This window comes from Spermophilus citellus (genome assembly GCF_964194105.1).
Source record: "Spermophilus citellus genome assembly, chromosome: 3".
In the NCBI taxonomy this organism is placed as follows: domain Eukaryota; kingdom Metazoa; phylum Chordata; class Mammalia; order Rodentia; family Sciuridae; genus Spermophilus; species Spermophilus citellus.
Genome location: NC_138184.1, coordinates 232,757,293 through 232,901,471, shown reverse-complemented (window position 1 = coordinate 232,901,471; position 144,179 = coordinate 232,757,293). Strand labels below are relative to the sequence as shown.

The 144,179-nt window shown below is 39.4% G+C and overlaps 1 pseudogene across 1 annotated transcript; it reads right to left on the bottom strand.

Annotated features, from left to right (window-relative positions):
- Positions 1-29,744: 29,744 nt before the first annotated feature.
- LOC308643529 (protein SPT2 homolog) lies at positions 29,745-135,836 on the bottom strand (annotated as a pseudogene). The gene is made up of 4 exons: positions 135,602-135,836; positions 113,540-114,677; positions 41,371-41,508; positions 29,745-29,900 (listed from the first exon to the last, which is right to left on the bottom strand). The product of its transcript is annotated as a protein SPT2 homolog (transcript).
- Positions 135,837-144,179: the final 8,343 nt, after the last annotated feature.

Below are 144,179 nucleotides of genomic sequence, written 5' to 3'. Positions count from 1 at the left end.
TGATATTACGTTAATATTAAAGGCAACATGACAACTACTATATTAGTTTTAGTTGCTGTATTATGGATATTATAGTAGTATTATTACAGTGGTCCACTTTATACTTTGAATATAGCCCTTTCTGCTCTGCCACTATAAGGTCCTTGCTTAGCATCTGGATGGTCATCTTAAATGACAGCTGCATTTTAAGGAAAAAGTTTCACTTTCCCACCCAAGGCCCTTTCTGAGAAAGGCTCATCACTCCCTCATACCAACCCAAACCTTAACCTTTAGTATTAGAATCCTCCAGGCTCTGAATCCTGTATCTGCCCTATAAAAATCCCAGAATTCAAGCCTGTTTTGCCTCTCTTTCCTACAGAGAGATGGCCATTATTTGTCAGCTCTGACAAACTCTGGGGTGTATCTCTGCCTGGTCTCCGTCTTTCATTTCTCGATTACCCATCTCTTGTTCCTTGCTTTCCCTTCATCCGCTGTAACTATCTTTTAATATAGTAGAATATTTTTATTGATTTTTTAAAAATAAATGACTAATATAGTAGAATATTGAAATTGAAAGCAGTTGTCTTTTTAAAAATTTTTTTGGTTTGGGTTGTAGATGGATACAATACCTGTTATCTTATTTAATTTATGTGTTAGGAAAGTATTCTACCACTGAGCCAAAACTACCACCTCCCCCACCAACTTATTTTTTAAAAGGACATATTTCTTGGGGCTGAGGTTGTGGCTCAATGGTAGAGCACTTGATATATATATATATATATATATATATATATATATATATATATATATATCTTTATTTCTCTCTATGCTCCTCCCTAATCTCTCCCCTCCCTAATCTCAGGGGAAACAGGATTACCTTTCCCATTTAGGAAGATTTCTCTGTCCTTAAGTACACATCCACTTTAGGAATTAAGTCATACAGAATTTGGGGATGGTACAAGAAGATCTCAGAAATTACTATCTCTGAAATTAACAAGTATATTACAATTCCAGACAGAGAACACATGCAATGTAGCTTTTGAATAATCTCTTTAAAAGGCCTCTGTTCCTGATGGGCAGAATCATAGACTTTGGGACAGGAGTCCCCTGTGTTTCTCCTTTGCTATCAAAGCAATAAACCTTCTTTTTCCTTTTTCTCAAAACTGTGCACTCATTATAGGATTGACATTGAGGATAAGAACTGAGTTGTGGAAACAGTATTAAAGACCAGAGTGCAAGCTTATATTAGTTTTGGATACTATAGTATTGATATCATAATGCTATTAAAGGTTATATGGTAGCTATTAAATTAATTCTAGATGCTATTTATGGATATTACATTAGCATAAAAAGTCAAAGGGCCACTATTATATTATTTCTAGGCAGTATTGTTTTAGTAAGTTTTTTTTTCCACTGTGTCTAAAATTTGTGACAAGAACAATTTTAGAGAATAAAAATTTTGATTTGGCACTCACAGTTTCCAAAGTCTCCATTCACAGAAAGTGGATTCATGTCTCTGGGCCTGAAGTGAGACAGAACACCATCACCTCACCCAAGGGTGTGGAGGAGGAGAGTGGGTCAGAACATGCCAAACAGGAAGGAGAGACCAGGGAAAAAATATATTCCCAAAGGAATGCCTCCAGTGCTCCTCCAACCACACTTTACCTACCTACAATTATTAAGTTTTCCTTATGGGTGAATTAACATGTTGATCAGTTTAAGGCTGTCACTATCCAATCATTTCACCTGCAAACTTTCTTGCATTTTCTCTCACATGAGTTTTCATATCTAAACCATATTATTCTGACCCTGGCCCAGAAAAGCTCAGGTCCACCACTCACAAGGCAAAATATTTTGAGTCCATTTCCAAGAAACAAAATATTCTCATATTCTCATTCTCTCCCTCCCTCCTCCCTTCTCTCTCTCTCTCTCTCTCTCTCTCTCTCTCTCTCTCTCTCTCTCTCTCCCCCTCCCTCCCTCCCTCTCTCTCCTTTTATTACCAGGGGTCAAACCCAGGGCTTTGTGGATGCAAGGCAGATGCTTTGCCACTGAGCTACATCCCAGCCCAAGAGTCCATATATTCTTAACAACATACTCAAAAGGCCAAGTCCAAAGTCTCTTCTGAGATTCAAGGCAAATTCTCTGCAATGAGCTCCCATAAAAATCAAAAGCAAATTACATAAAAATCAACAAATAACAGCACAGGGTCTTTTAAAGAAGGGGTGGTGTCAAGGAGAGATAGATGAGGATGGTGGAAACATAAGGTTAAGAGAATAATTATATAAAATAAGCCCACTGTACTGACTCCCCACATGCTTTCTTTGCCAAAAAAGCAATCTGCATGCAACACTGCCTAGCCTGGGGGGACCGGATATGTCACATTCCTGATTCTTCCTGCCCTTAGGCACATATGTGGGGGGTCTGGGGTATATAAAAGAGCAAGACACACCCATCCCCACAGACATTCAACTCTGAGCTCCCTTCTCTTTGGAGAAGTCTATCTTCATTTCTTACTTAAATAAAACTTGGTTTCTATGCTTACCTAAGCATTTCATGGGTGTTTAATCTTCAACATCAGGGAAATAAGGACCTGTTCTTGATCTCCAAGACTGGTATCAGTGGGACCAAACAAACACTAACACTCAACTGGGCACACAAAACCTATAGTTCCACAACCAGCATCTGAGGCACATGGCATGGTGATGTTCTCTCCAAAAGGGCTTGTGCAGCTCTGCCCTATGGCTTTGCTGGTTGCAACCCACAAGACTCTCTCAGCTTATACATCTGTTTGATTCCCACAGCTTTCCTTGGCACACTCTCCATAGTACTGGAATCTCTTAATCTTGGGGGTCTCCACTACAGTTCCAGCTGCCTTCTCACTTCATACATCACACTCTCAGAGGCTACCCACAGCAACTAACCATTTTCCTGGCCTCCCAGGTTTTCCTTTGAAATCTCAGTGAAAGCCTCCATAACTCCCTAACTCCAATGTCCACCAATCAAAAAAAAAAAAAAAAAAAAAAGAGAAGATAATAGAAAAAGCACCATGTGGTTGATGCCAAGTTCTTTTACCATCTCAACCAGTAGGCAAGATTTCTATGACTATGGCTGTAGTATCCTCCGAGTGCCTGGCATGGTGAAACAACTTCCCAACCCTCTTGTTCAAGCAGGTGCACAAATGGTCTCAAAGAATTTTTACTTTTATAACCTTGAGCCAGAGATAGGTGAGATCTTTTCAATTCCTAAGATGCCCACAAGACATCTTTTATATTGTCTCTGGGTAAAGTAATTTAGCATCTCTGCAGTGGTGGTAATGTCCTGAACAATAACAACTTCCTTCATCCCAGTTTTACATTTTTCTGGGCAAACTGGAAATTGTTAAAATCTTTCTGCTCTGCTTTCTGATCTGATCCACAGTAAATTTGACTAAAGGTCACCAGCAATATCCATCTCACTACCTGAATGCTGTGTTGCCTTGAAATTTCCTTTGCCAGATTAATTAGTTCACCACCTTTTAATTCAACCTCATAGAATGTCTCAGGACACAGGCAAAATGTAGACAACTTCCTAGCAAGAGTGTAATATGAATGTCCTCTAGTCATATTTCAATACAGTCCTCTTCCTCTGAAACCTTACAACTCCATTCTTTGTTTTTTACAATCCTATTGGCATTTTAGACTTCTGAGAACCCACCAGAATCCCTCATTAAGCTCCACCTGCAACTTACTAAACCTTTCCCAGCTTTATCTCTAAATATTTCAAACTTTCTCCCCCAACAAACCATCTCTAAAGACTACTGAATCGTATAGATTATTCATAGCAAAAACCCACTCACTGATTTAGTCAGCTTTTTCACCACTGTGACCAAAAGATCTGACAAGAAAAAATTTAAAAAGGAAAAGCTTATTTGCTGCTCGTGATTTCAGAGGTCTCACTCCAAAGACACACAATTCAATTGCTCATTTAAAAAAAAATTTTAGTAATCAATGGACTTTTATTTATTTATATGCAGTGCTGAGAATTGAGCCCAGTGCCTCACACATGCTAGGCAAGCACTCTACCTCTGAGCTCTTGGTCCAAATTGAAGCAGAACATCATTGCCAAAACTGTAGAGAAGAAAAGCTGGCAAACAAGAAGGAGAGGGAGGGGGAGCACGAGTGCTCTTCTTCCCAGGGACAAAATATTAACCTCAAGGGAATGCCACCATTTACCCACCTTGTCCAGTTACCACCCAGTTAATCCCTATCAGTGGATAATTAGGTTAATGCTTTCATTAAGTTGGTGCACTGATGTAGGTTAATGCTCTCAGGATCCAGTCATTACACATTTAAATTTTATCTCATTGACTCACATGAGTTTTTTAAAGGATAACTCATATCTAAACCATAATAGCTATGGATACCATAAAAACATGAAAGGACACAGGGCAGCTATTATATTAGCCTTAGGTGCTACACTATGGATATCATATTAGTATTAAAGATCACAGGGAGATACTATTTTGCTTTAGATGTTATAGTATGTATATTATATTTGGATTAGAGACCACAGGGTAGCTATTATATTAGTTTTTGATGTCATGTTATGAATATTATTTTAGTATTAGAGGCCATGATGTGGACACTATATTAATATGGAAGCTGTTATATTAGTGTTCAAGGCTACTCTGTGGACACTATATTTGTATTAGAGGCCACATATGGTCACAATAGCATCAAAGGATACTATGGATAATACATTAGCATTATAGGCTGCACACAGACAACATGTTAGCATTATCACTCCACCGTAACAGTATTATGACACTGCCATATCCATGAAAGTGGCACATACCCTCTGGTGGTCATTAGGACCCAGCACAGAATGCTTTAATTCAGTGGTGTATGGGAACCCCATGACATTCCTGAGAAATGGATGAAATTCAGTACTGTATCTCGATTACTCAGGGCCATGATTTTGGAAATTCAAACTAAAATGAAACCCAGTATCCTTGTTTTTTAAGAAATGGTGATTGAGGGCTGGGGATGTGGCTCAAGCTGTAGTGCGCTCGCCTGGCATGCATGCGGCCCGGGTTCGATCCTCAGCACCACATACCAACAAAGATGTTGTGTCCGCCGAGAACTAAAAAATAAATATTAAAAATTCTCTCTCGGGGCTGGGGATGTGGCTCAAGTGGTAGCGCGCTCGCCTGGCATGCGTGCGGCCCAGGTTCGATCCTCAGCACCACATACCAACAAAGATGTTGTGTCCGCCGAGAACTAAAAAATAAATATTAAAAATTCTCTCTCTCTCTCTCTCTCTCTCTCTCTCTCTCTCTCTCTCTCCTCTCTCACTCTCTCTTTAAAAAAAAAATCTCTCTCTCTCTCCTAACTCTCTCCTCTCTCACTCTCTCTTTAAAAAAAAAAAGAATTGGTGATTGAACAAATTATTCAAACCTTATTAAGTGAAATGAATGTAGACACAAACAGAAACTCCTACAAAAATTAACTCATAATAGTCCACAACTAAAATGTGATAAAACTAAAAAAAAAAAATCTGGAAAGAAATAAGAAAATCTATGTAATCTTAGATTTAGTAATGGTAGTGTATATTTGTTTTGGGGGGTTTTGAATGTAGGGCCTCACACATGCTGTACAAACTTTCTAATACTGAGCTACTTCGCCAGTCCTTGCTGATGAGTTTTAACTCACAATACCAAATACCAATTGACTGAAAAAAAAATACCAATAACATGGACTTTATAAATTTCAATTTTTTACGAAGTGCACTATTGCATGCCAACAACCCCAATTACTGAAAAGGTTGAGGCAAGAAGATTGCAAACTTGAGCCCAGCCTAGGAAATTTTTTAAAGGATGGGATTAGCTCAGTGGTAGGGCACTTGCCTAGATTATGTGAGCCCTGTGGTACAATCCCCAGCACCACACACACACAACTCACATATGCACACATGCATACACAAACACACACACACACACACACACACACACACACACTTTTTTCCTACTCTGTAAAAGATGGCACATAGTTATACAAAATGATGCTCAGCATCCCATATCATCAGGGAATCATAAATTAAAACAATAGTGAGGTAGTATGGCACAGCTATTAGAACTGCTGATCTCTAAGAAACAGCAGTGCACCAACAGCTGCAGGATGTGAGATACCAGCAGTCTCAGTTCTTCCCAAAGCAAAAAAGTCCAATCTATAACCCAACAGTGTCCCTATAAATCACCTTCTTTTAGAGAAATTCTTTGAAAAAGTATGTCAAAACAAAACTAGCATATAATTATCAATAGCAGCTCTATGATGCTGATCAGATCACAAATAAGAATGTCCTCCCAGGGCTGGGGATGTGGCTCAAGTGGTAGCGTGCTCGCCTGGCATACATGCGGCCCGGGTTCAATCCTCAGCACCACATACAAAGATGTTGTGTCCGCTGAAAACTAAAAAATAAATATTAAAATTCAAAAAAAAAAAAGAATGTCCTCTGATACCTGAATGCATAACCAACACAGAATATAAAAGAATGAACTACCACCCTACACAGAGAAATAGATAAATTCTACCTGGTACACTAAGTGAAATAAGCCAGGCTGCAGAGGCTACATGCTGTATGGTTTACCTTTTATGACATTCTAGAAAAGACAAAATTACAGAGGAAGAGTTGTGCAGGATGAGGCCCAGGTGCCTCCCAGCACAGGAGTCTCCATCTACATGGAGTTGTGGTGCACCACCCTTCCTGTGGTTTTTCTCATGACCATCCTCCATCCTGAAGCTTCCCTAGAGCCCACCAAAAGTCCTTATTAAAGCACAAGCCCCTCCTAGGCCCCCAGGAGATTCTGCAGGATTTAGGAGCTCTGTGCAAATAACCAAGGTAAAAGAATCAATATTAGGACAAAAAAATGCTCCTAACACCTCTGTCACTCAGCAAATATAAAGATTTTAGGAGTGCTGCACCAGGAACTGGGTGCAGAGGCTGAATGTGTATTTCTTATTATGTCACAGCCCATAATCTGGAGCAATAATGAATTCATTGCTCATAATGGAACAATGAATTAATTATATGGCAGAAACTGGGAGCTAGATTTCCCACTGATGGGGTGAGAAGTTATGATAAACAAGGGATAAAGGCAGAGGGATCTATGTCATAATGGGTCAGAATCCATTGACTGCAGATCAGTATAAACTCACATTTTGCTTAATACATTCACAGATGGTTCCACATAAACATAGTTATAACTAGGGGGTATGAAAAGATTAGAATACACATAAACTTCTTTGCATTGTCAGTTGTGTGGATCAAGATGCAAGATGAAATATTTTTTATACACTGTTTAAAGACCTTTATTTTATTTGTTTATTTTTATGTGGTGCTGAGGATGGAACCCAGTGCCTCACACATGCCAGATGAGTACACTGCCACTGAGCCACAACCCCAGCCCCTGCCAGATGAAAGATTTTAATATCACTCTCCAATCAAAGGAGCCATGACTCTTTGAAGAAATGGCTGATACTAAGAGTAACACAGTAAATATATAAGTCAGGGTAATTTAAATATCAGAAAGAAAAAACTTTGGGACGAAACCAGAAAATATGTTAAAGGACAACAGGAGATAATGGAAAGATCTCCAATGGAAAGAATTCCCAATGGTTAAAGTAGGGATGAATTGAGCCACAAAGTAGTATTTAAAAAGGGGGGGGAGAACAAAAAACAGCTTAATCAAACTATCCAGATGACTGATATATATAAATGACTGAATACACAAACAAATGAGGCTGAGTAGAAACCTCTTGTGCAGAAGAATTCCATATAATTGAGAGAGACACAGTCATCAAGGAGGTAGAGCTAACTCTCTGATCCCTAAGCGTGGGCTCTGCATTACAACTTCCTCCAGAAGAACAGACAATGTGGACATGCAAAAAAAGAGTAACTTCATAGTAAGAAACCTGAAAGTCCCTTCCTCAAGCAGGTGAGCACAATCAATACTACCATTTCACCTTGAGGGCAGGAGATGATAGAGCTGCTTTTCATCTCAGTGACCAGCTTCCCCCAGTCCAATAGCCCCAGGCTAAATATGAGAAACATAAGGAAACCTGAAAGGCACTGCCTCAGCCAGGTGAGCACAGTCAATACTAATATGACAATAAGGACAAGAGATGACAGAGCAGCTCTTCACCTCTGTTACCTGCCTCCCCCAGACCCACAGCCCCAGTTTAAATATGAAAAAAGGAAAATTCCAAAAAAAATTATAAAAATACCTGACAAGTCATCCTCAATGCTCTCAAGGTCATAGAAACTGTCACTCCAAGAGAAGTCTATGGAGACATGATGACTGGATGTCATGTTGGCTCCTAGATGGGATCCTAGAACAGGAAGACACAGAACTGAGAATCCAAAGGATATGTGACTTCAGTTAATGTTAACATACCATTATTTTTTCTTCATGACAAATGGTCTAAGATGTTAACACTTTAGAGACAGCTCACATAAGTCATAACAAGGGAAGAAACCAGATTGAGGCTACCTGGGAAATCTCTACACTTTCTTTTCAATCTCTGTATAAAGATAAAACTAATCCTGGCATGGTGGCACATGCCTGTAATCTCAGCATCCTGGGAGGCTGAGGCAGGAGGATTTCGAGTTCAAAGCCAGCCTCAGCAACTTAGTGAGGCCTTAAGTAACTCTGTGAGAACCTGCCTCCAAATAAACACTTACTTGTTTAATTATTCATACAGTTAATTACTAGTAACTGACACTCTTAGCTAGTTCTGTATTTTATTATGAACATTCATAACACAAAAATCAAATAGTTCAAATTAATATAAAATTCAAAGTATGCACTTCTTTTACATATTTCATGTTGAAGTAATAACATAAGTAAACTCCTTATATTTTTATGCTGTCACTAGGTTCTAGGTTTGCCTTCTTAAAACTTGATCAATAGAGGAGAAAAAAAAATGACATTTTAGAGATTCTATTTCAACTCCTGGTTTAACTTTCCTGAAAGACTGACTTTATATTAAAAAAGTCCTAATACAAATTGACTGACTGTCTGAATCATTCATCCCAAAGAATCATTGTCTCTATTTTATTTCTATGCATACCTTTTTAGCAGCAATATAATCAAATATTTGTGACTGGGACAAATAGTCAAAGAAATAGTCATCTCCTCCAAGAACTCTGCAGGAAGTGGTGAGCCAAGAGAAGCAGAGGTGTCAGCTTGGTCCAGAAATTATATTAGATGCTGCTGTGCTGTGAGAAAATACTCTACCTTTTAGAAATCACAAGGAGCTATGGATGCCCACACTCTTGTATGAGTCTAAATCTAGTTGAACTTCTAAGTAATTTTATTGTCACTAGCTCATCATGAAGCTAATGACAACTAAAGGATCTATGGGGCTGGGGATGTAGAAAGATTTCCTAGCATGCAGGAAGCCCTAGGACCAACCCCCAGAACCACAAAAAAAAAAGAATTTGTGTCTTATTTTTGTAAACAAATAGAAAATGAATAATCACTCCTCTTAAGGAAACATGTTGGACCTAAAACACTTGAGACTCTCAGAATCAAAATACTCTCCTTACAGTATATTGCATAGCTATATCACCATAAACAGTGGTGTCACATCATAAACCATGTTCACATTAAGCATACCATCAATAAACAACAAAAAGGCTTTATTGAATGTTGATAAGAAAAATGAACATAATCTAGCTGAGGAAATTATTAACACATTGGAAACATGATACTGACATCAAAATCCTCCAGGACAAGCCAGGCACTTTGACTCATGCCTGTCATCTCAGCTAATTGGGAGGATAAAGCAGAAGGATCACAAATTTGAGGCTGACATTAGCAATTCAGCTAGACCCTGTCTCAAAATGAAATTGTAACAAAGACTGGGGACCTATGTAGTTCAGGGCTTGCATAGCACAAGCAAGGCCCTGGGTTTAATCCCCAGTTCCCCCCCCCCAAAAAAAATCTCCAGGTGAAACATCTGACAACTATGGCAGGTACAGAACAAGGCAGAAGCCATTATGTCAACCTCCTCAAAATGATTAAAGTAAACCTGCACTTTGTTCAGCTCACAATACTAACATGTCTGATTTCTGCTTCTAATAATTAAATGCAACCATTTAAATATGATCAAAAGTGCATGTACTTTTCTAATGAATCCAACAAATATGAGAGAGATACTCAACTGCATTCTGAAAGCCACCTTATAAGGACATAGGGGCACCAACATTGGGATAAAATGTAATCATGGCATTTCCTACATGAAATAACCCTAAATACTAATAAATACATAATTTCAAAAGAAAGACAAATTTCTGAAATCAAAAGCAAATTGATACATTTTTAAATGATATTTTGAACAGAGGCAAAACACTTAAAACAGTTCTCCCACAAGAATTCCTGACAACATAAAGTATCATGCTCATTAAAAGGCCCATCCCTTTGTATGCAAGGAATAAGAGAACTTTCTGATGAATATAGAACTTTAATAGGACATATGGAAATGCTTTCTAAATTTGAAAAGAATATCTTTTTTAAAAAAAGCTTATTTTTAGTAAATGTATCTGAATTACAAAAAAAGCAGCTACTGACTTGTCTCTTACATTTTGTAATGATTTGCATCTCAGGAGATTTCATCTATAGTGGTTTTAAATATCATGAAATATCAATAGTTAACATTAAAAATATCATCATCCCTCTTCTCTTTTAAAACTGATTTGAGATTTTCTTAGAATAATTTCATATGAATTTGGAAGAGGCACTTTGGTATATGTGTATATGTGTAAATACATGATCTTTTTTAAAAATTTTTTCTTTATTATTAGTTGTAGTTCAACACAATACCTTTGTTTTATTTACTTATTTTTATGTGGTGCCGAGGATCAAACCCATGGCCTTGCACGTGCTAGTCAAGTGCTCTACTGCTGAGTCACAACCCCAGCCCCAATACATGATCTTTTGAAACTATACCCCTCATGCTTGAGTCCTGTCAAAGACATCTTCTGTATGTGTGGTGCTGGGATGGACTCCATGGCTTCTCACATGCCAGGCAAGTGCTCTGCCACTGAGCTGCACACCCAGTGTCAAACATGTCTTAATAAATGGAAATTAATTAAAATCATTTGATTATGAGCCTTTCCAAACAAGAAAATTCTCTCAAACAAAACAATTCTCTCAATCAAAAACAAAGTCAGCTAAAAGAAATTTTTAAAATATTCCTTATTGGTATAATCAAATAGAAAATGAATAAAAAATAGAAATTCACAGAATTAAAAATCCTATAAAGGGCTAGAGTTGTGGTGCAAAGGCAGAGCATTTGCCTGGCATGTGCTAGGCCCTGGGTTCAATCCTCAACACCACATATAAATAAACAAAATAAATAAATAAAATAAAAAGATCCACTGACAACTAAAACATATTTTAAAAATTCTGTAGAAAATTCAAAGAATATTAATTAAAAATTGAATAGGAAAAACCTATTACACAGAACTGAAGGCCATGGGGAATTACATAGCAAAATAACTCTAAAATAAGAAAAAAAAATGAGTCAATTAGCATACAAAAGCTTGGACTGATACTTAGAGTTCTCCCACTGGATGGGATCCTGGGATCATCAGGGCTCAAGGCTGGCTGTCATGTGCCCTTTAACAAATTCTGATTTTATTTCAAATGCTCATGATCTATAGAGAATAAAAGGGAGAGAAAGGTAACTTTTCTAAATTTATTTTAAGGTATGTCAAATTTTGATAATAGTAAAGATAATTCATCCAATGCAGAACGTCAGTGTTTATACAACAGATGTTATTTGTGCACCATGACAAATATACTGCCAATTAGCACAGCAGCCAGGGATTTGCTCATCCTAGACTAGCAGGGGCAGAGTCTGGAGAAGGGGGACAGAAGGTCGGGGGAGGGGGGCATGGAAGATAAGTGGGGTCTGGAGAAGAGGCAGGGTCTTAAAGAGGAGGAGGGTTGGGCTGGGGTTATGGCTCAGTGGTAGAGCACTTGTCTAGTATGTGTAAGGCACTGGGTTCAAACCTAGGCACCACTTAAAAATAAATAAACAAAATAAAGGCATTGTGTCCATGTGCAACAACAACAACAAATTTAAAAAGAGGAGGGGTGAGGCCTGCAGAAGGGGCAGGACAGGAAGAAGGGAAAGATCTGGAGGAGAGACAGGGTCTGAAGGAGGGGGAGAATGAATCACAAGGGGGCAGGGCTTGGCAGATGGGTGGGACCTGAGGAAGGGACAGGCCCTGGAACATGAGTAGGATGTAGAGGAGAGGCAGGGTAGGAAGGAGGGGGAAGGGTGGTTCAGGAGGACAAGCAGGGCCATAGAATATAGGTGGGGTCTAGAGGAGAGGCAGAGTCTGGAGGGTCCTGGAGGGGGCTGGGGATGTGGATCAAGTGGTAGTGCACTCGCCTGGCATGCATGCAGCCCAGGTTCGATCCTCAGCACCACATACGAACAAAGATGTTGTGTCTGCCGAAAACTGAAAAATAAATATTGAAATTCTCTTTCTCTTTTTTTTTTTTTTTTTTAAAAGAGGGTCCTGGAGGGGTGGCTTCTTGCTAATTAAACTCTCCACCAAAAGAAAAACTTGTGGCTGTGGTAGCTCAGTGGTACAGCGCTTGCCTAGCATGTATGAGGCACTGGTTTTGATCCTCACCACCACATAAAAATAAATAAATATATTGTGCCTTTCTACAACTAAAAAAAAATGAAAAAAAAAAACTAAGCAGAGATTAAAGAAAAAGAAAAATGTGGTTCATGAGTTCAGTTCCACAAAAAACATGAGATGTATTTTTAATAAATTCTGGCTTTGTTAGAAGTAATATATTTAAACTTAAGCAGCTCAAAAGGCTGAGGCAGAAGGATCTCGATTTCAAAACCAGCCTCAGCAAAAGGCATGAAGCACCTCAGTAAAACCCTGTCTCTATAATACAAAATAGGGTTGGAGATATGGCTCAGTGGTCACATGCAACAACAACAACAACAACAACAAAAATATAAGTACTGAGTTCAATCCCCAGTACCCAAAAATAAAAATTAAAAAAGTTTTTTAAAATAACATAGTGGGCTGTTAACATATGTACTTTTCAATTTTTTTCTACTATTTTAACACTGCAAGAAAAAGCAAACCATTTAAACACTAAGGAAAACAAGGAAGTGGACTGGGGTCCCCTTCCCTTAGGCTGTACATTCCTCCCTCCCTACACATTCCTCCTTCCTCCCTGCCAGGTTCCCTAGAAACCACCCTGGGTCACTATATTAAGATGATGAGGGTCATAGCCTAAGGAAGGGTCACTGCTGCACAGGGAGACAGGATGAAATTGTGAAGGACAGCCAAGGATGCCCTCAGCTCTCAGGTCCAGGACAGGGTTTGCTCCTCATGCTTCCCACCATCCCCTCACCAGCTGCCAGAGCTGCCAGAAGCTTCTGAGCCATCTCTCTGAGGCTGCTCTGAGGAAAATGGAATCACAGGTGTCCCTAGAGACATGACCATTAGGATCCCCATACTACGCATCTCCTCAGGCTGCTCTGAGCAGAAAACCCCAGGCTTCTCTAAAAATATGACCCATGAGGGTCCCCAAGCCAGGCATCTCCCCAAGGCTACTCAGAGGAGAAGGGAACCCTAGGCATCCAAAGAGACATAAACCACAAGGGTCCACACACAAGGCATCTCCCTCAGGCCACTCTGAGGAGAAGAAAACCCAGGACCTACATAGAGTTGTTACCCACAAGGCCCCCCACATCTGGCTTCTCCCTCAGGCCAATGTGAGGAGAAGGGAGCCCTGGGCATCCCTAAGACATGACTCACAAAAGTCCCTAAGCCAAGAGTCCGCGCTGAGGCTGCTGTGAGGAAAACGGAGTTCCGTGAGTCCCTGGAGGCATGACCCACGAGAGTCTCCAACCTGGGTGTCTCTCTCAATCTGCTCTGAGAAGGGAGCTCTGCCCCTCCCTGTGGAGTGACCAAACACTCCTACAACTGGGGCTCTCCTGGGTTGGTCCTGAGGGGGAAGCCAGCTCCTCACTCTCAAGGAGGCAGCCTTAAAGATGGTGGTGAGGCCCCGCCCCTAGTTGGCCACGCCCCCTTTGGCCATGCACAGCAACCCTGGCGTCTGCCCCAGGCCGCTCTGAGGAGAAGGGAACCCCCAGCCTCATTAGAGGCATGACCCACGAGGCTCACTAGGCCTGGCATCTCCCTCAGGCTGCTGTAAGGATGAGGGAGCCCCCCAGTGTCCCTAGAATGTGACCCAAAGTGGTCCCCACACCAGGCATCTACCTCAGGCTGCTCTGAGGAGAACAGAACCCCGGGTGTCCCTGGAGACATGACCCAAGAGGGTGCCCGCACCAGGCGTCTCCCTCAGGCCACGCTGAGTTGAAGGGAGCCCCAGGCACCCCTAGAGATGTGGCCCACGAGGGTCCCCACACCAAGTGTCTCTCTCAGGCTGCTGAGGAGAAGGGAACCCCGGGCATCCCTAGAGACACGACTCACGAAAGTCCCTAAGCCAAGAATCCACACGCTGAGGCTGCTCTGAGAAGGGAGCTCCGTGAGCCCCTGGAGGCATGACCCACGAGAGTCCACAACCTGGGTGTCTCTCTCAATCTGCTCTGAGAAGGGAGCTCTGCCACTCCCTGTGGAGTGACCCAACACTGCAAGGACTGGGGCTCTCCCGGGTTGGTCCTGAGAGGGAAGTCAGCTCCTCATTCTCAAGGAGGCAGCATTAAAGATGGCGGCAAGGCCCTGCCCCTTATTGACCACGCCCCTTTGGCCATGCACTGTGCAGGAGCTCCTCCCAGCTCAGAGGCGGGGCCTCTCCTGGCTCCCTGGTGAATGTCAGTGCCTTCTTCCACCCTCTGCAGTTAATGAATAAAATATGTTCCCACTGCTCTAACTAGGTCTGGCTGTGGCACCTGAGGAGTGGAATCTCAGAAGAGGAGAAATGGAGTCCAGGAGACCCCCTCCCTGCACTCCACCAGGCCAAGTGCTGCAGCAGCCTGAGACAGGCAGGCAGAGGCACAGAGGGAGACAGCTGCAGCTACAGGGAGTCTAGACCCTCAGCCCAAGGGCAGAGGCCAGAAACAGACCACCTCAGAGGCTTCTGGGACGTGTAGTCTTTTGAGACAGAGTGACTTAGCCAGGGACTGCTCCAATTCAGAATCAGGGGTTTTAAGGAAATCTGTTAATTCCCAGCCCAGGGTGACCACTGTAGGAGAGTAGAAGAACCTGAGCTCAGACCAAATTCCCAGTAGCCTATGAGAGCATTCTAGATCATTCAGTCTGTCCTGCCTGTCCAGCTCTCACATGGATGCCTCTGGGAGCTGCAGGCTACACAGATTCAGGGTTCTCAGGGATTCTAGACAGTGTAGTCTGGTGCTCTGCTCACACAGTCTTTGCCCTTCAGGACCATGGAAGCTGTGTTCCATGTGCTGGCGCAGGCACCCTGGAGGACCCTGGCAGTGGACTCTGGTGTTCTACCCATGCAGCCCTCACCCCAGAAGCCTAGGGGTTGCAAGTAGCACATTCACCCTCATACCACCAGGATTCTGGGTAGTGCAGTCTTGTATTCCACATTGCAGCCCAGCTGCAGAGGTCTCTGTAAGCTGCAGGCTACTCAGTGATTCTGAACAGTGTAGCCTGGCATTCTGCCCACTCAGCCATCACTTCAGAGGTCTATGGGGGCTTCAGGTAGCACATTCAACCTCAAACCCCCACCCAGGATTCTGGGTAGTGTAATCTAGTCTTCTACAATGCAGCCCCCACTGCAGAGGTCTCTAGAAATTGCAGGCTACAGAGTCACTCAGGCATCCCTATGGATTCTAGACAGTGTATTCTGGTGTTCTGCCCATGCAGCATCACTACAGTGGATTCTGGGAGCTGCAAGCCCCCAAGAATCATGGGTATTTTAGCCTGGTGCTATGTTCAACTGCACAGTGACTACTTAGAGCTCGGAGCCTCCAAGAATTCTGAGTCTTTTAGTCGGTTCTACTCAGCTCTGACCGCAGAGGTCACTGAGAGCTGTGGGACATGATTTTTCTGGGTAGTGCAATCCATCCTACCTAAGTGGACTTCACCCCCATCACAGCTCTGGGATCTGTGTAGCACAAGCCTACCTAGACACCCCTGAGGAGTCTGTGTAGTACAATACAAAGTTTGCCCCGGCGGTACTCAAAAGGAAGGTGTCTGGGAATTGCAGGCCCCCAGGGATTCTGGGTAGCATAGTCTTGCCCTCTACCTCCATAGCCCTCACTGTGGAAGCCTCTGAGAGTTCCAGGCCACATGGACAAGCTCCCTACCCTGAAGCCCTCACTATTGCAGATCCTGGAAACTTCAATTCCCCCTGAGGACTCTGGATAAGGTAGTCCAGTGTTTTGCCTACATGCCCCTACTGCAAGGGCCATGAGAACTGAAGGCCACATGCTTGCCTTAGTACTGAAGACCTCACTGTGGAAGCCTCCTGGAATTGCAGGCAGCACACTCACCAGTGTGTCCCCAGGAATTGTAGTTAGTGTAGTCTGACATGCATAATGCACAGCTCTCACTTGGGAGGCCTCAGGGAGTTGCAGGCTGCATACTCACCTGGGCAACACACCGCACCAAGGATTATGGATACTGTAGTTAAGCTCTCAGTCCAACAGTCCTCACAACAGAGGATCCTGAGAGCTACTGGCACCGAGATTTGTGGGTAATTTAGTCCTGTGTTTTTCCTACTCACTGCAGAAAATTCTGAAACTAAAGTTCCCCCTTAGGATTGTGGGTGATGCAGTTCAGTGGTTTGCCCCTCACCACAGAGGATTCTGGAAACTGCAGTCCCTGAGGGTTCTAATAATGCAGTCTAGTGTTTGGCCTGCACAGTCCTGCTGAGGATCACAGGAGCTGAAGACCCCATGCTTTCCCTGGAACCCTGGAGATTCTAGGAAGTGAGCTCTACCAACAAAACTATCACCACCAAATCCTCTGGGACTTACAGGGTTACAGGGTATGTAGGCATCCCCAGATATTCTGAGCATTGAAGTCTGGTATTCTGCCCTTACAATTCTCACCCCCACAGGCTCCTGGGTAGAGCAAGCACCCAAAAGTAATTGGCAGCATAGTTTGATTTTTTGTCAGTACAGCCCTCTCTGCAGAGGTCTCTGAAAGCTGCAGGTCCCCAAGAATTATGGGTAGCACAGTCTGTCATTTGACCCATGCTGCCCTCCCTGCAGAAGGCTCTGGTAACTGCAATAAGGATTCTAGAGTTACCCAGGATTCTGGGGAGTGCAATCCATCATAATCTTTGCATCTCTCACCCTAGAGGCTCCTGAGAGCTTCTTGCTGCATTTTCATGAGCCCTTACCCTCAGGCCCCAGTGAGATTCCAGGCACTGGGCCCTCCCTGCACCATCTTGAGGGGGCATTTGTGTCCTCAGACACTCAAGCCATACAAAATACATTGACATACCATGATAATGAGCAGCCAAAGCCTCAGTAAGAAATACTGTTGTAAAATAAGTTCTGCTAAAATATTACCTGAGAAAGTAAAAAACATGGCAGAACTTACTTCTCAGCCCATCAGGCAGTGCACAGGAAGCTTCTTCCTCATGTTTTCCTCACATGGACCTCAGTCATCCTGAATCCACAGTGGAGTCTCCATGGGTAGGTGCCAAGGAGAAGGAAGCTCTGGTCCTCACCACAGACATATCCACCAGGCATCCCTAGTCCATGGTATCTTTCCAGTGTCTCCCCAGGATTAAAAAAAAAGAAAAGAAAAGAAAAAAACCTCTGGTCTACACCTTAGATAGAGCCTCTAGGAGTCCCTAGATGTGGCATCTCTCAGGTGGGTCCCCAGGAGAAGGAAGTTTGATTAGGGCACAGAACACAGCCCCCAAAAGCAGTTGATCAGAGAAAGTTGTTCTGAGTGCCCCCTGCTGGCCACTGTGGGCAGTGCAGGATGCTGGGTGTTCACTGTTCAGAGCTGCACCCCCTTGTGCTAGGCACAATGAAGCTCTTAAATTCATAGTTCTGACTATTCCAGATCATGATTTTGGAAATTGAAAAGAAATACAGCCTACCTCCTATGTCTTGATCAGAATGGATGGAGATAGCAAGCAGCAAAGTACATGGCCCATAGACAAAATTTCATTGATTTCCTATATTTCAGCCATCATGTAGAGGAAACAGTGAAATATATAAACTGGAATAAGAAAAATTTTAAAGCATTAATATTTAAAATAGAGACCCCCAATTTAAAGTACTTACGTGTAAGTATTAAAGTACAATCATACTTCAGAAAATCTTGAAATGTTTATAAAGAAATCAAATGAAATATAATTAAAAACAGAGATAGTCTTTGTTCAGGTCTCAATATAATTAAGATGAAACTACCTCAAACCTGATCTGAAGATTCAGTGCATTCCAGAAATTCCCAACACACTCTTTTTAAACCTAGACTAGACAGCACTGACTTCAAAAGGACACACACTTCAAGAAGCCACACATATGGATGCCAGAACCTATCAAAATACTCTCTAGATTTTCATTTAAAATGGGAAACTGTAAAACTCTAGAAGATGTGCATGACCACATGTTTCATGACGAGGTTCTAAATACAACCCACCCCTAAAATCCATGAAAGCTATGGATATGGCTCAGTGGTTAAGCACCCTGGGTTCAATCCCTGCTATCAAACAAACAAACAATAACAACAAGAAATCCATGAAAGAAAAACCTGATAATGTGGACTGTATTAAATTCCTCTGTAAAAAAAATCATATTAAGGAAATGAAAAGACAAGTCAAACACTGGGGGAATCTTTGGAAAGTATATGTCTAAAACAAACTTGTGTAAAAAATATAGTAAGACACTCAACAATAAGACAACATAATGGGTAAAGATATGAACAGACAACTCACAAGAAAGATACAAGATGGTAAAGAAGCATAGAAATGATTCTTAGTATCACCTGTCATGAGGAAAGCACAAACTAAGACCCCAAGTGCACTGCACACCTACCGAGCTGCTAAGCTCTTTAGTAAGTGTAGTATCAACCATGAGGATGATGAACAGCCACAGGCACTCTTGTGCATTGCTGGAAGAGCACACAACAGTTCAACACTATCAAAAAAACTGGGCATTTTCCCCAAAGTTAGACAAGGTTTCACCACATGGTCCTAAAAATATAGACAACTGCCTCAAAAATGTATATCGAGATAACAGCACACCATTACATATAGTAGTTCTATTCACAATGCCCCAATACCTTAAGCAATCAGGATGTGCTTCAATGGGTAATAAAATAGGATAACTGCTATGAATGCATGCCATTGAGGCCCTGGTGTCTCTGAGCTCCCCTAGATCTCTACTCTGGACTGCCTTTACCTTTGCACACCTCACAGAGGGAAAAGTGAATTCTGAATAGAAACACCTGTATATGCAGCTGATAAACTCAGGCTCAGTATGCAGTTGCCGCCTATGGAAAGAGATTAAAAAGTTCTGGATGTGGGTGGTAAACTCAGAAAAATGCAAGCACAACAACCCAGGCCTACATCTTTGTTCATAGGAGCTTCCTGGGGAACAACAGACAAACATGGAGGCAACTCCAGGATCCCCACAGAACCACATCTAGGGGAGAACCTGGAGGTGGCTGTCATTAGGGCCCCTATGTCTCACCTCTGGTTAGCTTAGAGGACATTATGCTACAGCTTCATACCTCCATCCCAACTTTTAATTTCATCTCTTTCCCAGGTTGCAAATGCATCATGAGCTTGGATTCTGTTGATTGATTAGCTTGTTTAATGTTGCGAAGAGAGCTATTCCACTACCTAGTCCTGATGCACAACCTCTGAAATTCACTGTTCTGGTTATTCAACATACATTTGCATATTTTAACTAAAATAGAGCCCATCATCCCATGTTTTGATCTAAAAGGATGGTTTAGCAGTTGTTGGGGTTTGCACACTCTGCCATCTGAGCAACTTTCTCTGTGTCCAGAGGCTGCAGAGGTGTTATCTGTTGTTCCAATTAACTTTTCCCTTCATTTTCATTGAGCCATAGTGGCCCTGAGGTTAGCAACTGTAGCTCCAACCCACCGGAATCCTGCAGGTCTCCTCTGGGTGAGCAGAGTGTCCCTGCCTCCCGGGGACTGGTGGCAGCTCTGTGAGAGAGGAGCAGAACAGGTGAGCGCCTCCTCGGGCTGGGGAGCCTGGAGGAGAAAGGGCAGAGCCGTGGTGCGCTGATGCCAGGCCCACAGTTTCCACTGCAGGATAAACCAAGCACCTTTCAGAAACCTACAACCTGGCTTCTGTCCGCAGGTACCTCCTATGGGTGACACAAACAGAGGACCTTTTTGGCAGCAGAGCGTGGAGACCCGGTACCCCTGAAGCCACACCTGGGAAGGGCTAGTGCCCTCCAGGCTCCATAAAGTCAATCCAGGGCGCTGGAGTGGGAGAAAGGGCTGCATTCCAGGTCGTGATTTCTGAGTTCTAATTCCGCTGCACCCTGGCCCAAGCCTGCATGGTTTGGCTATGTGACTTAACAACTCTGAGCTGTAGTTTCCCACCTGCGCCAGGCGGTGGCAGTGCTGTCCTGGTTCCCAGCGAGGAGCTGGTGCTTTCAGGGTTGGAAAGCACTCTGGGGCTCTAGCACCGCCACCCTCTGTGCATGGATCCTGCTCCCCTCTCCATAGCTCTGTATTCAGCTTGTACTCACGCTTCAAGTCACTGCATCCATAATGTAATTCCACATAGGTACTTGCCCATACTTCAATGTACCCCACATTGTTTGGAGAACCATGCAGTAAATGCCCTCACTTGCGGGGCTGCGGTGTGGCTCAGTGACTGAACGCTTGCTTCATATATGTGAGGCCCTGGGTTCAATCCTCAGCACCACGTAAAAAGAAAATAAAAATTAAAAATTAAAACTAAATGCCCTCATTTGCTATTCCCCCTTTCAAGACTTAAACCTTTCTTTCAAGCTTTGGATCTGAGATTTCTCAGTGTCTGATGCAAGTGGGTTTGGTTTTTCCTTCATCTAAGACTGGGCCCTGCAATATGGTGGGGCCAGAAGCTGATAGGCATGATGTGGTGTTTACACATGATATTGAGGCTGGGACAAAGTTATGTCTAGGAATAGTGACTGAGCCTATGTAAGGAGTTTTGAGAACTGCTGAGTAAACACCCAGGCCCTGCCTGTCTGATCTTGAGTCTGAATTATACCAATTAACAGGTGGAATGGGAGCTACTTCTACATAGCATACATGAAAGCAATTCAGAGGAGAAAGGCAGAAAGGAAGACTGCAGAAGGGATCTTACACTTGGCTGGGTTCTGGGCACTGCTCTGACCTGTGGCACTTCCACATGGGGCAAAAAGCCCTGCCTCCTTACCGCCAGGAGGTTCCCTGTCCTACAGACACCAGGTTGTCCTCATCTTGGACACAAAAGTTTTCCACCAAGGCCTTCTGGATTTCAGCAGAAGTTCAGTGTCTAAGCCCAATGGATGCTACTGCAAAGAGCAGGCAGCTGCAAAAGGGGGATGTAAAAGGCTGGCCAAGGGGAAGAAAATGCAGGTTTGCCCTTGCACAGAAATGGGCTTTCAGTGAAATAGGCTTTCAGTGGACACACTTTGTGCAATAAGTGGCTAACTCTGAGATAAACAAGATTGATAAGAATTTAGCCAAACTAACCAAAATGAAAAGAGAGAAGACTTACATAAATTAGAGATGAAATAGGGGAAATCACAGACATTACAGAAATTCAGCAGAACATTAGGGACTATATTGAAAACTTATATTCCAATAAATTGGAAAACCTAGAAGAAATAGACACATACAACCTGCTAAAACTGAATCAAGAGGACATAGAAAACCTAAACAGACCAATAACTAGGAATGATATATAGAAACCATAAAAAATGTCTTCCAAAAAATAAAGCCCTGGGACCAGATGGATTCTCAGCTGAATTCTATTAGACCTTTAAAGAAGAACTAAAGCCAATACTCCTCAAATTAATCCATGAAATAGAAAAGAATGGAGCACTTCCAAATTCATTCTATGAAGCTAGTATCACTCTCATATCAAAACCAGATAAGGACACATCAAGTAAAGAACACTGCAGACCACTATCATTGATGAACTTAGATTTTTTTAAAAATATACCTAATAAAATATTAGTAAATCATGTTCAACAACATACTAAGAAGATTGTACATCATAATCAACTTGGTTTTATACCAGAGATGCAAGGATGGTTTAATATACACAGATCAATAAATGTAATTCATTAGATAAGTAGAATTAAGGGCAAATATCATTTAGTCATCTTGATAGGTACAGAGAAAGCCTTTGATAAAATTCAGCACAAAATTTGACAAAATAAAAGCAATGAAGAAACTAGGGATAGAAGGAACCTACCTAAATACCCTAAAGGGTATATATGAAAAAACCTAAAGCCAACCCCACAGTAAACAGGAGAAAACTGAAAGCATTTCCTTTAAAATCAATAACAAGACAAAGATGTCCACTCTCACCACTCCTGTTTAATATAATTCCAGGCAGAACAATTAGGCAAGAGAAGGAGATAAAGGGATAAAAAGTAGGAAAGAAAGGAGTCAAATTATCACTGTTGGCAGATGATTTGGTCCTGTACTTAGAATATCAAAAAAACACCACCAAAAGATTATCAGGGCTAATAAGCAAGTTTGCCAAAGTAGCAAGTTACAGAATCAACATAAAAAATCAGTAGCTTTCCTATACATCAATAATTAATCTGTAGAGAAAGTAATCAAGAAAACTATTCCATTCTCAATAGTCTCAAAGAAAATAAAATACCTGGGAATAAATCTAAACAAGGAAGTGAAAGATCTCTACAATGAAATCTATAGAAGATAGAATAAAGAAATTGAAGATGTAAATACTTCCCATGTTCATGGACACAAATGTGAGCTTTCAGGCTGGGGATGTGGCTCAAGCAGTAGCGTGCTTGCCTGGCATGCGTGCGGCCCGGGTTCGATCCTCAGCACCACATACAAACAAAGATATTGTGTTCGCCCATAACTAAAAAATAAATATTTTTAAAAAATGTGAGCTTTAAAGGCCCCTTTTTTTTCTAATGTGGCTCACAGGAGTCAGAAAGGAGTGTACTTAATACTGCCAATTCACCCCAAAGCCTATCTTTCAAACATATCTTCAATAATAAACTTGAACAGGCAGGTGACAAAAATCAGGTAAAAGAAGTCATAAAGAGCATGTCCCTTCATGCCCTCTCCAGGTCCCACCTCCCAGCACCTTCAGCAACATGGAAGGTCTTTAACCCCTGTCCTTTTGCTTTTCATTTAATGATTTATTAAATAATTGCTCATGGTGATCACCTGAAACTTCAGACCCTCAATCCTCCCTAAACTTGTGGGAGGGCACAAGTTCCAATGAGCTAATCACAGAGTTGGTTCCACTGCACCCAGCCATCCAGAGCCACCCAGAATTCATAGATCATGGTTCACCTCCCTGGCTGCAAATAGACACACTGCTTCATAAATTCAAGGATCAGGAGGTTAGTGCCAGGAAACTGGATCAAAGACCTTTTTTTTTTTTTTTTGGTACCAGAGATTGAACCCAGGAACACTTAACTATTGAGCTCCATCCCCATACCTTTATTTATTTATTTATTCAACTATTTTATTTTTATTTTATTTTTATCTCCTATTTTTATCTCCTATTATTGTTATTTTATTTTTATCTCCACGTGGACATGTGCAACTCTGCAATTGTTCACATTTTAGATATCAAGTTTCTTGGATCTACCAGTAGACATGATCAGCCTTAAGAATCCTTCCATCAGAAAACTCCAGTTTTCTGGATATAGAATTCAACAGTATTGCACATCTATCCATCAATAGAACCCCAGTCACCTGTCTGTACAATTGGTGCCCAGAAGCCCTGAGTTTCCTGCTATCATTATCCCAGTTGCCTGGCTTTGAACATGAACAGAAGCAGCCCTGGCATTGTGGGTCTCCAAATAGATTTCAGCAGCCATGGTAATTCTGAGACCATGAGCATTATAGACCACTAGCAATGGAAATTCTGGACAGTATGATTTCCTGACCATATAGAATGCCATTCTCCTGTTCCTGATGTACAGCCCATCAGTACTGTGTGTCCACCCATCATGGAAACCAAGTTGCCTTGCTTTTCTACAGCAGTCCATCAGTTCTTCACATCCTGCCATCATAAGAACCCATTTCCCTAGCTGTCCACAAAGAGCAGAGCAAGTTTGTAAGTCCTGACATCACAGAACCCCAATTTTCTGTGACTTCCATGTAAATTCAAGAAGCCCTACAATTTCTGCCATCATAGAAACCCAATTGTCTCCCCTTGAACATACACACCAGCAGCCCCAGGAATCCTGTCATTAGAGAAACCCATTTTCTCTGCTCTCCACATTAAAACCAGTAGCCTGGCAATTCCTGCCATCATACAACCAAGTTAACTTGCTCTCCAAGCAGATCCCAGCAGTACTGTGAGGCATACCATAAATTCCCCTTGCTTACACATGGAGTTCAGCAGCTCTGTCAATCCTGCCATCATACAGCCAAGTAACCCAGTGAATTCTGCCATCTTACAACACCAGTTACTTGCCTCTCCATGTGGACACCAACAGCCCGTAGATTTCTGATATCATGGAAACACAACTTTCTGTGTCTCCATGATGATTGCAGCAGCCCTGTGTGTACTGCTGTCATAGACAACAGTTCCATGTCTTTCTATCTAGAAGATAGAAACAGTTCCATGTCTTTCTATCTAGTAGTCCTAGTTGTCCAGTCATCAATAGAATCCCAGTTCCCTTACTACCAGAGTCCAGCAGTACTATGAGTCCTACCATCACAGAACCATACTTCCCTAAGGTTTATCATAAATCTTGGAGCACTTCAAGTCTTATCAACAGAACATCAGCTTCCTTGTTTGTCATATAAAAAAGCAGCAGCTCTGGGAGTCCAGACATCATTGACTCACTATTCCATTGCTTACCACTCAAAGCCATCAATTCTGAACATCCTGCCATCACAGACTGCAGATCCCTTTGCTACACAATGAGTTCAGCAGTCAAGTATGCACTTCTCATAGAAAATCAGTTCTGAGGCACTACACAAAGATCCCTACAGACCTGGAAGTTCTGTCATCAAAGACTCCAGTTCTGTGCCATTCAACATAGACCCCAGTATAATGAAGACTCTGGCCATCACAGAAACTCAGTAATCTTGCTCTCTACATACATAATATCAGCATTGTGTGTTCTTCCTTCATAGTATCTTAGTTCCCTGGTTCTCCAAATAGAGCACAGAGCCTGGCAATTTTTGTTCCCCTAAAATCCCAGTTTCCTGGCTCTACACATATACCTAGCAATGCTGAGACTCCTTCCACTATAAAATGCCAGTTTCTTGACTCTCCTCATGAAACTCAACAGTTTGGGCTGTCCTACCATTGTTATGCTCGAATTCGGGACCCCCAAAAGACCACCAGAGCCCAAGATCAAAGTAAACAGCAAAGAGGTGTTTATTGCGAGCTAGCTCAATCCTTCGCGCGCACACACAGCAACTGGTGATGCTGAGAGGCCCCGAGCCAAGGGTTTGCAGCAGTTTTATACATTCTTTGGAAAAGGCAGGGACCCCCACATACATCATAGCATCTCTTAGCAAATCATCACACACCACGGGAAAATCAAACAACAACTCTAAAACATGATTAGCACATTCACTGGTGGGAACAAGTTGGGTAGGGGTGATTGGTTACTACAAGAGGAGGGATTCATTTGAACTGATTGGTTTAAGCCAAGAGGGTTGTTGGTGCTGAACTACATGGTTTCCCAACATGTTATCAACCACCATAAACTACTGGGAGAGTCATCTGGCATCCCAGGTATTTCCCTGTCTCATGTTGATTGGTGGCTGCTAGGGGGTTGCTATGGATCCCCACCTAGCCTGACTGAGTCAGGGACATCTGGCACAGCAGATCTCTCCTGTTATTTGTAGATAAACAACTTAGCAGGGTGGGAATGTGCCTAGGAGTGCTCTGTGGGTCTTTCCAAGGGCAAAGGTCATGTCCCTTCCTTGGACAGGCTTTGCTCTGAGGTAGAGGCTGGTTTTTCACCATCATAGCACATCAGGTCCCTAGGTCTCTACATAGAGCACAGTAGTGCTGGTTGACAGGCCATCAGAGAACTCCTGCTCCCTGGAACCCCGTGTAGAGACAACAAGCCATGAGTGACCACCATAATAGAATCTCACTTCCCTTGTTCATCACATATAGCACAACAACCCTACAGTCTTTCCATAACAGACCCAGATTTTCCTGACTCACCATGGAGAGTCAAGTAGCCTTATGATACACACCATCATAGGACTCCAGTTCCCTGAATTACCTCATAGAACTCAGAAGATATAAACAGAATGCCATCAATGTAACACAAGTTTCTTGTCTCAGTATCAAGAGCCCAACAGTTCCAATGAGTCATGTCATCAAGAAAATCCCAGTTTCCAGTATTTCCACAATAAGTCAGAATTCCCTATATTCCTTCCATCATAGAATCTGTTTCCTGGCTTTGAACAAAGAGACCAGTAGTCTTATAATCCTGCTATCATAAAAATCCAGTTCCCTTGTGCTCAAATAGAGTCTACCAGCCCTGTGAGTCTTGTCATCAAATAACACAACTGTTTGAGCTAAGCAGAGTCTAGTGAACCATGAGTCCTGACATCATACAATTCTAGTTACTGGCTCTCTGTGTACAGCCCTTTGGTACTTAGACATCAATAGAATTATAGCTCAATGTCTCACCACATAGATTCCAGCAGTCCTGAATAGTTTCCCATCATAGAACCCCACATTCTTCACTCTCCACATAGAACCCAGCAATTCTGTGAATCCTGAAATCTACTTCCCTGACTCTCCACATAAAATTCATAATTCTTTCATCATTAGAATCCCAGTCCTGGGCTATCCAAACAGTGCTCAGCAACACTGGAAATCATGTCATCATAAATGCCACTTCTGGGCTGGGGATGTGGCTCAAGTGGTAGCGCGCTCGCCTGGCATGCGTGTGGCCCGGGTTCGATCCTCAGCACCACATACCAACAAAGATGTTGTGTCCACCAAAAACTAAAAAATAAATAAATAAATATTTTAAAATCTCTCTCTCTCTCTCTCTCTCTCTCTCTCTCTCTCGCTCTCCCCCCTCTCTCACTCTCTTAAAAAATAAATAAATAAATAAATAAATAAATAAATAAATAAATAAATGCCACTTCTCTGGTACTCCATGTATAATTCTGCAGCTTATGAGGCTTGTCATCCATATAAATCCTTTATACTATTCCAACACATAGAGACCAGTAGAACTACAAATCATGCCACCAATAGAACCACATATCCCTGGCTCTCCATCAAGTCCATTAGCCTTTCAAGCCCTGCCATCATAGAACCCCATTACCAGCAGTACCACAATGTGTGCCATCATAGACGCCCTGTTTCCCACCTCTCCATATGTTGTCTAAATGTTCTGTGATTCCTACCATAATAGTACTCCATTTTCCTTGGTATCCACCTAGCACTCAGCAGACCTCAGAATCATGCCCTAATAGGTACCTGGTTTCCTGGCTCCTCACAAAGTGCCCTACAGCTTTACAACTGCTGCCTTTCTAGAACTCCAAAAAGAGCTCAGTAGAAAAACAACATCCTGTTTTTTCCACAGAGTCCAATCTTGTTTTTCCTTCCAATTTATATATCATGTTCTCTGGCTCTCCACAAAATGCTCAGCATTTCTACAAGTTCTGCAACCTTATAAAGCCAGTTCGCTTATTCTTCATAAACAGTCCAGCAGCTTTCAGTGTACTGCTATCATAGAACTAGGGTTCCTTAGATTTCTGAACAGACTCCAGCAGCCTTGGTGTTCTGACTTAATAGATCCCCAGTTCTCTGGCAATCTGTGAAGAGGCTGCAGTCCTGAACATCAAGCCATAATGAACTTCCAGGTTCACCATGTAGAGCCAAGCAGCCCTATGAATCCTACAAGCATACAACATTAGTTTCATGAAACTCCACATAGAACTGAACATCCTTGCACATTCTGCCATCACTACAATCAACATTGTCAACCTCTCCATCAGTAACACAGAGTCCCATGAGACCTGCCATCATAGAACTCCATTTCTAGCTTGGAATGCAGAGATCACCAGCCCTTAGTGAAAAACATAGCTCCCTGTCACTGCACATAAAGATCAGGATCCCTAAAGTGCTCTGCAATCATAGAATCCCATTTTCCCAATTCTCCATGTAGATTACACTAGCCCTTGTAATCTTTCAATTACAGAAGACAAGTTAGTTCCCTGGCTTCCCATATTCTGCCATCTTAAAATACCATTAACATCCCACCTTTCATACAGTCAGCATCCCCATGAATCCTGAAATCTAAAGAACCTGTCTTCCATGGCTCTCTAAGTAGAGTTCATCTGCCCTGGGAATTCTGCCATCCAAAGAAATACTGTTCCCTGGTCCTCTTCCTAGAACGAACAAGTGCTGCCTATCCAGTTATCTTAGAATCACTTTCTCTTCTCCAGGAGCAGAGAAAATCTGTGAGTCCTGAATTCATGGAACACCAGTTCCTTGGGTCTTCCATGTGAATCCCAGCAACTTGAGAATCCTGAAATCATAGACATCCAGTTTCTTCTCTCTCCACACAAAGATCCTCAGGATTGAAAACTTGCCATCCTAGAACCATCCTAGAACCATCCTAGAACCCCATTCTCTGGCTCTCAGTGCAGAGCCCAGCAACCCAGTGTATCTGGTAAGCATACAGTCCAGCTCCCTGATGATCACACAGAGGTCAACAATACTGTGAGTACTGCCATCACAAAAGTCCACTTTCCTGGCACTCCAGGGAGAGCCCAGCAGCACTGGGAGTTCCTCCATCATTGACACCTATGTCCCTCTCTCCATATAAAAGTCAGCATCCCTATGAGTCCTACTAATATAGAACCTCATTCTCTGTTGTTTTACAAGTGTCTACTAGCACAGTAGTGTCACAATAGGCTCTAGCTCCCTGATGTTTGCACAGAGCTCAGCAGCACTGCATATCTCATACTATAGAAACCCAGATAGAAATCCTGGCACTGCAGATAGAGTCAAGTAACCCTGGAAGTTCTTCCATTATAGAACGACACTGAATTTCAGAGGGGCCCAGAAGCACTGTCACCACATGGAACCCAGCAAACTTGGGTGTTGTGATCATATATCCTCAATACAATATACTGCTAAAACAATTTTCTGAAAATCATAAGCCATGGAAATAGGTTTCTTATTTTCAATTTTAAAGTTACTTTTATAGTTACTCAAAATTTTAACAAGAAACAAAGGGGGAAAAAAAAAAACAAGAAAAAGAAGATTGGGTGCCTAGCTTCCCTGAGTGTCAGGCACACTGTCCCAGTGCCTGGAGATGCAGGTCCCTAGGCTAATCTCAGAAATGTGCACAAGGACGTGACTTCTGTCCTTCCTCAATAAAGTACCAGGAGTTTAAGTCCCATCAAGGACAACTCTGGCTTTGTAGTTTAGGACGAGCTCTGAGGTGCTCTCAGCCACCAAGAGTCCCTCCAGCTAATTACAGCCCTGACCTCTAAGATGCAGGCTCTGGAGCAGCGCAGACCCCTCTGCGTTAAGGATGCGACCATTGCCCGCATGGTCAGAGGGAGCTGTTGCTCTCCACCTGACCTTCACCTTAGGACCTTGGCACCTAGTCAGAGTTCCGAAGGCGGCTGTGAACTGCGCATTCCAGGGTGCACCTCTCCCCTGCACTGCTATAGCCGCAGTGCCCCTCGGCCCCACGGTCCCCCAGCGCGCCCGCCCTCTTGCTCTCCGAGGCCACAGCAAGTCGGGAGCCTGCGCTCAACTGGGCGGAGGCAATCACAGCGGACAGCAGACCCACAGTAGCGTCCAGGTGAGCTAACGGTGTGCACGGGAGGACCAGCGGAAGAGAGAAGGAAGCAGTGCTGGCGGCGCCTGCACAGGGTTGCCTGCCATTGCGCTTGGGCTCCTTCTAGCCCCCTGAGCCTCAAGGGCGGGGTCTCTTCCAGGTCGCGATCTGCGCAGTCGCACAGCTGGAGCTGGGGTTCCCAGGTGAGCGACCCCAGGCCTCTGTTGCTCACCCAAGTGGACTCCCAGGAAAGCTAAAGCCAAGGCTGCCCGGTGTCCTAGGAGTGGGAGGTTCCATAGAAAGGAATCGACTTGACTGAGTCAGTAGACCATGGAGTCGGCTCCTTTGGGTGGTGCTGCTTGCTGCAGACGGTGCCCTCCTGTGAGCCCAAGCAGAGACACACTAGAAACCACTCACTGAGCTTAAGCAAAGTCCAACCCATTGATTGTTGAGTATGAGTTAAGGCTCCAGTGTAACAGTATCACATCTCAGTGTCACAGGAACTTAATAACCTGTGTTTGCCAAGTACAAGTCCTCCCTAGTAACTTATTACCATGTGGTATTTTATAGAAGTTGACTGTGCTACTATTCTCGTTGTTAAAACAGAGAAATGAATTTTAAAATTATTTAGAAGTGAGATAATTATGGAGGTCTGTGTTTTGTGTTAGTAATGATATGATACTTGGTTTCACATATCATCCCCTAAAGGCCTCCAGAGCAGCCTCCTGTTTTGTTTGGTAATTTTAGCAGGCCCCTTCTTGCAGAGTGATGCGAGTGTGGTGAATTTTCTAACACTCATACTTGAACCTCTCCATGCCAAAGAGCACTTACCTGGTCCATAAGCCCTGTGCAGTCACAGCCACACCTTCCACCTGAACATCTTTAGCAACCTCTTCAGCTTCAAGAGCTCAACCCTGAACTATTACTTTCTTAATTCCTCATTATGACAAATTTTTTACTCTCGCCCTCCATGTGAAAATTATGTGTTTTTTTTCTTTTTTGCAACAAAATGTTACCAGCATTCTACTAAAGTAACTTGAAAATTTAAATCCTATCTTTCTCCATTTAAAAACATGTGATGAAGGGCTGGGGTTGTGGCTCAATGGTAGAGTGCTTGCCTAGCATGCATGAGGCACTGGATTCGATCCTCAGGACCACCTAAAAATAAAGTAAAGATGTTGTGTCCACCTAAAACTGAAAAAATAATAATAATAAAATGTAAAAAATAAATAAATAAATAAAAACATGTGGTGAGCCAGTGCTGTAGGGCATACATATAATCCCAGCTACTTGGGAAGCTGAGGTAGGAGGAGTCCTGGAAAGTTCAAGGCCAACCTGGGCAACCTAGCCATCCCTTGTGTCTCAAAAAAAACAATAAAATAAAGGGCAAGGAGAGATAGAGATCTTGACTAGTGGCAGAGCACTTGCCAAACATGCAAGAGCCCCTAGTTTCAATCCCCAGTACTGCAAAAATAATAATATAAAAACAACATAGTGGAATGGGGTTGTAGCTCAGTGGTAGATCACTTGCTTTGCATGCATGAGGAACTGAGTTTGAATCTCAGCAGCACATAAAAATAAGCAAATAAATAAAGATATTGTGTCCATCTACAACTAAAAAATGAAAATAAAAAACAACATAGTGACACCTTTTCCAATTCATAAAGCCTCTATTGATGTCAGTATAACTTACAGACATTTGGTGACTCAGTGGCCACCATAGGTGGTGAAGCCAGACTTCAAGATAGGTAGTCAGTGTAGTTAGGTAAATCGGGTCTAATATCGAGTAAAATCCAAAATGGAGGACATGTTGGGAATGAAGTCCAGGAAAAGCAGAACAACTCATGGAATGTTAATGTCCCCAAGGCCCAGAGCCCATCCCAAAGAAGTGTTAATGAAACAGCTACCAGCAAACTTGAAGATGCTGACTCAAAAGTCCTTTCTTACTCCTTTGGCCCACTTGTGCCCCACCCTTGACAGAACAAAGGACAGGAATGTGACAGGAATGCAGGAAAGCTAAAGAAGACCTTAGCTATAAATAGGGGGGACAACCGCCCCTCCACTATTCCATCTCTTGGGTCCCCTTCTTCCTCTGGGAGAAGTCTTTTTTGCTGTCCTTTAATAAAGCCTCTACTTTCCACTCTGATCTTGCCTAGGCGTGCTTCTCTGGTGTTATACTTCAACATTTTTCTGTCTTCACATACAGTTGAGCACCTCTTTGTATTATGACATGAGAGATTCTAAGGCACAGGAAGTTCCCAGAATTCTTTCAATGGAGAGGGCAAATCATGGGACTACATTACCCAAAATCCTCAGGAAGGAGGCTCCCAGAATACCCACCAGTGGGCAGGCAATTTGGACTACATTACCCATAATCCTTGCTTGAGACCCTGCTGCTATCAGGGAAAAACCTGGGCCATTACCAATTGTAGAGAATCAGATGTAACTGCGTTACTATTACTGTCCTTGATGGAGTCTGCCTGCAAACGGGATATTCTGTCAAGGTATAGATAAGTAACAGCGGACATGCTTGAAAACGAGGTGTATGCTGTCTTTGGGAGGGCCTACTTGCAAACGAGAGGCTCCTTCAAGGTTTAGATAAGGTAACAGCGGACATGCTTGAAAACGAGGTGTCTGCTGTCCTTGGGAGGACCTGCCTGCAAATGGGATGTTCTGCCAAGTGGGCTAGGAGGGCGCTGAGAAAAATTTTATTATCTGTTATTAACAAAGAGCAGAGCTCAACATACTCCGGGCCGAGAATAGATTAGCCATGAGAAGCGGGTCACTTCTGATTAGAAAGTAAAACTTCTGTATGCTATGTTTAATTAGCTGAAAGACCTGATTTATTGATGTTGGAAGGCTGCCTTCTTTGTTCACAATACTATAAAAAGATTGCTTGTACACAATAAAGGACTTTTTTTCTGCTGCTGCTTCGCTTGCTCTGCTTCTTCTTCTTTCTTTTCCCATGCTGACCTGCAAGTGAATTACTGCAACAACCAATAATACTAAAATGGAGGAAGTGGGATACTGGGATCTTCCTCCATTCTAGGATTATGGGTAATGGTATCCCCCTCCTCCTCCGAAGTGGTTATGTCTAGAACTATAATACCCATAATTATATGGGCTCCCCAAAATGAGCAGTAAATCTGAAATTACATTACCAATAATTCTTAGGGGAAGAGTCTCCCAGGACAGCCATCAGTGAGCAAGCAAATAATGGAACTTTAATTTCCAGAATTCTATGAAGATGCATTTCCCAGGACCTCTTGCAGTGAGCAGGCAACTCTTGGGATTAGATATCCCACAAAATTTAGGGGTAAAACGGCTTCCAGAATACCCAGCAGTGAGCAAGCAAATGTTGGGACTACACTACCCATAATCCTTAGCAGAGGAATTTCTCCAGATTTCTGCATGAAGAAAAATTATGAGACTACATTACCCACAATTCAAATAGGGAGAAAGCTCCCACAATTCCCCACAGATAGTATAAATTATGTGATGACATTACCCACAATTCTGAGGGGAGGAAGTTCCCAGAATTCCCCAAAGTGAGTGGTATGCTCACAACTACTTCACCCATCATCCTCAGGGAAGGAGGCACCCAAAATACCAAGTGGTGAGTAGAGAAATCTGAGACTATGTTACCCATAATACTAAAGGGGAGGAAGTTTCCAGGATCCTTTGCACAAAGAGGACAAATTATGGGACTACATTACCCACAATTCTATTGGGTGGAATTCCCAGAGCTGCTCAAAGTAAGTGCTACGCTCTTTACTACTTCACCCAGGGTCCTTATGGAAAAAGACTCACAGAATACCCAGTGGTAAACAGCAAATGTTGATACTACATCATTCATGATTCTAAGGAGGGGAAGTTCCCAGAATTCTTTGCTCAGAGAGGCTAAATCATGGGACTACAATACCCACAAGTCCACAGTAAAGGAAGCTTCCGCAAGTCCCCAACTGTATAATATGTGGGACTACATGACCCACAATTCTATGACAGGAAGTTCCCAGAATTCTTTTCATGGAGAGGTCAAATCATGGGACTACATTACCCAAAATCCTCAGGGAGGAGGCTCCCAGAATTCCCAGCAGTGGGCAGGCAATTTGGACTACATTACCCATAATCCTAGGAGGGAGGAAGTTCCCAAGATCCTCTGCACAGCGCCAATAAATCATGAAACTACACTACCCACAATCTCCCACAAGTCTCCACAGTTTGAATAAAACATGGGATTATATTACCCACAATTCCAGGTGAATTGGTAGGAAGAATTACCCAGAATTCCTCAACCTGAGCCATATTCCTCTTAATACTTCAGTCACAATATTTTTTTTTTAAAGAGAGTGAGGGAGAGAGAGAGAGAGAGAATTTTAAGATTTACTTTTTAGTTATCGGCGGACACAACATCTTTGTTTTGTATGTGGTGCTGAGGATCGAACCCGGGCCGCACGCATGCCAGGCAAGTGCCCTACTGCTTGAGCCACATCCCCAGCCCCACCCACAATATTTGGGGAGAGCCTCCCACAATACCAAGCTAAGAGCAGGAAATATTGGGACTACATTATCCATAATCCTAAGGGGAAGAAGTTCCCAGGATCTCTAGTGTCAGTGGTTAAATGTGGGCCTATACTACTCACGGTCTCAGAATCCTCAGGGTATAAGGGCAAGCATGTGCATTCAGCTTTCATGGGTCTCCTGGAAGAGGTGTGTGGGTAAGACCAAGGACTACATCACCCATAATTCTTAGGGTGAGGAAGCGCCCAGGATCCCCCAAGGAGAGTCAGAAAAACCCAAACCTTAACTCCATTCTTGTTGTAAGGTAGTTCAGCATTTTGCTAGCTCTTCATGGGGGATCCTGGGGCTTCATCTTCCTTAGAATTGTAGGTCATTTAGTCCAGACTTTTTCCCACTCACGGGAAGAGGTGGAAATAATTCTCCTAAAAGTTTCTGACCCTGAGGGCTGTGGGTAATGTAGTCCAGCATTTTGTCAATTTATTGGGGGCAGTGCTCCCATGAGGTGACCCCCCTATAGATTGTGGGTAATGTAGTCCAGTATTGGTTCTCTCTGCAGAACCCAGGGAACTTCTGCTCCATTAGTATGGTAATGAAGTCCCTGTATTTTCTGGCTCAGAGGGGTTGATTCTGTGCATTTCTACCTCCCCCTCCATGGATTATAAATAATGTAGTTCAGCATTTTTGCCTGCCTGAGGGGTGGAGAAAGGGGGCTCTTGAGAACTTCCACACCAGAGGGCTGAAGGCACTGTAGTGCAGCATTTTGCTGGCTCCTGTGGGAGAATCTGGAAGCATCTGCCACCTCAGGATTGTGAATAATTTAGTCGCTTGTTTTACCAGCTCACAGGAGGCATGGGAATTCTGTGATTTCTGTCCCCCAGGATTATGGGTAATGTAGTCCCACGTTACAGCTCATGGTTAAGAAATTCCTATGAACTTCCCATTCCCACCCCCACCCCAAGCATTGTGGGTAATGTAATCTAGTGTTTTGCTGGTTCTCTGGTGGGATCCTGAGAGCTTCTTCCCCCTTAGGACTGTGGGTAATGTAGTCCCACACTTTGCTAGCTCACAGTAGGGGGCACTCCTGTAAGCTTCTACTGCCCCCTGAGAATTATGGGTAATGTAGTCCAGTGTTTTTCCCACATTGTCAGATGTCTATGTAAGCACAGTTATCACCACAGTGGCTTCTAGGAATTATCAGTCAAATCACTCAACTGTGTACAGACTTACCCAGAATAAATATAAACAATGAAGCAACATTAGCCTTTGCCCTCAGGCACTAGTGAGTCTCCCTGTGCTGGGAATCCCAGGCCTCCCCTGTACTACCCTGAGTTTGTGCCTCAATTTCTCCTTTTAGTGTGCTGGGTTTTCTCCCCATAAAATATACTATGACAGTGAGCAGTCAAAGCCTCACAAGGAATACTTTCATAAAATTAAGTCCCACGAAAATATTACCTACAAAAGTAAAAACACAGCAGAGCTTCTTTCTCAGCACCTTTTCCTCAGATAGACTTCAGTTATCCCAAAACCACAGTGCCTTCCACATGTAGATGCCAAGGGGAAGAAATCTCATGGTACACATGGTCCCTAGATGTTCCCAGCCAAGGCATCTCCCTGTGAGGGAATCAAGGAAGCTCTGTCACAACAGTCATTGCTCCAAGGTGCCTTTAGCCTGCACCCATGGTCCCTTCCTGGGTGGGTTCCCAGTTTTGAGTTAGAGTTACCTCGCTGTGGACATGGGCACCAGGTGTCCTCAGCTACAGCATTTCTCTGTGTGGGTCCCAGGGAGAAGGAAGCTTTTGTCACCACACTCATAGCCCCAAGGTGTCCACAGCAATGGTCTCCCCTGGTGGACCACAAGGGTGAGGGTTACAGCAGGTCTTGAAGGTTTGGGTTACCTCACTGTGGACATAGACCCCAGGTATCCCCAGCCATGGATTTCCCCAGGTGAGTCCTGAGAAGAAAGTTTGCTGTGGGCATAGGACATCCATCCCTGGCAGTCATGATTCAAGGGGATCAGAAAAAGTCACTCTGAGAACCCTCTTCTGGCCATTGTGGGCAGTTGAGGATAATCAGTGCCTACTGTTCAGCACTGGCCCTGCGCCCCCTTGTGGCAGTCCTGGTGAAGCTCTGAAATTCATGGTTTTGATTTTATGAGGCTATGATTTTGGAAATCAAACAGTAATAGAATCCACCATCCCATGTTCATAAAGGATAAAGATAGCAAAAAGGAAAATACAGTCAAGCAAAAATCAATTGATTTCTTATATATCAGGAAAACTATATAGGAAAAATTGGAATTTAAAAACTAGAATAAGAAAAAAACTGAACAATTCCATTTACAATAGCATCCCCAAAATTGAAAAGTTATATATGTTTTAAATTACAACTACACTTTTAAAAAATCTTGAAACAATTGAAAGAAATCAAACAAAATATAAATAGAGATATTCGTTGTTCAGGTCTCTACATAGTAAAGATGAAATTCTCTCACAGTTGACTTGCAGATTCAGCACAATCACACTCAAATTTCCATAAAATTGTTTCTGAACCTAGAATAGATGTCACAGACTACAGAAGGACAAATAACTCACATATCTGTATCACAACACCTGTCAGAAAGCTGAAGTAGTGAGGAAAAAGTGATGCTGTGAAGGAATACACAGGTAGATACATGGAGATGAGTGGAGAGCCCAAAATTCACACATGCCTAGAGGCAGCTGATTTTATCAAGGAAAAAAAGACCTTCATGAAGAAAACAGCATACACTGCAAAGATGGTGATGGAGTGTTTGGAAACCCTATGGGAGAAATGGACAGGGAAAACCTTTATAAGGTTCACAAAACTCACTCTAAATGGTCCATGGCTTATATAAAAAATGTGAAACTATAATAATTATAGTAGAAACTACTATGACCATGTTTCATATTGAGATTTTATTTAAAAAAATACAGCTGCAAAAACAAATCCATGAAAGAAAGAATTTATAATGTGGACTTAATTTAAATTTAAATTGTCGCTGCGCATGGTGGGGCAGGCCTGTAGTCTCAGCTATTAGGTAGCCTGAGGAGACTTAGCAAGACCCTGTCTCAAAGTAAAACAGTTAAGAAGAGCTGGAAATATAGCTCAGTGGTAAAACACCCCTGTGTTTTATGCTCAGTACCAATTTTTTTAAAAAAATATTTTTATTAATTATTGATGGACCTTTATTTATTTAATTGCTTATATGTGGTGCTGAGAATCAAACCCAGTGCCTCACGCATGCTAGGCAAGTGCTCTACCACTGAGCCACAACTCCAGCTCCACCCCCCCCCAAATTTTTTTTAAATAAAAACATCTACTCTGAAAAATTCACATTAAGGGAACAAAAAAATAAGCCAGAGACTGGTGAAAATATTTGGAAAATACATGAAGTCGATCTAAGGTGGACTTGTATCCTAAATATGGTAAGAAACAATCAAATTATAATGGGTTAATATCTGAACTGATAACTCACCAAAGAAGATATGAAAAGGGCAAAGAAACATAGAAATGCTGCTCAGCTACACCTGACATGAGGGGAAATGACCTACAATGGTGTATGGAACTTCAACTGCATTCAATGGCTACAAACTTTTTCAATGAGTATTGATTGGAAGATGTAGAACCAGAACTCTCATTCATTGCTGGTGGAATGCATAATAGTTCATCACTTTTAAAAGTTTTAAGATTTTTTTTTTCAGAGAATACATAAGCACACCATATGATCCAATAAAAACTTAAGAATTTAAACAATTGCTTAGAAAATATGCCTTGAAAATATGTATATACAACATGCAGTTATACACAGAAGTTCTATTCAGAATGGACAAAGAGATTCAGTGTTCTCTTTATTCCACAACATAAGTTTGCACATTGAAGCTGAAATTGAACCCATTATCTCATGCATTTTAAAAACATAGTGCCATGTTTTTAGATTTATCCCATAAATCTAAAAACATGGCACTATGGCTTGAATTTTTGCATTCCACATGTGTTTAAAATTTAATGTGTTAGAAATTCAATCTCCAAAATCCCAGAATCCAGAAAGCCCACCAATCTCTCATGCCCCCTAGCCATCCACAATTTGGAACAGCCGAGGTGTCCCTTTTAATCTCAGCAGGAAGGGTGTCTCAGGAAGGCACAGAAGAGGATGCTCCACCTGCTCATGATATCTCACCTGTGTCCACTGGGCCCAGCCAGCCTTTTAAGGCAGCAAGGGTAGAATAAGCTGGGGGCTAAAACCCTCTTCTCAAACCCAATGAATTACAATTCAATCAAAATCCATCCTTGTCAACCCTCCCTGGGCCTTCCTCAGTCAGGTTTCCCCCTCGGTAGTCAAAGGAGATGCCCCATGGACACAAGCATTTCAGAATGCAGCCCACACCCCATTCAGAAGACTAATGGGGTGCAGGAATGTGATCTTGTGCACAGGTGGTGGGAAGGAGGAACATTCCCCTCTCTAGGGAAGACTTCACTGCACAGAGGACACAGGGAGCTCAATTCTGATCTGTGGTTGCTGCTCAATTTCTGAACATTTCTCAAATGCTCCCTCTAACACAAGGAGCTTCCAAACACACTATTGAAGGGTGGAAGTGTTTTTGTCTCCACAGAAACCTTAAGAAATTTCTGGGGACCTGTTTTTTACTCAACATGAAGCTCTATAACTGTTGTTGAAAAACTGAGAATCTTTACCTGCTCCTCATGGGGGCTGACCTGGCTCCCCAGATATATTTCTGCCCAGATGCCCCTGAAAGTTCAAGTAGCCTTCTGCCTCCCCAGAAGGCATACAGGAGGCCCAACTTTAGGCCAATGTGCCCAGAAAGCCAACAAAGCATTACATACAGAGGCACCTCTCCCAAATCTTCCCCATGGCACCTCCTGGCCCTGTGCAGGCCATACTCTGGACTCTGGAGGGGACAATGACCTGCAACAACCCCACTCCAGCTCTCAGTCTACTAACATCCAACTGTGAGTTCTCTCTGATCTTTGTTAACCTCATCTATTCATATCAACAACACTAGCTGAGCCTTCCTCAGCCTTGAGCTCTAAATCATGCAGGAAGAGGGAAACATGTGGTGCTCATAGGAAGGCCTCACCTTGCTGGAGAGCAGGAGTTGGCTCCGCTCTATGGCAGACAATAGGGCCTGGGATGGCAGATGGAGCTGGCAGCTGCTCTGGGGCCCTGTCAGGAGAACAGTGTTGAGACGGGCCCTGCCTCAGGGGTGCTATGTGACAAGATATTGCAGTCCTCCTTTTTACACATCAGGATGGGCCCTGTCTCCCTAACAAGATCACCCCACCAATGTGTTTCCACATTAGGAGTCATCCTAGGTGCTCAATGTGAATCCTGAATACTCTCTTCTGTCAGTGCTCAACCCTGTAAAGGGTGTCTGTTAAGAGGGAAATGTGACACACCCTGAACAGAGTTGCTCCACAAGTCACAGGGCAAGAGAAAATAGGGTGTCAGAGCAAGTTTATGGAGATGGATCCAGTACATGCATGTGAAGGAGGAGATGGTGAAGGATAGGCCTGAGTTATGAAGGAGATGGGAGGCCATTAGGACAAAGTTAAGGAGCAGGAGGAGGGAGAGCAGAGAATGGGCAAACATAGTCACCCAGGACAACAGTTATTCCTAAACATGTCAACACATGCCTCCATATTGGCAGTCAGTTGTGCTCCAGGGAAAGTGAAGGTGTTTGCAGAGCACACATGCACAGGAATGTTCACAGCAGCCTATTTTGTAATGCTCTGTTATGGATCAGGCTATATGGGCAATGATCAACAGACTCCATTTTATCCTGAGACTCCATATCCTGTAATAAATACTTCTCCTATGGGAAAGACCTGCCTCTGTACTCATTAATATTTACCTAGCATAGCATACTTTTCAATACAAAATGTCAATTATTATACAAAGTAAAACTGTTCTCTTTTGGTCCCATTTTTCTTGGGCAATGTACCCTGACAGAGATTGTCTAGTAACCATTAGTAGTAACAGTTAGTAATTATTCTCTAACTTGTACTCAACTGGGATCATTTTGACACACTTCCCTTTTGCTTGCTTGCTGCTATGGCAACATAGAGCATCCAAATGTCATCCACAGAAGAACAGGTAAGCAACTGTCAGCCACCCACAGGGACACAGGTGGCTCTGAGGCATCTGTGCTACCCTGGCAACAGCAAGTTCATCTGTGTTCTAATAATTGTAGCATTTCAGCAAGCAGAGGATGTGATGTGGGGGCTACTACCCTTTCCTCATATTCCCTAATTCTGCCCTCACTGAGCACCTGCCTTGGGTCCCCAGATCTTTAGCTCAATCCCAGGGACCTAGTCCTGGTGGCCACTAATGGAGATAGGACAAGTGTGGTGGAGGTGATCCTCTCTCCACCTGAGAACCTCAGACCATCCCATCACATTTCTCCATCCCACCCCCTCTCTCTGCAACCCAAAACCTGTATTCTCAGTCTGGAGGCCTTGGTCATAATCTCTCCACAGAGGACCCCAGACCATTCCACCACAATGTCCAACCTGTCTCTGTGGTCTCCTACTTGTTTTCCTATCTTTGAACTTGGTCTATCTCTCCAAAGGGGACCCCAGATGACACCTTCACACTTTCAACCCCATCTCTGCAGTTCCCCAGAGACTTTGGTCATCTCTGTTGCATCTTCAATAGTACATAGCTTTGATGTCATCAAGAGCAATTTCTTACCTAGGCTGTTAAAGACCCTCCCCAGCCTGTTCTTTTATTAGAAGGCAAAACTGCTAATTTTGAAAGATGTAGGCAGAAACTATTAGAGTTTTCAGAAATCCTTGAGGAAGGCTTTATCTGCAAGTCTACAAATCAGGCAGTATCCAACCTCATGTCCTGCAGAAATGCTTATCTAGGCCGAAGGCTCTTGGGGCCTACCTCTGGGGACCATAAATCAGGAGTCGATGGTGGAAGCACTGTCACCAGGAAGCTGCCCACCTCTGCCAGCTCATCACTTGGGCCTGGACCCTTCTCCAGGAACACTCTGGTGATGGCTGTTGCACTGGTGGGTAAATCCTGTAAGGAAAGAAAATCCACAACCCCCTGGAGAGAGGAGGGAGCACAGTCCACATGCAGTATAACACAACCTCAAGTAGGGAGGTAGACATGGCATCCAGCCCAGCTATCCCAGGCCACCTGAGCCAAGTTCATCACTGCTGTGCCCCAGCCTCCCTCTCTAAACCCTGGTCTCCAACTAAGGAAGGAGGGGAACTGAGCAGGAGAGATGGCCTGAGGGGATGACAGCACCTGGCAGCCAGTGGCCTGGAAATTGTGTTTGTCCTAGGAGATATGTGCTGGAAATGCTATATGCCTGGGGATTGTGGTTCTGTAGATTATGATTTGGGGTCATCTGGCATTAGTGGTTGTGGTTGAATGTGACAGGTTTTGTTGGTGCCAATGGCCCAGCAATGGGTGAGTTTTAGGACAATGACCAGATCTGAGGGCAACAGCAGACATCCTTGTTTTGATTCTGCAGAAAAGAGGCTTTATCTCATTTACCCAAATTTCCAGTGAGAAAGAGGGTCATTTATCAGTTGTCCCCTGTGTAGAGATTGGCTGAGGTGCATCACCCCCACTTACCACATGGTAAGACCCTCCAGGACCCTACTTATCATCAAGTCAGGGACCTCCCTTCTGTCACCCTGGCTCTTGACCACTTGAACGGAGCTTGCCTGTGGTTCACCCTGACCCTGATTATAAGCACTTCACTCTCTTTGTACCTCAATGTCACCCTCAATCTCTCTTAGAAGCACAGTGGGCACCTGCCCCCAGGTTCTCTCAGTCATTTTTCACCCTTTACTCTCCTTATACCCCAAATGCTAGAGAGCACCCAATGCTCCAAGGATTCCCCACAATAAGCAGGCACATCATAGATTACCTTACCCACAATCTGAAGTGGCAGATACTGCCAGGATCCCATGTAGAAATCAGCAAAGGGCAAATATTAACCCAACCCCTAGCCCTTGCCCTAATCCTAACTGCTCAGAATTCTCAGGGTACCAGGGCAAGCATGAGGCATTCATCTTTATGTGACTACTAGCAGAGGTATGTGGGTAAAACTCAGAATTATATCAACCATGATGCCAAGGGGCAGAAGTTGTCAGAGCCCTCCTCTTATAGTGAGTGGGCTAAACACAGGACTATATTACCCACAATTCTAATTGGAAAAAACCACCAGGATCCCTAGAAGATAATCGGCAAAATGCTAAACATTGTATTTAATCCCAGAGGTTTGGGAGGCTGAGGTTGAAGGATTACAAGTTCAAAGCTGGCCTTAGCAATTTAGTGAGGCCCTAAGCAACTTAACAAGACCCTGTCTCAAAAATTAAAAAGTTTGGAGATGTGGCTCAGTGCTTAAGCACCCCTGGGTTCAATTCCTAGTACCAAAACAAACCCTAAACTTACCATAGCCCTAATACTGGCCCTATCAATACCCAGAATCCTCAGGGCACCAGTGTATATGGCTTTCAGTTTCCATGGGATTCCTGACAGAGGTGAGAGGGCAAAACTCACAATAACATTACCCATAATTGTGGCATTTCTCATGACTAAAACACTTAGGGTCACTCCAGGTAAACTGAACTGGGTTACATGAAGTAATCACACAAGAGACAGAAAAACCTTTTTCTTTTGGTCCTGTGAAGGCTCCTCTGACCTTAGGGGTTCATGGAAAGAGAGAGAGAACATGTGCTAAACCCTTTAATTGGAGAGAAGCCATTCAAATGATGCAAGTGGTCAGGTTTCAGGGGGTTGAGTGTGGCTTCATGATGTCTGCTGTCAGCAGGTTGACTGACAGCTAGAAAGGCCATGCTCAAAAGCATGGCCTTTTTATAGGGAGTTTCCATGGAACATTCTATCCCAAACAGGGCAAATGGGTAGTGTTACAAAAGAATAGGTGAGTGTAGCTCAACCTCAGGGGTATGCCTACTCAGAAGACTGGTCTTGCTATCTGAATGGGGGAAAGACCTGATCATGAGTCATGGCACTACCATGCCAGACTACAGTGATCTTTCAGATCCTTGTGGTGCATCAGGACTGGAAGGCATGGTAGCTCAATGTGGCTCCCCATATATTCCCCCTTTCTTAATATTTAAATACAATTGGGGAATTATATCTTTTAGTCACTGGATTCTTGGTCCAAAGTCATCATGATCTACTATTGAAACACAAAAGGAATTAGTAGAAAACATATTATCTCAATGAAACACCATGTGGAATGTTTCAACATATTTAGGATTAAAGTCATTTAATTAACTTTGGAAGATTCAGGTTATTATTATTATTTTGCCAATGCTTATCAGAAGATTCTTAATCTTTTCCCAATTTTATTGGGAAGCATTCTGTTTGACCATAGTAACATAGACATTTTTATTTGGCATGGCATTTAGGCCTTTCCACAAACCATAGAGCAGAGAGTTCATTCACAACATTTATTACAGTGGCTCTTTAGAGCATTTTAACTTTGTTCCAATCCTTCCATCAGCACTTATCTAACTATGAAGAATCTTGGAAGTAATTTAAGTCAAATATTAAGAAAATCAATTTAAGTTTTAAGATATAACCGCAAGAAATATTGTAGAAGCAAGGAATAATATTTAAAGTATCACTTCAAGGATCATGATATCAAGAGCTTGCCTAGGTCTGGTTAATTGGCATGCACCTGTTTTAAAGCCTGAACATTAACTTCAGCATATAATAGATCTGAAATATTAGCTAGAAATAACTAGAGATAACAATAATATAAGTTGTATTTTTCATCCTTACTCTTAATTCTCACATTTAAGGAGTTTCTTAGGTCTGTCAGTAATATAAATATTCTGAAGGTTGGAGTCAAACATCAAAACATCTTTTTGGATGCCATCTCACTGGGAGTTTAAAGTTTCTAGGAGTTATGGCATCCTCATGTAATTGTTCTTGTCCATTCTAGGAGACCAGCCTAAAATATATACTTTATTTCTAGATATCCTGTGTTGTACTGACAAGACATGCACAATCCATCCACTTAGAAAAGGCATCAACTTCTATTGTAGAAATATTAGGGCAATACTACATTGGTGGATATTCTATGTAAATAACTGTCTTGAATAGGAAAAAATCTATTTTATTAATTTTTCTGACAATTGTCTAGATAAGTAAATATAGTCTTAATCTTAGGGACCAGCATGATTGGCTGGTTTAGGTTTCTTATATGCTGTCTTTTTCTCAAATGATACTTCCAGACATCCTGTTTACCATAGGATCAACATATAGGTATAATTGACCACTACAGTCAGTGAAGACAGAATTAGACAGGCAGTCAGTATAGATAGGTACATTGAGTCAGGTCAGGTGAAGGGGGCCAATTTTGAGTGAGTCAGGGAAGTTGGAGACTGTCCCCTGAGGGATCTTATCAAGAACCTGCCTCTGCTCCAACCTGTTCCCAAGGTAACCTGTCCCAGGAATTTGCCCTCCCTACAGGGAGCTATAAGGTTGTTAATATGTCCAGGACTTCTACACTGCTTTTCCCTCTTCAGCCTACCTATTTCCCACCTTTTGACCTACCCACTGAGCATTCCTGGGCCTAGTCACTAGAAAGGAAGGAGAAAGATAAGGGGGGAAAGGCAGGATAACAAAGAAAGCCTAGGTCATATAAAAAGGGCACAACACCTTGCTTCTTGGGATACCAGCTATGACCCCCCTTCTCCCTCATGGGAGAAGTCTATGTTACCCCCTTTTAAATAAATCCTGGTTCATATGCTTACCTCAGCATGCTTCTCTAATGTTCAAACTTCATGGGGAAGCAGGATTTGTCACTCAATAACTAGTGGTATCATTAGCACAGTTAATCTAGTTTCATTGGTGGACTTTCCAGTCCACACTGCAATGTACATTAAAAATGGACCTGAGAAATGGGTCCATAGAAGTCTCTTCATAATTTTTACTGACCTGACAAGCTCATGAATCTACATGGCTATAAACTCTGCAGCTGAAAATTTACCTTCCTGTGCCAGGTTTCTCAGTCATTATCATGATGACAGGTTTAAACTTTATCTTTTGAAATCTGATTAATTTACTGAATCATGTTCAGTAACAATAAGACTCTCAGTATCACAATTTAAGAAAATTTTGAAATATTTGTAAGACGTAGTGTGTGCCTGTGGAGTCCTGTTTTCCCCCTTTTCTTTATTTAATAAAATTGATTAAAGGTCTGGTGTAGATTCTAATATATTAATATATGAATCTGGATCTCTTGGAAATCTCCCTGAATTTATTTTGGTCTATATTAAGTTTGAGAGGTTTCCTTTGATTATAGTTTCTGGTAGGTAAAATTTTAAGGCCTTCTCTTAAGAGTAATTAAGGCTAGATATGAAAATGAGATATCTTTTATTGATTATTGTAATTACCCTATATAGATAGTTAATTTATTCTAACAATTTAGAAACAACCATCAACCTCTTTGTAAGACAAAGTCTTAAAATATCTCTATGTTTCAGAATATTATCCTTTAATTAGGTGTCTCTTAATTGTCTTTTAGAAAACATAATTAGGGTTACTTCCCAGTGTAGAGAGTGATATATAAATCTTATCATATTTTTTTACAGATAATAGGTCCAGTCAGAGAACTTATAAAGTACCAATGAATTTTCAACAAGGTTTGTAACCATTATTGCTCAAAACTAACAGACAACTTTAATTTGGAAAACCTCAGTCCTAATAAAATGTTCTCCCAAATCTCATAATTATCCAAGAAACAAAGTAACATGTAAGAATCAGCAGTGTATTTGAATCAATCAAATTTAGTAACCAAAGAGAATTGTCAAAATTGGGATCTAAGTCAGCAGTTTAATATATTTAGTGTTTAATTAAGGATATGAATTTATTGAAAAAATTAATCCTTGGCATAAATAGTAGAAATCATTAGGCAATAAAGACCTTCCTTAAAGAAAATAAACTTAAAATTTTAATATGTCTTTATCATGTCTAAATATGGACAAAATATTAGCTCATATCAGCATAGTAAAATCAGGAAAATAGCCTGAAATATTCTTAATTAATCAGTTAAAATTCTTATAGTCACTCCAGTACATATAAATCTTTTTCTCAATTATTTTAACTTTCTATATGATCTGTCTGTCTAGATAATGATATAAAGATCTATTTAGGAAATAGATCTATTTATTATTAAAACCTAGAATAGAAAGACATTGTTTTACCCAAAGATGATTTTTTTCTTCTTCTGAGGACCTCCAATGTGTGCTTCTTCTCTATTGAAGCATCTTCTTTTCTTTTAAAACTTTTCCTGGTTATACTTTGGAACAATTTCTGAAAACTTTAGAATCAAAACAAGTTATCGTAACTTGATAAGAAAAAAATATCTTCATGAAAATATAGTTAAAGTACTTGGATATTTCTGTAGACAGAATTATATCTGTTTATCATCTAATACAGTTTGTATACTAATATGAGATTACTTGATTGTTGTTTGACCTCTTGAAAGAAAATATATAGTAAAATACATTTATCTCAAATATCTTCAATTAAAAGGCAGAGCATCAGATAAATGCATATATAAGAAATGTATAAATTATGTGTTTTATATTAAAGAAAAACAATTAGATATACATATATTACCTAAACAATTAGACACTCAGACAACTAGACTACTCTGGAAGGGAACCTGGGGTGTGCTTAGAGACGAGGCCCACAAGGGTTTCCCAGCATGGCCTCTCCTAGGGCTGCTCTGAGGACAGGGAAGCTCTGCCCTCCCTGTGGAATGACCCATGTTGTCCAGCAGTCAGGGTTCCTATGCTCAGCTCTGAGGAGAGAGCTCCCTCCTCAGCCTGAGGCCCAGACAGCATCCAAGGTGGACCCAGGCCCCCCACTCAGGCTCCCACTATGGTAATCACCTGAAACTTTGCTGGGAGTGGAGATGCCCCATGGGAGGTGAGACACCCTGCTGGGAGGGGAGACACCCCCTCAGGGGTGACCCTCCCCCTAAGGGAGAGACACCTGCTGAGAGGGAAGCCAACCCCTGGGAGGGGAGATACCCTGCTGGGAGGGGAGATGCTTGCCCCCACTAACCAAGACAACCCCCTAGGAAAGAGAGACACCCTGCTAGGAGGGGAGACACCCCTAGGACTGGAGCCACCCCCTAAGAGTGGAGACACTCTGCTAGGAGAGCAGAGGCCCCCACTCTAGGGGGGACAACTCCCTGGTATGGGGAGACACCCTGCTGGAAGAAGAGAAGCTCCTGTTGGGAGGGGAGCATCTGGGCTTTCTGGGGACTCTGCTTCTTCCTCAACCCCAGGAGTGTTCCCACTGCTGTCACTAGGTCTGGCTGTGCTGTCTGTGGCAAGAGGAGGAGTGAAATCTCTAGAGAGCAGAAAAGGAAGTCCAGGAGACAACTCCCTGCACCCCAGCCTGTCCCCCACCAGGTCAGGCCTGCTGCAGCCAGGGGCCAGGCAGGCACAGTGAGCCCTTCTTTACTCCTGTGCCCAAGGGCAGAAGCCAGAAATTTGGCCACCTCAGAGGCCTCTGAAAGTAGACTTTGACACAGGGTGACAGAATCCCACTGTAGGATCAGGGGTGTGAAGAAAAGCAGTGAAATCTCAGGCCATCATGGCCACTCTAGGGGTTGGGAAACCTGAATTCAGACCAAGCCCCAGCAGCTTCTGGGAGCTGCAGGCTGCATCTCCCCCTGCCTTGAGTGTCCCAAGAGACGAACATAGACCACCAGGGTCCCCAGGCCTGATGTCTCCCCCAGGCTGCTCTGAGGAAAGGGAACCCTCGTGTCCCTAGAGACATGGCCAAGAGGGTCCACAGGCCAGGTATCTTCCTCAGGCTGGTCTGAGGAGAGAAACCTCAGGCATCCCTAGAGATGTAGCCAAGGGGTCTCCAGGCCTGGCATCTCCCACAGGCTGCTCTGGGGGGTACCCCCAGGATGTCCTTAGAGATATGGCCCATGAGGTTTTTCTGGACTGTCAACTTTTCTGGCTGCTCTGAGGAGAGGGGAGCTCTTCCCTCCTTGTGGAATGAACCACCTTGTCCAGCAGTCAGGGTTCCTCTGTTCAGCTCTGAGAAGAAAGCTCCCTACTCAGCCTGAAGGTGACACAGATTCCAAGATGGCAACCAGTTCCTGCCCTCAGCCCCTCAGCCCCTCTGCCCACAAAACTCACCTGAATCTTGGCTGGGAGTGGAGATGCCCCCTAAGAGGGCAGACACACTGCTGAGAGGAGAGATGCCCCCACCCAGCAAAGAGAGACACCTTGCTGGGAGGAAAGACAACCCTGGGAGTGGAGCCAACATCTGGGAGTGAAGACACCCTGCTATGAGTGGAGAAGCCCCCACCCTAGGGGAGATGCCTTCCTGGGATGGGAAGACATCCTGCAGAGAGGGGAAAGGCTCCCACTTGGAGGGGAGCTGCCTGGGCTTCCTGGGGACTCTGCTTCTTCCTCCACCTCAGGAGTTCCTGGATGAAAACTGCTCCCACTACAGTATGTAGGTCTGGCTCTGTTGTCTCTAGCACCAAGAGGAGTGGAATCTCTAGAGAGAACAAAAGGGAGTCCAGGAGCCACCTCCCTGCACCCCAGCCAGTCCTCCATCAGATCTGGCCTGTTGCAGCCAGGGGCCAGGCAGCCACATGGAGCCCTGCTTCCCTCCTGTGCCCAAGGGCAGAGGCCAGCACTGGGCCACCACAGAGGCCTCTGGGAAGAGGTCTTTGACACAGGGTGACATAACCCAACTTGGTGGGATCAGAGGTTTGAAGAAAAGGAGTGAAATCCTAGCCCATGGTGGCCACTCTCAAGGTTGGGAAAACCTGAACTCATCAAGCCCCAGGAGCTTCCTGACCAGAGTGACTCTAGAGATGTGGCCCACCCAGTGTGTGCTCAGGCACACAAACAGTTAAGTTTGTCTGTGCTTAGCAAAACAAGGGGGATTCACAAGAATTCAGTATGAACTCTTTGAACTGTGTCTTGTTGCTGTCTTAAGAAAATAAAAGAATGTTCTGCCAAGTTTAAAATCTATATCTATCTATCTATCTATCTATCTATCTATCTATCTATCTATCATCTATCTATCTGTGTGTGTGTGTGTGTGTGTGTGTGTGTGTGTGTGTGTGCTTGCCAGGAAATAACTAACTATAAGTCAGATAAAAAGAAGTGCAGGGCACTGTGACCATGAACAAAGTTATTCTGAAAATGTTTATCCATGCTTGAAAAGATTAAGCTGCCGAGAGGATGTGTTTCATTTTTGCTGTATAAAAGAAGAAGGGAAAAAATAAAGAGGTGCTCATTTCTACTGGATGTGTGTGTGTGTGTGTGTGTGTGTGTGTGTGTGTGTGTGTCTTTCTTTAGCATCTCTGCTGTAACATGAACTATAGATTGTCAGCGGGATCTGACAGGTGGCATCCTTGGGTGGGCAGCATAGAGTCCCCTTACTGGAAAAGGTAAGTGAAGGGGAGAGGTATCATGAGATTAAAAATCTCAAGAAGTCAAATGCAACAGGCAATTATGGCTTTGCTTAAGAAACAAGAAACTGCAATTAATAAAAGGACAGCTTCTGCTTTTATGCATGGTTTTGAAACTGCATCTCCTTGGTTTCTGCGCTCAGGAAATTTAATGGTTCCTGATTGTAAAAGAAGATTTAAGGGAAAAAGGTCCAGACACTTTTCCTGTAGCTACTTTTCCTTTGTGGAATTTGGTGAATGATGCACTTTTATCTCAAGATGTAAAAGTGCGTGAATTTTTACTGCAGACACAGGGAACTTTGATGGAGGTTCAGGACAGGGAATCAATAGTTTCAGTGAGTGAAAGTGATTCCTCAGATAATGAGGCCCCCATTTATGATGCTTCTAAATTAAAAACAGAGGATCCACCACCTACAAAAGAGGAGCTAATCCTGTAAGTAAAAGGAGGGACTGAGGGACTCCCAGCAGCAGCCGAAGCCCTTTTTTGCTTCAGGGATCTCCCGCCTTCCTTCCCTGCACTGTAAGAATATGCTACCTCTGTCTACTTATCTGAATGGGTTTTTGAAGCATTGCACAATCTTGCAGTTAAAAGTTGGGTTTAGGTAATTGTTTAGTTTAGGTTTTTCAGATAATTCATAACAGAGAACTTAAATATTTAGGATGGAAAACTAAAGAACTCTACTTCTAAGTTGGGAAGTAACTCCCAATCATTCAGTTTTTTCACCAATTTTTGAATTGGGTAGCCTGGGAAGATTTCACTATGTGTACCAGTGCATTAATTTGGACAAGGATAGTAAATCATAGTATGGTATCTGTTGACAAAACAAGATGTAAAGATATAAAATTTTGTGAATTGTATCTTAAACTTGTATCATAACTTTCAACATTCAAACCTAAAAATTATGACTTATGGTTAAAATGCCTAATACATGAGGTGTCTGCTCAGAATAACAGTATTCCCTGCTCCTTCAGGACCTCAGTCAGAACTTACATTAAAATGCAAATAAAAGAAGTCTGCAAGCTCAGTAGGAGACTGATCTGAGACCTAAAAAAAAAAAAAAAAGTAAATTGTTTGGTATTTACTAATTCTGTATTTTTTTTTTTTTTTTGAGCTCATGATTTTGATCCACTACAGACTTAGGTTAATGTTTTTTTCCAATCAGTTCTATTTTTAATCAACTGTGGAGTTTTTTTGTTTTGTTTTGTTTTTTGTTTTAACATTGCAATGAAGATTTCACCTGCAAAAAGCTACAAGGCCTTTACTATTGTGTTATGTGTGCACACTGTGTTATGTGTTGTATGTCTATATGTACATATGACTGTATATCATATATATGATATACAAATTAACATATATAAGGAGCACTCATAAAAATTTAAAAAAATAGATCCAAAAATTTTTTTTGCAATTATATGTTTTTAATAAGTCCCTCAGTCTTTTGAAGTAAGGGGGAGGACATAAATTATTGATATAATGTCTAAAATAAGAGATAGTTCAATATATTAGTTGAAACTAACTCTGTAGTTAGTTTCTTTTTTTATTTTTTTTATTGGTTGTTCACAACATTACAAAGCTCTTGACATATCATATTTCATACATTAGATTGAAGTGAGTTATGAACCCCCAATTTTACCCCAAATGCAGATTGCAGAATCATGTCAGTTACACATCCACAATTTTACATAATGCCCTATTAGTAACAGTTGTACTCTGCTACCTTTCCTATCCTCTACTATCCCTCCTCCCCTCCCCTCCCATCTTCTCTCTCTACCCCATCTACTGTAATTCGTTTCTCTCCTTGTTTATTTTCCCATTCCCCTCACAACCTCTTATATGTAATTTTGTATAGTAATGAGGGTCTCCCTTCATTTCCATGCAATTTCCCTTTTCTCTCCCCTTCCCTCCCATCTCATGTCTCTGTTTTTTTTTCTGTTGTTATTTTCTTTTGATTTTTGATTTTTTTTATTGGTTGTTCACAACATTACAAAGCTCTTGACATATCATATTTCATACATTAGATTGAAGTGGGTTATGAACCCCCAATTTTACCCCAAATGCAGATTGCAGAATCACGTCGGTTACACATCCACAATTTTACATAATGCCCTATTAGTAATTGTTGTATTCTGCTACCTTTCCTATCCCCTACTATCCCCCCTCCCCTCCCATCTTCTCTCTCTACCCCATCTACTGTAATTCATTTCTCTCCTTGTTTATTTTCCCATTCCCCTCACAACCTCTTATATGTAATTTTGTATAGCAATGAGGGTCTCCCTTCATTTCCATGCAATTTCCCTTTTCTCTCCCTTTCCCTCCCATCTCATGTCTCTGTTTAGTGTTACTCTTTTCTTCCTACTCTTCCTCCCTGCTCTGTTCATAGTTGCTCTCATTATATCAAAGAAGACATTTGGTATTTGTTTTTTAGGGATTGGCTAGCTTCACTAAGCATAATATGCTCTAGTGCCATCCATTTCCCTGCAAATTCTATGATTTTGTCATTTTTTATTGCTGCATAGTACTCCATTGTGTATAGATGCCACATTTTTTTTATCCATTCATGTATTGAAGGGCATATGGGTTGCTTCCACAGTCTAGCTATTGTGAATTGTGCTGCTATGAACATCGATATGGCAGTATCCCTGTAGCATGCTCTTTTAAGGTCTTCAGGGAATAGTCCGAGAAGGGCAATAGCAGGGTCAAATGGTGGTTCCATTCCCATCTTTCCCAGGAATCTCCAAACTGCTTTCCAAATTGGCCGCACCAATTTGCAGTCCCACCAGCAATGTACAAGTGTACCCTTTTCTCCACATCCTCGCCAGCACTTGTTGTTGTTTGACTTCATAGTGGCTGCCAATCTTACTGGAGTGAGATGGTATCGTAGGGTGGTTTTGATTTGCATTTCTCTGACTGCTAGAGATGGTGAGCATTTTTTCAAGTACTTGTTGATTGATTGTATATCCTCCTCGGAGAAGTGTCTGTTCAGGTCCTTGGCCCATTTGTTGATTGGGTTATTTGTTATCTTATTGTCTAATTTTTTGAGTTCTTTGTATACTCTGGATATTAGGGCTCTATCTGAAGTGTGAGGAGTAAAAATTTGTTCCCAGGATGTAGGCTCCCTATTTACCTCTCTTATTGCTTCTCTTGCTGAGAAAAAACTTTTTAGTTTAAGTAAGTCCCATTTGTTGATTCTTGTTATTAACTCTTGTGCTATGGGTGTCCTATTAAGGAATTTGGAGCCCGACACCACAATATGTAGATTGGAGCCAACTTTTTCTTCTATCAGACACAGAGTCTCTGATTTGATATCAAGCTCCTTGATCCATTTTGAGTTAACTTTTGTGCATGGTGAGAGAAAGGGATTCAGTTTCATTTTGTTGCATATGGATTTCCAGTTTTCCCAACACCATTTGTTGAAGATGCTATCCTTCCTCCATTGCATGCTTTTAGCCCCTTTATCAAATATAAGATAGTTGTAACTTTGTGGATTAATCTCTGTGTCTCTATTCTATACCATTGGTCCACCCGCCTGTTTTGGTACCAGTACCATGCTGTTTTTGTCACTATTGCTCTGTAATATAGTTTGAAATCTGGTATCGCTATACCGCCTGATTCACACTTCCTGTTTAGAATTGCTTTTGCTATTCGGGGTCTTTTATTTTTCCATATGAATTTCATGATTGCTTTATCTATTTCTACAAGAAATGCCGTTGGGATTTTGATTGGCATTGCATTAAACCTATAGAGAACTTTTGGTAATATCGCCATTTTGATGATGTTAGTTCTGCCTATCCATGAACAGGGTATATTTTTTCATCTTCTAAGATCTTCTTCTACTTCTCTCTTTAGGGTTCTGTAGTTTTCATTGTATAAATCTTTCACCTCTTTTGTTAGGTTGATTCCCAAGTATTTTATTTTATTTTATTTTTTTGAGGATATTGTGAATGGAGTGTTTTTCCTCATTTCCATTTCAGAAGTTTTGTCGCTGATATACAGAAATGCCTTTGATTTATGCGGTGGCATTTCTGAGGAGAGGGGAGCTCTGCCCTCCCTGTGGAATGACCCACCTTGTTCAGCAGTCAGGGTTCTTCTGCTCAGCTCTGAAAGAAAGCTCCTTCCTCAGCCTGAGGACCAGACAGCATCCAAGGTGGGGCCCAGGCTCCACTCTCAGCACCCCCACTATGCTACTCACCTGAAGCTTGGCTGGGAGTGGAGATACCCCCTGGGAGGGGAAACACCCTGTTGGGAGGGGAAACATCCCCTTTAACAGAGTCACCCCCCTCTAGGGGCAAAGCTCCCCCTAGGAGAGAGACACCTGCTGAGAGGGAAGCCACACCCTGGGAGGGGAGATACCCTGCTGGGAGGGGAGATGCTTGTCCCCACCAACCCAGACAACCCCCTAGAGAAGAGAGACACCCTGCTAGGAGGGGAGACACCACTGGGAGTGGAGCCACCTCCTAGAAGTGGAGACACCCCCTAGAAGTGGAAACACCCTACTGGGAGGGAAGAGGCCCCTACTCTATGGGAGACACCTCCATGGGATGGGGAGACACCTTATGAGTCATCAATTCTATTCTTGACTCCAAAATATTCTTAGAATATTCCAAGAGGTAGCTGGCACTGCTGGTTTTAACACCAAAATAGACTGTAATTGCCACCACATTCCACAGTCCAGCCCCCCTAAATCAGGGACCAGGTAACCAAGATACCATGAGCCTATGCTCAGTCCCACAAAAATGTCAGAGAAAAGCAGAGGAACTGACATAGTTGAGAATCAAGGATCTGAAGGAAGAGACACTGGAAGAAAAGGCAAACTGGACAGAGCAGAAGAAAAAGTGTCAAAGGAGTAGGATATCTAAGGAGGAATAAGAAACTGCTGAGGGTGTACAAGGTGCAGAGATGAGAAAAAAGGTGGATCTCAAGTGGGAAAAGACAGGAAATATTGTGACAACATAATACTTATGCCAGTGGCCTTATATTTAAAAATTCCTGAAAACCAGGACTTAATGGTGTAATCAAACAAGAATGTCACATGCCTGGCTCCCTGCTCTTAGAGCTCTACCAGAGATACCACACTCTCTTTTTTCTCTGAAGCCTTGTAATTTCTTCCTTTCCAGGCACTGCTCACTGTGGAGAGCCATTCTCACACGTGACTGGGCAACTCCCGGTTTGGGTCTGAGGCGCTCTGGCTAATCTGTGTCGGAGCTTTCCTGGCCCTCTCCTGATGAGAGAACCCATCCGTGTGGGGGTGTGACTGACCACTGATCCCAGGGCCCAATCACTGACCCTGACCTTGGAGTGCGGCCCCCCTCAACCTTCATTGGATGGAATTCTCCCCTGAATTTATTGTTCCCCAATAAAAGGCTACTCCCTGGCATGCTTGCTCTCTCTCTCCTGCTAGCCCTCAGTAATCCTTGCTGCCCTACCGGGTGGTTCGAGGTGGGAACTAGAGAGGGGAGCCATCTCGGACCTGGTCATAGAAAAAGGTAACTGAGTCTGTGTGTTTTATTTCGATCTCGCTAGTTAACTTTTATGCCAAGAACCTCATTAATGAAACCAGTGCACTGGTCGCATGGTGGAGCTCACCCAACTTAAATCTGCTGTTGCTCCATTTCCTAACCTGTTCCATCTGAGCTTCCCCATCTGGTCTCTAGAAACCTGTACCCACTCTTTTTTTCTTCAACCCATCCCACCAATCCTTAACCTGAGGTAACTTCTCATAACTGAACATTTAATGCCCCAATCCTGAAATTTTGAGCTACCGCTCTTTATTCTAACTCCTGGATCACCCTCAGATTTGCTCCAACAACAAAAAATCAAGCATGATTGATGTCAGGTTTGGTTACTTACACAGTGAGCTACCAGATTCTATCTGTTTTTTAATAAGTAAATAAGTAAGTGGTCCCACTTCTGTTTTTGTTTTGTTTTTAAAAATAATAATACTTTTTAAAAAATTGTTGAAACAAAACAGTTGTAATTACTACTAGGGAGACTGGAGGATATAGTAGAAGCAAGAGGACATGAAGGTATTTTCTGTAGCATCATTAATGTTCTATTTCTTGATAGAAGTAGTAATTATATAGTATGTTCCCTTTGTAATAATTCATTTATATGTATAGTTTTGATGTTGGTACAATATTTGCCTTGTTAAGTAAAATCAAATTCATTTCATGAAAGTTGGTAGGGAAGAGTATAAAGGAGAGTCTTTCTAGAGGCACTAGAAAATGCTTTGGGCTAATGGATAAATTAATTTATTATTGAGCTGATTTTATGAATGTGTTCATGTGTCAAAAGATAAAGTATGTATAGTAATAGGGCTGGAAATATACCTCAGTTGGTGGAGTGCATACCTCACATGCAAAAGGCCCTTGGTTCAATCCCCAACACCACACACATGCACACACACACACACACACAAACACATGTGTACTAATTATATCAGTAAACCTAAAAAAATCTAAGTTGAGATTAAAAAGAAATCACAATATTAAATGATAAATTTAAAATTAAACTAGGTATTCAGTCTCAATTTTGGAAAAGGCAATATTTATAAGAAGAAGAATAGAGAAAAAAAATACTAACCAAAGAATCAAAATTTAAACATATTACCAGTGAACATACCATAGTAAGTATCAGTAACCCCAGATGTTCCATTTAGAACACAAATGTAGTTGAAAGAGCTCTGGTAAATTTCACAAGTAAAGATTTCATATTATTTATATATTACATAATCATAACATATATACTGTATGTAATGATGCCTCACTTAATGATGGGAATACATTCTGGAAAATGCATCATAAGTAATTCTGTCATTTTGCAAATGATTCAGAGTGCCAACACAATTCTAGATGGTATAGGCCATTACATACCTAGGTTATAATTTAGTCCTAGTGTACATGATATCAATCAATTAAAAAAATTGTGCCACATATGACTATAGGATTTAGCATTATAGCAATCAGTTAGACCTCATAATGAGATGAATAATTAGCCCTGTGGAACTAAAGACAGAATCCTTAAAAAGTCTCTGGTCATTTAGACAATGATAAATGACAGAAAGTGCACTGCAGTAAAGGAAAAAAATGATAGCCTTTCCAAAGAAAGCTGCTAAAACAATGGTGTATCTGCATAATAAAACTGCCATTGTATCTTTTCCTGTATGACTTAATAAATCATTCACTGGTAAGAAATATATATATATGAATAATATGCCAAAGTTGTTATAAGCAAAGTATTTATACAATATATATAACTGTGTATGACTGTAATATCAGCTACATGGAAGGAAAAGGCTGAAGAATTGCAAGAAAGAGTAGAGCTCTTTCAATTACATTTGTGTTCTAAATGGAACATCTGATACTTACTATGGTTACTGATACTTACTATGGTATGTTCACTGGTAATATGTTTAAATTTTGATCCTTTGGTTAGTATTTTTTTCTCTACTCTTCTTGCAATTCTTCAGGCTTTTCCTTCAGCTCAAACAACTTAGTGAGATGCTTACTCAAAATAAACTTTAGAAATAATTGTTAAGGTGGCTGAGTAGTATGGCACACCTTTCTTTAATCATCCAAATCATAAAATTAAAATGATGATTATGATGATGACGAAAAGACAGAAATATGGTAATTTGTTTCAAAAGTTAAATAATACCTTTATAAAAAGACTGGGAAATATTAAAATACAATTTATATTTAAGATATGATACCATTAAAAGGTAAAAACTGAAGTGAAAAATTGGGAAAATTCATTGCCTCACAAGAGACAAAATATATGCCTCACATATGAAAAAGGAGGGAAGGAGGCTAAGGCAGGGGCATCCCATGTTTAAAGCTAGTCTTAGCAAATTATTCAGGCCATAAGCAAATTAGTGAGATCCTGCCTCAAAATTTAAAATTAAATAAATAAATAAAAAGTGCAGGAGATTTTGCACAATGTTTAAGCATCCCTGATTTTATAACAGTACCAAAAAAGTAAATAATAATAAAAAGAATGTCATAAACAGGGACCCCAAAGAAGAAAAGATAAGAGCTATGCACAGTGGCACGTCTATACTCCAGCAGATCGGGACACTGAGGAAGGAGAATTGTGAGTTCAAAGCCAGTATCAGCAATTTAGCAAGGCCCTAAGCAATTAAGTGAGACCCTGTCTCAAAAGAAACTATTTAAAAAGAGCAAAGGATGTGGTTCAGTGTGTAAGTGCCTCTGGCTTCAATCCTCTGTACCAATAAAGGGAAGGGAAAATACTTCAATAGACTTCTTTTCAGGAGATACATAAGTGTTCAATAATCAGCTCAATAGCTTTAGAAATTAGAAAATAGAAAAATCAAATCATGGGGCTGGGGATGTGGCTCAAGCGGTAGCACGCTCGCCTGGCATGCGTGCGGCCCGGGTTCAATCCTCAGCACCACATACCAACAAAAGATGCTGTGTCCGCCGAGAACTAAAAAATAAATATTAAAAATTCTCTCTCTCTCTCTCTCTCTCTCTCTCTCTCTCTCTCTCTCTCCTCTCTCACTCTCTCTTTAAAAAAAAAGAAAAATCAAATCACATATGTGAGACAAAATTAAATAGTATCAGTAATCACATGAAGCAAATAAATTTTCATGAACTAAAGAGGGAGTAAAAATTGTTATATCCTTGAAGAAACTATCTATTGAAAATATGAGATAATTCCACAGTAGAAGCATATGCTTATAAAAATTACTGCACATGTGAACCATGATAAACACATAAGGATACAGCAACATTGGTTCAAACAGGTGAAAATCCAGGGCATGGAGAAAAGGCAATGTACATTGAGAAAGCCATAAGGAGAAAAGGATGGGGAAAATGATTTGCAGAGCCAATTTTCATCAAACTGACTCCAGTTTGACAAATATTGCGAATCATCACATAGTTTAGATAGGTATGATACATGTAATATTTTACATGCAGGTATGTTTAAAGATATGTAGAATTAAAAAAAAATACAATATACAAAAGAATATAAAAGACCTGATCATGCACACCATTTGTGTACATTATAAAACTCATCATTACCAAAATGTGAAATTTCCCCTACATCTAAAATATTACCCCATTAAAATGTTAGCACATTTTACTTTTAATGGAAGAAGGGACAGAACAAAAAATTCTAATATTAATCTGGAATGTTATATCTTATACATGAAATTCACCACAATTTTATAAATTTTTTAAAAGTTATTTTGCAAAAATAAAAACCAAGAAATCATAATAAAATAAACCCATAGGTGAATATATATGTATGTAGAAATTTATGTATTTTCAATAGGAATTAAAGACTGACATAAATCTAAACACCTCAAGAACAACATCACATGTAAATAGATGACATGGCCAAACCTAAGGGAAGACTGACTTGGGGGCAGAATTCACTGCAAGGCACTGGGGTCAATTCCAGCCCAACAATAAAAGGTGAGAGTGGTGTTGGGAATGTAGAAGAATGTTGGGAATGTAGAAGAATAGGAGATCCTGATTCTTTCTCCTTCCACAGACACACATTATGTTTCATGTCCGTCTTAGGCAATTAAAAAAATGAGTTGAGAGATTTATATAAACTGCCCAACTAGGAAAATACCTGCCACTTGATGATTTTAAAAAGCTAGGGTAGACCTGGGCCTTAGTCCAGCCTTAGGCAATGTGCTATGTAATTGGAACAGAATCACAACAGCTAGTGTCTCTCTGAGAAGATGAAGATTGGGATCATATTATAACACCTTAACTTTAAGTGGTTTTCTGTGCTTTAGATCTTAATTTAGCTTCTGCTAAAGAAGGATCTACACATTCATATGTGCTATGAGCACAGAAAAAGTGAGTCATCTCTGTTCATGCAAGGGCATCCATGGGCTTTAATTCCTGGGATCAGGAGAGAGAAGTTAAATCTCTTGTTTTATACCCTTGTGAGTGTTCAGCACACAAAGAGCTCCAATCTCCGGTTTGCCCCTCTAAAAATTCCAGGACTGCCAATTTTTCCCAGAAGAAAAATATTTCTTCACTGAGTATCTTATCTCTAAACATCTTCCATTCAATGGAGGAAATTAATTGCCTCACATATAACAACACACTTTGCAAAAATAAAAAATAAAAAGTAGGAGGCTTACTCAGGAGGACCCCAAATAGAGAGCCATGCCAAACCCTCAAACTCTAGGAGTAAATATTACTGATCACACGCAAATCTCCCCTAGATCACAAACCAGTGGTTTCCATTGGTTTGCAAGCATCTATATGGACTACCAAAATCCCAAGCAACAGTTCAGTGAAAGGGATAAAAAGCACACATGTCTGTTAATTCCCAGAAAAGGTTCGCAACACACTCTCTCTGTGGCTTCATTGCAGACTGGACTCTACAATCTTCTATCATGGATTTAATGTACAAGTCAAACAGTGGACACTTGTATACTGAGCACACCCATTAGAATAGCTCTTTTCACTGGGCACACTGGCACATATCTGTAATCCTAGCAGGTTGCGAGCCTGAGGCAGGAGAATCACAAATTCAAATCCAGCCTCAGAAAAGGTGAGGCATTAAGCAAGTCAGTGAGACCCTGTGGGGGATGTGGCTGGTCAAGTACCAATCCCCAGTAGCCCCCAAAGGGAAAGAATAAGGCTGGGTATATAGCTCAGTTGGGGGGGGGGAGAGAGAGAGAGAGAGAGAGAGAGAGAGAGAGAGAGAGAGAGAGAGAAGCTTTTGTCAATAAGCTAATAATAACAAATAGTCAGGAAACTATGGATATGGAAAAATATGAAAATGTAAATTTAGGAAAGTTGTTTTTGAAAATAGTGTAGCCTCTTTGAACAATTTAAAACAGAGCTAACATATAACATGGTTCATTTAATTCTGGGAGTTAAAATGAGTAAATCAAAGAAATAACTCCATGCCCATTTTTATGTAGCAGTATTGTCAGTAGTCGAGAAAAGAAAAAAAAAAGTGAAGTATCTTTTAAAAAAGGATGTATCAGGAGATTTTTTTTTCAACTGCAGGGCATCCAACTACTCCCCTGATAATCTCTACACCATATTTCAGACTGCTTTCTCTTGACAGGACAGAATACAGAGACTCAAATGTGCTAGACACTCCGAAACTGTATAGACATGACAGCTATGGATACCTCAGAAACCCCTGAGCCAGAAGAAGGTATGAGAGTGACACGAGGACATATCCTGTCAAGTCTACATTGGGGTATTCCCACTCAAAGTCATTCCAGTAAGGTATCTGTGTCTGTGGAAGACAAAGACAGGACAGGAATGAGCATTTTATTACAAAGTTCCAAGTGATTTTTCTCTTTTTTACTCTCATATAACATACACACAGGAGGAAAAGAAAATATGACATAAACAGTGCCATCTAGTGTTGGAGAAAAAATAGTTACAAACTACTGTGTCTATTTGAAATATGAGAAACAGATTATTATGTTGTGGAGTAATAAAATTGACAGTGGGGATGTGAGCAAGAAAATTAAAATATAAGAATATATTCTGAGACCTAAAAAATAAAACAAAACAAAAAACTAAAGAAAAGGTCCACCATACTGAATTTGAAGTCCTGCTTCTCAGACATCTAGAAAGCTCAGGAGAAAAAACCAACTCATTCACCTGTATACCAGCAATACTTTTATGTAGAGAGAAACAAAATCACACCTGCACTTGGTGTCCTCTCCTGATGATCATACCAATCATCACTACACAATCTGAGGAGATGCCAGGCTGCCAGCACAAAGCTATCCACATGGCTATGACTGAAGATACCATGACTGGATAGGACATTGTGTCCAAGATTTCAGCTGCTGATATATTTCCTACTTGATTGGCTAGAGGAGAGTTAAGGATGAACTGCTCCATAGGAGAATTCATTTTTGCAGACACAGAATGCTAGGCTCGGCAGTTCCCATCTACAAACCCAGTTCCACCTACAGCAGTTGCTTTTTAAAACTTCTTCCAAATGGTTTCCCTTTCCAGACTACGAATGCAGTCTCAAAACTCTGCATAGTCACTATGGCCTGACTTTCATGGTGCCCTTCATTGTCCCTACAGACTTCCAATGATCTGTGTGGCAGCAGAACCTGGGTTTCCTGAGCATTGAGGAGGAAGCCTAGAAATGGATCCCAAAGAATGGCATGGTCCAGAGATAAAAACTCAATCAGATAGTGGAAGCCACACCTTTCGTACTTGTCATATGTTGGACTGAACAGGTCTCACCAAGGAGCACCTGATTGGAAAGGCCCTGCCCTCTGAACCTGAATCCACTGAGCCTATTGTCCAAGTATTGCCACCTACCTTTCTAATTTGTTTTTGCTCTGTCCTTGAATAAAACAGTATGTGTTTCTTTTTGGCAAGATTTTTTCATTCCTTTTGACTATCCAAATGCAAATCTTTTATATTAGGTGAACAAAAATTATTAAATTTTGCAAAAAAAAATCATAAAATGGATGAAAAAGAACAAAGTCAAATTGCAAAAAATTGAAAATTCTATGCCTCTTTGATAAGAAAATAAAATTATCTAATCACTGTACAAAGCACCTTGGTGGTTTCTCAGTAAAATAAAGAATTATTAGATAAACCATCACTTGCCTGTACAAAAATATCAAAAATAACTGAAAATGTGTTCAAACTGTAATCCATACTGGAATATTTATAGCTGAACTATTCATAAGAGCCAAAATATAAAAATGAATAAATGGATAAAAGACAACCTATATGTTCCCACAGTAGAATATTATTCAGCAATATTATCTTTGCATTACTATAATGTAATAGGAGAGAGAAAATAGGACAGCGACAAGAGCAACAGTAGGCTGATACTAGACAAGGTGGAACCACACAGGGTCCCCTAAGCACCTCAGCCTTGCTAACTTCTGCAAGCCCATAATGACTAAGGCCCCAGCTGTCACTTGTGTTCTCCCAACCTGCAAAAGGAAGTAGAGACAGCAATAGGGGACTGTGGCATCCCTTCTATCTCCTCCCTAGAAATCCCACAGCCCTTTACTCAAAGCTTAGTTTTGTGACCACATCAGAAACATGACCTTAGATGGGGTGTGGCTACTCCCAGTGCAATGCTGATACCCTTATGGAACGGCAGAAGGGAGTGAGCCTTGATATGACAAGTGCTGTCCCAGCCACCAGCCCATAAGGACTGAGACCACCTATTGATGAACTCCTGGTTTGCAGGCCAGTACTTCCTGCTCAGGGAATCATGCTAAACTACCTTAGGTACATGCATTCCTGTCCAACTTGTTTCCAAAGCAGTGGCCACAAGAAGTACCCTGAGCCGTTGGTTTTTGACTTGTTATTTAAAAATTTATCTTGGATATGTTATGGTTTAGATATGAAGTGTCCCCCAAAAGCTCATGTGTGAAGAAATGCAAGAAGTTTTATAGATGAAATAATTAGATTATAAGTTTTTACCGAATCCATGAACTAATCCACTGATGGATTAACTGGGTGGTAATTGTAGGCAGGCTGGAGGAGGTAGATCACTGGGTATGTGTCTTTGGGGTTTATATTTTGTCCCTGGTGAGCTGAACTCTCTCTTCTGCCTGTTTCTATGTCCTGTGATGCTTTCCTCACTATGCCTCACTATGATATTCTGCCTCACCTCAGGCTCAGAGCTATGGAGTGTGATAACCATGGACTAAACCTCATAATAAACTGTTTCTCCTTTAATTGCACTGTGACCCCACTTTTGGTTACAGTGAGGCAAAAGCTGACTGATACAGGTACTAGTAGGGATACTCATCTGGGCAAAGGATCATTCTCAGCTAGCCAGTCCCACCCCCAGGGCATCCAGTCCCTATTCTGATCCCTGGTAGAAGCCCTTTCTTACTTAGAAACTCACCACTCAGTCCCCATCGAGCCCCAGCTCCATGTGCAACCCACACACATAGGACTTGGTCCCCATTTTCTATGGGTCCAGGTCATCAGATGAGGGATCAGAGGGGAGATATTCCCAGGATTTGAGGGTATTTGCAGTCACCAAGGAAATCCCAGGGTGGGACTTTAAAGGTTGGGTCATATTTGGAGATGGAGCTGAACCCTGTGACTAGGGAGACTTCCCTAGCTCTGGGGGTTCTTTTGTGCTAGGTCTCAACACCTGGAAACAACAGGTCCCAAAGAGAGAGGGTCCTTGGAGCCAGGCCTGAGGCCGCCCCACAGATAATCTTGATATGCTCATGGTCAGGTCTCTACCACCACACCTGAATCTTCCAAATGCAAAGTGTTTCTCAGGGATGGAGGATAAGGAGGCAGGAACTGGAGGAAAAGGAAGAGCCATTGATAGATCCCCTGGGCACAGACTCAGGAGGGGTAGCTTGAGGGGTCCCCAAGGATGAAATCATTGGTGTTGATGTTCCAGAGAACTCAATATAACCCTGGAGCCAGTGAATGGGAGATGAGATGTTTAGAGATGGAAGAACAACCTAGCTCCTCCTACTCCTGTTCTCTCCTGGTCCTAACCTTCATCCAGAAGGAAAACCAGGTCCCAATGTAGGATGCAATGTATCTTGGATAAGGTAGGGTCAGGGGAGGAGCTCATCCTTTACCAGGGCTCAGCATCAGGGGTCACAGATCAGTAGAGGCCCACCATGATTAAATCCTTTTTTGACACAGGATTACTTGATGTGGGAGGCACAGGGCTCCATGACCTTTGCCTAACAGCCATGCCTGTTCTGTAGCATGTGATGTGGGATCCAATCCCTCTAATCCAATTCTCTCCAAAGAGGGACAGAGGAGGAGAGGGGGAAAGAGGGAGAGAGAGAGAGGGAGGGAGGGAGGGAGGGAGGGAGGGAGAGAGAGAGAGAGAGAGAGAGAGAGAGAGAGAGAGAGAGAGAGACCACAAAAACAAACTAGGTACCACTGATGCAAAGTCATCACAACAATGTAGTAAGTAGGTGACATTTTTGAATACTTGAAGAAAATCATAGACTTACTAAATTAGTCTTAACATTAACTGAGGAAAGTACTAAGACTCAACCCTGACAAAGTACATATGTTGGCTTTTTGAAGGTACTTAGAACTGAAATGAAGAAAATCAAATGTTGATGAAAAATCTGGGTAATGGATTTTACAATATAAATGATTATATTTAAAGGAAATACCTAAAAATTCAGTTACATGGACAAGCCATTAGAAGACATGAAGAATTTTAAACAACTTCTGGAATAGGTCAAAAATCTCAGGAACACTGTTGAGTTGAAGCTGGCTGAGCTTCCATGGGATGGAAAGTTTTGTTATTAGAGGAGGTGGTGAAGGGCTACACATGAGGCTATAGAGGAGGTGGGGATAAAAAAGGGAGCCATGGGATGAGATGATAGACAGTGACAGAGAAGGAGACAGGAGGTGGTGAGGGCAACAGAGGAGATGAGAGAAGGTGGCAGAGGCCAACACAGGAGATGAGAGGAGGTGGTGGAGGGCTACATAGGGAAAGATGAGAGGAGGTGATGAAGGGTGACACAGGAAGAAATGATAGGGGGGGCTACCCGTTGTGCCATGAGATGAGATGGTAGAAGGAAACACAGGAGGACATAACAAGAGGTGGGGGGAGCTACACAGAATGTGAGGAGATGGTAGATGACTACACTGGAGGGATACACAGGGGCTGTAAGAGGACATAGTGGAGAGCTAACCAGGAAGAGATAGAGGAGGTGGTAGAGGGATTCTCAGGGGCCTCAAGATAAGGTGGTGTAGGCAGAATCACTATGACAAGAGAGGAGGTGGTGGGAGAATACATAGGAGATAATAGGAGTTAGTAGAGAGCTACAGAGGAGGAGAAGGTGGGAGTGGGCTATGTAGTGGCCATAAAAGGAGGTGGTAAAAGGCTGACCAGGAAGAAGTAGAGGAGGTGGTGGAGGGCTAAATGGGAGATTACAAGAAGTCATAGAAAGCTGTGCAGGAAGTTGTGAGAGGAGGTGGTAGAAGGCTAAACTAGGGTCCCGAAAGGAGAAAGTATTGGACTACACCACATACATGAATATGTAGAGCTACACTAACAGGGGAGGAGGTAGTGAAGTGATACATAGGAGGCAGTAGAAAGTTACACAGAATGCGGGAAGAGAAAGTTGTGAAAGTGTACACAAGAGGCCATGAGAAGAGGTTGTAGAGGCAGCACAAGAAGAGATAAGAGCAGCTGGTTAGGAGGACATAAGAGGAGGAAGTGGAGGCTACACAGGAAGCCATGAGAGGAAGTGATACATAGCCACACAAGTTAGAGGAAGTAGTGGAGGACTACACAGTAGCCTATAAAAGATTGTGGTCAAGGGTTATACAGGGGATGAGAAAAGTGGTAAAGGAATACACAGGAGATGAGAACAGTTGGTGATGAAAGACACAGAAGTTGAGAAGCGTTGGTGGATGGCTAAATGGGGAGATGAAAGAAGAAGGTAGAGGGCTAGAGAAGAAGCTGTGAGACAAGTGGTGTAGAACCACAAAGCAGGTCATAGGAGGTGGCAGTCAAGGACAACACAGTGTGGAGGATGATATCTCAGGGATGCTGAATTCTAAGGAAGTTTTAACCCTGATCCTGACCTCCCCTGCCTATCCATAACTCTAAAACATTAACCCTGTTTCCTCTCTCCTAGCTCTTACCTCACCCTAGAAACCCTAAATCCAAGCCCATAAACCATGCACTTCTGTTTAACATCTAGTCTCTAAACCATCCTCACCTATCCTGTACCCAACACATGACCACCAACCCAGACCACAGATTTGCTCAGGCCCAATCCCACCAGTAATTCCCACCCCAACCCTAATGTTCACCATATGATTTGGTTTCCTGATCTTGGCCTTGGGGAGGGGCTGGGCTTCAGTGTAACTGATATTGAGAAGGGGATGGCCTCAGTGTGAATGACATTTGAAGGCAGGCTTCATTCCTCTGTCCAGGGCTGGTTAGCTACATCTGCTTGATTCTTGGAGTGCATTCTTCTGGACCAGGTTGGAGAGATCCAAGGCTGGCTTTGCCTAAATGTGAATTTGACCTGAAATAATCAAACCACTTTTCCCAGTCATTGTGAATATTGTATCTGAGTGTCACACCAGCCTTGTACTGGAACACTTTTATACCCTGTTAATGGTATTAAAACAGGCTCTGAGCATTGAGGTAGCTGCCCTGGGGCACATGCTGGCAAGTGGGCACAACCCCAAACCCCACTCCCAGCTCCCCCATCACTTTTACCATTTCCAAGACAAGAAAGGAGGGCTCTCAGTCCTTGACAGGGATAGTGTTCTCTGAGGAAGATGTTGCTTCTGGGGATGGGATACTGTACCAGGAACAGCTGAAGGGTAACAAATCAGGGTGAGGAGGTATTCATCCAGCTGCATATAATCCTCATCCTTAGCCTGGACCCCATATCCATCTCAACCCTCTATGAGCTCTGATCACAAGAATCCTGGCCTGGAATGGGTTTGAGGCCAGGCTGTGTACTCCCCTGACAATGGAGTCTGAGTTCTTACCCAAGAGTATTTGCTAGCTTCAAACTCATTTTCTAGACTCGGGGAGCTAGAAGTGGCCTTTATTATACTCTCAAGTTGTGTTCTGGCTCATCCCAGGCTCCAAAAATAGCTTCTTCTCTGCCAAGAAGGACCACTGTCCAATCTAACTATTCATCCATGCAGCCTCAAACAGGAGTTTCCCTTTCCAGACAAGGCAAGGGGGTGGCTGGAGGCTGTTGGTATCATTCAAACCAATCTTCCAGGAAAAGAAGATGCAGGCTGGCTCCACCATGGCAGCAAGGAAGAAAGAAACAGCTTTTCCTTCTTTATTTTTTTCATGACTTTCCATTCCTCTTGGCCTTCTTTTTCTTTTTGGGATCCCAACCATGTTCAGCCAGACTAGATCAGAACATTTGCTCATGTAAACCAACAGCTTCACCACTAGAGTTACTAGGATACCAATTAAACAAATGGGCAAACATGGTGCTCTTTCAGCAAAGCTCCTTGTACCTGTAGACCTGGCCCAAAGCTGCACAGAGCACAAAAGTGAAAGCAGAATTTGGTACAGGACTCCGAATATAGTGGGTATTTTGCCAGGTCCAGAGACTCTTAGGACACTTTGAGATTTTCCTATGCAGCTGGAAGTCAGCCTTAATTCCTTTCCTTATTTCTTTCATTTATACTACTTCTATTCATGGCAGCAAGGAAGAAAGAAACAGCTTTTCCTTCCTCATTTCTTCCATGACTTTCCATTCCTCTCAGCCTTGTTTTCTCTTTGGGATCCCAACTGTGTTCAGCCAGACTAGACCAGAACCTTTGCTCATGTGAACCAATAGCTTCAGCACCTGGAATCATTGGTACCACAGGCCTCCACATCTGCCTACTTATAATTTTGGAAGGTCTGAATTATCTTCTAATTTGTTCATCTTGATACCACATGGAATCTCTCTTCACAGGTCTAACTTGTACCTCTTGAGAACAATTCTTCTGATAACAACAGTGGTTAACTTCTCAGCCTGAAGACATATTTTATATGTCGTTTACATCTCATAAACACCTGTTTTTTTTCTGATATTTATTCTTTGGTTATCATTCACTCACTTCTCCTGTCTTCTTTCCTTCACACTTATCTCCTTTTCTCTATTTTTAAATCTCTCACATGATGATGAAAGGCAGCAAAAAAGAAAAACTTAACCTTTCCTTTTGTAAAGTCTTCCATGACTTTTCTTTCCATTTCTCACAAACTCTCTCTGTCTCCATGTTCCAGCTGTGCTCCCAGAGGCTGGGCCCAAACACCTGCACTAAGGTCAAACCCCAGCCTCAGCCTCTGAAACTGATGGTAACGAGGGTTACCTCACCTACTGTTTCTGACTTGATAGGTCTGAATTATCTTCCCTTGTTCTTCTTGATCCAAGTTTTTTTTACACCAACTGTAATTAACATCTCAGCTAGAAAAACAAATTTATAGGTTACTAGCATCACAATAACATTTAAATTTAGCCTGATCTTTCCTTCCTTGTTATCCATTCATATATATCACAGTCCTGGGACTCCAACTTCACACTTGTAGGGAAAGGCTCCACTGAGCACCATTCAAAACCCTGGGAGGTGAGCAGTTCAAGGGTTGGAAGACTCCCTTTCCCACCCAACACCACTAAGACCAGGAAAGACAAGGACCCCTATACATGTGATTTCTGTATAAATCACCAGTGTTGTGACCCCTTAATAGGACTCAGAGCCTCAGAGTTCAAGTATGACTCTGAACTCCTGGCTCCCTAAACCCAAAGCCTGCAGTTCTAGCCCATGCATGGCTCTCAAGCAGCTTAGCAGAATCACCTATCAGCACCTCTGCAGAACTCCAAACTGCACTCCACTCCCACACAGGTCACTTGGCTACTACCTACCCACAGCACAATGCCATCGCCTAGTTCCCACCCACCTCACTAGACACCCTGGCGCTGGAAGCAGACTGCCTCCATCTTGGATAACCTTTCTCACCATATTTGGTGGGGACAGCTCTCAGATTGGATCTCCATCTGGCCAAGTACCAGGTATCCAACCACCCCCCACCACCACCCAGTGGTGATAACTCGGCATAGTGAGCACCCAACACAAAAACAGCTCTCAGTGGGCAGGTGTGCAGTGTGATCAGGGCGCTTCCCACCTGGTGTGAACCTGAGAGTGAGAGATCCCACAGTTGAGAACTGCTAAGTGAGAGGGGATGGGACTAAAGTTTGGAGCCTAACAGAGAGACTAGGAACTGGGAATCTCTAGGCAAGAGATATGAGTGGTCCCCAAAAGACAACCGTGAAGTGCAGTCTCCCTGAAGGGACTGGCAGGTGGCACTCCCTGCTTCCAGATTTCCTACACTAGGAACAGTCTTCCCACCCTGGTTACCTACACCATCCTGATGGAAGAGACACCAGCTTAAAACAGACAACCCCACCTATTGGATGAGAAGAGAAACAGAAAAGATATAGATCTCTGAAACTAGCAACAACCCTGATTTCTTCTTTCAAGTATTTTTTTCTTTCTCTTCTATCCCTCTATCCTCTGGCCCTCATATCCTCATATACCCAACATATGTGAAACCAGGAACTTTGCATGAAATAGGATTTTGAGGACTGAGTCATTTGAATAATATAATATAGATGTGTTGTATATGTCCCCCTTTTCTCTCTTTTCTTCTTTTATTTTTCTTTTCCCCTCCAAATTTTACTATTTTAATATGCCGTATTTTTCTAAATACATATGTGTGTTTGTTTTATGTACTCTACAGTCTTCCCATGTCTACCCCAAATTACTTCCTATCTATTCTCTTGCTACTAACCCTCTTCATTAGATTTCTCTTTCACATTTCCTAAGATATATATATATATTATTGGTTGTTCACAACAGTACAAAGCTCTTGACATATCATATTTCATACATTAGATTGAAGTGGGTTATGAACCCCCAATTTTACCCCAAATACAGATTGCAGAATCACGTCGGTTACACTTCCACAATTTTACATAATGCCCTATTAGTAATTGTTGTATTCTGCTACCTTTCCTATCCCCTACTATCCCCCCTCCCCTCCCCTCTCATCTTCTCTCTCTACCCCATCTACTGTAATTCATGTCTCTCCTTGTTTATTTTCCCATTCCCCTCACAACCTCTTATATGTAATTTTGTATAGCAATGAGGGTCTCCCTAAATTTCCATGCAATTTCCCTTTTCTCTCCCTTTCCCTCCCATCTCATGTCTCTGTTTAATGTTAATCTTTTCTTCCTGCTCTTCCTCCCTGCTCTGTTCATAGTTGCTCTCATTATATCAAAGAAGATATTTGGTATTTGTTTTTTAGGGATTGGCTAGCTTCACTAAGCATAATCTGCTCTAGTGCCATCCATTTCCCTGCAAATTCTATGATTTTGTCATTTTTTATTGCTGCATAGTACTCCATTGTGTATAGATGCCACATTTTTTTTATCCATTCATCTATTGAAGGGCATCTGGGTTGCTTCCACAGTCTAGCTATTGTGAATTGTGCTGCTATGAACATCGATATGGCAGTATCCCTGTAGCATGCTCTTTTAAGGTCTTCAGGGAATAGTCCGAGAAGGGCAATAGCAGGGTCAAATGGTGGTTCCATTCCCATCTTTCCCAGGAATCTCCAAACTGCTTTCCAAATTGGCCGCACCAATTTGCAGTCCCACCAGCAATGTACAAGTGTACCCTTTTCTCCACATCCTCGCCAGCACTTGTTGTTGTTTGACTTCATAGTGGCTGCCAATCTTACTGGAGTGAGATGGTATCGTAGGGTGGTTTTGATTTGCATTTCTCTGACTGCTAGAGATGGTGAGCATTTTTTCAAGTACTTGTTGATTGATTGTATATCCTCCTCGGAGAAGTGTCTGTTCAGGTCCTTGGCCCATTTGTTGATTGGGTTATTTGTTATCTTATTGTCTAATTTTTTGAGTTCTTTGTATACTCTGGATATTAGGGCTCTATCTGAAGTGTGAGGAGTAAAAATTTGTTCCCAGGATGTAGGCTCCCTATTTACCTCTCTTATTGTTTCTCTTGCTGAGAAAAAACTTTTTAGTTTAAGTAAGTCCCATTTGTTGATTCTTGTTATTAACTCTTGTGCTATGGGTGTCCTATCAAGGAATTTGGAGCCCGACCCCACAATATGTAGATCGGAGCCAACTTTTTCTTCTATCAGACACAGAGTCTCTGATTTGATATCAAGCTCCTTGATCCATTTTGAGTTAACTTTTGTGCATGGCGAGAGAAAGGGATTCAGTTTCATTTTGTTGCATATGGATTTCCAGTTTTCCCAACACCATTTGTTGAAAATGCTATCCTTCCTCCATTGCATGCTTTTAGCCCCTTTATCAAATATGAGATAGTTGTAACTTTGTGGATTAGTTTCTGTGTCCTCTATTCTATACCATTGGTCCACCCGCCTGTTTTGGTACCAGTACCATGCTGTTTTTGTCACTATTGCTCTGTAATATAGTTTGAAATCTGGTATCGCTATACCGCCTGATTCACACTTCCTGCTTAGAATTGCTTTTGCTATTCTGGGTCTTTTATTTTTCCATATGAATTTCATGATTGCTTTATCTATTTCTACAAGAAATGCTGTTGGGATTTTGATTGGCATTGCATTAAACCTATAGAGAACTTTTGGTAATATCGCCATTTTGATAATGTTAGTTCTGCCTATCCATGAACAGGGTATATTTTTCCATCTTCTAAGATCTTCTTCTACTTCTCTCTTTAGGGTTCTGTAGTTTTCATTGTATAAATCTTTCACCTCTTTTGTTAGGTTGATTCTCAAGTATTTTATTTTATTTTATTTTTTGAGGATATTGTGAATGGAGTGTTTTTCCTCATTTCCATTTCAGAAGTTTTGTCGCTGATATACAGAAATGCCTTTGATTTATGCGTGTTGATTTTATATCCTGCCACTTTGCTGAATTCATTTATTAGTTCTAGTAGTTTCTTTGTAGACCCTTTTGGGTCTTCTAGGTATAGAATCATGTCATCCGCAAATAGTGATAATTTAGGTTCTTCTTTTCCTATTTTTATGCCTTTAATTTCTTTCGTCTGTCTAATTGCTCTGGCCAGTGTTTTGAGAACTATATTGAATAGAAGTGGTGAGAGAGGGCATCCCTGTCTTGTTCCAGATTTTAGAGGGAATGCCTTTAACTTTTGTCCATTCAGAATGATGCTAGCCTGAGGCTTAGCATAGATAGCTTTTACAATGTCAAGGTAAGTTCCTGTTATCCCTAGTTTTTCTAATGTTTTGAACATAAAGGGATGCTGTACTTTGTTGAATGCTTTCTCTGCATCTATTGAGATGATCATATGGTTCTTATGTTTAAGTCTATTGATGTGGTGAATAACATTTATTGATTTCCATATATTGAACCATCCTTGCATCCCAGGGATGAATCCTACTTGATCATGGTGCACAATTTTTTTGATGTGTTTTTGTATTCGATTCGCCAGAATTTTATTGAGGATTTTTGCATCTAGGTTCATTAGAGATATTGGTCTGTAGTTTTCTTTCTTTGAGGTGTCTTTGTCTGGTTTCGGAATAAGGGTGATGTTGGCCTCATAGAATGAATTTGGAAGTTCTCCCTCTTTTTCTATTTCCTGAAATAACTTGAAAAGTATTGGTATTAATTCTTCTTTAAAGGTTTTGTAAAACTCCGCTGTATACCCATCCGGTCCTGGGCTTTTCTTGGTTGGTAGTCTTTTGATGGCTTCTTCAATTTCATCCATTGATATTGGTCTGTTCAAATTGTGTGTATCCTCCTGACTCAGTCTGGGCAAATCATATGACTTAAGAAATTTATCGATGTCTTCACTATCTTCTATTTTATTGGAATATAGGTTTTCAAAATAATTTCTAATTGTCTTCTGTATTTCTGTAGCATCTGTTGTGATATTGCCTTTTGCATCCCGTATGTTAGTAATTTGAGTTCTCTCTCTTCTTCTCTTCATTAGCATGGCTAAAGGTCTGTCCATCTTATTTATTTTTTCGAATAACCAACTTTTAGTTTTGTTAATTTTTTCAATAGTTTCTTTTGTTTCAATTTCATTGACTTCCGCTCTGATTTTAATTATTTCTTGCCTTCTGCTACATTTGCTGTTGTTTTGCTCTTCCTTTTCTAGGGCTTTGAGATGAAGTGTGAGCTCATTTATTTGTTGGTTTTTTCTTTTTTTGAGGAATGACCACCAGGCGATGAATTTTCCTCTTAAAACTGCTTTCATTGTGTCCCATAGATTCCGATATGTTGTGTCTGTATATTCATTTATCTCTAAGAATTTTTTGATTTCCTCCTTTATGTCTTCTGTAACCCATTGATCATTCAGTAACATATTGTTCATTTTCCATGTGATGTAGGATTTTTCCTTCCTTCTTTTACCATTGATTTCCAGTATCATTCCATTATGATCAGATAAAATGCATGGTATTATCTCCACCCCTTTATATTTACTGAGGGTTGCCCTATGGCATAATATATGGTCTATTTTTGAGAAGGATCTATGTGCTGCTGAGAAAAAAGTATATCCATTTGATGATGGTTGATATATTCTATATATGTCAGTTAAGTCTAGGTTATTGATTGTGATATTGAGTTCTATAGTTTCTTTATTCAACTTTTGTTTGGAGGATCTGTCCAATGGTGAGAGAGGTGTGTTGAAGTCACCCATAATTATTGTGTTGTGGTCTATTTGATTCTTGAACTTGAGGAGAATTTGTTTTATGAATGTCGCAGCACTATTATTTGGTGCATAAATATTGATAATTGTTATGTCTTGTTGGTGAATGGTTCCTTTTGACAGTATATAATGTCCTTCTTTATCCCTTTTGATTAACTTAGTCTTGAAGTCGATTGTATTTGATATGAGGATGGCCACCCCTGCTTGCTTACGAGGACCGTGTGCATGGTATTTTTTCCCATCCTTTCACCTTCAGCCTGTGTATATCTTTTCCAATCAGATGTGTCTCCTGAAGGCAGCATATTGTTGGATTTGTTTTTTTAATCCATGATACCAGCCTATGTCACTTTATTGGAGAGTTTAAGCCATTAACATTCAGAGTTACTATTGATATATGGTTTGTACTTCCATCCATGTTTGATTATTTATCCCTTTTTTAAAAAATTTAGTTTGTCTCTCCATGATTATCTTTCCCCTCACCCTCTGTCTTTACTGAGGCACTTCCCACTGATGGTTTTGGTTATTATTTTTCATTTCTTCCTCGTGTAGTGTTTTGCTCAAAATGCTTTGCAACGCTGGTTTTCTGGCTGCAAATTCTTTTAATTTTTTTTTATCATGAAAGATTTTTATTTTGTTGTCATACCTGAGGCTTAATTTTGCTGGATACAGAATTCTTGGTTGGCATCCATTGTCTTTCAGTGTTTGAAATACATTGTTCCATGACCTTCTTGCTTTCAGTGTCTGTGATGAAAAATCCGTTGTTAACCTTATTGGTTTACCCCTGAATGTAATCTGTCTCCTTTCTCTTGTAGCTTTTAATATTTTCTCTTTGTTCTGTATATTGGATATCTTCATAACAATGTGTCTTGGTGTTGGTCTACTGTGATTTTGTGTGCTCGGTGTCCTGTATGCATCTTCAATTTGTATATCTGTTTCCTTTTTTATTTCTGGAAAGTTTTCTGTAATTATTTCATTCAGCAGGTTACTCATTCCCTTGGTTTGAATCTCTGTACCTTCTTCTATCCCGATGACTTGTAAGTTTGGTTTTTTTATGTTATCCCATAACTCTTGGATGTTTTTCTCGTGATTTTTTACCAGCCTTTCTGAGTTGGCTAGACTCTTTTCAAGATGATATATTTTGTCTTCATTCTCTTTCAGTAGGTGGCGCTGTGCCCACCAGGCCAAGTTTCTCCTGTCAATACGCGGAAACCAATCACTGTGCAGCAGCTCCTCCCATACTGGGCGAGTCTCCAATCCTGAGTGCCTAGGGCCTCCTCTTGTGTCTAGTCACTTCCCACTTTTCCTCTAGCCAGGCCCCTCTCATGGGTGCCGCTCACCACAATACTGGCTACACGCCAGGTCTGCTGCTCCCGGGAGCCCTGTTTTCATGAACAACTGGGCACACTCTTCCAGTTTGCCATTCCCTCAGACCCTAAGTTTGTAGAGTTTGGGGCTGAGAATCCTCAGCGAATTTTACTTGCCCTCCGGTAGCCACGCCCCCGGTAGCTGGTGCAAGAGACCTCAGCTGTCAGCCCTGGTGGGAGCGGTAGTTCCGCGCCGCGGGTCCCGCGCCACCTCTGATTCCCTCGGGCTGGCTATGGCGCTCACGGGAGAGCTGGGAGGGGCCCTTACGGGAGAGCTGGGAGGGGCCCTTAAGGTTTCCCCACTGTGTGGAGAGGGAAGGCTAGGGAATTACACACCTGTAGCCACAGGTTTCAATGAAGTTATCTCCTCCACCGCAGTCTGATGACGTCAGTTCTCTGCCATGGTGGTGTCTCTTGCAAATGGCGACAGTTTGTTTCCCTTTGCCGGGTGACCAATGCAATGGGTGGGTCCTTACTGTCTCTCCCAAGCCCCGTTTCAAACCTGTGGCCACTACCTATGAAGGCTCGGTAGGCATTTACCTCCGTAGGATCAGAAGGGCTGACCAGTTGTTTCAGCCGGATGGATTAGTGCTGAGTCACAGCTGTTTGTCTGCGGGAAGCAGGCGAACGGGAGCTTGAATTCAGCCGATCCGGGCTCAGTGTGTGTTCTGAGAGGCCCAGACTGTTCGCCCCAGATCCACATCAGCTCAGCATTGTGTAGTGATCCTGAGCAAATAGATTTAGGTTATTTACGACTCCCTATGCCTGCACAGCTGAAGAGGTCAGGGACTTGATTTCTCTGCACCCGCCGCCATGTTGGAATCTCTCCTAAGATACATTAACTCTATATTCTCACATTCTTCCTCTTCAGCATATCATCTTATGCTCCACCCCCAGTTCATTGTCCACCATCAGAAACTGTAAACCTTTTTATGAAATTAATGATTATATTTTAGATAATAATTGAATGTAAACATATTAATAACATAGGTGATATATTATTTATATTTGGATATGTTAATATTATCCTTAGAACCCTGCGAAAACACTACAATTCTACAGGGTAAAAACAATAACACCTCAGACACACAGAGCTGGAAAGAAAAACACACAAGCAACATGAAAAGACAAGGAAAGAAAGTACCACAAATAATTCAAGACAGCACATCATTAGAATCTTTGGCAGCCACAGTAGAAAATATGACAGAGAAAAAGTTCAGTATATATATGGTTAAAATGTTCTGTGAACTCAAGGAAGATTTAAGAGAGCAAATACAAGCAGTGAAAGATCACTTCAACAAGGAGCTACATAAACAAATCCAAGAAGCAAAAGATCACCTCAACAGGGAGATAGAGGTTCTAGAAAAAAGAACAGAAATCCTTGAAATGAAAGAAACAATAAACCAAATTAAAAGCTCAAATGAAAGCATCACCAACAGAGTAGACCACTTGGAAGATAGGACATCACACAATGAAGATAAAATGTATAATCTTGAAAAGGACATAGATCACACAGCAATAATGGTAAGAAATCATGAGCAGAACATTCGAGAAATATGGGATAGCATAAAAAGACCAAATTTAAGAGTTATTGAGATAGAGGAAGGCATAGAGGTTGAAACCAAAGGAATGAACAATCTATTCAATGAAATAATATCAGAAAAAATTCCAAACATGAAGAATAAATTGGAAATCCAAATTCAAGAAGCCTACAGGATTCTGAATGTACAAAATCACAACAGATCCACACTAAGGCACATTATAATAAAACTGCCCAACATAAACAATAAGGAGAAAATTTTAAAAGCCACAAGAGAAAGGAATCAAATTACATATAGGGGAAAACCAATTAAGATAATGGCAGATTTTTTCCACACAGACTGAAAGCTAGAAGATCCTGGAACAATATATATCAAGCTCTGAAAGAAAATGGGTGCCAACCAAGAATCTTGTATCCAGCAAAATTAAGCTTTAGATTTGAAGATGAAATAAAAGTTAAAAGAATTTATAGCTAGAAAACCAGCACTACAAAACATCCTTGGCAAAATATTCCATGAAAAGGAAATAAAAAACAACAATAAAAATCAGCAGAGGGAGGTAGTACCCTAAAGGAAAAACTAATCAAAGAAGAAAATCAAGACAAGTTAAATAACAAAATAAAAAAATATGGCTGGGAATACAAACCATGTCTCAATAATAACCCTCAATGTTAATGGCTTAAACTCACCAATCAAAAGACAATGAAATTGAACAAAAGAAAAAATTGAAAAACAATTAGTTAGCAGACTGTATTTTTTAAAAAGACCCAACAATATGCTGCCTACAGGAGATTTGAAGATGAAATAAAACTGATAGAAAATAAAACATCTGATAGGAAAATACATACACAGACTGAAGGCGAAAGGTTGGGAAAAATCATACCACTCACATGGACTGCAGAAGCAAGCAGGGGTTTTTCATCCTCTTATCAAATAAAGTTTACTTCAAGCCAAAGTTAATCAAAAGGGATAAAGATGGATGTTACATACTGCTCAAGGGAACCACACACCAATAAGACATAACAATCATAAATATATATGCCCCAAACAATGGTGCAGCTATGTTCATCAAACAAATTCTTCTCAAGTTCAAGAGTCAAATTGTCCACAACACAATAATCTTGGGTGTCTTTAACACACCTCTTTCACCACTGAATAGATGTTCCAAACAAAAGTTGAATAAAAAGACTATAGAACTCATTAATACAATCAATAACTTAGACTTAACTTACATATATAGAATATTTCAACCTGCATAAAGTGGATACACTTTCTTCTCAGCAGCATATGAATTCTTTTCTAAAATAGACCATATAATATGCCACAAAGCAACTCTTAGCAAATATTAAAAAGTAGAGATACTACCATGTATTTTATCAGATCATAATGGAATGAAATTGAAAATCAATGACAAAATTAAAAATAAAAATTTATCCATCACCTGGAGACTCAACAATATACTACTGAATAAACAATGGATTGCAGAAGACATCTAGAAGGAGATTTAAAAATTATTAGAGGTAAATGAGAACATAGACACAACATATCAAAATCTTTGGGACATTATTAAAGAAGTAGTAAGAGGAAAATTTATTGCATGGAGTTGATTCCTTAAAAGAAGAAAAAGTCAACAAATAAATGACATCCTATTACATCTCAAAGCCCTAGAAAAAGAACAAATAATCAGCAAAAGCAGTATAAGTCAAGAAATAATTAAAATTACTGATGAAATGAAACAAAAGAAACAACTGAAAAAATTGACAAAACAAAAAGTTGGTTCTTTGAAAAAAAATAAATAAAATTGACAGACCCTTAGCTATGCTAACAAAGAGAAGGAGAGAGAGAACTCAAATTACCAGCATACGTGATGAAAAAGGTAATATCACAACAGACACTACAGAAATACAAAGGATAATTAGAAATTATTTTGAAAACTTATATTCTGATAAAATAGAAGACACTGAAGTTATTGACAAATTTCTTAAGTCATATGATTTGCCCAGATTGAACCAGGAAGATAAACACAATTTAAACAGACCAATATCAAGTAATGAAATAGAAGATGCTATCAGAAGCTTACCAACCAAGAAAAGCTTAGGACCAGATGGATACACAGCCAAGTTCTACAAGACCTTTAAAGAAGAACTAATACCAATACTCTCCAACTTATTTCAGGAAATAAAAAAGAGGCAGCACTTCCAAACTCATTCTATGAGGCCAATATCATCCTGATTCCCAAACCAGGCAAATACACATCAAAGAAAGAAAACTTCAGACCAATCTCTCTAATGACCATAGATGCAAAAATTCTCAACAAAATTCTGGCAAATCAAATTTAAAAAGCATATCAAAAAGATTGTGCACCATGATCAAGTGGAATTCATCCCAGGGATGTAAGATTGGTTCAACATATGGAAATCAATAAATGTAATTCATCACATCAATAGACTCAAAGATAAGAATCATATGATCATCTCAATAGTTGCAGAAAAAAGCATTTGACAAAATACAGTACATTTACATGTTCAAAACACTAGAAAAACTAAGGAACAAGAAAATATCTCAATATTGTAAAGGCTATCTACACTAAGCCTTAGACAAACATCATTATAAATGGAGAAAAATTAAAGGCATCCCCTTTAAAAACTGGAACAAGACAAGGATGCCCTCTTTCACCATTTCTATTCAACATAGTTCTTGAAACACTGGCCAGAGCAATTAAAGGGATTAAAGAAATTAAAGGGATATGTATAGGAAAAGAAATTAAAGGGGTATGTATAGGAAAAGAAGAACTTAAATTAGCACTATTTGCTGACGCTATGATTCTATACCTAGAATATAAAAAAAAATTCACCAGAAAACTTCTAGAAGTAGTAAATGAATTCATCCAAGTCGCAGGAAATAAAATCAACACCCACAAATTGAAGGCATTTTTGTATATCAGTGACAAATCCTCTGAGAAAGAAATAAGAAAAACTACCCCATTTACAATAACCTCAAAAAAATAAGTTACTTGGAAATACTCAATAAAAGAGGTGAAAGCCCTCTACAACAAAAACTACATAGTACTAAGGAAAGAAATTGAAGAAGACCCTAGAAGATGGAAAGATCTCCCTTGTTCTTGGATAGGCAGAATTAATATTATCAAAATGACCATACTACCAAAAGCACTATACAGATTTAATGCAATTCCAATCAAAATCCCAAAGGCATTCCTCATAGAAATAGAAAAATCAATCATGAAATCCAGCTGGAAAAATAAGAGACCCAGAATAGCTAAAGCAATCCTTAGCAGGAAGAGTGAAGCAGGTGGCATCACTATACCAGCTTAAACTATACTACAGAGCAATAGTAACAAAAACAGCACGGTATTGGCACCAAAACAGACTGGTAGACCAATGGTACAGAATAGAGGACATAGAGAATAACTCACAAAATTATAATTATCTTATATTAGACAAAGGTGCCAAAAACATGCATTGGAGAAAAGATAGCCTCTTCAACAAATGGTGCTGGGAAAACTGGAAATCCATATGCAACAAAATTAAATTAAACCCCTATCTCTCACCATGCACAAAACTTAACTCAAAATGGATCAAGGATGGGCTGGGGATGTGGCTCAAGTGGTAGCGCGCTTGCCTGGCATGCGTGCGGCCCGGGTTCGATCCTCAGCACCACAAACAAAGATGTTTGTGTCCGCTGAAAATTTAAAAATTAATATTAAAAATTTTTTTTTAAAAATGGATCAAGGTTCTAGGAATTAAACCAGAGACTCTGAATCTAATAGAAGAAAAAGTAGGTACTAATCTTCATCATGTGCGATTAGGTCCCAACTTACTTAATAAGACTCCTATAGAGCAACCCATCAATAAATGGGATGGATTCAAACTAAAAAGTTTATTCCCAGCAAAACAAACAATCTGTGAGGTGAACAGAGAGCTTACATCCTGGGAGCAAATTTTTACCCCTCACACATTAGATAAAGCACTAATCTCTAGGGTATATAAAGAACTCAAAAAGTTAAGAACCAAAAAAAACCCAAATAACCCAATCAACAACAACAAAAAATGGGCCAAGGACTTGAACAAACACTTCTCAGAAGAAGATATACAATCAATCAATAAATATATGAAAAAATGTTCATCATCTCTAGTAATTAGAGAAATGCAAATCAAAACTACCCTAAGATATTATCTCACTCCAGTCAGAATTATGAAGACAAACAACAATAAGTGTTGAGGAGGATCTGGGGGGGAGGGGAAGGTACACTCATACACTGCTGGTGGGACTGAAAATTGGTGCAGCCAATATGGAAAGCAGTATGGAGATTCCTTGGAAATCTGGGAATGTAACCATTATTTGACCCAGTTATCCCTCTCCTCTATACCCAAAGGACTTAAAAACAGCATATTACAAGGACACAGACACATCAATGTTTATAGCAGCACAATTCACAATAGTTAAACCCGGATGCCCTTCAGTGGATGAATTGATAAAAACAAAATGTGGCATATGTTCACAATGGAATTTTCTTCAGCAGTAAAAGAGAATAAAATCATGACATTTTGCAGGTAAATGGATGGCATTAGAGAAGATAATGATGAGTGAAGTTAGCCAATCCCCCACAAACAAATGCTGAATGTTTTCTCTGATATAAGGAGGCTGATTCATAGTGGGGTAGGAAGGAGGAGCATGGGAGGAATAGATGAATTCTAGATAGGGCAGAGGGGTGGGAGGAAAAGGGAGGGGGCAGAGGGTTAGCAAGATGGTGGAATGTGATGATCATTACTAGCCAAAGTATACATATGAAGACATGAATTGGTGTGAATATATTATATATACAACCAAAGATATGAAAAATTATTCTCTATATATGTAATAAGAATTGTGATGCATTCTGATGTCATATATAAATAAAAATTTACATTAAAAAAGAACACTGGGAATCAGCAATTGTGCACAGGAAGCTCTGGGATATGTTCACTGTAGTCCACCTGAAGTTGGAACAAAATTAAAAAACAGTATGAGTTTGGAAAGTGTGAAAACTGCCAGTGAACCCTATTCTCTATCAGTAGAAGATTGGTGAGGCGCTTGCAGAAAAATCAAGGCTGTGAACAAATCTTGTTATGAAGATGGTTGGCTGATGAAGACAACACCAAGTGACTCTTCAGAATTAGATGACTTAATGAGTGAAGAAGCTTTGGAGAAATATGGAAAATTTATTGAGGAATGAAAATGGCACCAGTGTGGAATAGCTTCAGCATAGTTGTCGTAAGTTAGTGGGGGAGAGAAGACATAAAGAAAAACTATTCTCAATGCTGCTACTAGTGGAAGATAACCCTTAACTTCCCAACAATGCAGATAAACACAACACACATCTTTTACAGTTCCATATGATTTTTAGAGTAGGCTTTAGGTATCAAGAGTTCATGATGTTATCTATGACAAAAAAACTTATAAAATTATGTAACTCAGGGACAATCTTGTTATAATCCTCATATACTATCTTAACTTGCTTAGATCCATCCCTGTATTTGGGTGAATACACTGAATGATTTTCCACAGGAAAAAAACTAGAAATGAAGGAAAGTATTTGTTGTATAGTGTCAGGAGAACACTACTGTTTTCGTTTTATACTGTATTTTCTGGTGTTGTTTTTATACACTGAAGTAACAGATTTGCAGCGAAAATAAAAAAAATAAAAAACATTCAACTTTAAAAAAAAGCAAAAAGAGGCTGTGGCTGTGTGGTAACATGCCCTTTATTTCCATCCTCATAGCCACCAAAAAAAATATCTTATGCTCTTTGTTCTTCTCTCTTCCACTCTTGCCTTATTTAACTTTCTTGAAAGGCAGGATGAAAGAGAGAAACTTGACTCTCTCCCCTTTTTTTCTCCTTAGTTTCTCCATTTGGTTGGATGATCATAGGCATGTACTTCTGCACTCACATGACCTCCAGCCTCAGCTTCTGGCATAGCTGGAACCACAAGATGCCATTCCTGCTGGTACCCCAGCTGTTATGGTTTGGATGTGAGGTGTCCCACAAATTCTCATGTGAGACAATGCAAGATTTGGAGGAGAAATGATTGAGCTATAGCCTTAACCTAATCAATGAATTGCCCCCAGATGGGATTAACTGAGTGGTAACTGAAGGCAGGTGGGCTATGGCTGGCAGACATGGTTCATTGGATGCATGGCTAAGGGGTATGTATTTTGTATCTGGAGAGCAGACAGCCAGTCTCTCTCTCTCTCTCTCTCTCTCTCTCTCTCTCTCTCTCTCTCTCTCTCTCATCATGTAAACTACTTATCTGCCACACTCTTTTGCCATGTTGTTCTGCCTCCTCACCTCAAACCCTGAGGAATGGAGCCTTCTGTCTATGGATTGAGACCCCTGAAAGCTTGAGCCCAGCCTCTGCTTGTGGAATTGCTATTGAAACAGGTTACTAAAACTATTCATTTTCAATTTTGGAAGGTCAGAATTATCTTCTAATCATGCAAAAATTATCTCCAAAGATTTAACTTGTGTCCACTTGTGATGTTTCTTCTAAATCTCTAACCCTAATGCTAACTCATGCCATAAACCCCTAAGTACTATTCCTAACCATACTCCTAACCTTATCCCCAAATCTACCACTAACCCTAGCCGTCTAACTCTAATACTAACAACTAAGCCTAATCCTAAACCTAACTTTAAACTCTGACCCTATCCCTCTAACCTTTTCCCCAACCCAGTTCTAATGCCTTCCCCAACTGTAACCCCTAACCCCAATTCTAATATCAACTCTAACACTACCTACCTGCAGATGGCAGTAGCTCCCACAGTCTAAGGACTCAGACCCAAGACAGACTCCTCTTCAGATGCCAGTTGAAAGCAGCAGGTTCCCAGGTGACCTACATCTCCTGATCAACTTGGACACAAATGAGAGTTTCCATGACCCCTTTCTCTGTTTGAGTCATTTGCTGGAGTGGCTCACAGCAGCCAGGAAAGCAGTGTATTTAGTACTGCCAATTCAACATAAAGGATATCTTTTAAACATATCTTAAATAACATGCTTGAACAGCCAGATAACAACACATATAGGGAAAGATAAGTGGTAAAGTGCATGTAGCTTTCATGCCCTCTCCAGACAGCACTCTCACATAAACTTCAGCAACACAGAGTGCCCTTAAACCATGTCCTTTTGCTTTATATGGATGTTTTATTAAGTATCCATGATTCATTAAATCATGGCTCAATTTTGATCAGTTGAACCTTCAGCTCCTCAATCCTCCCCAAATGTGTGGGAGGTCTCAAGTACCAATCACAGAGTTGGTTTCACTGCATCCAGCCATCCTGGGCCACCCAGGAGTCCTAGACCATCATTCACCTCATTGGCATCAGACACACGGCTTCACAGATTCAAGGATCAGGAGCTAATTGCCAGGAAATGGGCAGAGACCAAATAAATATTTCTCATTATGGCATAATAACCAACAAAATGGAAGAAAAATTTGCCACATATATATTATATATACCTGAAACAATACAAAATGTGCAGCTTGTGTGTGGAATAGTTTGCTGTTTCCTCAAAGAGTTAAAAATAAAATTACCATACTACTCAACAACTCTGTTCCTAGGTATTTACCCACAAAGAACTGAAAGGAGGTGTTCAAAAAAATGTGTGCATTTGCTCTTTCCATCTGTTTAAGTCATGAAAATGAGGGACAGGCTTAGAGAGTTCCAGAAAAAGAACCCTGGATCTGAATGGAAAAGGAGTGTTTCAGTTGGGCAGGTGGTGAGAGTGAGGACTGACTTCCATGGAGAAACTTCCTGGTGTCCTGTTTTACAGGTTATGTGGTGGTCACCTAGGAGTGGCCCTGAATTGAGTAAAATACACTATGGTGTTTGACATAGATCTGCAAATCTGGTAGAGCAATGACTATGGAGGAGCGTAAGTGAAAAAATTCAGAGAACTATGCAACACTACAGCATGGTTCCTGTAAGCTTAACACTGACAGGAAGTTAATTGCTTTTAAAACAACCATGTCCATACCTGGCCAGGAAATAGACACATCCATTGTCATTAGCAAGGCTGACCCTTAAAACTCAGTTCAGGCAAAGTTGTGAATCCATTGCACTTGTAAGAAAATATGTCAGGAGAAGCCATTGTGTGAACACTGCCTTAGTATTAGAGGTTGATTTTTGGATGATTTATGAGTAGTAGGGGGCCATCAAGTGAATATTATATTAATATGAGAGAAGAAAATATGGCCACTGTCCATATGTTATTATTATAGTAGCAAGTGGTCATGGTAAGTAATCACTCTATGGACATGATAATAGTATTTGGGGCAACAGTGTGCATATTATGTTAGCATTAGAGGCCACAGTGAGGATATTACAACACTGTGCACATTATATTAATGTTAAAGACCATAGGAAAGTTGTTATACTAATTGGAAGCCACACTAAAGATATTAGTGTCATAATCCTCACTGAGGATTATATATGAGTGGCAGAAGCAACAGGGTGAATATTATGTTAATGAGTGAGGGAATATTAAATGGGTGCCAGAAGCCCCATTCAGAATATGAGCGTCAGAGAGCAAAGTGTGGTGGGATTTTATGAGGGTCAGAAGGCAAAAGGATGATATTATGTGTCAGAGGTCACAGGGGGAATGTTATGTGTCAGACGACACTGTGGGAATGTTATGTCAGTTTTAGAGGACATAGTGGGGATTATGTGTCAGAGACCACAATGAGGACATTTTGTGAGTTTCAGAGTCAGTTGTGAGTATATTATGTGAGTGTCACAGGCCATGGTGAGGATATATTTGGGTGTCAGAGGTCACACAGTAAAGGTATTTTGTGAGGTTCAGAGATCACTCATGAAGATATTATAGCAATGTCAGAGCCCACAGTAGAAATATTTTATTAATATTAAAAGTCACACTGAAGATATTATATTAACTTTGGATTCTATAATATGGTCAACAAGTAAATATTAAAGAATATAGGGCAGCTATTATATTAGTTTTAGATGCTACAGTGTGGATATTACATTAATATTAAAGATCATAGTATATGTATTATATTTAGTTTTTTAAACATATTTTTTAATTGTCAATGGGCTTTTATTTTATTTATATGGGGTACTGAGAATCAAACCCAGGGCCTCACACATGCTAGGCAAGCACTGTACCACTGAGCCACAAACCCAGCTCTATGTATTATATTTAGATGCTATATTATTGATATTCCATTGAAGTAAAGGACAAAAGGCAATTATTAGTTTTTGATGTTATATTATGGACCTTAAATTAATATTAAAAGGAACAGGACAACTATAATATCAATTTTATATGCTATGGTATGATTACAGATTAATATTAAACTATACAGGGCATCTATGCTATTAGATTTAGATGTAATAATATTGATGTCACATTAATATTGAAGGCCAAAGGGCACTTATTATGTTAGATTCAGATGTTATAGTATGGATATCACTATTAAAGTTTACAGGTAACCTATATATAGAATTTGACACTTTCATGATATCTTATTAGTAATAAAGGTCACAGGACAGCTAATATATATTAGATGCTGAAGTATGGATATCATATTACTATTAAAACCACAGAACACCTATTATATGAGTTTTAAATTCTAGAGTATGATTTTATATAAATATTAAAGGATAGAGGGCAGCTATTATATAAATTTTAGATGCTATAATATGGATATCATATTAGTATTAAAGACTATAAGGTATTATATTGGTTTTTAGATGGTATAGTATGGACATATGTTAGTTTTTGATGTGACAGTATGGATATTATATCAGAATTAAGGGCCACAGGATGCAATTATATTAGTTTTATACATTACTGTATAAATGTCATATTAACATTAAAGACCACAGTACTGGTAATGTATTAGTTTCAGATGGTATAATATTTATATTATATTAGTATTCAAGGCCACATGGCAGTTTTATGTCAGTTTCAAATGCTGTAGTATGGAGCCCACACTGTGGATATGCGGTTAAGACTAAAGGCCAAACAGCCACTAATATAGTAGTTTTAGATCCTATGGTATGGATATTATATTAATGATAAGGCACATAGGACAGCTATTATGTTACTCTGGGATGGTATAGTATCACTATTACTAGTATTAAGGGCCACGGAGCATTAATTTTGTTAGTATAAGATACTATAATATGGGTAAAAATTACTATTAAAGGCCACAGCTATTGTATTAGTTTTAGATGCTATAGTGTCAATATTAATTAATGTTAGAGGCCACAGGACAGGTATTATATTACTTTAGGATGGCATAGTATTGATATTAGATTAATACTAAAACCCATGAAGCATGTAGCAGCTATTAAATTGGTTTTTTCTTGCTCTTGAATACATATAACGCTATAATTAAATGCCATATGTCATCTATTACATTATTTTATGTTACAGTATAGGTATTGCATTAGGAGTGAAGGCCAAATGCAGTTATTATATTAAGTTAAAATACTATAGTACCCATATTATATTAGTAGTAAAGACCACAGGGCAGCTATAGTATTAGATGCTGTACTATGAATAATATGTTAGTATAAAAAGCCGCAGTGCAGGTATTATATTAGTTTAACATGCTATAATATTTATACTAAATTAATTAATAGTCAATTAATGTTAAGAGCACAGGGAAGGTATTATATCAGTATTAAAAACTATTTTATTAGTTATTGATGGATCTTTATTTATTTGTTTATATGTGGTGCTGAGAATCAGACTCTGTCTCACACATGCTAGGCAAGTGCTTTACCACTGAGCCACAACCCCAGCCCAATATCGGTTTTAAATGCTATATTAAGAATGTTACACTAATAGTAAAGGATATAGGTCAGCTTTTATATCAGTTTTAGAAGCTATGGTTTGGAACTTAGCATAAATAAAGGCCACAGTTTGTCTGTTATGTTAGTTTTAGATATTATAGCATGGATATCATATTAGTATGGAAGGCCACAGTGCAGCTGTAATGATGCATTAGGATGCTATAGTACAGAAATACAAGAGTATTAAAGAACACAGTGCAGCTATTATATTAGTTTTAAGTGCTAAAGTATAGATATCATATTAGTGCTAAAGATCACAGTATGGCTATTATGTCAGTTTTAGATGCTTTATAATAGATATATTAGTATTGAAAGCCACATGCAAATATTATATCAATTTTAGATGAGATAGTATGAATATCATATTAGTGTTCAAGGCAACAGAGTAACTGTTATAGTAGGTTTAGATGCTATAGTACAGATATTATATCAGTTTAAAGATCACAGTCAGCCAAGCCTCCTGAGATCTTGGCTGCAAAAGCCTCTGAGTGCCTGGACAGCTTAGCTGTCCAGGTGAAATCATTTCCTAGGCCATTCTGTGCAAGCAGGGGGCCTCACTGGTCTCTTTTCAAAGGAATTTTTGCTTCTATAACCTTGAGCCTGAGATGCGATCAAGCCATCTTTCCTATTATCTGCAAGTATTTAGCATCTCCTTAGTGGTTTTATTGTCTTTAGCAACCACAACTTCCTTAGCCCCAGTTTTACTCATACTTTACCGGCCAAATTGAAAGATATTCCAATTTTTCTGTTCAGCTTTATTATCCTGATTATCACAGTAAACTTGGCTAAAAGTCAAGAAATATTCGTGCCTGAATGCTGTGCTACCTTGAAACTTTCTTTACCAGATTAATTACTCCATCATCTTTAAATTCAGCTTCACAGGTAGTCTCAAACAGAGGCATAATGTAGACAAGTTCTTAGCCAGTATGTAACAAAAATGGCTTATCCTCAGGGCAGATATTATGTTAGTTTTAGATGCTATCACATGAACATCATATTACTTTAAAAGCTATAAAGAGCAATTATATTAGTTTTAGATGTGATACTATAAGTGTTCTGTTAATATTGAAGGTCATAGGACAGCTATTATATTAGTATTAGAGGACACAGTATGGATATTATATTAATATTAAAGGCCACAAAGAAGCTATTTTATGAGTTTTACAAGCTACAGTATAGGACACAGAGAAGGACACAGAGAAACTCTTATATTAGATTAAGATGTTATAGTACAGACTTTATGTTAATAATAAAGGACACAGGAAACATACTTTTAGATGCACTAGTATGAACATTACATAAGCAGTAAAGGCCATAGGGCAGCTCTTATATTAGTTTCAGATGGCGTAATAGGTATATATTAATATGAAAGGCCACAGGTCTGTTTTTATATTAGTTTTAGATAGTATACTATGGATGTAATAATAGTATTAAAGGCCACAAGACATATATTATATTAGTTTAAGATGTAATAGTATGAATATTACATTAAGATAAAGACTACAAGGTAGACTTTTGGTATTTTTAGATGTTAAAGTATGGATATTACTTTAATGTTAAATACCATAGGGCATATATTTTATAAATTTAAGGTGCTATGTTATGGATATTACATTAGTATTCAAGGCCACAGTGCAGTTTTTATATTAGCTTTTGTTTGTATAGTATGAATATCATTTTGCTACAAAAAGCTACAGGCTATTATATTACCTTTGGATGACATAACTTGGATATCATATTAATGTTAAGTGCAGTGGGGCAGCTATTATATTAGTTTTAAATTATATATCATGGGTATTATACAAATATTAAAGGCCAAGAGAAATTACTGTTTACTCTAGATGATCTTGTATGGGTATTAATATCAAAGGCTACAGGGCAACTAAAGTATTAATTGTAAATGCTATACTATGGGTATTTTCTTATTATTAAAAGCCACAGTGTATGTGCTATATCCGTTTTAAATGTTATACTATGGACATTACATTAGGAAGGGCAGATATTATTATATTAGTTTTATATGCAGTAGTATGATATTACATTACTATCAATGGCCACAAGGCAGGTATTGATTATTTTAGATGCCATAACATTAATATACTATCTGTATTAGAAGACATATGGCAGCTAATATATTAATATTAGATGGTTGAAGAGAGATACCATCTTACTATTAAAGGCTACAGGACATATATTAGTTTAATATGCTATAGTATGGATATTACTTTAATATTAAAGATCACAAGGCACAGTTTTCATTAGTTTTAGATGCTATAGAATAGATATCACAGTATACTAAAGTCCTCTGGGCAGCTGTTCCATTTGAATTAGATGATATATTATGAATATCATAATATTATTAATTGCCACAGGGAAAGTATTATATTAGTTTCAAATGCTATAGTATTGAGATCTCATTAGTATTAAAAGCCACAAATCATTTATTTAATTTTAGATGTCATGCTATGGATATTATAATAGGTTTAAAGGCCACAGTGCAATTATTATATTAATTTTAGATGCTATATTACAGATACCATATTAAAATGAAAAGCAACATCAAAGCAATAACATTAGTTTTTGAGGCCACAGTATGGATAGTATTTTAATAATAAAGGATATGGGGCAGTTATATTAATTTTAGTTGCTATAGTATTTATAGCATATTAACATTAAAGGCCACAATACAGCTATTACATCAGTATTAGATGTTATACTATAGATGTTATATCATTATAAAAGTCACAGGGCATTAATGTTAGTTTTTAATGCTATTGTATGAATATCACATTAGTATTAAATGTCACAAGGCAGTCATTATATTTGTTTTATGTACTATAGTATTAATACTATATAAAAATTAAAGGCCACAAAGCAGCTATTATATTAGTTTTAAATTATATAGTATGAATATCATAGTACTGTTCAAGGCCACAGGGTACAAATTATATTAGTTTTAAAATCTATAATATGGGTAACATAAGCCAGGTGCAGTGGTGCATGCCTGTAATCCCAGTGGCTCAGGAGGCTGAGGCAGGTGGCATAGGAGGCTTAAGTAGGAGGATCATAGGTTCAAAGCCAGCCTCAGCAAAAATGAGGCACTAAAATACAAAATAGGGCTGGGGATGTGGCTCAGTGGCTGAGTACCTCTGAGTTCAATCCCTGGAGATATATAGAGATAGATAGATAGATAGATAGATAGATATAAAATATTAATTATAATCAACAGAATGCAGCTATTATATTAGTTTTAGATGCTATAGTATGAATATCATATTAATATTAAAATCTAGTGAGAATTCATTGTATCAATTTATAGGCCTCACTATGCATATTCTATTAATATTAAAGGCCACATGGTAGTAACTATATTAGTTTTAGATACTTTTGTATGGATGCCATATTAGTATTAAAGGCCAGAGGGCACCTATTATTTTAATATTAGATGAAATATTATGGATATCATATTAGTATTAAAGGTCATGGGGAAGCTGTATTAGTTTTAGAATTTATACTATGGATATGGCATTACTATTAAAGGCAACAGGACAGCTGTTATATTATTTTAGATAACAAATTATGGATATTACACTAGTAGAGGCCACAGAGCTGCTATTTTATGAGTTTTAGATGCTTTACTAAGGATATCATATATATTAAAGTTTGCAAGGGAGCTATCATATTAGTTTAGATGCTATATTATAAATACTATCATAGTACTAAGGTAAGAGAACTGCTGTTATATTAGAATTAAATGCTATAATATGAATATCATATTAATAGTAAAAGCCAAAGGGTAGGTATAGTATTTGTTTTAGATGCTATATTATTAAAATATCACAGGACAACTTTGTTTTAATTTTAGGGGCCATAGTATTAACATTATGTTAGTATTAAAGGTCATAAGGTGGCAATATTATCAGTTTTATGCTACAGTATAAATAATTTAGTACTATTTAAAGTCACAGCTTAGCTGTCATATCAATATTTGATATTATAATAAGGATATAATATTAAGTCCCAGGGCAGTTAGTATATCAGTTTTGGTGCTGTATATGGATATTATATTGATATTAAATGCCACAGTACAGCCTTTATCAGTTTATGAGGACACAATATTAATAACACATTAGCATTAAAGGCCACTGGATATTTATTATATTAGCTTGAAATGATATAACATAGATATTGTTATACTATTAAAAAACTTACATGGCAACTATTATATTAGTTTTAGATGCTATGGCATGGGTGTTACATTAACATTAAAAGCCAAAAAGAAGTGATTATATTAATTTTACATGCTGTATTGTGGACAGCATAATGGTATTAAAAACACAGGGCAGTTATTATGTTAACTTTACATGCTACATTATAGGTATTACATCAATATTTAAAGCCAAAGGGTAGTTATTATATTTCTCTTAGATGCTGCAGTATGGATATTATATTAATATTAAAGACCATTTGCAGTTATACTATTAGTTTTAGAGTCATACCATGGATATTACATTAGTATTCAAGACAGTAGGGCAGCTATTACATTATTTAAGATGATAGAGTATAAATATTACATTTATACCACAGAACTGCTTTTTTATTAATTTTAGATGCTATATTGTAGATATCATGTAAATACTTAATGTCCACTGGGAGAGATTATATTAGTTTTAGATACTATATAAAAGATATTATATTAATATTCAAGGCCACAGGAAAGCTGTTTTGTTAGTTTTAGATTCTATAATATAGATATCATTTTAGTAGTAAAGGACACAGAGTAGTGATTTGTTTTTGAGAACCAATATGGTTGTCAGATGCAGAAGCAATATTAAAGGAAAAGGGTAACTACTTTATTAATTTTAGATAATATATTATAGAAATCATAATAGTACTAAGGAAAGAGAGCAGGTACTATATTAGTATTAGATGTTAGTATGGATATCATATCAGTAGTAATGACCACAGGGCATGTATTATATTAGTTTTAGATGCAATGATATAAATTTCATATTAATATTATAGGCCACAGGGCAGCTATTAATATTAGCTCTAGTTGCTACAGTATGGATATCATATTTGTATTAAGGATCACAGGGCTGCTATCATATTAGTTTTAGACTCTATAGTATCAAATTAATATAAAAGACCAAAGGGCAGCTGCTATATCAGTTTTGGAGGCTATAGTATAACACATAATGTGAATATTTATTAGTTATAAAGTTTACATGGCAGCCATAATATTATTATTACATGCTACAATATGGATATTATATTACTATTAAAAGTATTGATATTATATTAGTATGAAAGGTAACTGGAAGTAATTTTTATTAACTTGGTTACTTTTAGATGCTATAGTATGGATACATGGATAGCATGTATTAGCATACTAATACATGGAGAACATGTATTAGTGCAAATATGAGTTTAGTATGCTATAGTATGAATTTTACATTAATACTAAAGACCACAGAGCAAATTTTATATTGGTTTTAGATGCTATAGTATGCACATCATATTAATATTAAAGGCCAAAGAGCAGGTCTTATTTTAGTATTGGATTAAAGAGTATGGATATCATATCAGTATCAAGTATACAGGGCAACTATAGTATTAATTTTATATGTTATACTTATGGATACAATATTAGTATTATAGTCTGAAGAAATGCTATTATTTTAGTTTCAGAGAACACAATATGGTTATCATATTACTATTAAAAGCCCCAGGGCATCTATTATGTAGTTTTAGATACTATAGTATGAATAATGTATTAATAGTAAAGTCTAAAAGGAGTAATAATATTAGTTTAAGAGGCCACAATATTATATTAATATAATGCATTGTATTAATATTAAGAGCCACACACAGGTCAGCTATTATATCAGTTTTAGATGTTATAATATGTATATCGTAATAGGCAGCATTTTTTTAGTTTTAGAGGCTACAGTATTGATATTAATATTGAAGGCCACAGAGCAGGTATTTTATCAGTTTTAGATGCTTTAGTATGAATATCATATTAGTATTAAAGGTCATAAGGGTACCTATTATATTATTTTTAGATGTAAAAATATATTTTATTAATAGTAAAGGCCATGGGGATGCTATTGTATTAGTTTTAGATGCTAGTTTTAGATGCTATAGTATAACTATTACGAAACATATATATAGTAACAAAGTCCAGAAGGCAGTTATTATATAAGTTTCAGATGCAATAATATGGATATTTTATTAGTATTATGGGACATAGGGTAGCTATTATATTAGTATTAGATGTTTCACTATGGATGTTAGTATTAAAGACCACAGGGAAGTGATTACATTAGTTTTAGATACTGTACTATATATGAGTGTTAAAGCCACAGGGCAGCTATTATATTAGTATTAGATATTACACTCTGCAATTCTTCTTAGAATTCAGCTATTATTTTGTTTCACAAATTATAATATGGAGATTACATTAGTATTAAAGAGATTTTATACTAATTTTAGATACCACACTATGGTTACCGTATTAGCACTAAAGGATACAGCACAGCTACATTTGTTTAAGATGGTATACTATGGACATCATATTCATATTAAAGGTGACAGGGAAAATATTACACTGGTTTTCCAGGCCAAAATATGGATATTATATTTCATTAAAGGCCACAAGTTAAGTATTATCTTAGCTTAAAAAGCTACAACATGATTATATTAATAACAAGAAAAAAGGGAAGTTATTATATTAGTTTTAGTTGCTATATTATGGATGTCATAGTAGTATTACAGGCCACAGGACAGCTATTGTATCAGCTTAAGATGTTACCATATGAATATTTTCAATATGTTAGTATTGAAGGCCACAGGAAAGCTATTGTTTTAGTTTTACATTCTATAGTATCGATATCATATTAGTATGAGAGGCAACTGGGAAGTTTTTTATTAATTTGATTACTTTTAGATGCTATAGTTTGGATATCATATCAGTTTTGAAGACCACAGGGTCTTCAATATTATGTTAATTTTTTATGATAAATATGGGCATTCAATTAAGACTAAAGGCCATAGGGCAGTTTGTATAAGATGCTGTAGTATTGATATTACATCAGTGTTAAAAGCCACAGAATAGCTATTAGCTCCAGATACAATTAGTATGAATAGAATATTATTATTAATTAGCACAGGAAAATCATATTTGTTTCAGATGCTATAATATTGATTTTATGTTAGTATTAAAGGACACAGAATACCTATTAAATTAATTTTACATACTATACTATGGATAGCATATTAGTATTAAGGGGGACATGGAAGCTATTACATTAGTTTTGGAGGTCATATTATGGATTTATTAATATTAAGGCCATAGGGTAGCAATTATATTTATTTTTTACTATGGATATTATATTAATAATACAGGAAACAGGGAAGTTTTTATATTAATTTTAGTTGCTATAGTATGTATATCATATTAATATCAAAGGCCACAGAATAGCTATCACATTAGTATTAGAAGCTAAACTAAGGATAATATATTAATATTAAAAGATATTAAATGTAAATATTAAAATATATATATATTTTTTAAGAGAGAGTGAGAGAGGAGAGAGAGTGTGAGAGAGAGAGAGAGAGAGAGAGAGAGAGAGAGAATTTTTAATATTTATTTTTTAGTTCTCGGCGGACACAACATCTTTGTTGGTATGTGGTGCTGAGGATCGAACCCGGGCAGCACACATACCAGGCGAGCGCGCTACCGCTTGAGCCACATCCCCAGCCCTATATATATATTTAAAGAAGGCAGATAGTATATCAGTTTTAGTTGTATATTTTAGATATTATATTAATATAAAAGACCATAGGGTGACTGTTCTTTTAGTTTGAGATTATATATGATGGATATTATATTAGTGATAAAGGACACAGGGTAGCTATAAAATGAGTTTTACATACTGGCTTTAGAGGACTCAGTAGTGATATATATTACTATAAAAGGCAACAGATCAGCTATTATATTAGTTTTAGATGCTACACTATGCATATCATTTTGGCATTGAAGGCCACAGGGAAGCTCTTACATGAGTTTTTCATGTTATAGTATGGATTTCATATTAGTATTAGAATCTACAGGCAGCTGTTGCATTGTTTTTAAATGCTCTTGTATGGATATGGATATCATGTAAGTATTAAAGGCCATAAGAAAGCTAATATATTAGTTTTAGGTTCTATATTATGGATATTATATTGATATGAAGGCCAGATTGAAGATACTACATTAGTTTTAAATGATATAATATTAGATGCTATAGTATGGATATAATATTATTGTAACAAGACCTCAGGATGTTATAATCATCAAGATGCTGTAAGTTTTGGGCTGGGGATGTGGCTCAAGTGGTAGCGCGCTCGCCTGGCATGCGTGCGGCCCGGGTTCGATCCTCAGCACCACATACAAACAAAGATGTTGTGCCCGCCGAAAACTAAAAAATAAAGATTAAAAAAATTCTCTCTCTCTCTCTCTCTCTCTGTCTCTCACTCTCTCTTTAAAAAAAAATAAAAAATAAATAAAATAAAATACAGCTCTTTGTTTAAAAAAAAAAGATGCTATAAGTTTTGATGCTATAATATGGAAATCATATTACTATTAAAGGCCATAGGATAGCTATTATATCTGTTTTAGATGCTATAGTTAATATATTATCTGTCCTGGGGCCTTTAATTATTATATTATATGCATGTTACATTATAGGCCACAATATACATAATGCATTAATATTAAAGGCCACATGACAGAGGCTGAACATCGTGGCAGAAGAAAGTGGCAGAGGGAAGCAGCTATCATCATGGTGATCATGAAGCAGAGAGAGATTCCACTCTCAGATACAAATATATATACCCCAAAGCCATGCCCTAATTTCTACCTCCTCTGGCCACAACCTACCACTTTAGTTACCACTCAGTTAATCTGTATCAGGGGATTAAGTCACTGATTGGGTTAAGACTCTCATAACCCAATCATTTCTCCCCTGAACTACCTTGCATTGTCTCATATGTGAGCTTTTTTGGGGCCACCTCACATCCAAACTATAACAGTATCAGATGCTACACTATATATATTACATCAATGAAAGGCCAAATTTCAGCTTTTAGTTTTAGATGCTCTATAGGATATCATAGTAGGATATCAATTTTAGTTAAATATTAAAAGTCACAATATAGCTATTATATTAGCTTTAGATAATATACAATAAATATCATGTTAGTATTACTTGATAGAGGGCAAGTATTATATTCATTTCAGATGCTATGATATTAATATATTATTATTAAAGGCTGCAGTGGAATTATTGTATTAGTTTTAGATGCTATATTGATGATACCATACAAGCATGAAAGGAGACGTGGAAGCTATTATATTAGTTCTGGAGATCATACTATAGTTATTATATTAATGTTGAAGGCTATAGAACAAACATTCTGTTAGTTTTCTAGGCCACAGTATGACCATTGTGATAATAAAAATGGAAAAAGGGAAATTATGAAATTAATTAGTTGTTTTAGTATCTATATCATATTAATATTAAAGGTCACAGGACAGCTATTATATAAGCATTAGATGCTATACTAAAGATGTTAGATTAATATTAAAAGTCACAGGACATTAATATATCAGTTTTTAATGCTATTATATGGATATCATATTAGTATTAAAGGTTGTAGGGGCTGTGGATGTGGCACAAGGGGTAACACGCTCACCTTGCATGCATGGGGCGCTGGGTTTGATCCTCAGCACCATATAAAAATAAAGATGTGGTGTCCACTGAAAACTAAAAAATAAATAAATAAATATTTTAAAATTCTCTCTCTCTAATAAAAAAAATAGGTTGTAGGTCAGCTAATATATTAGTTTTAGATGTACATTATGGATATTATATTAAAATTAAATGTAAAGGGCAGCTATTGTTTAAAATCTATAATACCTGTATTATATAAATTATAAATGTCACAGGAAAGCTATTATATTAGTGTCAAATACTATAGTTTTGATATTATATTAATATGAAAGGCTACATGGCAGCTATTATATTAGTTTTAGATTGAATACTATGGATATCATATTAGTATGAAAGTCCAGATGGCAGCAATTGTCTTAGTTTTAAATCTATAATAGAGATAATATATTCATTATAATTACTACAGGGCAGCTATTTTATTAGTTTTTGGATACTATCATATGTACTACAAGCCACAGGGTAGCCATTATATTACATTATAGGACACAGTATACATATTACATTAATATTAAAGGCCACATGGCAGTTATTATGTTAGTTTCAGAGGCTAAATTACGGTATGGATATTAAATATCCATATTAATATGCATATTATGTTAATATTATAGGCCACAGGGCATTTATTATTTTAGTTTTATGGCCAAAGTATAGATATTATTATATAATAATATATATTAATATTAAATAAATACATTTGGAGGCTATAATATGCAGATAATATAAGCATTAAAGGCCACAGGGCAGATAATATATTAACTTTAGAAGCTATAGAATGGATATCATAGTCTTTGAGGCCATATAGCTTCAAATGCTATACAGTATGGATACTGTTATTATAAAGGGACAGCTAGTATACTAGTGTTAGATGTCACACTATGGATATTGTGTTAGTATAAATGGCCACAGAACAGGTCTTATGTCAGTTTTAGATATTACAATATAAATATTATATTAGTGTTATATGTCACAGGGCAGCTATCATATTAATTTTATATGATATATATCACATCAAAATTAAAAGCCAAAGGACACTATGGTATCAGTTTTCAATGCAGGAGTATGTTTATCACATCAATTGAAAGACCATAGAGCAACTATAATATCAGTTTTTGATACTAAAGTATGGTATAATTGTATTATAAGACACAGGCAGATATTATGTTTGTTATAGATGCTTTGGTATGGATATAAATATCAAAGGCCACTGGACAACTATTACATCAGTTTTAGATGCTACAAATACACATATTGCATTTTTATTAAAACCACAGTGCAGATATTAATTAGTTTTAGCTGCAATAATGTGGCTATAACAGTGGTATTAAAATCTCAGGTAGCATTAGTACTACAGGCCACTTGACAGCCCTTATAGCAGTTCAAGGTGCTATGGTATACATATTATGTTAATATTAAAGGCCAAAAGCCAGCCATTATTTTATCTTTCGGTGCTACAGTATGGATATCATATTACTATTAATGGTCACAGTGCAGCTATTATAAAAGTATCAGATGCTATACTATGAATAATAGTAATAAAGTTCTCAGAGCAGGTATTATATTAATATTAAAGGCCACAGGGCAACTATTATAACAGTTTAAGATACTATAGTATACATGCTTACTAGTATTAAGGTCTAGAGATCCACCATTATATGAGTTTAAGAAGATATAATATGGATATTGCATAATTATTAAAGGTCACAGGGCAGGTACTAAATCAGTTTTAGATGCTATAGTGTGAATATATTACTATTGAAGTCACAGTAAACTTACTGTATTAATTTTTTTATTCTATAACATGGATATCATATTAGTATTAAAGTACACAGGATAACTATTATATTAGTTTTGATGCTATAATTTGCATATTATATTAATCTTAAAATTTTCAGGGCAGCTATTATATCAGTTTTAGATGCTACAGTATGGACACTATATTAGTATTAAAAGAACACAAGGCAACTATTATTTCAGTTTTATAGGTCACAGTAGGGATGTTATATCAATATTAAAGGCCATGGGGCAGCTAATTTATGAGTTTCACATGTTCTCATATGAATATCATATCAGTATTAAATGTCACAGGTAGTTATTACATCAGTTTTAGATAAACAGTGTTATAATAAGGACATTATATGAACACCAAAGACCACAGGGCAGATGTTTTTACTTTTAGATGCTATAATTATGATATCCTATTATTAAAGGTTGCAAGGTATCTATTATTATTAGTTTTATATGCTATAATATGAATGTTGTACTAGTATTCAAGGCCACAAAGCAGCTATTATGTCAGTTTTAGATGATATAATATTAGTATTAGAAGCCACAGGGAAGCTATTACATTAGCTTTAAATGATATAGTATGAATATCATATAATACTAAAGGCACAGGGCAGTTATTATACCAGAAGTGAGAGTTTGATATCCTCAGATGATTGAAGCAGCAATCAAGAACCCCTTCAAGAAGAATTGAGCTTGCATCTGCTGCTGCTTACCTGTTCTTCCAACTCATATCCCATCCAAGCCATCATCCTCTTGGACAATGCTGCCTATATTTAGGAAGGGTCTACATTTCAGTTGGCTGACCCACATGCCAATCATTTCTAGACACACCCTCATTGACATACCAATAAGCCCCTTAATCATCAGCATATCTTAATCCAATCAAGTTGACAATTCAAATTAACCATTAGAGTCTTATTAATAATAAAGGCCACATGGAATTTATTTTTTCATTTTAGATACTAAAATATGGATGTCACATTAGTATTTAAGGACACAGGACAGCTAAAATATTCATTTTAGAGACTATACTATGGATTTCTTAAAAGTATTAGAGACCAAAAATCATATATTATTTTTACTTTTAGATGATATAATATAGATATCATATTTCTACTAAAGGCCACAGGGTAGCTATTATATTAGTTTTAGGTGCCATAATGTGGATATTGTATTAAAGGCCATGAGAGAGCTATCATATTAGTTTTAGAACCACAGTATAAATATGATATTAACATTAAATTCCACATTTCAGCTATTTTATCAGTTTTAGATGCCAAAATATAGATATCATATTAGTTATAAAGGTCACCGTGGAGCTATTATATTAGTTTTTGGTGCTCAGGTATGGATGTCCTACTAGTATTAAAGGCCACAAGGAAGTGTTATTTCATATTTAAGGCCACATTATTGATATTAATACTAAAGGCCACAGTGCAACTATCATATTAGTTTTAATTGGTATATGATGGATCTAATAGTAGTATAAAGGACAAAGTACAGATATTATATTAGTTTTGGAAACTGTAATATGGTCTCATATCCATATTAAAGGCTACAATGTAGTTATTACATTAATTTTAGATACTATACAATCAATACTATGTTAGAATAAAAAGCCTAAGTGCCACTATTATATTATTTCTAGATATTACATTATTATTTTAGTCAAAATTTTTGCCATGCTGTCTAAAAGTCCTCACAACAACAATTTAAGAAAATGAAAATTTTATTTGGCACTCAACATTTCCAAGGTGTCGATTCACAGAATGTGGATTCATGGCTATTGGCCTGAAGTGAGACAGAACAACATGAACCAACCCAAAGGTGAGGAGGAGGCAAGTGCCTCTGGACATGGCAAACAGGAAACAGAGAGAGAACAGGGACAAAATATATTCCCAAAAGAATGGCCCCAGTGATGTCCCTACTCCAACCATACCCCACCTAGTCACATATACCATCAAGTTAATCCTTACCAGTGAATTAGCACACTGATTAGTTTAAGGCTCTCATAACTCCATCATTTCACCAATAAACTTTTTTACATTTTTCTCACACATGAGCTTTTATATCTAAACCATAGCATTATGACACAGGCACCCAAAATCTCATGCCCATCTCATAATAAAAAATATATTGAGTGCATTTTCAAGAGTCCATATATTCTTTTGTTGCTGTTCTAATTAATTATACACAACAGCAGAATTCATTTTGACATGTATACACAATAGAATGCAATCTCTCATTCCTATGGCTTTACATGATGCAGAGTCACACCAGTCACACAATCATACATGTATATAAGCTAATCATGTCTGTTGTCTCATTCCACCATCCTTCCCATGCCCATACCCACTTTCCCTCTCCTCACTCCTCTCTGCCCAATCCAAAGTTCCTCTATTCTTCCCTAGCCCTCTTCCATTATGGATCAGCACCCACTTATCAGAGAAAACATTTAGCCTTTGGTTTTGGGGGATTGGCTTATTTTGTTCCACATGATATTCTCCAGCTCTATCCATTCTCCAGCTCTAGAAAGCATGTACTAACTCCCCACATGCTTTCTTTGCCAAAAAAGCAATAATGCCATAAGTTCATTCTTCTTTAAGGCTGAGTAATGTTCCATTCTTCTTTATCCATTCATATGTTGAAAGGCACCTAAGTTGTTTCCATAGTTAGCTATTGTGAATTGAGCTGCTATAAACACTGATGTGACTGTATCACTGTAGTATGCTAATTTTAAGTCCTTTGAGTATAAACCAAGGAGTGGCCTTACTAGGTCAAATAGTTGTTCAATTCCAGATTTTCTGAGGATTCTCCATACTGCTTTCCAGAGTGGTTGTACCAATTTGCAAGAGTCCATTTTTTTTTAAAGAATTTAACTCTTGGTGCTGGGGTTGTGGCTCAGCGGTGGAGCACTTGCTTAGCGCATGTGAGGTGCTGGGTTCAGTCCTCAGCACCACATAAAAATAAATAAAAATAAAGGTATGTTTAAAAATTTTTTTTTAAGAATTTAACTCTCATTTTATTTACTTGTTTTTATGTGGTGCTGAGGATCAAACCCAATGCCTCACACATGCTAGGTAAGCACTCTACCACTGAGCCCAAGCCCCAGCCCATGGAGTTCATATATTATTAACAGTATTACCCAGAAGTTCAAGTCCAAAGTCTCTTCTGAGATTCAAGGCAAACTCTCAGCATGAGTCCCCATAAAAATAAAAAGCAAGTTATATACATCCAATATATAATGGCAGAGGTGCATATGAAGAAGGGATGGTATCAGGGAATGGATGAGGATGGGAACATGAGGTTAAGAGAATAGTTATATAAAATGCACTGACTGTACTAACTCCCCACATGCTTTCTTTGCCAAAAAAGCAATCTGCCTGCACCTAGCCTGGCTTGAGGAAACAGGATATGTCACATTCCTCAGCAACCTGATGCATGGAGAGAAGGTCTGGCAGTCAGTGTTGATAATGAGGGAGAGAGGATGATGTCTGGTTATGACTGGTTATCAGAGAAGACAATGGATTGCTAAAAGCTAAACTTCAGGATCACACTTCCCAGCTCAGTGGGTTTCTAACTGCTAACCTCCCATAATCACACTTCTCAGCACAAGAAGTTGCTAATGATTACCCTCTGTGTTCCTGCTCCTTCCTATCCTTAAGCACATGTGTGGAGAAGAAGGAGAAGGTGGGGGGTTCTGAGGTCCATAAAAGAGCACAATGCAACCACTCCCACAGACACCCAGCTCTGGGTCCTCTTCTCTTTGGAGAACAGCAAGTAAAGGGCAAGTTTTTTCTTAAGCTTGCTTTCTATGCTTGCCTCAGCATTTCTTAGGTGTTTAATCTTCAACACTAGGGGGACAAGGACCCAATCTTGATCTCCAAGACTGGTACCAGAAGGACCAAAGCAAAACTGAAATTCAGCTAAGCAAACCTGTAGTTCCACAGCCAGCATCTGAGGCATATGGCATTGTGGTGTTCTCTCCAAGGACTCTATGTCTTTGCTGGTTGCAACCCAAAAGCCTCTCTCAGCTTTTATCTGTTTGATTCCGACAGCTTTCCTTGGCATACTTTCCATTGCATCTCTTAATTTCAGGGGTCTCCACTACAGCGTCAGCTTCATTCTCACTTCTGCATGCATCACCCTCTCAGGAGATGCCCATGGGGACTTCATCCCAGTGGCACCTTGCCTGGCCTCCAGGGTTTCCCTTTGAAATCTCAGTGGAAGCCTCCATGACACCCTAACTCCAGAATCCTGCAGAACCAGCACCACATGGTTGATGCCAAGGTCTGCCACCATCTCAAGCAGTAGCCAAGACTCCTGGGACCAAGGGTGTGTGTCTGGGCAGCTTAGCATGGTGAAAGAACTTCCTAGTTCCCCTTGTGTAAGAAGGGTGCACAAATAGTCTCTTCTCAAAGAATTTTTATTTTTATAACATTGAACCTGATTTGGAGATGGTCTTTCCAATCCCTAAGAGATTGTTCAAATCTTTATTCTTTGCTCTCTGATCCTGATTATCATATTAAACTTGGCTAAAATCTGCCATCAATATTCATGTCACTACCTGAATGCTGTTCTGCATTGAGATTTCTTCTACTAGATTAATTACTACATCATCTTTAAATTCAGCATCACAGAAAGTCTCAGAACACAGGCAAAATGTAGACAGTTTATTAGCCAGTAATAAGAATGGCCTCTCCATGGGGCATATATTATGTTAGCTTTAGATGGGATTGTATGGGTATCATATGTTAAAGCCACAAGGAGCAATTATATTAGTTTTATATGTTATACTATGAATATTATGTTAATATTGTATTCCAACAGTATGGATATTATATTAATATTAAAGGCCACAAGGAAGCTTTTTATTAGTTTTAGATACTACAGTATAGATATAATATTGTTAAGGCCATGGGGTAGTTATTATATTAGTTTAAGGTTTTATAGTATGGATTTACATTAACAATAAAGGCTACAGGGAATATATTATATGACTTTAGATGGTATAATATAATGCTATATTAATATTAAGGTCAAACAGCAGCTATTATATTAATATTAGATACTGTAATAGGGATATCATATTAATATTAAAGGTTCAAGAACATATATTAAATTAGTTTATGATGCTTAAATATGGATATTATGTTAAATACAAGAGGTCACATTTTATATAGTTTTAAATTTTTTTTAAGAGAGAGAGAGAGAGAGGAGAGAGAGAATTTTTTTAATATTTATTTTTTAATTTTCGGTGGACACAACATCTTTGTTTGTATGTGGTGCTGAGGATCGAACCCAGGCCGCACACATGCCAGGCGAGCATGCTACCGCTTGAGCCACATCCCCAGTCCAGTTTTAAATGTTAGCATGAATATTGCATTAATATTAAAAAACCGAGACATCTATTATATTAGTTTGAAATGCTATAATATGGTTATTACATTACTATTAATGACCATAGGAAAGCTATTTTATTAGTCTGAGATGCTACAATATGGATATCATTCTACTACACAGGACTATACATGGCAATTATTGTATATTTTTTGGATAATACAGCATGGTTATTATATTATTATTAACAGCTACAGGGCAATTATTAAATTAATATTAGATGTTACTTATGGATATAATAATGGTATTAAATACTCAGGGCAGCTATTATATTAGTTTTAGATGCAATAATAGAAATAGTACATCAATATTAAAGGCCTCAGCACAGCTATTATATCTATTTCAGATACTATACTATGGATATTATATTAGTATTAAAGGTTATAGTACTGCTTCTTATTAGTTTTAGATGCTAGCATATGTATAATATATATTTATGTGTGTGTGTATATATATGTATATATTTATGTATACATATATATAATGTTAGTAGTAAATGCCACAGGACAGCTATTACATTAATTTTAGACTGTATAGTATTAAGATCATATTAGTATTAATTGCCATAGGGCAATAATTATATCAGTTTAGAATATATAATGTGGGTAATGTAAATTATAATCACCACAGGGTAGCTATTTTATTAGCTTTGGATGCTATAGTATATATATCATATTATCATTAAAGTCCACTGCCACAGTCTGGCTGGGCACAATTCAGGAGCCACTTGTCAAAAGAAACGAACTTTATTTTTAGAACACATGCCACACCACACAAGCTCTTCAGGAATTCCCTCAGAGCCCAACTGCCACCACCGGCTTCCCACAAGCCTCTCAACCCCCCCCCCACTCCTCCTGCTCTTGAGGCCGATTGGCTGGGTCATGTGGGTGGAGCCAAAAAAAGTCCCCCAATGAGCAGCTCCATGGTCTGAAAGGGCGGGGAAACAGCTCAATGAGCATCACCGCAGAGGAGCCAATTAGCTGGAAGCTAGAAGTTTGCTGGGGCCACTGTGAGCCAATCATCAGCTGGCAGCTGGAAGTTTGCTGGCAGCTGGAAGTTTGCTGGGGCCCCTTCGGCTGTGGCTCTCAACATCTCCCCCTCTCTGTTTAAACAACAAGCATGTGGCTTAGGGACCGTGCCTGCCTTAGGTTGTCCAATACTACATATGATTCCTTACCCATCTTTGGATGAGCTGACCTCAAGGCGTCAGCCTCCTGAAATGTCCATCCGTCCTTTCTCCCTATCTGTTCCTCAGATGTGAGCGGTTTTTCTTCCATCTTACACATCTCCAGGGATAGGCAACTTAAAACAAAAGTGAAGCAAAACAAAAGAAGAATCTTAAAATGGCTACCCATCCTCTCGCCCTGCCCTCAGGGGCGAGCAGTTTACCTTATCACTTACCCTCAGTCATTCCCATATGGGCCACCAAATGCCGCAGTCTGGCTGGGCACAATTCAGGAGTCACTTGTCAAAAGAAACGAACTTTATTTTTAGAACACACACGCCACACCACACAAGCTCTTCAGGAATTCCCTCAGAGCCCAACTGCCACCACCGGCTTCCCACAAGCCTCTCAACCCCCCCCCCCCCACTCCTCCTGCTCTTGAGGCCGATTGGCTGGGTCATGTGGGTGGAGCCAAAAAAAGTCCCCCAATGAGCAGCTCCATGGTCTGAAAGGGCGGGGAAACAGCTCAATGAGCATCACTGCAGAGGAGCCAATCAGCTGGCAGCTGGAAGTTTGCTGGTGCCCCTTTGGCTGTGGCTCTCAAAAGTCCACAGGGCATCCGTTATATTAGTTTATATGCCAGTTTTATATTTTATTAATATTAAATGCCACCTGTCAGCTATTACACTAGTTTTTTAATTTTTTATTATGGATATCACATTAGTATTAAAGGCCTCAAGGCAGTGATCTATTAGTTTATAGGCCACATTTGGATATTATGTTGACAATAAAGATCCAGGACAGTTATATTAGTTTTTGAGGCCAAGGAATGGACATTATATTAATAATGAAGTCTCCAGTACAGCTATTGTATTAATTTTAGATGCTATAGTATGGATATTAGTATCAAAGGCCATGGGAAAGATATTAATTAGTTTTAGATAACACTATAGATATTACAGTAACATGAAAAGTAACAGGGCAGCTATTATATCATTTTAGAAAGTATAGCATGAATAATATAATAGTGTTAAAGGCTATAGAGCAGCTAACATAGTAAGAGATTCTACACTATGGACATTCAATTAGTATTTAACACCTCAGAGTAGCTATTTTATTAGTTGCACATGCTACAGTATGGATACTTAGTATTAGGCAACAGGACAACTATTATATTAGTATTAGGTGCCTTGGTATGAATCTTATATTAATAATAAGGTCACAGAGCAGCTTTAACATCAGTTTTTAATGCAACATTATGATAATCATATTAATATGAAAGTCCATAGAGCAGCTATAAAGACCACAACACAGCTATTATATATATTTCATATATTATATTATGGATGTTAGTATCAAAGGCTACAAGGCAACCATCATAATAGTTTTAGATGCTAAACTATATACATTAGTAGTAAAGGCTATAGTGCAGATATTATGTTAATTTTGGATGCTACACTATGCATATTATATTAGTATTGAAGGCCACAGGGAAGCTATTACCTGAGTTTTACATACTATACTATGGATATCATATTAATATTAATGGCCACAGGGCAGCTATGATATCAGTATTATATTTATATTAAAGGTCAGCTATTATATTAGAATTAGATCCTATCACATGAATATTATAGCATGGATATCATATATAACATAGTAAGAACATATGGTATTATAATGTAATAAATTTCTGATAAAATTTATAATATAATACATTATCATATTAAAATTATACATTATAAGATATAATATTATATGATATATAATATGTACTATATATTAATATGTACTATATAATATGTGTGATATATTAATATGTATCTAATATCCATACTATAGCATCTAAAATTAATACAATAGGGCAGAGAGGTGGGAGGGAAATGGAGGGGGCAGGGGATTAGCAAGGATGGTGGAATGTGAGAGACATCTTTATCCAAAGTACATATTAATATATAAGATAGATACATATTAATATATAGATACATATTATTATATTAATATAAGATATAAAGATATAAAGTCATGTTTAGGAGTTAAATATTGAATATTATATTAGTATTAAAAGACATAGGACTGATATTGTATAAGTTATAGAGGCCCAATGTGGTTATAGTTTTAAAAATAAAGAATAGGGGTTGGGGATTGAGCTCAGTGGCAGAGTCCTTGCCTAGAACACACAAGGCCCAGAGTTTGGTCCTCAGCCCTGAAAAATAAATCAATAAAGGACAAATGACAGGTAGATGCTATAGTATGGATATCATATTAGTATTTATTACCATAGGGCAGCTATTTAATTAGTTTTGAAAGCTATATACTAATATAATATTAGTATAAGGGCCACAGAATACCTATTTAGTTCATTTTAGATGCTATTACAGGACAGCTATTACGTTAATTTTAGATTGTATAGTATTAAGATCATATTAGTATTAATTGCCATAGGGCAATAATTATATTAGTTTAGAATATATAATGTGGGTTATGTAAATTATAATCACCACAGGACAGCTATTTTATTAGCTTTGGATGCTATAGTATATATATCATATTAGTATTAAAGTCCACAGGGCATCCATTATATAAGTTTATATGCCTATGAATATTATGTTAGTACTAAGGATGATAGGGAAGGTTATTTTAAATGCTAAACTCTGGATATTATATTAAAGGGCAGCTATTATATTAATTATATTAATTTTACAATCTATAATACAGATATTATGTTAATATAAAAGTCCACAGGGCACCAATACATCAGTTTTATATGCTATATTATGGATAACATACTAGTGTTAAAGATAAGGACAGGGCCAGGCGCGGTTGTGCATACCTGATGGCTGCATGTAATCACAGCTGCTTAGGAGGCTGAGACAGGAGAACCACAAGTTCAAAGCAAGACTCAGCAACAGCAAGATTCTAAGCAACTCAATGAGACCCTGTCGCTAAATAAAATATAAAATAAGGCTGTGCAAAAGACTTAAAAATAGCATATACAGGGACACAGCCACATCAATGTTTATAGCAGCACAAGTCACAAGAGCTAAACTGTGGAGCCAACCTAGATGCCCTTCAGTGGATGAATGGATAAAAAATGTGGTATATACACACAATGGAATTTTACTCAGCAATAAAAGAGAATAAAATCATGGCATTTGCAGGTAAATGGATGGTGTAGGAGAAGATAATGCTATCTGGTCAAGCAAATCATCACAGATAAGTAATAAACGGGCATTATGGATTGTGTGGTTCATATCCCCAAAGAGCAGAGAGTCCTGTCTTTCTGGCATGGTAACCTGGCCAATGTCATCAGATACTTCTCCACCCAGGCTCTCAAATTTCCTTCGATAAATACAATCCCCCCAAAAATGAATGCCAAATATTTTATCTGATATAAGGAGGCTGAGTCATAGTGGGGTAGGGAGGGGGAGCATGGGAGGAATAGATGAGTTCTAGATAGGGCAGAGAGGTGGGAGGGAAAGGGAAGAGGCAGGGGATTAGCAAGGATGGTGGAATATGAGAGACAGCTTTACCAAAGTACATGTATGAAGACATGAATTGGTGTGATTTTTACTTTATATATAACCAGAGATATGAAAAATTGGGCTGTATACATGTAATAAGAATTGTAATGCATCCTGCTGTCATTTATTTTTTAAAAAAATCAATAAAAATAAATAAATAAATAAATAAATAGGGCTGTGGATGTGTTCAATTCCCATTACCCCCCCCCCCAAAAAAAAAAAACAAGATCAGGATAGTTGTTATATTAGTTTTATAGGTAAAAGTATTGAAATTATATTAATATTGAAAGTCACGGGGCATTATTATATTAGTTTTAGATGCTATAGAATGGATATCATATTAATATTAAAGCCATAGAACAGCTCTTATATGATTTCAGATGCTATAGTGCAGATGTCATATTAGGGTTAAAGGCCAACATCATCTCTTTGACTATTTTAGATGCTACAATATGGATATCATATCAGTGCTAAAGGTCAGGTGTTAAATAGAACTACATGCTATAATATGAATATGACATTAGTATTAAATGCCACAGGACAACTATTATATTAGTTTAAGATACTACAGTATGGGTATTAAAATACTATTAAATGCCACAGGACAGATTTTGTATTAGCTTTAGGTGATATACAATGGATATTGTATTAGTATTAAACACCACAGGGAAGGTATTTATATTAGTGTAACATGCTTTAGTATTTATATTACATTAAAGTTAATGTCACCGGGAAATTATTGTATCTATTTTAAATGCTATTATAAGGATGTTACATTAATAGCAAAGGCCACAAGGCAGCCCTTATAGTAGTTTTTGAAATTAAAATATGGATGTACTTTTAGTATTAAAGGTCACAGTTCAGCTGTTACATTGGTTTTGGGTGCTATATTATGGATATTATTAACATGAAAGGATACAAGGCAGCTATAATACTATATTAGGCTGCTATAGTATGGAAAACATATTAACATTAAAGACCACATGGCAGCTATTAAATTAGTTTTAGGTGCTACAGTATAGATATTATAGTAATATTAAAAATCATAGGGTACCTGTCTTGATACTTTATATAAATATATATTAGTATTAATGCCACAGGGAAGACATTATAGCAGTTTACCTGATATAGTAAGGATATTGTATTAGTGTTCAGGCAACAGAGAAGCCATTGTATCAGTTTTGCATGCTATAGTATGGATATACTAAAGATCACAGGACAGCTCTTTGTCAGTTTTAGATGGTGTAGTATAAATGTCACATTAATAATAAAGGCTTCAGGGAAGTTGTATTAATTTTAGCACTATATATGGATATCATGTAATATCCATTTTTGATGCTGCATTATGATTTTGTATTAAAGACCACAGAGAGACTACAATATCAGTTTTAGAGGCCAGAGCATATATTAAAATTAAAGGCCAATTGCAACTATGAAATTAGTTTCAGATGTTATAATTTGGATATCATATGGTATTAAAGTCTACAGGGCTGCTATTTTATTAGTTTTAGATGCTATATGTGGATATCACATTAATATTAAAGTTCACGGGCTCACTGGGGTTGTGGCTCAGTGGTAAGCACTTGCTGAGCATGTGTGAGACACTGGATTTGATCCTGACACCACATAAAAATAAATAAAATGAAGGTATTATGTCCATCTACTACTAAAAAAATATCTAAACAAAATAAAAGTTCACACATCAACTATTATATTAGTTTTAGATACTATATTATGGATATTAATTAGTATTAAAGCCAATAAGGCTATATTATATTAGTTAAGATGCTAGAATATGCATATTATATTGGTTTTTAAGGGCAGCTAAATATTATTTTATGATGTTATATTATAGATATAATATTAATATTAAATACTATAGAGCTATTATAATAGTTTTAGATGCTATAATATGTAAATTACATTAATTTTGTAGGCCACAGTGCAGCTATTATTATTAGTTGTAGGGCTACAGTATGGATTTTATATTAATATTAAAGAAGGAGTCGCCTGCCTCCTCTTCTTCCAACAAGACAGATACCACTGGGTCCTTCACCAAGGACTTCCTAGCTGATGGAGTGGCCACAGCCATCTCCAAGACCTTCATCTCCAAGATGAAGGAGGCAAAGCTTTCTACAATTGGTCCAATGTTCTCAGAGGCATGGGTGTTGCTTGTGTACTTGTCTCATGTGATGAAATCAAGAAGTTACACAAGTTATTTCCTAGGCATCCCCCCCCCACCCCGTGAACATGCATGTTGTATTATAAATATATCTTGGGCATTCTGGACACTTTCGCTGTTTATCAATGGCAACTATGCACTGGCAACAATGGCAACTGGTTGAAAATGGGAAGCAATAATATTCATCCGACCAGTTTTCTCTTAAAGCTATTTCCATGAGGATGATGATGATGATGAAACTCAATTATATATTTTTGTATTTCAGTCACTCCTGATAACAAATTTAAAGAAATAAAATTATCTAAAAATAAAAAAAGACTGGGGTTGGGGTTGTAGCTCAGTGGTAGAATGCTTGTCTAGCATGTGTGAGGCACTGGGTTTGATCCTCAGCACCGCATATAAATAAATAAAATAAAATAAAGGTCTGTCAACAACTAAAAAAAATTTAAAAACAAAACAAAACGAGACTAAGTGGTAGTTATTAAATTAAATGTAGATGCCACAGTATGAATATCATATTAGTATTAAGGGTCACAGGCATATTATAATAGAAGCTATTATAGAATATCATTAATATTACCAGGGCAGCTAATATATTGGTTTTAGATACTATTGCATGGATATTATATTAGTGTTAAAGGCCACAGGAGCCTATTTAATTTGAGATCACACACAACGTTAGTATTGCAGCCCACAGTGTAGTTATTATTTTTACATGCCATAGTATGAATATCATATTAATGTTAAAGGCCACAGGGAAAATAAAATATCAATTTAAGATGCTGTGCATAGGTGGCCATTGTACTAGTTTTAGGTACTGTAGAATGGATATTACATTAGTAATGGAGGCCAAGGGAAGCTCTAACATGAGTTTTAAATGCTTTAGTATGGGTATTATATTAGTATTAAAGGTCACACGGAAGCTCTTCTGTTTGTTTTAAATGCTATAGTCTGTATATCATATTAGCAATGAAGGTCACAGGCATGTATTTAATTAGTTTTAGATGCTATATATTGGTATCATATTACTATGAAAGGCATAGAATAGCTATTAAGTCAGTTTTCCACTGTTATATTATGACTACCATAAAGTATTAAAGGCCACAGAGCAGTAATTATAATAATTTTCAATGCTATAGGATGAATACCATATTAAAGGCCACAGAGCAACTATATCACTCTTGAGGCCACAGTATGGATATTATATTAGTATTAAAGGTCCAAAGGCACCTATGTATTAGATTAGATTATGAAGTATGATATCATTATTGACCACAGAGCAGATTTGTATTAGTTTTAATTCTATAGTATGATCATCATATTAGTACTAAAAGTCACAAGGCACCTATTATATTAGTTTTTGAGTCAATAATATAGATATCACATTAGTATTAAAGGCCACAGAACATATTAGTTTAAAATGCTATAGTATAGATGTTACATTAATATCAAAGGTCACAGGGCATCTATTTTATCAGAGTTAAATGCTCTAGTATGGATATTACATCAGTTTTAAAGGCTATCAGTATTAAAGCTGATAGACAGCTATCATATCAGTTTTAAATGCTATACTATGTATCTTTTATTAATATCAAAGATCACAGAGAAGCTATCTTATCAATTCTAGATGCTATAATAAGTATATCATGGGGTTGGGGTTGTGGCTCAGTGGTAGCACACTTGCCTGGCATGTGTGAGGCACTGGGTTTGATTCTCAGCACCACATATAAATAAATAAAATAAAGGTCTATCAACAACTAAAAAAAGTTTTTTTTTTTAAAAGGGCTGGGTCTCTTTAAAAAAGTTTTTTTTAAAAGGGCTGGGTCTCCCAGGGACTGAGTTGGGAGTTGCTGCCTGGCACCTGGACTCTTAGCCTTATTGTGTGGGGGTGACTGTGGGCCCAGGCTTGGAATGGCTAGGATGAAAAGGAGGGAATTTTTTGGCTTTGTGCTCAGTAGCAGATTTCTGAGTCCCACTGGCAGAAGTCTTGGGGACACTTGGTGAATAGGTGCAAGAGTGGGGCTTTATAGCTCCATTGAAAACAGGTCTGTCATGACCCTCACAAAGTGAGGGTTGAGAACTAGAGCCAGATCCTGCCTTGGTCCTCTCTCCTGGCATGGATTTGGATGAAGACACTGATAAGTGTTTCTCATGGGCTGTAGTGGGTTCGGATTTCTTCTCAGTATGAGGAAAGGACATTCCTTTACAGGAAGGATGCCTATCCCCAGAACATTTGCTAAGTTTTGTGCCCACACTTTCTTTCTGAGAGGGTGCCTTTTTGGACACAGTTGGAGGTAGTTTTGCATCTGTCTCAAGTTTCTTTTTCCTATGCTTTCGTTCCAGAATTCTCACTCCCTAAGTTCTTCTGCAGTCATAAGCTGCTCTTCTGATTTCTTCACTACCTTGATCTCCACTGGTTCAAACTGCTTTTTCTCAGCCAGCCTCAGTAAATCAGTGAAGTTCATAGGTTGTGGAGCACTTTTAAGGGGAACCTTTGGTTTGCTTTCAACTTTGGGAGGTACTTGCTGTTCCTCATACTCCTGCTCTAACTCTGCTTGATTGTATTCTAAAAATTCATCCTCTTGTTCTACTGCCTGGCTGGGATGGCTTTCCACTGACTGCCTCTTCTTTGACTTTTCCTCAGTAGGAATCCCATTGCAACCATGGAAATTATCCTTTGCCCTCTTAGCCATAGCTCTTGCTTTCTTGTCATGTTTGAGCTCAATTTGTTTTTCCACTAGTTCTTCTTTTCTCCTTTTCTCTTCTAAGGTCTGATTTCCTCTTCTTTTCTTCTAAGAAAAGCTTGTACAGCTGCTGATTGAAAACCTTTAACTTTTGAATCTTTCTTGGGAGGTCCCACTGCTAAACTATATCTTGTTGGCACACTGTGGACACCTTGTCCTTTGGAAGCTATCAAGACAATTTCTCTGAAGTCCACGTTTGGCTGAGGAGCAGACACTGGGCCAAGCACTCGGAAAGGAGCAAAAGCACACCTTCTTGAGGCAGTCACTATGCTGAGGGCTCTGCCTCAGCAATCCTTTTCCCACCCCTCCCCCACATTATCAGTTTTTAAAGCTAAAATATGGATAGTATGTCAGTGTTGAGGGCCAAAAGGCAGCTGTTTTATCAGTTGGAATGCTATAATGTGGAGTTCACATGAAAATTGAAGTCCATAGCATTGCTAATATCATTTTTACATGCTATAATATGGATGATATCTCAATATTAAAGGCCAAAAGGCAGCAATTTTATCAAGTTTTGATGTTATAATATGGATATCACGTTAGTTTTCAAATGGAAATTACAAGGCAGCTATCAGTTTGATGCTATAAAATGTATTACCTACATTTCTCTGATATAAGATGACTAACTCATAGTGGGGTAGGGAGAGGGAGCATGGGAGGAATAGACGAACTCTAGATAGGGCAGAGGGATGTGAGGGGAAGGGAGCGGGCAGGGGGTTAGCAATGATGGTGGAATGTGATAGACATCATTATCCAAAGTACACATATGAAGTCATGAATTGGTGTGAACATACTTTATATACAGAGATATGAATAATATGTGTAATAAGAATTGTGACGCATTCCACTGTCATGAATCTAAAAAATAAAAGCAGTTTAAAAAATGGATTACCTACTGTATTGAAGGCTACAATGCATATGTTTTATTAGTCTTAAATGCCATTATTTGGCTAATTTATTAATATTAAAAGCCTTAGGGCAGCTGTAATATCAATTTGGTTTGCAAATACAGATGTCATAGTAATATTGATGTCATAGAGCAGTTATTATATAAGAATTGAAGCTCCGAACATTGATGTGGCTGTGTCCCTATAGTATGCTGTTTTTAAGTCGTTTGGGTATAGATTGAGGAATGTGATAACTGGGTCAAATGGTGGTTCCATTCCCAAGTTAGCCAATCCCAAAAAACCAAATGCCGAATGTATCTCTGATTTAAGGATGCTGATTCATAATGTGGTCGGGGGGATTAGATGAACATGGAAGGATTAGATAAACTCTCAATAGGGCAAAGGGGAGACAGGGAAAGGGAGGGGGCATGAGGGTAGGAAAGATGGTGGAATGAGGTGGAAATCACTACCCTAAGTACATGTATGAAGACACGAATGGTGTGACCTACTTTGTGTGCAACCAGAGATTTGTGCTTTATATGTGCAATATGAACTGTAATGCATTCTGCTGTCATATATAACAAATTAAAATTAAAAAAACATTGAAGATCCATATGGCAATTATATTATTGCAAAAGCCTCTAGGGAGTAATTATATTAGTATTAAATATCATAGTTAATATAAAGGCCACACTGTATATATTAAGTAATTTCATGATGCTGTACTATTAATATGACATTAATAACTAAACACCACAGGTACATAACATGGATATTGTTTTCAGTACAAAAGACCACAAGGCAGTCACATTATTTGTTTTTTAAGCTAAAATATGGATACTTATCAGTATTGAGGGCCACAAAGCAACAAGCTTATCTGTTTTTGAGGCTGCAATATGGATTTCATATGAGTATTAAAGTCCATAGGGCATCAATAATACCATTTTTATGTGTCATAATTTGAATAACATCTCAGTATGAAAGGCCACAATCCAGCTATTTTGTGGGGTTTTGATGCTATTCTATGGATTTAATATTAGTACTAAAGACCACAGTCCTGTAAACAAATTGTTATTTTAGTACAAATGTCTATAAGACATCTCTTTTCTTAGATTTGGATGCTATAACATGAATATTATATTAACATTAAAGGCCTGAAGGAAGCTATGGTATTAATTTCACTTGCTTCATATTGGTATCAAAGTACTACTACAACCAGGATAAGTTATTAAATTAGTTTTGCTTGCTAAAATATCAACATTACATCAATATCTAAGCTGCAGGGAATGTATTGTATTAGTTTAGATTCTGTAGTTTGGATATTGTATTAATATTAAAGACCACAAGAGAGCCATAATATATTTATGTATATATAGTCACAATATGAATATTATATTAATACTATAGCCACATTCTAGCTGTTACATTAGTTTACTGTACTGTAGTATGGATATCATATTAGTATTAACCACAGGCTATAATATGGATATAATATTATATAATAGGTAAGGCCACAGAGTACCTATTATATTAGTATTAAATGCCATTATATTTATTATTGGTTATTATATTAGTTATTATATTAGTATTTGCTAGGAGCCACAAGCATATATACGATGTATGGCACCTTTGGTTGTAAAGTGACGCCAGCTAGCCACTGAGATGATTATGTTAAAATTTACATTCATATGCAAACTGGACTCCCGCTGTTCACCTTGGCCTGCTACCGGACTCAAGTTACGGGACTTTACGGGACTGCTGGAGAGTTCCCATTGGTTGGGGAAGGATAGTAGGAGGGAATTCCGGAGGAGGTGGGAGGAAATTCCGGGGGAGGTCCGGGGGGGACCCCGGGGGTTCCGGTCGGCGCGCGGTTCCGGTCGGACACCCTCGTGGGAGGACCGGTTTTTGACTTGCTGGCGCTGAGAGTGTTAGCGGCTTTTTCAAAATAAAGTTTTGTTCCTGCTTGATTGGCTCGTGATTCTGTGCCCAGCCAAGACTGCGGCATTTGGCGGCCCGTGCGGGGAACGCCTGAAGCTTAGAGGTGAGTAAATTGCTCGCCCCTGAGGGAAGGCGACAGGATGGATGACCTTCTCAGAAAACAATGTGTTCTTGTTTTGATTTATTTTGTTTTCATTTCGAGCTCCCTAGCCCTAGAATTTTCTCAGGCGAACTGGAAAAAATGGTTGGCTCAAGGTTTGAAGTTATTCAGCCCTGAGAAAGAGAAAATTGATACAACCATTGTCTGCTCCGTCTTTGTTTCATTCTGCTTCGGCTTTGTTTTATCCTACCTTATTGGGTTAGGTTATAGTAGATTAGAATCCAATAAAAAACAAACCGAAAAACTGTTAAGTAAATTGTTAGAGGTCCAGACTATGGTAGAAAAAACGCTAGGTCAAGCAAAAGAGAAGGTCTCTCAAGCTAGTCAGACAGAGGAGAATTTAAAGAAAGCAAGCTTAGAGGACAAGCAGCCATCAGGTGGAGAATTACAACAGGAGGTTGCTACCAACTCCGTTCTATCACCAGAGGGCGTAACTCAGCCAACAGCTCCATCTACCGCTGAGCGGCCCTCAACTACCGTAGTTGATGGACGGAATTCTGAGGCAGGACCCCAAAGATTAGCATGCCCTGTACTTGAGCAGGCAGGAGGGCAACGAATTCACCGTGCTTTAGATTTCAAAACAATAAAGCAATTAAAGGAGGCTGTAACGACCTATGGGCCGCAAGCTCCCTTCACAATAAGCATGGTTGAATCTGTTACCAACTTGGACATGACACCAGCAGATTGGGCTAACATGTGTCGATCTGTGCTAAACGGAGGACAATATTTGTTATGGAAGGTTGCCAATGAGGAATTTTGCATGGAGACAGCTAGGCGAAATGCAGAAGCTGGGTACCCTCAAAGAAATATGGACATGCTTTTGGGGAAGGGACCTTATGAGGGTCAAAGACAACAAATTGAATATGACCCTGGTGTGTACGCACAAATTGCTGTAGATGCAGTTAGGGCATGGAAAACTTTACAGGGGCATGGAGACTTACAAGGTCAATTATCTAAGGTAATACAAGGAACTAATGAACCTTATGCTGAATTTGTAGATAGACTTATTCAGTCAGCCTCTAGGATATTTGGAAATACAGAACAGGTAATGCCATTTATAAAACAACTGGCTTATGACCAAGCAAATCGTTGCTGCAGAGAGGTCATTAGACCATGGAGACATGAGGATTTAAACACATATATTAAATTATGTAGAGACATTAATGAACAGGGGCAAGTCTTAGCAGCAGTACAACAGGCTTTAGATGCCAGGCCAAGAACATGCTATAATTGTAATCAAACAGGACATTTTAAAAGGAGTTGCCCCATAAGAGGAGGGTTTAACAAAGCTGGATATCAAAGGAATAGAATACCAGGTATTTGCCCACGATGCCGTAGAGGGAGACATTGGGCTAATGAATGCCGTTCTCAAACCACCATAGAGGGTATTCCGTTATCAAAAAACGAACAAGGACCAAGTGTTTACCCACGATATCGTGGAGAAAGGTATCAAGCTCCATTGCCAAAAAACGGACTAGAGGGCCCAATGCCCCGGGGCCCCAAACCACAAATATATGGGGCAATGGAGGAACCCAACAGCCCCATCAAGGTAGTGCCCAGGACGCATTATCCATTAAATCCCTCATCAGACAAACTAGAGGGAGCGCAGGGCTGGACATCTGCGCCTCTGCCAGAGCAGTACTAACCCCAGAGATGGGAATTCAAATCATTCCCACAGGAGTAAAAGGACCTCTTCCCCAGGGAACAGTAGGCTTATTATTGGGACGCAGTTCTTCTACACTAAAAGGACTTATGATAAGTCCTGGGGTAATTGATCCCGATTATGAAGGTGAAATAAAAATTATAGCTAGTTCTCCAAGAGGTATATCAGTAATTTCACCAGGAGATAGAATAGCACAGTTATTAATAATACCCAGCCTGCATGATAAATTTTCCAGTTGTAATGTAGAAAGAGGTTCCAAGGGATTAGGCTCCACAGGTGTAGATTGGGCTATGCTGTCTTTAAATTTAGATTCTCGCCCAATGCTAAAATTAAAAATTCAAGGACATGACTTTAATGGGCTGCTGGACACAGGAGCTGACCTCAGCATCATATCTCGTCAAGAATGGCCAAAACATTGGCCATTACAACAAGCCACTCAAACGCTTCGAGGCCTAGGAGTGGCAACAAATCCCCATAGAAGTGCTATGGTATTAGATTGGAGGGATCCTGAAGGATGTGAAGGAACTATACAGCCCTATGTATTGGATCATCTTCCTGTAAATTTATGGGGACGAGATGTCCTAGATCAATTAGGATTGACATTAACAAATAACATCAATCCTAACGCGCCCACTACTAGGGCTAAACAAGGCTTTAGGAAAGAAAAAAGATTAAGAGAACAAGAACAAGGTATGACAGCACCTATTCAAATAGATCAAGAAATAAATAGACATGAATTGGGTTTTCAGAAAGGGCCACTGAGACAATCAAAATTACTTGGAAATCAGAAAGACCAGTGTGGGTTCCTCAGTGGCCCTTGACTAAAGAAAAGATACAAGTAGCCCATGACTTGGTCAGACAACAGTTAGCGGAAGGACATATACAACCTTCCGTATCCCCCTATAATACTCCCATTTTTGTCATTAAAAAGAAATCTGGTAAATGGAGATTATTACAAGATTTAAGAGCCATTAATAATGAGATGGTTATTATGGGACCTGCTCAATCAGGGATTCCTCAATTGTCTGCTTTACCAAAAACCTGGCATGTTTTAGTTATAGATATTAAAGATTGTTTCTTTTCAATTCCAATTCATCCCGAGGATAGTCCACATTTTGCATTTACTATCCCTGCACTGAATCATGAAGGTCCTGATCAGAGATATGAATGGAAAGTACTCCCTCAAGGGATGGCTAACAGCCCAACTATGTGTCAAATTTATGTTAATAAAGCAATCCAGCCACTTAGAAACCAAAATCCTGAACTACAAATATTTCACTATATGGATGATGTGTTACTGGCACATAAAGATAAAAACACATTACTAGAATGTTATGCCACACTTACAAATTTATTGAAAAATTATAATCTAGAGATAGCAATAGATAAAGTACAATTAAATCTTCCAATTAATTATTTAGGAGTTCTATTATCCTCAACCATGGTCCGTCCACCAAAAATTCAAATACGAGTAGATCAACTCAAATCACTTAATGACTTTCAAAAGTTATTGGGAGACATAAATTGGATAAGGCCTTATCTAGGCATACCAACAGGAGAGTTAGGACCTTTATTTGATATTCTAAAAGGTCCATCAGATCCAAATTCACCCCGCATGTTAACGCCTGAAGCAAGAAAAGTATTAAAAATCATTGAAACATATATGGAAAATATGCATTTGGATAGAATTGATATAAGTTTGCCTTTATTATTTATTGTACTACCAACAAAAAATATTCCTACAGGAGTATTTTGGCAAGAAGGTCCATTATTGTGGATACATTTATCTTATTCCCCTAACACTATTCTTACTAGATATCCTGAGGCTGTAGGACAATTAATACTCAAAGGAATAAAAGCAGCTAAGGGAGTGTTTGGGATTTCTCCCAATAAAATTATTACTCCATATACTATGGATCAAATTGATGAGTTAGCTAATGAGTTAAATACTTGGGCAATAATCCTGTGTAAAACTAGTGTTTCATTTGATAATCACTTACCATCTAATCCTTTGTTGTCTTTTTGGTCTAAGCATCCTGTAGTTTTTCCAAATATGACAAGAAAAACCCCTATCATAAATGCTCCAAATATATTCACTGATGGGTCAAACAATGGTACAGCAGCAGTAGTTACTCCTGATCAAACTTTTACATTTTTAGTACCCAAACAATCAGCTCAAAAGGTAGAGCTTAATGCAGTATTACAAGCTTTTATGATGTTTAAAGATTCTGTATTTAATTTATTTTCTGATAGTCAGTATGTAGTTAATGCTATTAATTCCCTTGAAGATGCTGGTAGGATTTCCCCTTCCTCTACTGTTTTCTCTTTGTTTTCCGCTATACAAAGTCTAATCTGGGACCGAAAAGATCCATTCTTCATAGGTCATATCAGGGCACATACAGGATTGCCTGGAGCCCTTAGTATGGGCAATGAACTAGCAGATAAATCTACACATGACATACATATTTTCTCCACAATAGAAGAAGCTATAAATTTTCATAAAAGGTTCCATGTCAATGCTAATACTTTACAAAAGCGTTTTAAAATAACTAAAGAACAGGCCAGACATATAATAAAACAATGTCAAAATTGTGTGACATTTTTACCACAAGTTAATCTTGGAGTCAATCCTAGAGGACTAATACCTAACCATATTTGGCAGATGGACGTCACACACTTGCCAGAATTTGGAAAATTAAAATATTTACATGTTACAGTTGATACCTCTTCCGGATTTTTGATGGGCTCCCTTCATGCCGGAGAAAAAACTAAAGATGTTATAGCTCATTGCTTACAAAATTTTGCCACTGTGGGCGTTCCAAAACAGTTAAAAACGGACAACGGTCCTGGTTATACTTCCTCCTCTTTTAAACAATTTTGCTCATCATTTGGTATTACTCACATAACAGGAATTCCATACAATCCACAAGGACAAGGCATAGTTGAAAGAGCTCATCAAACTATTAAAATGTACTTATTAAAACAAAAGGAGGGAATTGGAAAGGGGTATATATCCCCCAAAGATAAACTTAAAATAACCCTTTTTACTCTAAACTTTTTAAATTTAGATTCATCGGGACTTAGTGCTGCGGAAAGACATTTGTACCCCAAAAATGTACATAAGCCTAAGGTACTTTGGAAAGATATTCTAACAGGACAATGGAAAGGCCCGGATCCAGTGATAGTCTGGAATCGGGGCGCTGTCTGTGTTTTCCCACAGGATGAACAGCAACCGATTTGGATTCCAGAGAGATTAACTAAAACAATTTCTACAGAAAAAGAAGATGATTTGACTCAAATCCATAACAGCTGACATCCAGAGCTCCAGCTTGGCTATTCTTACATCTGCGACAGTGATTAACCAAGGTTTTTTTTTTCAGTATCTATTTTATTATTGCATTTTTCCACATCATAAAGTTCTATTTTATTTTTGAGCTCATACAAACCTAGGTTAATGTTTTTCTGATCAGTTTTATTTTTTGACTGTGTTTTATTTTTTATTTATTTATTTATTTATTTATTTATTTATTTTTTTTTTTTTTGACTGTGGAGTTTTTAAACATTGCAATGGAGATTTCACCTAAGTATAGTTACAAGGCCTTTATTTACTATTGTCTTATGTGTTGTATGTTGTGTGCACACTTCTGTTTTGTGTTGTATGTCTGTATGTGTGTATGTCCATATTTCTTATATGAGGAGCGCTCATGAAAAAATGGATCCGAATTTTTTCTTTATTCACGTGATTTATATGGTTTAATTTAAATTAGGTGAACAGCTGTTTATGATTGTTGTTAAAGATGGTTAACAGATCTGTTTGTTTACTAATTTAAATTTGGTAAACGGCTGTTAAGGATTGTTTTTAAAGGAGTTTAACAGATCTGTTTGTTTACTTTCACCTTTTCTTTTTATTATATTTAATAATTCTGTTCAGGATAATGTCTCTTTACCATCATTGCCAGAATTTCCATCTCCATCCCAATTCCAGTGAAGACTGAGATAAAACCAAACTACAGCTTCTATGATAGCTATCACAGTAAACTGTATAAACTGATGCATCAATGAATATAACTCAACAAGTAATGCTATCAAGGACTTGATTTACTTTGGGAGGATATGGACATATTGATAGACTCCTCCAATTTGAACTGCTTGCAGAACTTGCCTGGACTATATATCAGTTGCATACATTGTGAAATATCATCTGGTGCACCGAATTGTGGTACTGCTGGCATATTTTTGCTGATGGTGTCACCAGTGATGCAATTCCCTTGCCAGCTCACCCCATGTTTATTGTGGTAATACTGGCATATCTTTGCTGATGGTGTCACCAGTGACGCAATTTTTCCAAAGGAGCCGTCAATTGGCTTGGTGTCGTGGCATTTCTGTATCCTCCTCCCTTCTACTAGTGATGGTCTAAATTTGGGGGCCAACAGAGGTGAGGCAAAGAACCTCACCCCCCCACTGGCACCAAGGCTAAATTTGGGGGCCAACAGAGGTGAGGCAAGAACCTCACCCCCCCACTGGTGCATAGGCCTATCCACAAGCATGGCTGAATGCTGGACCGGTAGTCAGCGACGGGTTGCTCTGATTACAGTGGATTCAACCTAAGACAGGAAGCTGACGCCTAAAGGTCAGTTCTCCCATGACGGGTAAGAACCATATGTTAAATTGGACAACCTACCAGGCACGGTCCCTAGCCACATTGCTTGTTGCTTAATTAAACAGAAGGGGGCAGATGCTAGGAGCCACAAGCATATATACGATGTATGGCACCTTTGGTTGTAAAGTGACGCCAGCTAGCCACTGAGATGATTATGTTAAAATTTACATTCATATGCAAACTGGACTCCCGCTGTTCACCTTGGCCTGCTACCGGACTCAAGTTACGGGACTTTACGGGACTGCTGGAGAGTTCCCATTGGTTGGGGAAGGATAGTAGGAGGGAATTCCGGAGGAGGTGGGAGGAAATTCCGGGGGAGGTCCGGGGGGGACCCCGGGGGTTCCGGTCGGCGCGCGGTTCCGGTCGGACACCCTCGTGGGAGGACCGGTTTTTGACTTGCTGGCGCTGAGAGTGTTAGCGGCTTTTTCAAAATAAAGTTTTGTTCCTGCTTGATTGGCTCGTGATTCTGTGCCCAGCCAAGACTGCGGCAAGTATTAGTGGCTAAGGTGTGGACATTATATTAATATTAAACTCCACAAGGAAGCTATTAAACTAGTATTAGATGCTTCAGTATGGATATTGTATTAGTATTAGAGGCCACAGTATAGACATTATATTAACATTAAAAACCATATGGCGTCTGTTATATTAGTGTTCAAGGTCACTCTGTGGACACTGTACTAGTATCAGAGGCCACCTGTGGACACATTAACATCAAAGGTCACTAGCGATAATGCATTATCATCAGAGGCTGCATATGGATGACATATTGGCATTATCTCACCACCATATCCATATGTGCACCCTCTGGTAGCTGCTGGAGCTCAGCACAGGATGATGTAGTTCAGCAGTGCATATGCACCCCAACCTCGCATTCCTAAAATAATGGATGAAATTCAATACTGAATTTAGTTTATTCAAGGCTATGATTTTGGAAATCCAAACTGAAATGAAATGCATTACCCATGATTTTCCAGATAGTGATGATTGAACAAGTATTTTAAAACTATACTGTATGAAATTAACAAATGCACAAACTGAAATTCCTACAAAAATTGACTCATATTAGCCCATAACTAAAATTTGAGAAAACTGAAAATTTTCTAGAAGGAAATAGAAGAAAATCTATGTAATCTTAGATTTAGTAATAAGGGGGTGTGTATGTGTTCTGGTACTAGGGATCAAATACAGGCCCATACATATGCTGGACAAGCTCTTTAATACCAATCCACATCCGCAGTCCTTGGTGATGAGTTTTGACACACAATGCCAAAAGCTAATGGACAGAAGAAAAATATTGATAACATGGAATTTATAAAATTAAATTTTTACCAAGTGGGGTGTTGCGTGCCTATAATACCAGTTGCTCAAAAGACTGAGACAGGAGATTGAAAATTTGAGGCCAGACTGGAGTGGTTTGTAGTTAAGATGTAGAATACTTGCCCAGCATGCATGAGGACCTAACACTACACACAAAAAATTAAATTTTTTATACTCTATGAGAAAGATAACAAAGACACAAGTCACAGATAAATTATTTACAAAACACATTTCTCAAATGGTATTTTTATTCAAAATATACAAAGAATTATTAAAAGCCAGCAACTAAAAATTCAAATAAAATTGGTAAATATCTGAAAAGACATATGACCAAAGAAAATAGAAAGATGGCAAATAGTTATTCAAAATGATTCTCAGCATTATGTATTATTAGAGAATCACAAATTAGAACAATAGTGAAGTAGCATGGCACAGCAATTAAAACTGCTACACTCTTAAGAAATGGCAATGCTTCAATAGCTGCAGTATACAAGACACCAGCACTTTCAGGCATTGCTGGGAGAACATGTGGCATAGCCATTTTGGAGGATAATGTGCCCGGTCTTTCCAAAGCAAAAGAAGTCTAATCTATGATCCAAAACTTTGCTTGTAAATTATCTGCATTTAAACAAGTAATTTGAAAAAACATGTCCAAAAAAAAACCAGGATGTCATTATGCATAGCAGCTCTGCTGATGACAATCAGATAAAAAATCAGAATGTCCCTCCACAGCTGAATGCACAACCAACATAGAATAGAAAAAAAATGAACCACGAACCCACACAGAGATACACATGAATCCTAGCTTGTGTGCTAAGTGAAATAAACCAGGCTGAAGAGGCTACACACTGTATGGCCCACCTTTTATGATGTTCTAGAAAAGACAAAATTACAGTCAGGTGAGGATATGCACAAAATGAGACCCAGGAGGGTCCCTGGTGCAGGAGCCTCTGCTAACATGGAGATGGGGAGCGCCACCCTCCCTGTGCATGAAAACTCAGAAACTCCATTAGTCACTTTTTAAAGAGAATTTGGCGGAGAAATGGGTGAAATCATATAGGTATGATGGGTTATTACTTCAGTCTTCAGGTTCTTTCCCTAAAATACAGGGTGGGGATTGAAAGTCCCAAGGTTTTAATCACTGTTTGGTCTTTCTCATGACCATCCTACAACCTGAAGCTGCCTTAGGGCCCACCAAAAGTCCTTATTAGAACAGATCCTCCTCCCACCCAGGAGATTCTAGAGGATTTAGGAGTTCGGTGTAAGGAACCAAGGTCAAAGAACAAATGTTAAACAAAAAATTATTTTAATACCCTTATTATTTGGGGAATAAGAGGGTTTTAGGATCTCTGCACCAGGAACTGAGGACAGAAACCAAACATGTGTTTCTTATTATGTCACAACCTGTAATATGGAACAATAATGAATTAATTGCTTATAATCAAACAATGAATTAATTAAATGGCAGAAACTAGGACCCAGGTTTCTCACTTCTGGGCAGATAAGCAAGGAGTGAAAGCAGAGTAATCTATGTTATTATGCATAAGAATCCAGTGACTGCAGATCAGTATAAACTCATGTTTATCTTAGTACAAACACAGATGGTTCCACATAAACATATTTATAATGAGGGGGTGTAGATTATAACACACATATACTTTATTTTCATTGTCAGTTGTGAGGGTCAAGATGCAATGAGCACATTCAGCTTGAAAATTTTCATATCACTTTCTTTTTTTAAAGAGAGAGAGAGAGAGAGAGAGAGAGAGAATTTTAATTTTTTTTTTTTTTTTTAGTTTTCGGCAGACACAACATCTTTGTTTGTATGTGGTGCTGAGGATCGAACCCAGGCCACATGCATGCCAGGTGAGTGTACTACCGCTTGAGCCACATCCCCAGCCCCTTTCATATCACTTTCTAATAAAAGAAACCAGGGATGTTTACAAAAGTGGCTGATAATAGGACCAAGACAGTAAATATGTGAATCAGGGTATTTTCAAGTATTAGAAAGATATATCCATATATTTATTTTGATTCTATTTATACCATTTATCAGTAATAGAATCAAATATTTGCCAATAGGATAAATAGTCAAAAATAGAAAATATGTTAAAAGGCAACAGGAGACAATGGAAAGAACTCCCAATGGCTAAAGCAGGAATGAATTGAGGAACAAAATACTATAAAGTTTGATAACAAGCAATAGCTTAAAGTAATTATCCAGATGTCCACGTTGGATGAACACATAAACAAATGGGGTTGCTTTTAAAACTCTTGTGCAGAAGAATTCCAGATAATTGAGGCAGACACTTGTCAATCAAGGAGGTGGAGCTAACTCCCTGCTCCATAAGTGTGGGCACTGCATAGTGACTTCCTCCAGAAAACACAGAGATAGTATGGATGTGTAGAGAATAGTAACTTCACAGTGAGAAACTAGTGGAAAACACAACCTCAGCCAGTTGAGCACAGTCAGAACTAACATGACAATCATCTTGAGGGCGTGAGATAACAGAGCAGCTCTCCACCTCTGTGACCTGCTTCCCCCAACCCACAGGCCCAGTCTAAATATGAAAAAAACAAACAAGGAAACCCCAATGGAGAACAATCTTAAAAAATACCTGACAGGTTTTCCTCAACACTATCAAGGTCATTAGAACAAGGAAGCTCAGAGATACTGTCACCCAAGAGGAGTCATGAAGACATGATGTCATGTGAGGTCCTGGATGGGGTCCTAGAACAGGAAGTGGCAGAAATGAGAATCCAAAGGAAATACACCCTCAGTTAGCAGTAACATACCAGTATTTGTTCTTCATGACAAATCATCTAAGATGTTAACACATCCAAGATAATACACAGAAATCATAAAAAGAGAAATACCAGTTAAGGTCATCGGGGAAATCTCTGCACTTTCTTTGAATTTCTGAATAAAGATAAAACTACTCTAAAATAAAACCTTAAGACATGGTTATATTTTTTCAAACATCTACTTGTTTAATTATTTATACAGTTAATTACAGGGAATAGACACTTAACTAGTTCTATATTTTATTATGAATACAAAATTTCATAATTTATTATGACACAAAATTAAATAATTTAAATATTTAATTCAAGATATGCACCTGTTTTACATGTTTTATGTTGCAGTAATAACACAAACTTATTGAAGTCATGTACAAACTTATTATATTTTTCTTCTGTCACTGGGTCCTGGATATGCTTCTAAAAACCTGATCACTTTAGAGAAAAAAAATAACATTTTAGAGACTATTTCAATTTATGGCTAAACTTTCTCAAAAGAGTGACTGTAAAAAAAAATGTTCCAATAATAAATTGATTCACTGTGACTTTGGATCACTTATCCAAAAGAATACTTGTCTTTGTTTTTGTTTCCATACATACCATTTAGCAGTATTAGAATAAAATATTTGCCACTAGGACAAAGAGTCAAAGAAAAGAAAAAGGTAAATGGAAATTACAACCACCATGAGTAATGTGTTCCCCAGCATCCATCCCTTCCATGATGCTCTGCAGGAAGTGGTGAGACAAGAAGAGGAGCACAGGCGACAACTCAGCGCAGGAGTGACCTTAGATGCTGCTATGTTGTGGGAAACGCTGTACCTTCTAGAAACCACAAAGAACTATATGCCAAAACTTGAATGTTTCCAAATTTAGTTGAATTACCAAGTGATTTTTATTATCACTATAGCTTGTCATGAAGCTAATGATAATTAAAGGATCTATGGGGCTTAGTGGAAGAGTGTTTGACCACCATGCAGGAGACCCTGCGTTCAACCTCCAGCACCACAAAAAAAAAAAAAAAGAATTTATGACTTATTTGTGTAATCAAATAGAAAATGAATAATCACTGCTCCTAAGAAACATTTTGATGTGAAACACATTTCAGAGTATCAGAATCAAAATACACTCCTATCATGAACTAGCACAGCTAACATAGCTAGACTATCATGAACAATGTTACATTATAAAATATGTTCTCATTAATCAGACTATCAAAACAACAAAAAGGCTTTATTGACCACTAAGAAGAAAAAATATGAACATAGTATAGCTTAGGAAATTATTAATAATTGCAAACATATGATCCTAACATCAAAATCCTCTAGGACAAGCAAGACACTTTGACCCACACCTGTAATCCCAGCTACTTGAGAGACTAAGGCAGGAGGATTGCAAATTTGAGGCCCTCTTGGGCCATTTAGCAAGACTCTGCCTCAAAATAAAATTTTTAAAAGGGCTGGGATGTAATGTAGCTAAGTGCTTGCCTAGCATATGCAAGGCCCTGGGTTTAATCCCCAATGTCAAAAAATTCTTCAGGCCAGACATATGATCTGGCCTGAAGAACAGGGCAGAAAACATTATGTCAACCTCCCCAAAATGATTAAGCTAAATCTGCACTCTGTTCAGCTCACAACACTAATATGTATAATCTCTGCTTCTACTAATTCAAATATGATAACCCTTTTAAATAGGGTAGAAAGTGTATGCACTTTTCTAAATAACCCAACAAACATAAGATATATTCAACTCTTCTAAAACTCACCTTATATACACATAGAGGCACTGACAGTAGGATAAAAGGTACTCATGATGCTCCCCACATTAAATAACTCTAAGTATTAATAAATGCACAATCTCAAAAGAAGAAATGCAAATTTCTGAAATCAAAAGCATTTTGGTACATTTTTAAAGATATTTTGAACAAAGAACACTTAACAGAATTCTCCAACAATAATTCCTGACAATATATAAAGCATCATGCTCATCAGAAGGCCCTTGCTTGCAAGGAATAAGATAAACTAACTTTCTGATAAATGTACAGCTTTAATAACACACATAGATATGCTTCCTATATTTGATAAGTAGAAAATGTCTGTTTAAAAAGTTTATTTCTAGTAAATGTCTTGAATTACAAAAAGCAGCTATGTCTTGTCTCTTATATACTTTTTTTTAAACTTTGATTATTTATATGTGGTGCTACAGATCAAACCCAGGGCCTCACATATGCTAGGCAAGTGCTCTACCACTGAGCCACAACCCCAGCCCCTCATCTATAGTGGTTTTAAGTATGTAATATCAATAGCTGGCATTAAATATATCACCACTCTGTTTCTATCTTTTAAAACCATTGAAAATATTGCTTAGAATAATTTCATACAAATTTGGAAGAGGTATATTGTGGTGTAGAGCATATGTGAAAATACATAATCATTTAAAATGATACCTCTGGGTACTTCTGATGCTTGGGTCCTGTCAAAGACATCTTCTGTGTGTGGAGAGGGGGGTGTTGGGATCCAACCAAAGGCCTCTAACATGCTAAGCAAGTGCTCTTGCTGCTGAGCTGCACATCCAGCCCCCAAAGACATCTTAATAAGCAGAAATTAATTAAAATCATTTAAGATCATCATGAGAAATTTCAAACAAGACAATTATTTCAATCAAAAACAAAGTAAGTATATTTTTAAAATACTACTGTTACTAATACTAACACTACTGATATTGCTGATGAAAAATAGCAAAAGTTCACAGGATTAAGAATTTTGTAGAAAACTAGAAATAGGAGAAATTAAAAGCTGAATAGAAGAAATCTGCACAGAACTGGAAACAGGAAGACATGGGAGATTTTCTTATAAATACAGATATTGAAAATGATGCTAAAATAAGGGAATTACAGATCAGTCAATTACCGTAGAAAAGCTAGGATTGTTGCTTAGAGACCTCCAACTGGAAAACCCCAGGATCACCAGGGCTCACAGTTAAGTGATACCTGACCTTTAACAAATTCTGATTTTATTTCAAATGTTCAAGGTCTAAAGAAAAGAAAGAAATATGACTTTCCTAAATTCAGTTTATAGTATATATCAAAACCTGATACAATCAAGATATTTCATCCAATGTAGGATGTCAATGTTTGTACAACAGACATTGTTTGTTTTGTTTTTTTTTTAAATACTTACTTATTTGTGTATCTTTAGTTTTAGGTGGATACTTAGTTTGTTTTTTTATATGGTGCCGAGGATCAAACCCAGTGCCTCATGCATGCTAAGTGAGCACTCTACCACTGAGCCACCACCCCAGCCCCACAGACACTGTTTCTGGTACCATTACAAATGCACTGCCAATTAGCTCACTGAGGGCTGCAGCCCACTCATCTTAGCCCAGCAGGAAGCAGGGCCTAGAGTGGGGGGGGGGTGTTAGATGGGCAGTAGATCTATAGGAGGAGTGGGTCAGAGAAGAGGTGGGCCAGGAAGAGGGTGGGTCCTGAAGGAGGGGGAAGGGGAGAGTCCTGGAGAAGGGTAGGGCTTGGAGAAAAGCAGGGTCTGGAAGAGGGGTAGGGCCTGGAGGTGGGGAGTCTGAAGGGGGGTCTGGAGGAGGAGGGGTGTCTGGAGGAGGGTCAGAGGAACCACAGGTGGTGAGAAGCAATGGCCTTGGTGGTCCCTAGCTCACAACCCCTCAACTTCCAGCCTTCCATCACAATATCCCACCCAAGGGAAACAGGCTGTAGCTAGGTGGAGGCAATGACAGCCCGCCTGACCTGTCACCCACCATTGCACTAGTCACACTAGTTGACAGCAGCCACACTGAATCCGGGGTGTAGTAGTCACGGGGCCACCCGCCACCACTACCTGCTTTGTACCAGCTGACCTAAAAGTGCTGTGGAAGTGGCAGGTATTCATTACATAATGCTAAGAGGAGAGAAGCCAGGCATGGTAGCCATCACCTATAATACCAGCTACTAGGGAGACTGAAGGAAGAGGATTGCAAGTTTGAGGCCAGCCTGGGCAACTTAGCAAGAGTGTGTCTCAAAATAAAGAAGAATTGGGATGTTCAGTGGTGGAGCACTTACCTAGAATGCATGAAGTCCTGGGCTCAATTCTCAGTACAGCAAGAGAAAGAGAGAGAGAGAGAGAGAGAGAGAGAGAGAGAGAGAGAGAGAGAGAGAGAGAGAGAATATATGCATCATTGTTATAAAGCCCATTTCCTTTTATTCTACCTTCATTGTCATTTTAATGCATTTTAATGTCCATGGACAATGAACAATTTGGCAGAAGCTGTAGCACTCTTAAAAACTAAAATGTAAAGTGCTATTTGGTATACATCAATCAATTCAACATAAAGGATTTCTGCAATGAAGGTATGAATAGAAAAGCTAGAGTGGGCTCACAGAAACCCGACTCTCCAAAATATTGGCACAGACACAGACTTCCTTAATAAGTTCAAAAAATAAAACCAAGACTCAGTAAGTGTGATGGCTTCAAATTATACAGCTTCTGAACAGCAAATAGGAAATAGGAGCATGAAGAGAGACCTCCAGAATGAGATAATATCTTTGCCAGCTACTCTTCCAATAAGGGATTAATATCCAGAGTAGATAAAGAACCCCAAACATTTAACAACAAAAAATTAACAACTCAATAAATAGGTACAAGAACTAAACAGACTCTTTTTAGAAGCAGTAGAAATAGCTAACAAATATATGAAAAAAAATGTTCAACATCCATAGCAATCAGGGAAATGCAAACCAAAACTACACTGAGATTTCATCTCACTCCAGTTAGAATGGCAAACATCAAGACTACAAATAATAATGAGTGCTGGAGGGGGAAAAGTACACTTAAATGTTGTTGGTAGAACTACAAGCTAGTGCAACCACTCTGGAAAGTAGTGTGGAGATTCATTAAAAACGCTAGGAATGGACTATTCCCTGAAGACCTTAAAAGAGCATGCTACAGGGACACTGCCACATCGATGTTCATAGCAGCACAATTCACAATAGCTAGACTGTGGAAGCAACCCAGATGCCCTTCAATAGATGAATGGATAAAAAAAAATGTGGCATCTATACACAATGGAGTACTATGCAGCAATAAAAAATGACAAAATCATAGAATTTGCAGGGAAATGGATGGCACTAGAGCAGATTATGCTTAGTGAAGCTAGCCAAACCCTAAAAAACAAATACCAAATGTCTTCTTTGATATAATGAGAGCAACTATGAACAGAGCAGGGAGGAAGAGTAAGAAGAAAAGATTAACATTAAACAGAGACTTGAGATGGGAGGGAAAGGGAGAGAAAAGGGAAATTGCATGGAAATGAAGGGAGACCCTCATTGCTAAACAAAATTACATATAAGAGCTTGTGAGGGGAATGGGAAAATAAACAAAGAGAGAAATGAATTACAGTAGATGGGGTAGAGAGAGAAGTTGGGAGGGGAGGGGAGGTGGGATAGTAGGGGATAGGAAAGGTAGCAGAATACAACAATTACTATTAGGGCATTATGTAAAATTGTGGATGTGTAACCGATGTGATTCTGCAATCTGCATTTGGGGTAAAAATTGGGAGTTCATAACCCACATCAATCTAATGTATGAAATATGATATGTCAAGAGCTTTGTAATGTTGTGAACAACCAATAAAAATAAATAAAAATAAAAATAAAAAACGCTAGGAATGGAAGCACCATATGATCCAGCTATTCCACTCCTTGGTATTCATCCAAGAGAACTAAAATTAGCATACGATAACGATATGGGCACATCATTGTTATAACAGCACAATTCACAATAGCCATATTATGGAACCAGCTCAGGTGTTCATCAACAAAGGAATTGATAAGGAAAATGTGGTATATATACACAATGGAGTTTAAAGAATGAAATTGCAGAGGGAGGAAAAGAAAAAAGTAAAAGTACTGGGGGTAAATGGAGCAAATTGTATTCCACTTTGTATGCATACATAGAAATGGACCCAACTATATGCATAACTAAAATCTGCTAATAAAAATATGTTTACAAGAAGGAAAATAACATGTACTGCAAATTAAACTGACTTTATCAACCAAAGAAAGCCTTACAATAAATTTTTAATAAATTCTGACTGGTTTAGAGATAATACATTTACTTAAATAACTTTGTGAGCTTTACATATTTACTTCCAAATTTTTCATTATTTTTTCTACTACTTTAACACTGAAAGAGAAAATGAACCATTAAACAAGTAATGTGGTGTGCTGGGGCCCTCTCCCTTCACAATCAGGACCTTCCCTCAGTGTTCCTCCTTCCTCCCTGCCAGGTTTCCCAGAAACTTCCCTGGGTCACTGTGTTAATATGATGAAGGTCACAGCCTGAAGAAAGAGTGCTTCTGCACAGTAAGCCTGGATGAAACAGTAAGGGAGAGAGAGGGGTTCCATCCCAGTGCCCACAGCTCTCAGGCCCAGGACAGGCCTCTCTCCTCATCCTCCCCATCTTTTCATCATCTGTACCTGCTCATCATTCAAGGGCATCTTCCTGAGGCTGGTCTGAAGAGAAGGCCCATGCATCCCTAGAGATGCGACCCAAGAGGATCCCCAAGCTAGGTGTTTTTCTAAGAATGCTCTGAGGAGAAGAGCTCCAGGCATCTCTAGAGGTACGACATATAGGTTCCCCAAGACAGGTGTCTCTCTGAGGCTGCTCTGAGGAGAAGGGAGTTACAGGCATCCCTAGAGACATGACCCACAGTGGCCCAAAGTCAGACATCTCCCCAGGCTGCTCTGAGGAGAAGGGAACCCCAATCCAGGCACCACCCCTAGGCTTCTCGGAGGAGATGGGAGTTCTGGGCCTCCCTAGAGACATGACTCACAGTGTCCCTGAGCCAGTCATTTCCCTCAGGTTGCTCTGAGGAGAAGGGAGCTCCAGGCTCCCTAGAGACACAAGCCACAATGTCCCTAAGCCAGGCATCTCCCCCAGGTTGCTCTGAGGAGAAGGGAGCTCCAGGCTCCCTAGAGACATGAGCCACAGTGTCCCTAAGCCAGGCATCTCCCCCAGGTTGCTCTGAGGAGATGGGAGTTCCAGGCATCCCTAGACACAAGACCCACAGTGTCCCTGAGCCAGTCATTTCCCTCAGGTTGCTCTGAGGAGAAGGGAGCTCCAGGCTCCCTAGAGACACAAGCCACAATGTCCCTAAGCCAGGCATCTCCCCCAGGTTGCTCTGAGGAGAAGGGAGCTCCAGGCTCCCTAGAGACATGAGCCACAGTGTCCCTAAGCCAGGCATCTCCCCCAGGTTGCTCTGAGGAGATGGGAGTTCCAGGCATCCCTAGACACAAGACCCACAGTGTCCCTGAGCCAGTCATTTCCCTCAGGTTGCTCTGAGGAGAAGGGAGCTCCAGGCTCCCTAGAGACACAAGCCACAGTGTCCCTAAGCCAGGCATCTCCCCCAGGTTGCTCTGAGGAGAAGTGAGCTCTGGGCCTCCCTGAGGCAGGATCCACAGTGTCTGAGCTGACCACAGTGTCTGAGGTGGCTCCAATCCTCTCCCGGGAAGAGGTGGACAGACGTCCAAGATGGTGCCCCAGGCCCCGCCTCCTGCCGCTTGCCCAGCGCAGGACCACACCCAGCTGCTCAGAGCCAGTGCCTTGCTGCAGATCCTGGGGACTCTCCCAGCTCTTCCCTCCACCTCACCTGTTACTGGGTAAAATCTGTTCCCACTGCCTTAACTAGGTCTGGCTATGTTTACCTCTGGCATCACCAACAGTGGAAACGCAGGGGTGAAGAAAAAGTCCAGGAGACCACCTCCCTGAGATCCGGGCCCTGCGCTCCACCGAGTCAAGCACTGTTGCAGCCAGGGCCAGGAGGGCAGAGGAACAGACTTGCACAGCTGCTGGGCACCCAGCGCCCAAGACCAGAAACAGGCCACTGTAGAGGGAAGTATAGTCTTTGAACTGGAATGAGTTGGACAGGGACTGCCCCATTTTAGGATCATGGGTTTTAAGAAAAGAAGTAAAATCCCAGCCCATGGTGACCACTGTCAGGATGTGGAAAACTTAAGCTCAGACCAAGTCCCTCCAACCCCCTGCAGCCTCTGGGAGTTGCAGGCTACACTCCCCTGCCCAGGGACATTCTAAATAATTCCATCTGTTTGGCCTGCCCACCTTTCAACATGGATGCCTCCAGTGTGCCCCTGCCATGAGGGCCATCTCATATCCAGGCTACATATTCATTCATTCATAATTGCCAGGGATTCTGGACAGTGTAGTCTGGTGTTCTGCCCACATCCATTATCCTGCAGGACCATGGGAGCTGTGTGCCACATGCTAGCCCAGGCATTCTGGAGGACCCTGACAGTGTAGTCAGGTGTCCTGCCCATGCAGCCCTTGCCATGAAGGACCATAGGAGCTGCATGCCATGTGCCGGCCCATGTGCCCTGCAGGACTCTGGCAGTGTAGATTGGGGTTCTTCCCAAGCAGCCCTCACCCTAGAAGCCTATGAAGTCTTCAGGAAGCCCATACCCCAGGATTTTGAGTACCCCCCATAATCTACAATGAAGCTCCACTGCAGAGGTCTCTGACAGTTGCAGACTACAGGGCCACACAGGTACCCCTAGAGATTCTGGGCAGTGTAGCCCATACAACCCTAACTGCAGAGGTTTCTGGGAGTGGCAGGTCCCCAAGGACCATGGGCATTGTAATCTGGTGCTATGTTGGTGCAGTCCATACTATAGTGGCTCCCTGGAGCTCCAAGTCCCCAGGAATTCTGGGTATTATGGTCCATTCTACTTGGGCAGCCCTAACCTCAGAGGTCTCTGAGAGCTGTGGGCCATGGATTATTGTGGGTAATTCAGTCTCTCTTATCTCAGTGGACCTCACCATTAAGACTCCGAGGATCTGCACACTATAAACCTGCCGGGGCACCCTGAGGAGTCTGAGTAGGGAAACACAAAGCTTGCCCATGCAGCCTTCAACAGGCAGGTGTCTGGGCATTGCAGGTCACCCAGGCACACCTCCAAGAATTTGGGGTAGTGTAGTTCCATTCTCTACCCTGCAGCCCTTACCACTGAGGATCCTGGGAGCTGCAGTACCCTGAGGATTCTGTGTAATGTAATCCAGATGTTTGCCTGTGTGCCCCTGCCATGAGGGCCATGAGAACTGCAGGACACATGCTTGCCTTGGAATGTAGACCTTACTATGGAGGGCCTCTGGCACCTTCACCCGGGTATCTATCCCCAGGAGTTATGGGTAGTGTAGTCTGGCCTTCTGCTTGCACAGCCATTTCTGTGGAGGCCTCTGGGAGTTGCATTCTGTACAACACCTGAGCCTCACCCCTCAAGGATTTCAGATGTGTAGTTAAGTTCTTTGCCCTACAGTCCTCACCACAGAGGACCTGAGAGCTTCTAGCACTAAGGTTTGAGATAACATAGTCGTGTGTTTTGCCTGTTCACTGCAGAGGATCCTGGGAGCGAAAGTCTGCCTAGGATTGTGGGTAATGCAGCCCAGTGTCTTCCCCATTTACCACAGAAGATTCTGGGATCTGTAGCCTCTGAGGATTGTGAGTAATGTAGTACAGTGTTCTTGCTCAATTACTCAGAGGATCCTGGGAGATACAGTCCCTGAGGATTGTGGGTTACATAAGCTATTGGTTTGTCTGATTAGCAAAGAAGATCCTAGGAGGTGCAGCACCTGAGGGTTCTGGATAATGTAGTCTAATGTTTTTCCTGCATGCCCTGCCAGGAGGACTAAAGGAACTGTAGATTCCATGCTTTCCCTGGTACCCTGGAGATTTTAGGTAGTGTCTACCAATACATTCCCTCACCACAGAAACCTCTGGGAGTTATGGGGTGATAGGGTATGCAGGCATTCCCAGGGATTCTGAGCCCTGAAGTCTGGTATTCTGCCCTTGTACCCCAGAGGCTGCTGGGAACAGCAGGCACCCAAGAGTAATGGATAGGATAGTTTGTTGTTTTGTTGGTATGGCCCTCACTGCAGAGGTCTCTACAAGCCACAGGTCCCCAAGGGTTATGGTGTGAAGTGGGCACCTCCTTTCTCCACAGAAAAGCCTTCTTCACCATGGCTGATTTTGGGACTGTCAGCAAAAGTCTCTGAAAAAGAGTCCAATGTAGATAAACTTCCTATTTTCGTGTCGCCCTGTTTACTTGGCCACTGGACGAGAAGATACCAGCACTCCAGGTGCTGGACACCCCTTTACTAGTTTTCACAAACATATCAAGTATAGTACTTTGAAGAAATGTGCAAACAAGGCCTCTGGCCTTGAGCTGGGCCTCACAGATATGTCTACATTTTTAAGATAAGTTACAAATGGGTCCCATGGTAACAGCTGGCAGGGGGAGGAAAGAAAGGGGAGAAGAAGCTCTCCCCTTCTCAGGTGCTGTCCTGGAAGAGTTAACTTGCCCAGAACAGTGAGAGAAAAAGCTGCTTTATGTGAACTTCTGCAGACTGGGAACTTCTGAGCCCCTCCCCTTACACGCTGGGTATAAAACTCTGAACTCCCTGAACTCAGGGTTCAAGGGATTGATTGATTACAGCAAAGGCTGTACCCTCTGAACCTGGCTGCAGCCCAATAAAACTGTTTCCTGCTATCTTCGGTGTCTTGCCTCATTTGTCCCTACAACAGGTTAGTGCAGTCTGTATTTTAGCCCATGCTGCCCTCACTGCAGAGGGCTCTGGGATCTGCAGGCCCTTAAAATTTCTGGGTAATGCAGTCCATCATAACCTTTGTAGCCCTCACCCCAAAGGCTTATGAGAGCTGCTTGCCACATTCTCACCCAGCCACCCCTGAGGACTCTGAGGACTCTAGTTCAGCATTCTGCTGCTCAGCATTTACCATGAAGGTCCCTGGAAGCTTTGTGCCTTGTGTTTGCCCTGGTACACTGAGAATTCTGAGTAGCATATCCTGCCCAATCAAGAATTCTTTACAAAGGTCTCTGGGAACTATAGGCCACATGGTTGCCAGGAGCCCCTATAAATTCTGGGAAGTAGTTGTTATGCCCATGAAGTTCTCACCACAAAAGGTCCTAGGAACTGTGGGCCCCTGAGGTTTCTGGGTAGTATAGTGCAACAATCTGCCCACATGACGCTCAGTGTATGGCCCATAGGAACTGCAGGCCACATTCTGGCCCAGGGACTCCAATGTTTATGGGTAGTTTAGCCAAGAAGCTACTCACCCTGCCATCACCACTGTGGCTCCAGGGACCACCCCATTGTGAAAAGACTCACCCTACAAACCCCATCATCATCAGATTTCTTCTAAAAGATTGTAGTCATGTATTGGAAAGAATTCCTTAATACAGCCAAAATTGAAAATAATCACAAATAATTCCTTTTTTTATTGTTGGTCATTCAAAACATTACATAGTTCTTAATATATCACATTTCACAGTTTGATTCAAGTGGGTTATGAACTCCCATTTTTACCCCGTATACAGATTGCTGTATCACATCAGTTACACTTCCATTGATTTACATATTGCCATTCTAGTGTCTGATGTATTCTGCTGTCTATCCTATTCTCTACTATCCCCCCTCCCCTCCTCTCCCCTCCCCTCCCCATTTCTCTCTCTACCCCCTCTACTGTAAATCATTTCTTCCACTTGTATTATTCTTCTCTTACCCCTCATTTCCTCTTATATGTAATTTTGTAAAACCCTGAGGAACACCTTCCATTTCCATGTGATTTCCCTTCTCACTCCCTTTCCCTCCCACCTCTCATCCCTGTTTAATGGTAATCTTCTTCTCATGCTCTTCCTTCCTGCTCTGTTCTTAGTTGTTCTCCTTATATGAAAGAAGACATTTGGCATTTGTTTTTTATGGATTGGCTAGCTTCACTTAGCATAATCTGCTCTAATGCCATCCATTTCCCTGCAAATTCCATGATTTTGTCATTTTTTAGTGCAGAGTAATACTCCAATTGTGTATAAATGCCACATTTTTAATCCATTCATCTATTGAAGGGCATCTAGGTTGGTTCCACAGTCTAGATATTGTGAATTGTGCTGCTATGAACATTAATGTAGCAGTATCCCTGTAGTATGCTCTTTTTAGGTCTTTAGGGAATAGACAGAGAAGGGGAATAGCTGGGTCAAATGGTGGTTCCATTCCCAGCTTTCCAAGAAATCTCCATACTGCTTTCCAAATTGGCTGCACCAATTTGCAGTCCCACCAACAATGAACAAGTGTACCCTTTTCCCCGCATCCTCTCCAGCACTTGTTGTTGTTGGACTTCATAATGGCTGCCAATCTTACTGGAGTGAGATGGTATCTTAGGGTGGTTTTGATTTGCATTTCTCTGACTGCTAGCAATGGTGAGCATTTTTTCATGTACTTATTAATTGATTGTATGTCCTCCTCTGAGAAGTGTCTGTTCAGGTCCTTGGCCCATTTGTTGATTGGGTTATTTGTTATCTTATTGTCTAATTTTTTGAGTTCTTTGTATACTCTGGATATTAGGGCTCTATCTGAAGTGTGTGGAGTAAAGATTTGTTCCCAGGATGTAGGCTCCCTGTTTACCTCTCTTATTGTTTCTTTTGCTGAGAAAAAACTTTTTAGTTTGAGTAAGTCCCATTTGTTGATTCTATTTGTTAACTCTTGCGCTATGGGTGTCCTATTGAGGAATTTGGAGCCCGACCCCACAGTATGTAGATCATAGCCAACTCTTTCTTCTATCAGATGCTGTGTCTCTGATTTAATATCAAGCTCCTTGATCTATTTTGAGTTAACTTTTGTGCATGGTGAGAGAAAGGGATTCAGTTTCATTTTGATGCAAATGGATTTCCAGTTTTCCCAGCACCATTTGTTGAAGATGCTATCCTTCCTCCATTGCATGCTTTTAGCCCCTTTATCAAATATAAGATAGTTAGTTGTAGTTTTGTGCCTTGGTTACTGTGTCCTCTATTCTGTACCATTGGTCCACCCGCCTGTTTTGGTACCAGTACCGTGCTGTTTTTGTTACTATTTCTCTGTAGTATAGTTTGAAGTCTGGTATCGCTATACCGCCTGATTCACACTTCCTGCTTAGCATTGTTTTTGCTATTCTGGGTCTTTTATTATTCCATATGAATTTCATGATTGTTTTATCTATTTCTACAAGAAATGCTGTTGGGATTTTGATTGGCATTGCATTGAACTTATAGAGAACTTTTGGTAATATCGCCATTTTGATGATGTTAGTTCTGCCTATCCATGAACAGGGTATATTTTTCCATCTTCTAAAGTCTTCTTCTATATCTCTCTTTAGGGTTCTGTAGTTTTCATTGTATAAGTCTTTCACCTCTTTTGTTAGGTTGATTCCCAAGTATTTTAGTTTTGGGGGGGATATTGTGAATGGAGTAGTTGTCCTCATTTCCGTTTCAGAGGATTTGTCACTGATATACAGGAATGCATTTGATTTATGCGTGTTGATTTTATATCCTGCCACTTTGCTGAATTCATTTATTAGCTCTAATAGTTTCTTTGTAGACCCTTTTGGGTCTGCTAGGTATAGAATCATGTCATCTGCAAATAGTGATAATTTAAGTTCTTCTTTTCCTATTTTTATGCCTTTAATTTCTTTCGTCTGTCTAATTGCTCTGGCCAGTGTTTCGAGTTCTATGTTGAACAGAAGTGGTGATAGAGGGCATCCCTGTCTTGTTCCAGATTTTAGAGGGAATGCCTTCAATTTTTCTCCATTCAGAATGATGCTGGCCTGTAGCTTATCATAGATTGCTTTTACAATGTTGAGGTATGATCCTGTTATCCCTAATTTTTCTAGAGTTTTGAACATAAAGGGATGCTGTACTTTGTCGAATGCTTTTTCTGCATCTATCGAGATGATCATATGGTTCTTATTTTTAAGTCTATTGATTTGGTGAATAACATTTATTGATTTCTGTATATTGAACCAGCCTTGCATCCCAGGGATGAATCCTACTTGATCATGGTGTATAATTTTTTTGATATGTTTTTGAATCTGATTTGCCAGAATTTTATTGAGGATTTTTGCATCTAGGTTCATTAGAGATATTGGTCTGTAGTTTTCTTTCTTTGAAGTGTCTTTGTCTGGTTTAGGCATCAGGGTGATGTTGGCCTCGTAGAATGTATTTGGAAGTTCTCCCTCTTTTTCTATTTCCTGAAATAGCTTGAAAAGTATTGGTGTTAGTTCCTCTTTAAAGGTTTTGTAAAACTCTGCTGTATACCCATCCGGTCCTGGGCTTTTCTTAGTTGGTAGTCTTTTGATGGTTTCTTCTATTTCCTCTATTGTTATTGGTCTGTTTAGGTTGTCTATATCCTCCTGACTCAATCTGGGCAGATCATATGACATAAGAAATTTATCTATGCCTTCACTATCTTCTATTTTATTGGAATATCAGGCTTCAAAATAATTTCTGATTACCTTCTGTATTTCTGAAGTGTCTGTTGTGATATTGCCTTTTTCATCCCGTATGCTAGTAATTTGAGTTCTCTCTCTTCTTCTCTTCGTTAGCATGACTAAGGGTCTGTCGATTTTATTTATTTTTTCAAAGAACCAACTTTTAGTTTTGTCAATTTTTTCAATTGTTTCTTTTGTTTCGATTTCATTAATTTCAGCTCTGATTTTAATTATTTCTTGCCTTCTACTTCTTTTGCTGTTGTTTTGCTCTTCTTTTTCTAGGATTTTGAGATGAAGTATGAGATCATTTATTTGTTGTTTTTTTTTCTTTTTTTAAGGAATGAACTCCAAGCAATGAATTTTCCTCTTAGAACTGCTTTCAATGTGTCCCATAGATTCCGATATGTTGTGTCTGTGTTTTCATTTAACTCTAAGAATTTTTTTAATTTCCTCCTTGATGTCTTCTAAAACCCATTGATCATTCAGTAACCTATTGTTCATTCTCCAAGTGATGCATGATTTTTCCTTCCTTCTTTTATCGTTGATTTTCAGTTTCATTCCATTATGATCAGATAGGATGCATGGTATTATCTCTACTCCTTTATATTGTCTAAGAGTTGCCCTGTGACATAATATATGATCTATTTTTGAGAAGGATCCATGTGCTGCTGAGAAAAATGTGTAACTGCTTGATGTTGGGTGGCATATTCTATATATGTCAATTACGTCTAGGTTGTTAATTGTGTTATTGAGTTCTATAGTTTCCTTATTTAACTTTTGTTTGGAAGATCTGTCCAGTGTTGAGAGAGGTGTGTTGATGTCTCCCATGATTATTGTATGGTGGTCTATTAGACTCTTGAACTTGAGAAGAGTTTGCTTGACGAACATAGCTGCACCATTGTTTGGGGCATATATATTTATGATCGTTATGTCTTGTTGGTGTATGGTTCCCTTGAGCAGTATGCAGTGTCCCTCTTTATCCCTTTTGATTAACTTTGGCTTGAAATCTATTTTATTAGAAATGAGTATGGACACTCCTGCTTGTTTCCGCAGTCCATATGAGTTGTATGATTTTTCCCAACCTTTCACCTTCAGTCTATGTATATCTTTTCCTATCAAATGCATCTCCTGTAGGCAGCATATTGTTGGGTCTTGTTTTGTGATCCATTCAACTAGCCTGTGTCTCTTAATTGGTGAGTTTAAGCCATTAACATTTAGGGTTATTATTGAGATATGGTTTGTTCTTCCAGCCATATTTGTTTATTAATGTTACTAAACCTGATTTGTTTTCCTCTTTGAATACTTTCCCCCCTGTACTGTCCTACCTCCCACTGTTGGTTTTCATTGTTATTTTCCATTTCCTCTTCCTGTAATGTTTTGCCAAGGATTTTTTGAAGAGATGGTTTTCTAGCTGCAAATTCTTTTAACTTTTGTTTATCGTGGAAGGTTTTAATTTCATCTTCCATCCTGAAGCTTAATTTCGCCGGATACATGATTCTTGGTTGGAACCCATTTTCTTTCAGTGTTTGAAATATGTTATTCCAGGATCTTCTAGCTTTCAGAGTCTGTGTTGAGAGATCAGCTGTTATCCTGATTGGTTTACCCCTAATGTGGGGAGCCATTCTGACACGTGATTGGGTGACTCCCGTTAAGGGCCTGAGGCACTCTGGCTGTGTCGGAGTTATCCCGACCCTTTCCTGATTAGAGAGCCCATCCGTGTGGGGGTGTGCGTAACCACTGACCCCGGAGACCCAATCACTGACCCTGACCTTGGAGTACAGCCCCCCCTCAACCTTCATTGGATGGAATTCTCCCCTGAATCTCTTGTCCCCCCAAATAAAAGGCTGATCCCCGGCGTGTTCGCTCTCTCTCTCTCCTGCTAGCCCAGAGTAATCCTCGCTGCCCTGCTGAGCGGCTGGAGGCAGGGAAACAGGGAGACCGAGCCGTCTCGGACCTAG